At 44.1% G+C, this 144,179-nt stretch overlaps 3 protein-coding genes across 4 annotated transcripts; all 3 read right to left on the bottom strand.

Annotated features, from left to right (window-relative positions):
* Positions 1–42,633: 42,633 nt before the first annotated feature.
* Hsd17b3 (hydroxysteroid 17-beta dehydrogenase 3) lies at positions 42,634–72,868 on the bottom strand. Its single transcript, XM_032884683.1, has 11 exons — positions 72,712–72,868; positions 70,991–71,037; positions 59,394–59,469; positions 57,345–57,452; positions 55,824–55,891; positions 53,510–53,545; positions 49,186–49,220; positions 47,945–48,026; positions 47,738–47,803; positions 43,926–44,075; positions 42,634–42,999 (listed from the first exon to the last, which is right to left on the bottom strand). The coding sequence occupies exons 1-11, from the start codon at positions 72,851–72,853 to the stop codon at positions 42,889–42,891; spliced, it is 921 nt and encodes a 306-aa protein (XP_032740574.1). The 5' UTR covers positions 72,854–72,868; the 3' UTR covers positions 42,634–42,888.
* Positions 72,869–81,005: 8,137 nt separating this feature from the next.
* On the bottom strand, positions 81,006–114,524 carry Slc35d2 (solute carrier family 35 member D2). Its single transcript, XM_032884944.1, has 12 exons — positions 114,348–114,524; positions 107,913–107,946; positions 106,584–106,670; positions 105,057–105,124; positions 102,266–102,337; positions 101,101–101,169; positions 96,822–96,924; positions 95,464–95,556; positions 93,430–93,497; positions 83,164–83,242; positions 82,187–82,269; positions 81,006–81,560 (listed from the first exon to the last, which is right to left on the bottom strand). Exons 1-12 carry the CDS (start codon positions 114,467–114,469, stop codon positions 81,458–81,460), a joined length of 981 nt encoding a protein of 326 aa, XP_032740835.1. The 5' UTR covers positions 114,470–114,524; the 3' UTR covers positions 81,006–81,457.
* Positions 114,525–118,283: 3,759 nt separating this feature from the next.
* Positions 118,284–137,670, bottom strand: Znf367 (zinc finger protein 367). Of its 2 annotated transcripts, none has more exons than XM_032884815.1 (5): positions 137,023–137,670; positions 130,949–131,099; positions 129,762–129,881; positions 128,510–128,648; positions 118,284–120,792 (listed from the first exon to the last, which is right to left on the bottom strand). In XM_032884815.1, the coding sequence occupies exons 1-5, from the start codon at positions 137,410–137,412 to the stop codon at positions 120,570–120,572; spliced, it is 1,023 nt and encodes a 340-aa protein (XP_032740706.1). In that variant the 5' UTR covers positions 137,413–137,670; the 3' UTR covers positions 118,284–120,569. The 2 variants fall into 2 exon arrangements, with proteins under 2 accessions (XP_032740706.1, XP_032740707.1); XM_032884816.1 differs by lacking the exon at positions 137,023–137,670 and adding an exon at positions 136,430–136,577.
* Between the last annotated feature and the right edge of the window lie 6,509 nt (positions 137,671–144,179).

The raw sequence follows: 144,179 nt of genomic DNA, 5'->3' as shown, positions 1-144,179 counted from the left end.
CCAATGCAGCAGTGATATCAGCCGCCAAGGATGGGGTTGCAGAAATCGCAGTTCCTTCTTGGGGCATCTGTGATGGCCTGTGGGTCTCTAGGGATCCATTATACCTCTCTGAGCCACTGGATTCACTACACAGGTGCCTTATGGACTGTCCTGTGAGGCACAACCGTTAGATAAAATTACAGGTAGACTGTGACTGTCCCATAGAATAATAAAGTCTTTCAATGACCACAAAAATTCACAATTCAACTTGTGTTGTTTCAAGACAATCATAGGAAGTAATTAAAGGGTGTGGCGGTTTATGTCTCTAATCCTAGTACTTTGGAGGCAGACAGACAGGTCCCTGCAGCTCACTGGCCTGCTATTCTAGCTAAATAAGTGAGCCAGCCCTCAGTTCAGCAACAGACCTTGTCTTAAAAAAATATGGTGGAGGAGCCAGCAATGTTCAGCATGCAAAGGTTATTCTTCCATGTCTGACAACCTGAGTTTGACTCACATAGTTGAAGGAGAGAAACAACTCCTGCAAATTGTTCTTAGATCTCCTTTGCCATGGTAACACATACCCCAACACACAAAATTAATAAATAAAATAAGTTTTTAAAAAGGAAGAGATTGAGGAAGATACACACATGGGACTCTGACCTCTACATGCTGGTGAACCCATGTACATGTGTGCACACATACATACACTTACCTGCACGAACACACACATATACGTACATCCACACAAACTTGCACAACATGCACAAGAACTTTTATGTTGGTCAGGTGGAGAACTCGAGTGAATAGAAACATATTCATAGTCTCTTCATTCAGAATGTGGTCAACCACAATCCTACGGGGAAGCTCCCTCTTTGGACCACAGAGCTGACTCAGGAAACCCCATTTACATACATCAACATATTCAGGACAATAAAGTCTCCCTTGAGTGAGTCTCACGAATGTTGCAATGATACGAGATCTGTCCAAGGCTGTCAACATGTCTCTGAAGTGTCTCATCTAAGCTCCGTCTTTCTAGTTGGACGGTTTTCAAATTTACTAGTATTCAGTGAAGATCTATTGTCCAAGACATAGATTTTTATCTTTATGGAGCTACCAAGAAAGAAAAACATATGCAGGAATTATAACAAACCTATAAACATGCTCTTTAGGAGAGGAACTGATCACAAGTGGAAGAGCCCAGTGAGTGGAAGGCTCAGGGCGGGGTGTGGAGAATCATCATGCATGCTGTCTTGACACCTACAAGAACACCGAGGACAAGGGACAATGACAAAAAGCAATGGAGCTTATCAAGTAGAAGTACGAATCACAAGGTGGCAGCCCTGAGCCGCCTCTGCCAACAGATGTGTTTCATTTGGCCTGCGAATGGATTTTTTTTTTTCTTAAAGCATGTTGCCAGCATTCTAAAAATCAGTGCTTCGTATAAAATCCTGGGTCTTAGCTTCTCCTGAAAAAAAATATCAGAACATGTTAGCACTGCGTCTGTGTCCCCATATAATGAGTCAGCTGTGTCCTATGGCCAGGCTGGGCCCACCAGAGCACCATGGATCCTGCTCTGTCTACCTTACTGTTGCGTATCCTGTGGCCTGTAGACATGAGTCACTGCACTGTGACTGCTGACTGTAAGGACTGGGATGGCTCAGACCCAGGTGTTCTGGCAAATGTTCGATACATTCTTAAAACAAGACTTGTTTGTAGCATTTGCCAATTGCTATGGTATAAATACTCTCAGATGTTACCAAACTAGAACTGGGAAGAGAGGTACACAGTCGGCACTCGCAGGCCCCTGCATGCTTCTCAAAACATTGAACTGAGCTCTAGGGCAGGCTCTCCTAAGGAAGTTTCTCTTTTTAATTATTAATTTAAATTTTTTATTTATTATTACTTTTTATTAGTGTGTGTATCTATTTGTCTGTGTGTATGAGCATGTGTGATGGGGGAGGTGTCATAGGAGGTGTGAGGGGCAGAGGGCAACTTTTGGGAGTCATTCTCTCCTTTTACCTTGGGCTCCGGGGATCAAACTCAGTTCATCAGACTTGCATGATGGTTACGCTGAGACGTTTTGCTAGCCCTGAAAGCTTTTTTGACCTCAGAAGTCAGCATCTTGGGTAAGAGAGATGATCTAGTCAGTAAGTGCTTGCTGCACTCCTGAGCTTGAGCCCCAGAACCCACATTTAAAAAGCAGAAGGTGTTGGTGCAGATTTACAGTCCCAGCATTGGGAAGGCAGAGACAAACAAACCTGTGGGGTTTGCCCGGCTTGCAAGTCAGAATGGCTCAGCCTCTGAAAGCTAAAGTGAGAGAACCTGTCTCAAAAAACAAGGTGGAGAGAGGGACTTTTGAAGACAACTGAGATTGACCTTTGGCCTCCACATGAGTGCATACATGTATGTGTACATGCTTGTGTGCACCTCCTCCCCCCACATCACACACACACACACACACACACACACACACACACACACACACACACACACACACTTCCCCTGAGGGAGAGATCAGTACAGTACATTCATGTAGGAATTAGCACAAGCTAAAGCTGGTGAGTCCTCCTCTCCACCTCTGGCAGGGGACTTGCTGCTGCTACTCTCTTGCCGAGGTCTTGCATTTGTCACACAAGGCTACACATACCTGGTGATCACACCAAGGTAGCTTGCCATCGTATTAGCTATTTGTGGCACCGCAGTTGAAAACATGCATTCTCCCCCACGTTGTGTGTTTTGGAAGAATGCTCACTACAGGCACCTGGGGGTCGGGGTGGGGAGGTGTTTTTATTTGCTTGTCTTTCTTCCTCTTTTTCTGTCAGAGTCCTGGTTTGGAAGGACAACAGAGGAAACCTCTCTGGTGCCGGTTCTGTGGTGAGCGCTTCTTGAGTTTTCCCTCTTCAAAGAGAGCCTGTCATTCAGGACTAGGACAGAAGGCAAACAACTGCTGCTTGGCTGAGGGCTGGAGAGGTTGTGTGGCACAGAGCAGGGGTGGCTGCCCCTTGGAGCCCGCCTCAAGCTCAGGCAGGTAGGCAGGTCAGCAGGGTAGATGCCCCAGCAGGTCCCAGCTCCCAAGTTGCTGTAAACCAACACTTGTCCCAATGAGACTCTTCTTGGGTGGTCCCAGGCTTTGGGTGGGTACTGGGGTTACCTGGTACACACATTTCTCATACAATGAAGGGTATTCAACATACCAAATTTGTCTGAAATCACTAACACTTTCTTCACATAAGCATAGGTTTGCTCCAAATTTTTGTTTTGTTTCTCTACACCCCCCTCCCCCAACCCTTCTCTCTTATTCCATCAACCTCTACCACCTCCTCAGCTGCCGTTGTTACAATCACATGATGACATTGATTGGGAGCTCTCGAGTGTCCAAACATGACATGGAAATCTGGGAAACCGCACGGGGCCACCACTCTCTAATTTTATGAGCCCGGGGCTATGAGGAAATAATAAATGGAACCACATGCCAGCGCTCAGGAGACAACAGCTCCCTGGGAATCTGCACAAGGTGCTTAACCTTTCCTTGAGCAGTTTCCTCTCTGAGGAAGGGAATGCCAGAGCACCCCTTGTACCCGACCCAGAGTCAGAAAGCACACCAGCTGCTGTATTTGTGGTTGTGTGTTAGCTTGTGACTAACAGAGGATCAGTATTGGTGTTGAGGACAGGTGCAGAGCTGGGAGCTGGGACTGAGGTGAGAGATCCTTAGGCCACTGCAGTCATGACTCCTCAGTGCTGGGGTTACACCTACACAAACACCCAGCTTTTGTTTCGATGTGGGTTCTGGAGATTGAACTCGGCTCTTCCTGCCTTACTGGCTAAGCTGTCTCACCAGCCCTTGTCTCACCATATTCTTAAGGCAGTAGTCAACCTTGTGTGGAGTACTTGCCTAGCATGCATGAAGTACTGTGCTCCACGGCCAGCATTGTACAAACCAAGTGTCTGGTACCTGTAATCCTCAGACTCCAGGTGTAAAGACAGAAGGATCAAGAGTTGAAGGTCATCCTTGGTTACATAGCAAGTTTGAGGCCTGCTTGGTCTAAGGGGAAGGAACATCATACCCTCTTTGCTGTAGGTTACATCACAAGTTGACTATTAACTATCTCAATCCATCCATTCATTCATTCATTAGTCATTCACTTACTCATTCAACAAGTGGTTAATGAGCTCCTACTGTATGCCCGGCCTTCCTTGTCTTAAGCACTGGAAATATGCAATGATTAAAATGGGGAAGATTTTAAATGGACTAAAAAATCTCTGCCTAAAATGGTTGGAACTGGAAAATATCATCCTGAGTGAGCTAACCCAATCACAGAAAGACATACATGGTATGTACTCATTGATAAGTGGCTATTAGCCCAAATGCTCGAATTACCCTAGATGCCTAGAACAAATGAAACTCAAGACGGATGATCAAAAAGTGAATGCATATCGCTACTGAGAGACACAGCCAGAATACAGTAAATACAGAGGCGTATGCCAGCAGGAAACCACTGAACTGAGAACAGGACCCCCGTTGAAGGAATCAGAGAAAGAACTGGAAGAGCTTGAAGGAGCTCGAGACCCCATATGTACAGCAATGCCAACCAAACAGAGCTTCCAGGGACTAAGCCACTACCCAAAGACTATACATGGACTGACCCTGGACTCTGACCTCATAGGTAGCAATGAATATCCTAGTAAGAGCACCAGTGGAAGGGAAAGCCCTGGGTCCTGCTAAGACTGAACCCCCAGTGAACTAGACTGTTGGGGAGAGGGAAGCAAGGGGGGAGGGTTGGGAGGGGAACACCCATAAGGAAGGGGAGGGGGGATGTTTGCCGGAAACCGGGAAAGGGAATAACACTCAAAAGGTATATAAGAAATACTCAAGTTAATAATAATAAAAAAATATATATAAAAAAAAAAAAAAAAAATCTCTGCCTAGGTAGAGATCCAAAGGAGGAAGAAAGCGAGTGCTTTTTAAGATCCACAGTCAGAGCGGAGGACCTGGCTCAGTACTGTTGCCTGGTATGCCTGAATAGTATACCACAGTACTCACTGCTACCACTGACTTAAGTTTATAAAACAATTTAACTCAAAAAGCAAGGAAAATAGCACATTAAATAGGTGGTAAGTGTAAAGAGAAAAATGTTAGGTAGCTGTGGTGAGGAGGAGGGAGCCTCATTTGAGAAGAAAACACAGGGTGGAGGGCTCAGGCCATCCCCAAACCTCTGTGCTGCCCACCCCCAAGTCCCTCTGCTGGCTATAGCCTGAGTGTATTACTATTCAGGAGAAAGGGTTCATCTTGCTTACACATCCCAATCACGGTCCATCCCAGAGGGAAGTCAGGGCAGGAACTCAAGGCATCAACCTACCTACACACAGGAACTGAAGCAGCGATCTTGGCGGGACACAGCTTACAGACTTGCTCCCCATGGTTTGCACTGCTTGCTTTGTTATACAACCCAGAACCACCTGCCCGGGAGTAGCCTGTCCACCTCAGTAATTAAAAGAACACCCCCACAGACAAGCTCCCAAGGCCAGTCTGACAGGGACGTATTCTCAGTTGAGGCTCTCTCTTCCTAGATGATTCCACCTTGTGTCCAACCAACAAAAAACTAACCAAGTAAGGGGATAGAGACGTTTCCAGGCCCCCTGGTACTCCACACCTTCCAGACAGAACCTGGCTGGAACATCAACTATAACCAACCACGCTGTTTTCACGTTGTGAGATGAGCTTCAGCCCAACTACCTCTGTCCAGGGGTCCTTTGTCACCTAAGTTGTCAATCTTACTCCTCATGTGAACACTGCTCTCAAGCCCTGGGTCCACAAGGGCTTGTGCTGGTTTCAGTGCAAGGCTGGAAAGAGAGGTCATCCTTCCTCCTGAAGGCCCCTGTCATTTTTTATTAGCATCTGCCATGACTTACTTTGGTGACTTGACCTTCTACAGGGTCTTCCAGTGTTCACACACACTCTCTCCACAGTTCTCACCATCCTTACTCCTAGCTCCCATGACTGCTCTCATTGGCTTAAGTTGGGAAAGAGGGTGACATTTCCTGACTTTGCCAGACTGATGACTCCCTTTGAGGTGCTCTGGACAAGAGCACCCTTTGACCTCCTTTTGCTGCACTCGGCTGGAGAGCCGGATGGCAGCGCAACACTTCCTCGTATGCTAGAAATAAGGGCATCTCCAAGCTCCCCTCCACGGGTGCAACTCACCAGAAAGAAAGGACTTCTGTTGCCAGGAAATGCATCTTGTGTCAATCACTGGGTTGGAGGGGACTGCCTCTTGCGAAGCCAGACTAACTCTTGAGGGAAAAGAAAATTGCCAGGAAGAAATGAGAACATGCCAGGGGGAGCAAGAATAGCTCCTAGGAGGCCATGTTGAAAGAGAGTATAAGAAGGAAAGGGCAAAAATAATCATGAAGACAAAGGAAAGAAAGAAGAGACACATCAAGTCAGTGTGAGTATGGAAGGCTAGGGAGGAAGGCTTAAACAAGGATGCAGGACATGCCCACTCTTTCTGCTCAGCAACTGGACTGTGGACCAAGCATGGCACCCTGGCATCATACTGCCTGCTTGCGCATCATAGCTCCCTGGGAGAGAAAGACAGAGGAGAATGTCACGGTTGAGCTTAGCTATTGTCCTATTCCATTTTCTGTTGCTACAACAGAATACCAGAGACTAGGCAACTTGTAGAGCAAACAGGATTATCTTGCCAGTACCCACTGGTATCTGATGGTAGACGTGGGGCAGAAAGGGGGAACACATGTGTATCACGTGGTGGAGGAAGCCCAAGAAAATTGAAAAGGGTAGATTTGCTTTACAACTCCCATGAAAGCTAATCTCTTCCCGTGAGAACTAGTCAGACGTGAGAAAAAGACATCAGTCCTTCTCTAAAAGTCTCACCTCCCAAACACAATAACTGTGTCTTAGCAGGCATTTTACTGGGGACTAAACACATCCAAACTGTTATCACCCACTTAAGAGTTCATGCCAGGGACTGGAGAGATGGCTCAGAGGTTAAGAGCACTGATCACTCTTCCAGAGGTCCTGAATTCAATTCCCAACAACCATCTGTAATGGGATTTGATGCCCTCTTCTGGTGTTTCTGAAGACAGCTACAGAGTATTCAAATACATAAAAGAAAAAGAAAAAGAGTTCATGTCAATGACATCAAAAAGATGCTTGAGTGAACAGTTGAAGGGCAGAACAATGAATTACTTCTGTTCTCTGGCATAAACACATGCAATGTGCATGCTTAGTTCATGCATGTGGGTTATATCTGCTAAGAGAGCAAAACAACTGATTACAAAGGTTTCTTGGGGGCTGGGGAGATGGCTCAGTGGTTAAAGGCACTGACTGCTCTTCCAGAGGTCCTGAGTTCAATTCCCAGCAACCACATGGTGTCTCACAACCATCTGTAATGGGATCTGATGCCCTCTTCTGGTATGTCTGAAGACAGCTACAGTGTATTTATATACATAAAATAAATAAATTTTAAAAAAACAAAAACGAAGCTTTCTTGGGTGAAGTAATATAGTTCATCCTTCTTAAAATCATACCCACTCTCTATTAAATAGACATAGACCAAGAGAATAAGTAAAATATTTAACATTTTCTTTTTATTTATGTATAAGTGGCTATGTCTGTGTCTGCACACGTGTGTGCAGGTGCCCACAGAGGCCAGAAGAGGGCGTTGTATTCTCTGGATCTGGAATTTCAGACACCTCATATGAGTATGGGGAACCAAACTTGAGTCTTCCACAAAAGCAGTAGATGCTCTCCAGCCCCTACGTAAAACATTTTGAGTCTCTTAGAGGAACAAGCACAAGGAAGGCAGGGTCCACGAGGGACATTTTATTCTGAACCCTGAGTTCCTCCTGTTACCTCCACATCTCACAGAATGAGCCCTGAGATGAGAAAGGATGAATGGATTCCCTCCTTCTTTCCTTTGATCCTCTTGGGGGCAAATCTTAACTTGAAGATGCATTATGTAAATTAAAACGATATGCTCAAATGCGAACTCACCCCGGGTTTGCACATGTGTCTTGTGAAACAATAAATCATGGGCTCTCTACCATGGGTAGAAACCCGGTGCCACTGTGCCTGTCTTTTTTTAATTTTTTTCCCCCTAAATGTCTAGTTGTGGTTTCTTCATCAAAGTCAGAACTCCCTAAACTCTGCATTTCTATAACCGTTTAAGTAGACTGCGGTCCAGACAACAGTGAGTGACCACAGGGTTTTCTTTAAAAAAAAAAAAATCTTAGTTTATTATACTGGGTTACACAAGGGCACTTTCCTTATATACAGTCAGTATATATACTTTCCTTATATACAGTCAGTATATTCCACCATAACCTGGTATCCTCTCCCTTCTCACCCTTTCTCTTTCTCCATCTGTAACTATCTGCCTTTCTTCATGTCTGTGTGTTTGGGGTATGCATGGGTGAGTGGGTAAATGTGTGTGTAGGCACACATATAACATGGAAGCCAGAGGTTGTCACCGGTTTCTGCCTCAGTTTCTCTCCATCTTATTTTCTGAGACAGTCTCCCACTAAACCTTAAGCTAGGCTGGCTGTCCAGTGAGTCCCAAGGATCTGCCTGTCTCTACCCACTGCCCTCAGCACAAGTTTGCAAAACTATGCCTCAGCACTAGATTGTACACGGGTGCTAGGAACTCAAACTCAGTTCCTCAAGTTTGCCCAGCAAGTGCTTTACCAACTGAACCCTCTCCTGAGCCCCACTATAAGTTTCTCCTGACCCATCCCACATCTCCATTTCTTCCTAGAAGTCCCAGTTCTATTTCTCAACATTTCTTTTACTCCCTACTGAATGTGGTTCTGGGTGTCCAACATGTAAAGCAGGCAACACCACCTCTTCTGTCTACACCGGTCCAAGCTAAATGGAAAATGAAGATGACCTTCACCTCTATGCTAACCTGAATTGGGTTTTCTGCTCTTTGGGCAAACTACCAAACACATAAAAGACAGACAGTAAGTTGAGCAAGAACTTCTGCAAAAACCTGCTGTCAATAATGTGAAAACAGACTTGTATCTAACGGCACTCACTGTGTGAGGAGGCATATGGTGGGCGGGCCTTGGCTTTGGGTCCCCCCCACACACATCATTACTATTTTTGGTAAGCAGTAATTCACACAGTTTTCTAGAAGTTTTTTCGTCTTGGCTGTGATGTGAGACAGATGGCCTTGGGATGTTCCCACTGAGGGTGCCCCTGGGAGCTTGGGTTCCCGGGCTGCTCAGCTCTCTCTCTCTCAGTGGGGAATCACGCAGCTGCTTTTCTGGAGAAGCTTGGCCACCTTCTGATCTTGTAGATTCTTTTTCTACAACTACACATGCAAGACGCCAAAGTAACTCGACTTAGGCAATGGCAGGAAGGTTGCCCAGCCGTCAGGAGTTACAGATGTGAAATATAAAACAGTCCTATAGATTAATCTAGACTGGAAATACCAGACCGTGGGGAGGATCCTCCCCCATGACAGCAAGCAGCTCCAGAAGAAAGGCATTTGGTAGATATTTTTCCTTTGCCCCCTGATAGTTCCTTAAAAGACTGTGAGAGGTAGGCCTTTTTCTGCCACCAATCTGACACCAGTCCCAGGTCCCTTCTGGCCACCTCCCTAGCTCTACCCACTAGGCTCTCACATGGATATTGTGGCAACTTTCTGATGGATCTAGGGACAAAAATAATAGAGGGTTGTGGGGAACTGGCTGCCACGAAGGCAAAGAGCTATGATGGTGGATGCCTCAAGAAAACCAGGAAGAATTTTCTGGAGGATTGTGTGAATGAGGTATAGAGTAGATTGATTAATCCCTGTATCTCTGCCAGGGCCAGTAGGAGAGGGTGATGAGTTTGAAAAAAAGAAAAGAAATAGTAAAGAATTGTGGAGAAATACAGGCTCCAGGAAGATGCCTTGATCTTGGTTTTGGATATGGGAAGATACCTGAGAGAGGTATCCGGAAGGTTATTAACTATGCTCTGAGATGGAGGTAGAAATCTGAAAGCTGTCGGCCCACGGATAGCTTTTCAAATCATGATAATGAGAGAGGACGGATCGGGGCAGCCCAACACTGAAGCCCTGGCTACTATCCTGTCTACAGCTGACCATACTACTTCTCCAGGCTGCATCTCCAGGTAAGAACCATATTCCTCCAAATCCCCTCTCCCATTAACCACGAGAGCTTCTTCATGCTGCCTTTTCCAGCATGCCTTAAGCTTCTTCAAGGACTTGTTTTGAAGGATTGGTTTTGAGATCTAAAGTGTAGGCAAAGCCCAGTAATAACAGGCAGGGTGTAATCTTAGAAACCCCAAATGGTTCCCAGTTACCAGGGTGATTTCCAGGTCCCCTTGTCCCACACAGGAACTGTGATGGGGCCTAAGAGCAGAGCTAGCTCTCCTCAGGAGAAAGGCAGACCACCTGTCCCATCACATCTGATACCAGTGCCCAGACATCCTGCTCCTCCTTGGAGACATCTCTCCACACACAGCGGCCTCAGAAAAAGACTATGTGGTGATCACAAGCCAGGCTAGAAAGGATCCCCGGCTGGAAGGACGTGCTGAAAGCAGCAGAGAGAGATTGATGTGCAGCCTAGCTGCCCCAGGCATGTGTTCGCCATCTGTCAGGCGGAGGGAGCCCTGCCAGCCCTACATGGTTATTCAGTACTAAAAGAATATTCTTTAGTTTGACTGACACCCTGGGCAGCCTTTACCAAGATGGTTGGGCTCTGGGATCCAGATGGGACTGAGGGGCCTCTAGTCTCCTGAGGGAGATGCCTCCCTCTGGAGGGCTAGGCCACCCAGGGTACACAGAGTGGGAGGGCTCTCTGGGGCCTGCGAGGAGAGTGTGGCTTGGCTCAGAATGGGCAGGCCTAGGCCTGAGCGGGGACGTTTATGTGTGGCTGGGCTTCAAAGATGAGCGAGAGACTGTAAGAATGTTCTTCACACATTAGCCCTGCTCCCCCTCCACCCGCCCCACAGAATCCTAAAGAGAACACTAATGCTAGGCTTAGGTCACCTCCCACAATGAAATAATCAAGTTTAGGCTTTTCTTGAGAAAAAAAAATTATATATAGTCTCATCTGTTAATTTCAAGCCAGACAAGAATAGACACATAGACCCTTTTCAGTTCTAGGCCTGTTAATTTCACTGAACATTCAGGTTTCCCTCCCTGAACACACCCTCCTCCGAGAAAGACTGTATGTTTCCTTCCCACTGGACACAACCACACCTAAGCAGCCACTTCAAACCACAAAACGTGGACGGATCTGAGCTACGCCATCTCCAGGCAGAAGCAATCAAAGCCAGCATGTGCCTGGCCATGTATCCTTTCCTCTGTCCCATCAAGTTCCAGAGAAGTCATTCCAAGCAGACTTTACCTGGAGCAGAATAGTAAGGAGCCAACCTTCCTGCCTTCTTTCCCTTCTGCCTGCCTGCCTGCCTGCCTTCCTCTTACCTTCTCTCCTGTCTGCCTTCCTCCCTTCCTTTCTTTTTTCCTTCCTTCCCTCCCTTCCTCCTTCCTTTTTTCCTTCCCTTCCTAGCTAGTTAACCTGGAGGTCACAATCCTCCTGCCTCTGACTTCTGAATGTTGAAATACCACATCTTACATTCTTTGTAAATTACTGAGATTTGAGGTCTGGTTATTTATGCAGCAAATCCTAACTTATCCTGACATGTAGGTCCACCCAATCCTGTTGCCACCAAGATCTCTCATACATGTTTTATGCTATTTTAGAGGCTGGAAAAAAAATATACTCTTGAAGCTACAAAATTGAAAGGCAAACCGAAAGAGGTCAGGCTCAAGCTTATTGTGAGGTCAGGTTTTCACAATTAAGTGAATCACCAGCCCTGGGATCGCACTGGGTCTCAGGCAGAGATGAGCAAAACCTCAAGTCCCAGAGAGAAAAAAAAAAATGCCTCAGGCTGGGAAGATGGCTCAGTGTAAGAGCTCTTGCTGCTGAAGCATCGAGACCTGAGCTCAGACGATCAGCACCCACATAAAAATCTGGGATCAGCTGCATGGGTGCCTGTGACCCTAAACCTGTGAGGAGCACAGACAGGAGAATCGCTGGGGCTTGCTGGCCCCAGTTTCGGTGAAAGACTGGTTCAGGAGAACAGGGCAGAGAGCCATGGAGGACACCAGGCATCCTCTTCTGGCCTCCAAGTATACACGATGAATATCTTCACAACACAAAGAGAGAGGTGGGGAAGTGATGGAGGGAAGGAGAGAGAGAAAGACAGGGGGGTGAGGAGGAGGAGGATGGAGGGGGATAGAGAAGGAGAAGGTAGGAGAGGAAAGAGAGAGGGGGAGGGGAGCTAAAGAGATGGAGATTCGGGGCAAGATGAAGGACTGACCAGAATGTGTGCGTAAGTTATTTAATAAACAGCTCTCAGCTTTGTCCCTGACTGTTTAAGATAGATTGGCAAAAGAGCAAGTGTTAGCATTTGTGCTTAATTTGGTTAGTGAAAAGGAGAGAATTCTGCTCTACTGAGTCATTCCAGGCTCCTCTGAACCCTCCAAGCAGGAGCACTCCCCACCAGCTCTCAAAGCAGGAGGCTGGGGACGCTGAGATGTGCCAGCGGCTGGAACACTTTCCTTTTGGTCCCCAGAATGTGGTTGCTGAAAGCCACATGTCCTCCTAGTGAGCTTCCCTTGAGATGCTCAACTTGGCCTCTACGACCAAATCTTACACGACCTTGTCACCAGTTACCCGAGTACAGGTTTGCCTTGTCCAAACGTGGCTCCAAGAAACCCGTGTTTGGTTTTACTGCTCTGCTCACCACTCAGCACTCACAGCAGGCTGTGCTCACATGAGCTGGGCACACATGCTATTTACACAAACGCACATGTGTATCACATGGCAAACGTTCTATCTGCCCAGGATGGGGGATGAGGGGAGTGCAGGGCTGCCCCAGGTGTTACAGATGCTTGCTGGGGATGTGTGGGTTATCCTGTCACTCTAACATGGCATTAGTGGCAGAAGCTAGGACTTGTGGGTACCAAGTAGCTCTAGAATGAGGAAATACCTGCTTTGCAGGAAACTCTCATTTAAAAAATTAATATGGTACTTTTTAATCCTTCCTTCCTTCCTTCTTCCTTTTCTTTCTCCCTTCCTCCCTTCCTTTCTTGCTTCTTTCTCCTTCTTTCCCAATGTAAGGGTCTTGGGCCATATGTTTCTTCCACTCCATGTCTTGATATATGTAAAGCTGGGAAGATGGGCTCAGTTGGTGAAGCACAAGCCTGAGAACCTGAGTTCAGATCTCCAGCACCTACAAAAAAAAAAAAGAAAAAAGATGAAGGGCCCTGACCCCATTAGTTGGGGTACACAGACATGCAGATCCCAATCAGTTTGTAAATTAATGAGCCCAAAGTTCAGTAAGAATTTAAAAAAAAAAAAAAGTGGAAAGAGATCGAGGAAGACTCCTGAGGTCAGCCACCAGCTGGCTTCTACACTCATACGTATGCACATACACACAAGCACCCACCTGCATACATATACACACGCCTACCACATAACACACACGGCACGCACCATAGGTGCTGCCCCCTGAACTCTAAACTGTAGTCTTGTCTTCCACCCCTCCAACCCCACCCACCCAACACACACTCAAAGGCCTAAATTTCATAGCAGACAAAAAAAAAAAAAAAAAAAAGGCACTTGTATCCAAAGTCTGACGCTGTCCTTAAAATGAATGACTAGCAAACTTAATGGAGAATATTGTAGAGAGAACTTGTACCTTGTCATCATACCTGAAGATACTGAGTAAATTATGAGACCGAGAAGGAAGTTACCTCCAAAATATCTGGGGTATGCCTGGCTAATGTCAGGTTTGAAAGAGAAAATCTGCGCAGGGCCGCTATGTTTCACATCCAGAGCCAGCAGCGGGGCACTCAATTACACATTTGTTGAAAAGGGTCTCCATAGGTCTAGGGAAATGGCTCAGTCAGTTAGGGTTTGCCACACAACCCTGCGGACCTATGTTCAATCCCTTCTAGAGGCCAGAGGGAACAGAGGGCATCTTCTAGAGAGAGTCTTCTCTAGGGAGAAGACAGATATGGAGCTGCTGTCTGTGATTCAGGCTCTGTAGACACCCTTGCAGCAGCTCAGTGAGGGTCAGTGTGAGAATTAGACGAGATAGTGTGAAGACAGCAGGCCTGGCACCCTGGGAGCACTCCACTACTGTTACAAACGTTGATAGTTTTGTAATGCAAGGAACTCCTTGGGGACAGGGCCAGTCAGCATCATGGCTAAGGAATGCTCCATCAGCCACGACCTGTGAGTTTTGCTTCTATCTTGGGCTTTCCCCTGGAGTTTTGTACTGACACAGGAAGCCTTGACTCTCCTTGTTCAGGTGCATTACCCCAACCACCTGGAACTATACACTCAGCCTCCGGGAATTCTTATGCAAAGTGGCTTTGGAGTTCCCTGCCCACAACCCAGAATCTAAGAGGAGGATGTTTCTCCCCGAGGAACTGCGTGTGATGGTTAATCTCAGCTGTCAATAAGCTGATGATATAAAGAATTACCTGGAAGATGAGTTTGTAGTGCACTTATGGGGGATATCATAAGTTAATTAATGTGGAAAACACCTGCTTTGAATGGCACCATTCCCTGGTTCAAGACCCTGGACTACATAAAAAGGAGAATCTTTCTGTGCACAGACAGCACCCAACACTTCCTGCTTTTTGACTGTGCACCCAAGGTGACTAGCTACTATGTCCTACCACTGTGACATCCTTGCACTGATGGCCTATAACTTGAACTTCTGGCTAAAATAAGCCCTTTCTAAGCAGCTTTTGTCAGGGTGTTTTTATTACCACAAAAGAAGAATAACAGAGAAGCCACCATAGCCGGTGGTAGCAGGATGTGGTAAGTAGACACGCAATGAAATGAGGGCTGAAGAAGAGGACAGTGGGATGTGAAGAACTTCGTGTCCCCACACAGCTGGGAGTTGTTCCTGCACTGGCTCACACAGTGGGTATCCTTGATTTGTCCGCAGTCTGAGTAGGAAAGTATCCAATACTTCGTTTTTTGTATAGGCTGCTACTCACAAACCTTTCATATACACCCTTTAGCATATTAAGGAAGGTCCCACCTATTCCTATGGGAGAGCTGGATTCCTTTCTTTTAATCATAACCAGGTGTTAGGCTTTATCTAATTTTTCAAGATTTACTAGGATAGCCAAATGACATGTTGGGGATCTTTGTTTTGTACAGTCCCATTTACTCTGTTAGCAGAATGACTACACTGGGTATTAATTAAACTAGGCTTGCATTCCCAGGAAACACTCACTGGTCATGGTGGTTTTTCATACCATGTTTTTTATACACTATTATATACAATGTTATACACTGGAGTTTAAACTACCCTTTGTAAAGCTGGAGAGATAGCTTAGTCTGTTTGCCACAGCAGGCTGAAGACAGGAATTCAATCCCCAAGACTCACATTAGGAAGATAAGGCAAGCAGAGAATGGGATACATGTCTTTGATCCCAGCATTCCGGAGCCAGAGGTCTGAGTTCCAGACCAGCCTGGTCTACAGATCCAGTTGTAGGACAGCCAGGACTGACTACACAGAGAAACCCTGTCTCAAAACAAAAACAGATAACGGTCATTGGCCCACCCGTTTAATGTAAGGCATTGGCTGCCCTTCCAGAGGATCCAGGCCACATGGTGACTCACAACTGTCTTTAACTCCAGTTCTAGTAGATTCAGTGTCCTCTTCTGGTCTCCACAGGGCATCAGGCTCACACACGGTAAACAGGTCGACATGCAGCAAAACACCCATTCACATAATATTTTTAAAATAAATTAGTTAAAACTCATATTTTTAAAAAATGACATGCCTGTGGGAAATGGGATGTGTGGATCCATTAAGTTTTGTTTAAAGATAGGTTGAAGCAAAGGTATTTTCTAGAATCTTTGTTTAAAACATTGGGGCACAGAGTCCTTTCTTTTAAATCTGTTTCTTGCCCCAGGAAAGCTACATTGTCTTTCTTGGATTTTTATCTCAAAAACCCTTGAAACAAGCCATAGGAAATATCAGGGCAGGGAGAGAAAGAAAAGAGAAACTGTTTCCCAGAAGTACCCACTATAAATTAATCACTCATTCCAAACTTCTGGGAATAGAGGTTATTCAGGTCCTGGGTCATCTTGACTGACAGGCAGCAAAAGATGATGAGTAGGCAGAAACCCACCCACAGCAACTAGACTTTGACTCCTGGCAGATCCCCAAGTGGCAGAACAGGATCCTTAACAGTGGTCTCCAGTCTAAAAGCCTCTGAAGGGAGTTGCTAAGACTTCTGGAACCACCGTGGGCTGTGATTTAAACCACCTTTCCCAGTAAAGGCAAATGCAACCTTGAAACAAAATTTCTTTACCTGTTACAAAGCATCAAAAAAAAAAAAAAAATTCAGATGCTTATCAGGTCAAGCCTAAGTGAAAGCAGAGATTGCTTGATTCTAAACCCTTCTGCCCTGGAGGTGTTAACAGAACTTGGCACATTTGAGATTTTCACAACCTCCTGGAGCATGTAGGCAAAAGATAGTGATGGCTAGGGACCACCCAAGATGAGAAACTTAACACAAGTATCACCCAGAGGCTGCCCCACCCTCAACTCAGGGAACTGAAGGAAAAAAAGCCACAACCAAACATCCCTGGAGGTGTGGCTTCAGTTCAAAGCATTCCAGGTGGAGAGTGGCCTCAGGTGGCAGAGCTAAGTGTAGATGCTCTCCTAAGAATGCTGCCCAGTTCCAACCCTCAGCCAATTCCCTTCTTATGAAAAACCTTCTAAATATAACTAGTGACACAATGATTGCAAAACACAGTACCTGCGGCTGGGGACACAGTGTGGTGGCTGGAGTACTTGTCACACTAATGAGAGGACCAGAGTTTGGGTCCAGAGGATCTAAAAGAGTGCCTGTGATCCTAGCCTCGGAAGGAAGAGACAAGTAGACATCTACATCTGTGAGTTCTGGCTTTGACTGAGAGACCCAACCTCAAAGACCAATCAGAGAAGATTCTCAGTATCAACCCTGAGCCCCCGCACATGCGTACACACTTGAACATGAATACATACTGTTGAGGTTTGTTGAGGTCTACTGCTGTGTATTGTAATGTTACATTCTATACCTGAAGGTCTAGGCCTACAAGTGACTTCTCGACTTTTTGTTGTGCAAACCCTGTGTTGTACACGGACAGAACACACCCAGACAACATGGTTCCACGTGGAGAGATTTAATGAGAGAAGAGTAGAAGAGAGGAAAGGTGGTCGGCCATTGGCACGTGATGGGAGGGGGAAAGGGGGCAAGAACAGAGAATAACAAAGAGTAAGAGAGAAGTAAGAGAGGGAGGAGGTGGCAAAAAGCCCCTTTTATAGTCAGGCACCGCTGGCTGTTGCTAGGCAACTATGGGGCGGAGCAATACCTGACTATTCCCAGGTAGTTGTAGGTGTGGAACTTAGAATACCAACATTCCCCTGTTTTGGTTTAAAAAGAAAAATTAGAGGCGATGGTGAAGCAGGAATTGGGTTGTGGTGATCTCTGACTACTTCCTGCTTGCTTTGGGGCGATGTGTCTCTAGAACCTAAAAAGATGGGGATGGGGTTATTTGTTCAGTCCAGAATTTGCTGTCTCCCTGATGTCCATGGTCTGTGGAACCATCCAAGATAGGTCAGAAGGAACAGGTCCAATAGAAGCATCTGTGTCTGTGAGAGGAGATTGGAACATCTGAAGGTTACTTCTCTGGAGCTGTCCTGAGTGTAGTAAGCCCCTGGACTTGACAAGATGCTGGAACATCTTTAAGATCTGTAGAGCAAGGGAGAAGCCCAGCTGGGACACTGGTGTGCACAGCTGAGGGACTGCGCACCGGTGGCGGTGTGAGCACGCTGGAGCAAAGTCCCGGACAGAAAGAGAGCGCTTGCTTGTACAAGGGTCTTAGGGGTCGCATGTGCATGGGAAAGTAGGCCTCACAGACAGAGTTCCTGCGGAACAGGGTCAGACCTATTTTTCACGGGTACAGACCAGGAGCTACAGCAACGAGGAAGGGAGGAGGGGGAGGCCTGGGGATGGGGCCAGACAGAGATACTGTTTTCTGGTTAGTGTAAATTAGTCCAAAACATCCCAGGAAATGGGGACAGGCAGCGAAGACCTAGAGACCCATGTGTGAGAATAGGGATTAATTGCCCCGACCAGTGCTGGGGTTAGATTTAGAGCCGGTGCTCCTGAGCCAGAAAGCAGCTTATCCAGGTCTGGCCTGGCATTAAACTGTCTCAAGAAGAGAGAGAGGGAAAGTCTCACCAAGGGAAAAGGCTCCATCCCCTGAGGCAGCACGAGTAGCTCCAAGCTCAAGAACGCTCCCCTGAGACCATGTGTACACCATGGAAAGTCAAACGCAAAGAAAACGCACAGAGGTTGAGTTGGTACCATTCACCAGCACACGCTTGAAGAGGGCGCTCTTCTTGGCGGGCAGCTGTAAGCAGCAAGCAGGGCATCGCAGCGATGGAGAGGCCTGCTGGAGTGGTGGAAGTCCTGAGTCCTACAGCAGTCAGCAGGTGGTGGTGGTCAGATGGCATAGATGGTGTGGCTGAGGCAGCAACCGCGATCAAATTCCTGTGATGTGATGTGCTGTGCATGGAAGCAGCAGCAGACGTAACGGCAGGGCCCAACAGCGGACATGAGGTGGCAATCTTGGGTCATGCACGCTGAAGCAGCACGCATCTTTAGTTCTCCTTGCCACGTGGAGCCAGCCATGGCGAGCGACTGTGACTGCGCCCCGGGCCCAGGGTAGACTGTGGGCAATGCGGTGGGAGCTCACAACTCCATCCCTCTCCTCCATGGCTCCTTGCTAGCAGGCAACTAAGACCTTGCCCCCGGGGCCCTGGGCCCAGGGCAGGCTGGGGGCTGTAGCAGTCAGTAGAGACACACTGTGGGAAGGGTCTATCCTCCTCTGCCCCGAGGTTGCTGCTGCTGCTGCGGCTGATGGCAGGGCACCAGGCACAGGAGATCAATATCCTCATGCGGGTCATCCGAGTCTCAGCACCAACGTTGCTGTTTAAATCTCGGCCCGTGCCAGGACAGAATACACCCAGACAACATGGTTCCACGTGGAGAGGTTTAATGAGAGAAGAGGAACACCTTGTTCCTTGATTTAAAATTATTGGTTAAATAAAATTGGCTACAGCCAATTACTGGAGGGTTTAGAGGTAAGTGGGTTTGGGATAACCTGGTTGGATGAGGAGAGAAGGGGGAAGTGGGGGAGAAGAGGAGGAGAGAGGAAGCTGCCATGAGGGACATGGATGATGAGCATGTGGCCAAGAGAAACAGTAAGTATCTGGGGTACACCCCTGTGGAGGTAGCCAGGCCAGCAATTAGAAGAGTAGATTAGGGGGTCCCCCCCCCCCGCCATAGTAACTGTCAAAGCCAAATAAAATGACCGTAGTCTGAGTCTCATTTATTTGTAAGCTACTCAGGGATAAGCTTAAATTGGTTCTACTACACATACTACACACACATACACATGAAACAAAAACGGGGGAGAAAAAAAGCACCCAAGGAAAAAAGATGAGTGGTAAGTGTTGTGTTTTATAAAAAGATAGGGAAAAGGAATATGTTTGGTGGAGGCATGTGGGGGAAGGGGGTGCCTCTGCAGGCCCATCCTGAGGCATCCATCCCCCCTTGAGGTACCAGCTTATTCAGGGCATGGGGAGGGGAGCTGAGGAAGTAATAAAGACAAAGGGAGGCAGAGAGAGAGAGAGAGAGGAGGGAGGGGAGAGAGAGAGAGAGAGAGAGAGAGAGAGAGAGAGACAGAGAGACAGAGAGAGAGAGAGAGAGATATTAAGGAGCAAGAGGAGAGGGCAAGCAGCCCCTTTTCCTTTTATAGTGAGTCAGGCACACCTGACCATTACCAGATAACTGTGGGGGTGGAGCTTAGACTGAATGCCAACCGGAAGCCTTGCAAAGGATGAGCCCCACCTGCAAGGCAGGGAGGCATGTTATAGAGTCATTGACAAAGATAGAAAAGTGTCCTCTAGCCCAGGGGTTCTCAACCTTCGTAATGCTGTGACCCTTTGATACAGTTCTCTTCATGTTGTGGTGACCCCAACCGCAAAATTATCCTGTTGCTACTTCCTGACTATAGTTTTGCTACTGTTATAAATCATAATGTAAACACCTGTGTTTTCCAATGGTTTTATGCAACCCTGTAAAAGGTCTTTTGACTCCCTCCCACCCCAACTCCCCCCAAGGTTGAGAACAGCTGCTATGGTTGGGCCAGGAGCGAAGGTGTGAATAAGCTATCAGCCAAGCAGCATTGCCCTGTCTCTCCTGGGTTAACACTTTGGAGAAGGGAGAAGTGCAGGCTGCCCTGTAAGGGTTCCCAAACAGTAAATGAAATCAGAGACAATCTTGTCACTACATTAAAAAATAACTTTCAAAAAAAAAAAAAACCCAGATAAACAAACAAAAACAAAGCTAAGCTAAATAAGATAGAGTCAATAATTGGGTAGAACAGAATATGCTTAGCAAGCATGAAGCTCTGGGTCCAAACCCCAGCACCCACGAACAATAACAACAGCTAGACATAAACAGTGAAGCAAGAAAGAACTGAGTAGAACTGGTTGTGGTGCAGGGGTCAAGGAAGAACCCGGAATTCAAACAAAAGACATTTGTTTAGGTTCAGGAGGCAGCTCACCTGGTGAAATATTGGCCTAGCATCACTGAGCCCTGGGTTAGGTTCAGCCCTGTATACAGCAGGTGTGGTGGTACACACCTGTAACTCCATCACTTAGAGCAGAGAGTCAGGAAGATAAAAGGTTCAAGGTCACCCCCTGTAGCACGGATGACTTGGAAAACCATAGGCTGGAGAAACAGCACATTCCTGACTACTGGGTCTGATTTCTCGTATCTCGTCCTGGATGTATAGTCTCCAGTCACCTCTGTTGCAAAAGCAAAGTTATCTTTTCTCTTTACTCCCTGGACCAGGATGAATAGAATCTTCAAAGTGGCCCACAATGCTGGCCCCGGCTCCTTTACCGCTCTTCCTTCCTGAATCACACGTCCTGTGGCCCTGCCTCCAGACAAGTGAGGACACCTGAAATTGCACTGAGTATATGCTAGATGTCAACACCAAGCAGCAGGACCCACAACGGCTTCAGGGTGAAGGCAGCTGTGGTCAACCTCTCCACCCTCTTGCTTATCTTGGTTTACATGGTTGTTTAAATATGAACTGTCCCCCATAGGCTCAAGTGTTTGAGAGTTTGCCCTTCAGATGGCAGTGCTGTGCTGGAAGGCTGTGGGGCTTTGAGGAGATTAAGCCTTGCTGGAGGAATTGGTCATGAAGGGATCCGTGTTGGCTTGAGTTTTCTACTCCCAATATGCCTCCCCACACTGACAATGATATTCTCTCCAGCTTCTGGTTAAAATAAATCCTTCCTCTAAGTTGATTCTTGCCAGGCAACTGGACTTAACGAATGAGAGAAACATAGTTAGGAATACCATGGTCCCGTTGTACAAATGGTTTTTGACTAGCTGTGAGAAGACCATGAACCCTGGGGAGTCTGACAACTGAGGAAGTTCAATATGGTGTCTCTTACATCACAGCTGGTCAAGGAATAGGAGGATCAGGAGTAAAGAAATTGGCCAATGTGGGAACAAGAGTGTTTCAGAAAATGATAGAAGCTATGAAAGATATGGAGCCATGAGGTAGGAGAGAACCCAGCACCTCCTGGGATGCCCAGGAAAAACTGTTTTTTTAGGGTCATTATGCTATGAGCTGAGTCCTGAATGACAAGGAGTGGCTGCTATGTGAATTTGGGGCAAAAGTGTTCCAGGTAAAGTAATAAGCAGAAACAAAGGCCCTGAGTTGGAAATGAGCAGGTCCGTGAAGTACAGGGGAGGCTAGTGCCCTTGGAGGGATTGAGTGACAGAAGGGTCATGGTATTCAATGGTAGGAGAGTGTTTCTCAAGTGTTGGCGTCCAGCATATACTCCGTGCAATTGTAATTTTCTTTGTTCAGTGATGTCCACACACTCCAAGCGTCTTGCATTGACATCATCGGGGAGTTATGTAAGTCAGAAAGTCCGTTCAGGTCATACAGGGATGAGAAGACCAGGGCAAAGCAAAGAACTTAACCTGGAACCCATGGAAAAGCTAGTGAAGTGTTCTAGACAAGGGTGGCTAACCTGAGCCTCATTTATTCTTATTCAACATTGTATGTACATGAGCGTGTGTGCTTACTCGCAGAAGGTAGAGAGGATGTGGAATCCTCTGGAACTGAAGTTACAGGCAGTCGTGGGCTGCCAGACATAGGTTCTGAGAACAGAACCTTTAGAAGAACGGCAAGCACCCTGAGCCAGTGAGACATCTCTCAGGTCCTCCAAAGATTTCTTTTTTTAGAAAGAAAATGTGGCTATAGCCACAGCCCTGTTAACAGTTCGTGGGATAGCTCTGCCTTTGTGCAGAGCCTCCTACAATGACGGGGGAGGGGGGATAAGGAAAAAAGGCATAGCTGCCTGCCCTCCAAGCTGTCAGAGTCCCAGACACCATGCTCAGCATCTCTGGGATTCTGCTGAAAGATAAACACTGATAAGGCCTGCAGGTCATCTCCAGCAGCCAAGGCCCCCAAGCTCGCTGGGAGGGGCTGGTGCTCCCAGAGCTGAGTGGACAGAAGCCAGAACTGCATGTGTTTCCCTTCAGAAGAAAGCTGCAGCTGGCCACCCACCCTGGGTCTGAGCTGCCCCTGGATGGATCCCCCCCAGAGGGAAAGCATTGTTTGTATCCTTCTCTGAAAGGCCAGGAGGTCGTGGACAAAAAGTCTCCTGCAGTCTGACAGGATTGGGGTTGCATCTATGCAGAACTGTGGCAGAATCTCAACCCCTATTAGCAAAAAAAAAAAAAAAAAAAAAAAAGCCTACTCTACAAAAACTACTAGTGGCCACACCATGTCTGGGGCAGTGTGAACCTTAGAAGTCTGTCTAAATTTATCAGAACTGAGCAGTGCCTGCTGGGATGGGCAAGCCTTTGAAGTTAGCTTCTTATAGAGAAACAAACCAACAATAGCAGGAACAACAAAACCCCACAAACTCTCTAAAACTAAATTATTAGAACGATGCGGGCATCCCTCCAACCTGACCGTAATCACCCTCCATATTTATGGGCTCCATTCTAGAGGTTTAACTAGCCAAGGACCAAAAATTCCACATTTGGGACTGCAGATAGAACTCAGTTGGAGGGTGTGTGTGCTTAACAGGCACCAAGCCTTGGGATTTGACCCCAGCACCGCTTAAACAGGGCATTGAATACACACTTGCAGTACCAACACTCAGGAGGAAGAGTTAGAAAGATCATGAGCTTAAGGCTGTCCTTAGATATGCAGCAAGTTAGAAAGATCATGAGCTTAAGGCTGTCCTTAGATATGCAGCTTGAGGCCAACCTGGGCTTCATTAGACCCCTGTCTAAAAACAAAACAAAAACAAACAAAAAAACCCTCAAAAATGGCATATGTATTGAATATGTATACTTTAGTCTCTGAAATACAATGTAACAACATCTGGCTATTATATTCACTCTGATTTACCTAGAGATGGTGGAGTACACACCACACCCTTTTATGAGGGACTAAGTATCTTCAGATTTTTGTTTGGGGCATGAGGTGGAGTGAGAGCCCCTAGATGACTCTCTTGCCAGCACCGAGGAATGGTTATAATATATGCTGAAACTGTTCACACAGGGTCTGAGACACGCCCCTCTATAAATGGAGGGTGAAGGTTAGGCATCTTTGTCTGACCCTAGACAGATTGACCTAACAATGATACCCATAATCAACCTCACAATTCTCTCAACAGCGTTTTGTTTGACAGGGTCTCAAGTAGCCCAAGCTGGTCTCAAATATGATTTGTAGCCAAGGATAAATTTGAACTTCTAATCCTATAGATTATCCTTGGTACATGATAGGCAAGCACTCTGAGCCTCACACTCAACACACATACACACACAGACACGCACACCCCTCTATCAATAAATCCAACTCCCCCCAAATCACCGAGCAAAGCCTTATGCTCAGTCTAGCACTCACACAGAGCAACACTGCCCTCTGGTGGTAAGTGGAAGACTTAATTCTTAATTGACCGCTCACGGACAGGTTCTCACCAGGGAGCCTCACTCTACCACCTCTGCTCTTGAAACAATGTGGGGATTAAACTCTAAATTCTGCCTTCTTGGAGTGCAGGTTGGAGGTTGATTCTGGGCCTCTGGTGATCCAGGAAAGTGATGTTCTGGTTGAGGAGCTCTAGGGTGTTTATGCCTTAGTGTTTGGATTTTGAAAGTCTAGTCTGCAATGCTAGGTAATCCTGAAAGGCTGTTCCAGTAGCAAAGAAGACAAAGAATTAAAACTTGTGCTGCCTGTGAAATGGGACTTTTGCAATGGCTGCACACATGGTGTTAATGACTACAATAGAGCAGGACTGAGAGCAAGAGCGACTGCCTACTTTCAATGGGATTTTCTGGGCCTATGAGACGGTTTAGTGTCGTAGAGATGCTGGCACCAAGTCTACCACCTAAATTCAGTTCCCCGGATCCACATGGTAGGAGGAAAGAATCAACTCCCAAAAGTTGTCTTTTGGCCTCCATATGTGTGTGCTTACCTATACATACTAAGTAAACAAATTTTAAGAAAATGGAGGGTGGTGTCTCCGAAAACCCCATTCCCTTCTACTGCTCTTCAATCCAGCCCAGTCTGGCTCTGGAATCTCACCACTGCATTTTGGGTGTGAGGCACAGAGACATCCTGGTCCTGCCTGGGTGTAGCTAGACTGCACTTTGCAGTGAGGACTGGCAGAAATCAAAGACAGAATCTGTCCTTCAGCTGAGCCCCGGCCTGGCCTCTAAAGAGTCCTTTCTTCTTCTGGGTTCTGACTTGTTACTGTCTCCTGCAAGCAGCCCTTCTCCATCACAGTATGCTCAGCTCAGTGCATCCTGGCTTTGCTGTTCTCCCAGTTTCCAGAGGCTGTTCTCTGTTTTGTGTCCATGTACAATCCTGAGTTCTCTGGTCTCTCCCTGTCCCATCCCCACATCCTGAGTAACACATCTACTCACCCCTGCTGGTCTTCTGAAGTCAGCTCCTTGGGTCAGCCACAGGTGCAAGGAGGACATAGGAAGACAGAAAGGGGACAGGCCATCCCTTGCTTGCATTTTGACTTTCTGAGCATTTTCTGTTTATTTTATTTTTATTTTTAATGTATGTGAGTAAACTGTCGCTGTCTTCAGACACACCAGAAGAGGGCATCAGATCCCATTACAGATGACTGTGAGCCACCATGTGGTTGCTGGGAATTGAACTCAGGACCTCTGGAAGAACAGTCAGTGTTCTTAACCGCTGAACCATCTCTCCAGCCCTTTCTGAGCATTTTCTAAGGCAATTGTTGCATTTGTATTTTCCTTGAACACAGAAACTGCAAACGCAGATGAAACACAGCCAGACTTCATGACCATGAGAGAGGGAGCTGAGAACCAACTTCCCAAAGTCCAGTGTGCCTCTGAGAAGAGCCTCCTTAGAGATGGCAGATGGTGAAGGTCTTCGGAAAGTCCTGACACCTGACGGCTGTGCATAGGTTGGTCTTACCATCTGGCGCCCCTCAAGAACCTCAGGAGTGTTTCCAACGTGCCAGAGTTCAGAAACCAGGCCAGGCTTCCCTCTGGATCAAATGTTTCCTCTCATTTAGGACCAAAATCACAGAAACATCAAAAAGCAGCTTGGGAATGTTAGTTTTTCGAAAATGCTGCATCCCACTTTTAGCTACCCCATAAATACACAATTGCCCCCCAAAGGCCCTTCTAAAGTCTGCTGCCACCTAGATGACTGCATGTAAATTCTAAGGCTTAAGGTCATTTTTCTTCTTCAAAAGCAAACCATCTCTTGGTCAGTGAGTGGCACCTCCTGCCACTGTCACCACTTGGCTTGAGGCTTCTTCCTCTGGGCTGCTGGCCATATTCATTCAGCCCTGCACTGGCTACCAGCAGGAGAACAGTGCTGGATCTTACGAGCTGTCCCAGATAGAGAAAATACCCCTTCTCCCCCAGGATTGTCCCCATATTTCAATCCCCATGCTGAATGCTTCTTGACTTGCCTCTACCGCTTAGGGTAAAATGAGGCAATCATGTTAATCTCATAGACTCCAGCTGTCTACTTGATTAGTATGGTGAGTCCTCAGGGCTGGTTGCTTAAAGCACCTTTGCTTTGGCAGAGCAAGACCCTCAGCCAGGTCTTCTACCTCCACACTATCAACTGCTATCCTTCAAGATGTCTTCTTACTGGTTTCATCTTATGGCTGTGGGAGGAGTCAGAAGCTGGGGAGCAGTTTAGATAATCCAAGCCTCGCCCAGATGCTAGCACCCTGTAAAGCACCAGGTTTAAAGTGAGTTCCGCATCACACTTGCTGTGCTGAGAGACAGACTTGATTGGATACATTAGTTCAGGCTTCTGTAACAAAGTACCACAGCTCAAGTAGCTTAAACAGTAACAATGTACACATGTCATTTATAAAAATATCAGAAGAGGGAGCGGTCTGTGGGGAGAAATCTACTGCAGAGAAAGTGGCCATTGTGAAGTAGTGGAGGGCAGAGTGAATGACAAGAAAGTCTAAAAACACATATGTATGAAGAAAGTCCCATCTGACATTCATCACACCACATGCTAACAAATTAATTTGGAAGATTGGATTTATTCTATGTGTGTAAGTGTTTGCCTACCTGGGTGTATGCGCCTCATGTCTGTGTCTTGTGCCTGAAGAGGCCATAGAATTTGAGTTAGAAAAGGTAGTGAGCTACCATGTGCGTGCTGGGAACTGAATGCAGGTCCTCTGCAAGAGCAGTGTGTGTTCTTAAGTGCTAAGCCATGTCTCCAGCCCTTTTTAAAAGAAAGTTTTATAATTAATTAATTTTACAAGAAAGTTTCAGCATCCATTGCACCTTCAAGGTACTCTTAGAGTCCTTGCTTCCTAGATGAGGTCAGTGGGCAGGTTGAGTTTTTATCTTCGAAAGCTCTTTGGGGATGGTGAGGTGGCTTGGCAGGTAAAGGCTCTTGTCACAGAAGCCTGAAAACCTGAATTCAATTCCTAGAGACCACCTACAGGTGGGAGGAGAGAACTGACTCCATAGAATTGTCCTCTGGCTTCCACAAGTGTGCTGTGGCACATGGCAACACACACATTATGCTCTCTCTCTCTCTCTCTCTCTCTGAAAAAAAAAAAAGTTCCTTGCTACTAAAATGCATGGTGCTCGTGAAAAGTAGGGCACCACTGTCTTACTTCATCACTTGCATTCAGCTGTGACCTCACTACGGTTACCAAGGGTAACCGCAATACTGTCTGTTAATTACATAATCTGCACAGTCAAGACACATGCACGGATTTTTACAATCATTCTTCCACTCATGCTTATTCTTATTGAAATGTATTTCTCCATCTTTGTGTCTCTCTCTTTCCCTGTCTACCCTCTCTCTACCTCTCTCAATTTTATCGACAGAGTCTCATGTGCCCAGACTGGCTTGAAACTAGCTACGTAGTTGTGATCCTTCTGCCTCTACCTTTCAAGTCCTGGAATAACTTAAAATAGAATTTTATCTATCAAATCTTAAACAAATATTTCATCTATAAACGAACAAGCAAGAACCGCTTTGCATTTTCTTGTGCTCTGGGGGCTACAGGGATGACTTCTGGGAGCCCCTCCTTTGGCTTGCAGTAGCACCTCCCCCTGCTCTCTGTGTGTGCCCCGGGCCTTGGTGTCTACCTGTAATCAGATACCCTCTTCTAATAAGGATGCAGCCAGACAGAGCTACATCTCTCCCCAGTGCCTTCTTTCTTTACCTTTCTGAAGATGTTCTCTCTCTGTCTGAAGCACTGGAGATTAGAGCTTCAATTTAGGATGACTTAATACTAAACTGGAGAAACTCAACAGGAAAGATCTGCAGAAAAGAGGGCTCCAGGACTGGGTGTCTGAGAAAAACCGGGTGTTTATTTGCAGTCCAAAGGACTATCTCACGTTCAAATGCTGCCCTCTGCCTCCATAGAAAGCACCACAGAAGCCAGCTTACCTCAGTGACAGACACATCACTCAGGATCACAATGGGTCACAATGGATTTGGGTTTCTCAAGTAAATTTGATGAACTCCTCTGGAAAAGCCCTATACCTAGAGAACTTGAGAAGTAGCCATTCTTCCATCCAATGGCTGGAGAGAGAAAAGCAGCTCCTAGGGACACTGATTTCAACACAGCACTGGCTTCTGGGAAAAGCAGGACCACCACCGCCACCCAGCCCTGTCCCCAGTAGCTTATCATCCAAGCAAAGCAGAGTGGAGTCTCATGTTTATTCCCACAATTCCACAATGTGTGGCAAGTGGGGAAGCAGCAGTGAAAGACTCTTCTATAGCAGACTTGGAGTCCCTCTGATTATAAAGGGGTGGGTGTGGGGGGTGCCAGAATCCTATGGGACTCTATGTTGTTTCCCAGTGGAGACTGCATAAAACTGACTACAAGAGTTTGAATAGCTGGTAACTGCTAACGAACTGTGCACATGGAGAGAGAAATGTCGTGCATGTGGGTGAAAGAGATATTCTCTGTCCACAAACCAAGGATGCTTAAGTTCCTGGGAGGCCCTGGAGCCCATAACTTGGCCCATTGGAATGGCATGGCTCAACTATGGAAGACCTTGGCTTGCAGGAAATGTTAGGCAAATGGCAGGCAGAGCAAGCAAGGAAATCTTTATAGGCAGTCACCGATGTTGTTGTCTGACCTATGCTGCTGGCGAGCATGGCAGAGCAGTTCCCTGTTACTCCGGGAGGCTATGGAAGAATGGAGCTTCGCCTCCACTCACTGCCCTAGGAAATCGTCACAATAAACAGACCTTCAGGACCATCCTGACAAATTCTTTCTCAAGTGCTCCCCAAGCAACGGCCCGGCTTTCCCCAGAACTTTGAAAGTTCAGCATCTGTGGTTTGAATCATGATCTGGGCTCGCAGGCACGTTCCTGCGCATCTGTATATTTTAAAAGAAGGAAATTTCATTTGTACGTTACTTATACAAACAAACTTGCGGCCTTGATGTTTTTAAAACTGGGTCTTGGATTTTGGGTGAAAGTCCTTGGTGACAGAGGGAAGTTTTATTGCTGAAAGGGGAACCTGCTCATTTCCTCTAATCCCTCACCCTGGGTGGGAGGAACAGAGTTACAAACATTGCTGTTCCCTGAGCAGAACATCATTCTCCAGACTCACTGAAATATAAATTATAATGAGGATAGGGCCTGCTAAATGTAAACGGTGGCTAAACCAGTACTCCGGGCTTTACGTCACTGCCCGACAAGCAAGTGAAAACTAAGCAAAAGAAAAAAAGTGTCCAGTTAGTAAAAAACCTGGATTAAAAAGAGGAATAAAACAATGGCATTAGCTGAGAGGCCGAGGGCTAGCTCTAAAGCACACACTGACCTGAGCAGCTACAAAAACAAGTTCTTTCAAACCCCCAAGGAATATAAAATGTTTTTGCCTTAAGATTTTTGTTTCTATTTTGAGACAGGATCTCATGTAGCCCAGGCTGACCTCAAACTCTCCAAATAGCCAAGGATAACTTTGGACTTCTGATTTTTCTGCCTCCTCCTGAGGGACAGCATTACAGTCATACATTGCCATGCCTAGATTTACACAATGCTGGGAAACTAACTCAGAGTTCTGTGCTTGCTAAGCAGCCCTTTACTCACTGAGCTATAACCCCCACACCCCCTCCCGCCCTGTCTTTTGCTATTAAAACCATACTTTGGAGGTAGAACAAAATGGAAAATGCCTAAATTCATGGTATGCCATGTCAGAGCATAGTGGTAAGAAACGAGCAGATACATTTCTTAGAAACCCAGGATGTGGTGTCCTGAAATCACAAGAAGAAACTGTTCCATCAGAGTCAGTAAGTAACAACTAAGATATGAACCAGAAAGTGGCTTCTATGATTCCTCTAACCTTGTCAGTCTCTGTGGAGAAGTGAGACATACTGGGGGTGAAGGAGACCAGTAAAGAAATGCAGAGTGACACAGGAAAACTCTATAAGCTTCCTGAGGGTCAAGAGAGGGGAGATATTGTCTAACAACTTCCTCTGAATTGAAACAGTCCCTCCAAGGAGAGGGAAGGCTCCAAGACTCAGGAAGTCAACAACTCATAAGTTTCCAGAAGTTTCTGAAACTAACAAGTTTCACAAGGCCAGTCCCCACCTCCATCCCCATCCCCATCCTTATGGAAACAGTAACAATTGATAGGGGAGGAGACTCTGGCGTCTTAAAAGAGACTCTCATATCTCAAGTTGCCTGCAAGTTGTGCAGAGAACTGCAGCTCTCATGAAGTATCATCCACACTGGGGTGGGCTTTGTTGTTGTTTTTGTTGTTGTTGTTTTGCTTTGTTTGTGTGTTTGTATCAACCTCTGAGTCATCCTTGTTTCTGCGTGTAACTCCAACAAACTCATTGGTTCCCTGGTATGGACTTTGGTTGAATCATTTCTCTTGTCTGTTGCTGGGCCCATGTGGAGCAAGTAGATGTTTGCTCACATCTCCCCAAGAAAAGACACATAACAGGTGATAATAGATGATGGATAGCTTAGAGATGTGTGGATGGAATCTCTTTACTAATGGTACATGGTACATAGTGGAAGATAATTAGATGCTGGCAAGAATGATACAGAACAGCCGATGCCATGTGCATAGAGGGTTTGCTGTAAGAGGCCACTAAATCACTGCCTGTAATAACAAAATTAGAAAGCAACATGTGTCTGATGGGGGCATTTACTAAATATACCAGAAAGATGTTTCCATTAAGAGTGATATCATCTTAACCAGATGTCCTTCAAACCCTGATACGCCCCTAGCTCCTAAAATCCTGTACGCTCCAGTCAATACGTACTTTCCTGCTGTGCTGTAATCTCACTGCCATGTTTAAATGAGCCAATCACCTATAGCTGCGCCAGAAATTAGCCAATTTGTGTAACGCCAAACCCTAACCTCCCCTATAAACCCCGAGTTTTCGATTCCTCTGTCTCCTGTGTGAGATACGTGTCGGCACGGGAACCAGCTAACACCCGGGATCTCGTTAATAAACCTACCTAATGCTTTTACATCAAAAAAAAAAAAAAAAGAGTGATATCATGTACCAATATCTATATCTACTTTCATAAATTTAGTATTTTTTTATTTTTACTTATGTGTATGTTTGTATGTATGGCGTGCATGCCACATATATGTATGTGTCTGTGGAAGCCAGGAAAGGGCATCAGATCCCCTGGAGCTGGAGTTACAGGTAGTTGTGACCGGCTCGGTATGGGTTCTTAGAACAGAACTTGGGTCTTTTGCAACAGCAGCAAAGGTTCTCAACTGTTGAGCCTTCTCTTCAGCCTCAGATGTAGACACTTAAAACTGAATGCATCCCTTGAGACGGAGCTGAGAGATGATTCATTATCACTACTCAACAAACTTGAAATCTAAGCAAGCCTAGTAGGGAAAAGAAAGAAAATGATGTTATCAGGGCATTAAAAAAAAGTAATTCTGGAAACTAGAGTTAATAACTAGAAGGACTCAACAACGGTATTGCTGCTGCTGCTGCCCTTCTTTCTGCTGCCCTAGCTATAACAAATTATCTGAGACCAGATATAAATAGATGGTTACTGATTGCTGGCCTGAGGCATGGTGCCCATGTCAGCTGGGCATCAGTTAAGAGCATTCACTTTTAATGAGCCTACTCCCATGTTGATCCGTGAGTGGGTTCCAATGACCATGAGGACAAAGTTCAATCCTCATGTCCCGGTCACTGCTCAAAGGCCTCACTTCCAAATGTCAATGTTACTTCAGGGACTAATTTTTCAACAGATCAACTCAGGGGTCATATCCAAGCCACAGCAACTAACTGGACGTTAGCGTTAGAAATGTTCAGATGGACATGACAGCTGTAAGGAATCGCTGAAGGGATTTTTGAAAACTCAGAAGGGTTCTTCTGCGTTTGATTGCTTTTAAACGGCACTGATTTCTCATTCTAGCTTAAAGAACTCAAAGCTGTATGTTGCAGCTGACATTCTGTGGGTGTGATTCAGGTAAGAAATCCAGGCAGTGGACCCAGAAGGAAAGGAAAGGATTTGGCCCTACATCAAAAGATTGGCAGAAGAATGTAATTTTGTATGTTTTAAGTTAAAATAAAATGTTTAATGTACCAACCCCTTGACCTAGTAAATCCACTCCCAAGGATAAACCTAAAAGAAATAGAAACATATGTCCACCAAATTCTTAGGCAAGTGTGTTCATAGCAGCTTGGGTACTGTTGTCCCATGCTGAGGAACCAAATACCCATCAAGAGGAGAAAAAGAAAATGAATTAGGATATAGTCTTATATGAAATAGATTCAACAAGAAAGAAGAATGAACACAAACATGTGGATAACTTTCATAAACATGGTACCAAGTAAGAGAAACCTGAGAAAAATGAAACCAGACTGCCTAATTTCAACTACTCTAGGGGACACAACTCCAGAACATTCTTGAGTAATAGTAGTGTCTGGTGTTTTTATAGGCTTGGAGGTGGCACACCTGTTTAGGCATTCCCATCTAGGTATCCTTATTCTGGGTGAAGAATGGGAAACAATGTTTAAATGTTCACTTGAAGATTTGCTTAAGAAACAATGTTTAAATGTTCACCTGAAGATTTGCCTAAAGCCTCTCTGATACAAGCTAACAACTGAATTGAACCTGATACAACACCTAATTCTCTCCATGCAGTGATGAGATGGGATATCTGTGTCTACAGCACATGCCAGCTGTGGACAAAAGCAGTTGCTGGCTAGCTGGAGCTCTGTAACGTCCTCTGGGTCTAGGATTATGCAACAGTGAAGTAAGTTCTGTAAATATCAGAGATGTAAATGGGATCTGTCACAGATTCTAATGACAGAAGACAAGCAGCCTGAAGGGCAGACTTCTCAGTGCACAAGACTTGCTGTCCAGGCACAAGGGCCTGAGCACCCATGATATATACATCTACATCTACATCTACATCTACATCTACATCTACATCTACATCTACATCTACATCTACATCTACATCTACATATACATATACATATACATATACATATACATATATATTGCGTGTATAAATGTGTGTATACATGTGCGTATGTGTGTGTCTGTATGTGTGCATGTGTATGTGTATATGTGTATGTATATATATGGCATGGCTACATGTATCCATAACCCAATGCTATGGAGAATGGAGACAGGAGGATTTCTGAAGCTTGCTGTCTGTCACACTATCTCCAGGTTCAGTGAGCAACCCTGTCTCAAAGAAATAAGGCCAGCATAGCTAACGTCTTTCTCTGACTACCTGTATACTCTCCCTTCTCCTGTCACCCCCATAATAGATGTTTGCTAAGAGGTTGAGGAAGCACATGGTGGCTCACAACCACCTGTAATGGGATCTGACGCCCTCTTCTGGTGTGTCTGAAGACAGCTACAGTGTACTTATATATAATAAATTAATTAATTAATTTTTTTAAAAAAAGAGAGGTTGAGAAACTGACCCTTTATCTCCATGTAGAAATGAACCCAGATCAAAGGTTTAAATATGGTGCTGCCATATGGCCCTGAAGTCCACTGATAGGAGTATCAGTGATAGGGTGAAAACCATACATACCCGGTAGTGTATGTATGAGCAGCCTCATCCAGAGACTGGAAGCCAGAGCAAACTGGATGTCCATCAACTTATTAACTAATAAGTAAAACAGTTCACATCTCAATAACATAATATTCAACAGGAAATAAAAGAGATCTTTGTGTGGTTAATCATGGATGAATCTTTAAAACACTATGCTGGAATGTATGCAATAACAGACGCCAGTTATATTAACTTCAGAAAAGCCACAGCACTCAGGAGGCTGAGGCAGGAGGATGGAGAGTTTGGAGAAAGTCTGAGATATAAAGCATGACGCTGTATATTTTTTATTGTGTGCTCAAATACATAAAGAAATGAAACACATTACTGGTTGCTTTGGTCAGAGTGTGTTGGACTGATACAGGATAAAGAGTGACTACTAACGGGTGTGGTACTTCAATGTGGTGTCATGAAAAATGTTCTAGAACTAGTTGTGATGGTGATTAGACTACTCTGGAGGTACTATACATACTGAATTGTACATTCTGTGCATCTATGTGCATCTCTGTGTGTCTGTATGTGCATGGCTTATGAATGTATACATATTTGTGTGTGCACTACCAGATTTGTTCTTGGGGAAACCAGCAGTCAACACACACGTCTTCCTCAACCCCTCTCCATGAGCTCCTGGAACCCATTTATCTCTGCCCCTCTGTACTTCGGTTACTAATGCACATGACCAGGGCTTTACGTGGTCACTAGGGACCTGAACTTGGGTCTGTGTGCTTACACAGCAAGCACTTGACCCACAGAGCCAACTTCCCAGCCCATGAATCACATATTTTAAAAAGTGTAGCACATGAGTTTTTAAAGTAAAACGACAACAAAGTGGGACTCATTCAAGGATGGATAATGTTATGTTATCTATAAAATTTTAAAGATCAAAATCCACCTAGATGCAAAACAAAAGGATGAACTGTGCTTAGTCATAAGAGCAGGTGTTTTGATCTCTGCGAAGCACCACTTGCTTAGCAGCTTGTAACTAATAATCTGAGTCTACTGCAAACCCAGAGAGGAATTAGGAAAAGCAATCTACAGGCTGATAGGATAGCTCAGCAGATAAACATGCCTGCCATTAACACTGAGGACCTGAGTTCAAGCTCCATGCACCCCATGTGGTAAAAGGAAAGAATTGAATTCTGCAAGTCACTCTCTAATCTCCATATGGGGGAACAGGGAGAGAGGAAGGGGTGGGAGAATAAATAAATGTAATAAAAAACTCAAAGAAAAGGCAACTTACCATGAGTAAATGATGGTTAATTCTGAGAGATGTCTCTTTTCCTTTTTTTTTTTTTTTTTTTTTGTCTATAGTTTCTGACTTATCTACTGGTTTGTAACAAAGGGATTTGTCTTTTAAATCAGTTTATTTTTTAAATTTACTTTCAATCTAGCCAAAAAAAAAAAAGAAAGATCGTGAAACCAATCTTCTCCTGAGTGATGTGGTGAGCTCAATCCAGAGAGGTGAAGGACGCTGTCCACTCTTACCACTGTCAGGCTTCTCATGAGAATCTGTGCCACCCGAATGGGTCCTTCCATCTTCTCTCTCCTGCCCCTTCTTGTAATGAATGCACACACACACACACACACACACACACACACACAGAGAGAGAGAGAAAGAGAGAGAGAGAGAGAGAGAGAGAGAAAGAGACACACAGAGAAACACACACACACCTCACATTATCTGCTTTAAAATCTCGAGAAAGTAATTGAAAAACGTCCTCTCCCTCAAGTTAGACCCCTAGACCCCACAGTGAAATTTCTAAAGGTAGGAGCAACCCCACCGTTTCTCTCCAAGACCATTAGAGGGCAGTATAGAGCCAGGGCTCAGAGACTTCCAAGTCTAGAGGCCCGACTACCGAGGCCTGCCTTTGGCCTCAGAGTAAGCACAACCTCTGGCCCCAGGATGGCAGTCAGCTTTCTCAGGCCAGAACTGGCTAGCTGTCTTTGAACTAGAGTCCTCTGCTTCCCAAGCAGGTAGGTCCAACCTGCAGCCTCAAGAACGTATGTTCCAGCAACCCTAATACATCTTGTAGACCACAATGTCATTAGCCCTCTGTCAGTATGACAAAACATAACACCTGAGATAACCCGGGAAGAAGGGGGCATAGCTCCATTCCATGATTGGTCGGCCCCATTATTTTCAGGCCTGTGGCCAGGAAGAACACCGTGGTGTGTACATGGCCAATGAAGGAACTGCACACTTTCTCAGCCAGTAGGAAGCAAAGGGAAAGGTATGAAGAGACTAGTAGTGTTAATCTAATGGCATACTTCTTCCACTAAAATCCCACCTCTTAAATGTTCTATTACCTTCCAGTAGCACCAAAGGCTGGGGACTGAACTTTTAACATGTGAGTCTTTGAGGACATTTACCCAAACCACAGTACTCATGTTTTTCTATTGCTGTGATAAAACGTTGACCAAATCTTAGGGGAGCAAAGGGTTTATTTCATCTTACAAATCCCAGGTCACACTCCGTCACTAAAAGAAGTCAGGACAGGACCTCAAGGTAGGAACCTTGAGGCAGGAACTGAAGCAGAGACCACGGAGGGAAGTGACTGATTGGCTTATTCTCTGTGCCTTGCTCAGTGTGTTTTCTGACCACCTGTCAAGGGTGATATTAACCGCAGTAGTCTCTCCCACATCAATGACTAATAAAAAAAATGCTTTACAGAAATGTACACAGGCCAGTATGACTAAAGCAGTTTCTCAACTGAAGTTTCTTCTCAGTGACTTCAGCTTGTACCAAGCTGACAAAAAAAAAAAAAAAAAAAAAAATCAGTACAATTAATCCCTTTTCAATCTGATACACAAATGTATCACTATTAAGCCACAACCTTTCCTTTCTTTTTTATCCCCAGATTGTGTTACTATCACAACACAAAACCAGTATAACTTTAAAAGTCCCAGTCTTTAAAATATTCACTGATTTAAAAATTCAAGTTATCAGCAGGGCATGCTGGTGCACCTTTAATTCCAGCACTTGGGAAGGACGCAGAGGCAGGTAGACCTTTGAATTTGAGGCCAGCCCAGTCCACAAAGCAAGTTCCAGGACAGCCAAGAATGCAAAGAAACTCAACTCTGTCTTGAAAATCAAAAACAAACTAGCAAATGAACAAAAAAGTCAAACAAAAAATCAAGTTATCTTTAGAGATCCAAAGTCACTTAACTGTGGACTCTTTTGCTGGGTCTGGTGTGGCCTTGGAAGAGACAGTGTGACAAGGCCCCCCATCTCACCCCAGCACAGCTAGCAAGACATGAGTCTCCTCAAGTGCTGAGAATTGCTGTAGGTGTAAAGCTCGTTTGCATAATGATGTACATATTTTACTTCAAAGTTCCTCCTTCAGGGAATGTTCTCCCTGACAAGGTCAAGGACTGAATGATAACAAGAAACAGCATGATTCCAGGAAGTGAGAATGTGTCTGGTGATTCTCAGCAAAATGGTGATGCTGTGACCTTCAGAAAGGCCCTTAAGGCTGTGGGAAAGAACTCTGAAAACATGAATACATAAATCAGCATAAGAACTGTTCTTTACAGGATTTCTCAACTATGCAATATAAGGATGCAGTATGAATTGTATGAGGGGCTTCATAGGCCCAAAAGAACAGAGGCAGCTGCTCTGATGAGTCGGCTAGGTCAGAAAGATATTAAAAGAGACATGATTTGGTCAATAAAGGAAAAATCCTTGATCACAAAAACAAGGCTCAGATAGATGGTTATATAATATTAGTGGTAAAATGGTGGTCTCCTCCTAGAAGCCATCAACATCTAAATTTGATCCAGATATTCTACTCCCTAAAAGAGGTAGTTATATGTGCAATCCAAATAGATGTTGGGGACAAACAAAAGGTCTGGTATCAAGAAAAAAGATGATAGCTTAATATTCCTTTCTGGGATTGCTCAATAATATACCTGGGAGTTGCTAAGATAAAAAAGAAAAAGGAATCCAAAGATTAAAAGAATATATTGAGATAGCTAAGTATTATAAAAATGAGCTTTAATGCTGTTTGCATCAGCATAAACAAGAGCTCACAAACTTGCAAAAAATAATAAAAAGTATTATACTTAAAACTAACTTTCTCACATAAAAATAGACTGTCTCTAGACTTCACAACCATATGTGCTGTGCCTATCAAAATGCATAGGACTTGCCATGTTAAAAAAAATGCCAATTCGTGGAATGATCAAAGAGGAACCTGGGGTAAATTACTAAATTGATATGCAATCTCTAAGGAAGTAGCTTATACAACTAAAAGACTGGGCTTTGGTCTGCAAAAGAGAGCTATCTCAAGCAGATCACAGAGCTGTCAGTTTGCATCCATCACTGACTCCAAGTCCTTCTTTGGCTGCTTCTATTCACCTCAGGGCCTTCTCTCAAGCTGAGGCTGGAACTTGGCACTCTTTTAAAATAAAAACAAAACAAAACAAGTTTAATAGTTTCTTATACCAACAGGAAAGACCAAGGGCACAGTTACAGTAGTTCAAAGCAAATGGAAAATTCAACACCATAAAAACTGAATGTGAGGGCTGGAGAGATGGCTCAGTGGTTAAGAGCACCGACTGCTCTTCCAGAGGTCCTGAGTTCAAATCCCAGCAACCACATGGTGGCTCACAACCATCTGTAATGGGATCCGATGCCCTCTTCTGGTGTGTTTGAAGACAGCTACAGTGTACTCATATACAAAATAAAATAAATAAATCTTTAAAAAAAAAAAAAACTGAGCGTGTGCCACATCTGGGACTCACACACAATCTTCTGATTTCAAAGGGCTTGGGCAGTTTCACATCTCTGGCTCTGGCATCCAGAACAGCTTGCTCACTCTGTTCTTGGTGATCATCTAACAGCCCCGTCATCTCTAATATGCTGGGATCTCCACCACAACTGAGCTTCACCTTCACCGATGTCCACCTTACCTCTGCCGAGGAACTCTGACCCTACTACATGGTGCCACCCTAAAGTGGAAACTACTGGTTTCTTTGGAAAGTCAGTTATGTCAAATGATGTTTTGCTGGGGCACACAGGTGAAAGGGTGTTTTGCTATAGCGGACATCGAACGGTTATGTGATGAAGGTATATAAATATGACCGCCTCGGAGAGTGAGAGCTCCAGCATTGGTTTGCTTTGCTCTGCCTCACTATTCTTCGCTAACAACACACATGCATTGATTCTTACATTGTGTTGCTGAGCTCCGCTTATAGTAATGCCATTGAGAGAAATCTGCCAAAGGACCTCTGGTGAGGTCCCTGTGGCTTCTTGCTACTTCCACAGCCTTGAGCTGGTTGGTGAGCCTTGTGGTTTCTTCTGGATTGAACTGTCCTCGCTGGTTCACGTGTGGTGACTATCAACTGGATTGGACTGCAGCTGCCAGTTCATGTGTGGTGTTGCTACTGGTCTGAACTGCTGGCATCCTGACAACAAAGATTGGGCTCACCCTCAAAGAACTATTTCTAAATATGTCTACTTCTTCCATGTCCTAATAACTTTTCTCTTCCACTACCTCTGGTGGACGGTGGGCTAGAGGAGAGTTCGAACTCTTATTAAAAGTAGACTGAGAAAAATGTATGCTTATAGCAACCCTTAGCTTCTCTTCATGACCCACTTCAAGCTTGTAGCTTCCATGATGTCAAGACCAGTAGTATCCTGTGGGGGAGATTCTTACACAATCCAAATTCAGATGCCAGTTTGGAATGCAGCCTTGAGTCCTCTGGACTACAGTTTATGTGTGCTGAGCCTGAAGAAACACTTCCTGAAAGGTGCTTCAGTTATGCTGGTCTCTTATTAATCTCAGCTGAGCCTTCAGCTCCAGCTAACCAGCATCAACTGTCCGGTAAAGCAAAGCTCTCACTTCAGTGGTACACTTCTCTTGTTAATAATAGCCCATTCTTCAGCCTTACCTCACCCCAAACCACAGAGTCTTAGTTCTAATATATCACATAAATGGTGCCAATAGAATCTTTGCTTCCCCGTGAAACTTGATAAGCCGGGCCCCCATTGTCTGTATTTCTCTCAGTATAATCTTCCAAGTTCCCACAAAACTGTTCTCTAAGACCCAGGCACTCAAGGGTTTCCCTGGCCCCAAAGTTCCAAATGCTTCCACAATCTCCATAAAAAAGACATGATCAGGTCTGTCACAGCCGTACCCCACGCTCCTGGCACCATTTCTACCCCAGTTTGCTTTTCTATTTTTGTGCTAAAACTAACTTGGGGAGGAAAGGGTTTATTTCATCTGACATCCCACAGGCCACAGCCTGTCACTGTGGACAGTCAGAGGAAGGACTGAAGCAGAGACCATGGAGGAGTGCCCCTTAATGGTTTGTGTTCCATGATATGATAAGTCTGCTTTCTTAAACAACGCAGGACTACATGCCAGAGATGGCAACACCCGCAGTGGACTATGCCCTCCCATATCTATCTCAATAAAAAAAATGCCTCACAGGCTCATGGAGGGGATTGGCGTATGATAGGACAAACACTTGAATCTAAGATTAATCAATGTGATACATTGTATCTTCCAAAGATGAGCCAAGATAATATCTCCTATTACATTGTTCTACCCTCCTCCCACCCCCAAATTGAGATATATCATGTGTGCTTGCTTGCAGTGCTGGGATGCAACCTATGGTCCCATTCATGTCAGGTTGTGCTCAACAGCCAGCTATATTCCCAACTGGAGAAGTAGGTTTTGTGTGCTCTCATATGGGGGCCTGGCGGGGCATTAAACAAGGTGTATTATGACTTGTAAGGCTAACCTATGCAAGACAGTAAACCTCAAGGTCTTCTTTGCAATGGGTATGCTTATAGGCCTGTCACCGTGCTGTGAGGAAGAACAAATATCCATTAGAGACCACATGGAGGCTCTAGCTAGCAGCCTCAACTGGGGTCCCAGTCATTAAACCCCTTCAACCACAGGACGTATAAGAACACAATCATTCGGAAGATGACTCTAACTCTAGGGCAGGACATATCACCTCCATGTCCCCAGCACCTCAAGAGTTGGAGACCCAGAAGCTCTCATTCCTACAGTTCCCATCGTCTGCATTAGAGAACTCACTCTTGTTTAGTTCATGGGTTGGCTTCTACTGCTGAAATACTGTCTTTTGAGACGGGGTCTCAGCATATGTTGGGACATGCCCCAAGGATGAAGCTGTGTGAGATTTCTGAGGGCTTGTGAGAAAACTTCAAGAAAACAAGAGTCTTGTGACTTCTGTGCCTTCTAAACAAGGATTTGTTCTTGGAATGTGCTTCCGAGCCCCTCCCAGGTATAACACATAGAAGTAGGTTTGCTATGGACTACCCACTGCTGCTTCCTTTTGTTGTTCAAAAAATGTTTCCAAGCGTAAGCTGTTCTTGTGCCTGTATACAGGTTGAACTCGAGTGAACTTTGCTCACATGACCTTAATAACCCTCAAATATAAATTGTCTGATGTTCTGAATAAAGCTGGCTATTGCATGAGACTTTGATCCACCTCTTTGTTGTTGTTGTTGTTGTTGTTGTTTGTTGTTGTTGTGCTGCTGCTCTCCCAGATTTATCTGCCAACTAGAGCAGTAACACTAGCAGTAACACAAGTTGTTCTGGAACTTGCTATATAGACCAGTCTAGCCACAGACTTGTGGAGATGCTCCCAGCACTGCCTCCTCAGTGCTGAGATGACGCTGAGGTTTTTCTTTTCCACGTGTGTGGTGAGTGTATATGCGTGCATGACTGTTCACGTGAGCATGTGGCTATGCAAGCAATTCCGTGGGCGCCCATAGTCAACATGAGCATCTTCCTGGATCACACTCCACTTTATTTATTGAGGCAGGGTCCCTTGCTGAACTCAGGGATCACCAGTTCTGGCTAGTCTAACTGTCCAGCTTCCTCAGGGATGCCCTATCTCAGTTTTCTGAGTTTTGGAGACACAAGCAAACTGCCAGGTCTACCTGGCTTTTGTGGGGGTTGTGAGCATTGAAACCCCAGGTTTTGTGCTTGCTCAGCAAGAGTTTCATCCACAGATTCATCTCTCTAGCCTCAAAGCAATGTCTTAAAACTTCCTTCTGCACTTTTGTCTTTATCAGCACAATCTTACATACACTCTAATATGAATATAATACATACACCTGGTGCTCTCGTTGAAATGAGAGAGATAGGGAAGAAGACAAGAGACTGGCCTGAACCAGCTGTTGCCCCAACACCTGCCCCCAACCAGGTTCCTGAACCTGTGAGAAATCGTATTTGAGAAACCGTGTGCTCTGGTCTCACAGAAGTCCTGGTAAAGTTTACCAGCATCAGGTATTGTTTGAGTTTTAAGTTCTGTATACATCTCTAAAACCACGTGTGGGGCGGCAAGTTGTGAAAGGTACCCTGATTCCTGGTCGAGAAAGGTTGAATCCCCGGGGAACCCTAAAAGGGACAGCAGGCAAACCTGTAGGGAGGTTTGAGACAGACCAAGTCCCATAGAGCAATGCCCCAAGCCCCTCCTCCACAGGTGAGGATGTGACCACAGGTCGTGTGTAGGCTCCAGACAGATCAGTCATAGAGGCAGGACCACGCCCCCGAATATACAGATGAGATCTGACCCATACAAAAACTTGTATTTAACTGTTGGGTTCAGAATTAAAGGTGTGCAAGAACCACTCCATCGTCTGAGAGCTTCTGTCCTAAGAGCTGTAACACCGCCGCTTGGGGAAGAGATCTGCTCTCCCAAAATCACCTCCGGAAGCCCTCCTGCACCCCTCGCTGGCTAGTCAGTCTCCTGCTGGCTCAGCCCGGCCTGAAATGGAGGTGGAACAACACCTGCCCGAGTTCTCCTCCTTTCTCCTGAACCTGCCAACCTAGCCGGACCAAAGATCTCTGTGGAAAATCTCGGCACAGAGTCCCACAGCCACCCTCTAGGGTAAGGTCCTTCTGAATGTTCGGAGAAACTGCGGTACTTTTTTCAGCATATTTATTAATTTTGTGAGTGTTTTTCCAGGGTTCCCCTTAATGCTAGCCTCCCTTTTACAGAAAATATACCCTTTACACCCCAGCTTTTCTTGAGACCTCCAAACAGACCACTGCACACCGCCTGGGGCGTGACAGGCTCCCTTTCGGGAGGTAAAGGATCGTCGCCCTCTGGCCACTACTACCAAGGAAGAGCTCTCGATCTCCTCAACTCTCCCTCCAGCCCAAGCTCACCCTACTCCCACCCAACCCTAACTCTACCCACCCCCACTCCCTTTCCCCACTATCTGTTGCTGATGTTGCTCTTCAGGTAATCTGAGAATCGCCTCAGGAGAAATCTTTGGATGGTGCTGCTGTAGAAGATTCTGGAAGGAATCAGGTTCAGAATTATCGCCTGCAACAGAAAAAAAAATGTGTGTCTGAGACAAGAGCAGAGCAAAGAAATTATATCTGACAGTCTAGAGTTGGTCATTTAAGGATTATTTTTCCTGACTATGATGGGCAGTTCAAGTAGTTCTAATGTTTAAGGTCTTGTGACACTTCACGAAGGTGAATTTCTTAGAGGCCCAGGTTGTCACTTTAAATGCCCTTTGGCCATCCTGATCATTCTGAAGTACAGGTTAAATCACGAGAACTCACTCTGTGCCGACCGCATCACTACACCTCTTTTTTGCCCTATACAGCATTTGCTATTCCTTCCTGAAGTCCCATTTCCAAGGTACCTTTTTTTTTTTTGAGATTTGTTTATTTTATGTATATGAGCACACTGTAACGTCTTCAGACACACCAGACCCCATTACAGATGGTTGTGAGCCACCATGTGGTCTCTGGAAATTGAACTCAGGACCTCTGGAAGAGCAGCCAGTGCCCTTAATCGCTGAGCCAACTCCCCAGCCCCCAAGGTAACTTTTTTACTCTTCCTACCCTGCTTTCTTCTGCTTTCGAAGAGAAGGAAAAACTGATTAACATTTTTTTAGAAGCCAACTTTACTGAAACACAGAGCAGAGGAAGGTAGAAACTACTACATGGAAGATCAGGTGTTTGTCTTTTCTACCAAAGAACTTTTTCCAGTAGCTACCAAGTGGAACCTTTCTTTCTAAGTGGAGAAGTGGAGCTGCGGGGCTACTTATAGGCTGAGCACATAGGCTTCAACACTCTTACTACTTTTCCCTGGCTGTCCTGTGAGCACGCTGGTCCTGTGAGCTTACTGTGAAAGAAAATGGTTGGCTGTCCCACTAGCAAGGAAGAACCAGCCCCACCCTGCCCAGGATGCCAGCATACAGCCCTCTTCCCTTGCTTCAAACAGGGGTCACTGATTACCAAGATTTCATGAGCAAGGCAGCCACAGGTTTCAGCTCCAATCGTGACATATTTCAAGGATTCTTTAACAAACTCATCGGCGGTCTTGGTCACCCTGCTGGTATTTAGGTACTTAGTCATTGGGGTTGAAACAGAATAAGGGGTCAGCACCTGCAGAGAAAAGTAGAGTATGACACAGAACCGTCTACTGTAGCAGAGGCTGAAGCGTGGACACAACGTTTCACCATCCATGTTCAGCTCCTTTCTGCCTGCGGAATGTTCTAAGCTCTTTGATAAAAGACACAAAGCTGGCACAAAACTGAAGAGGGGGTTTGATTGTTCAAGATGAGGCCTTAACTGCTCACTTCCAGGTGCTCCAATGCCCTCCAGAGCATGCAGGGTAACTGCCAGGCTCAGAAAATAAGGCTATAATGGAAGCTCAGGGAGGGCTCTGTGTAAGCAGGGTGTCTTCAGGGGGTCCTGGTTCAATTCCCAGAACTGCGTACACAAACAGGAGGAACTCAAAACTGAAGTTCAGACAAGCATAAATCATTCAGCATAAGTATTGCATTGAATGGATTTATGCTAGAAAGTCAATAGGCCAGGAGTGGTGGGCACATACCTATTGTCCTAGGGTTGAGGCAGGAGAATCAAGAGTTCAAGGCCAACTGGGCTACTAGTAAAACTCTGCCTCAACAGACAAGTGTGCTTGTATCCCTTTGAAAATCAAATGTAATTGTGTACCCTACATGGATTCTGTCAGTGCTAAGTGAGTGAGGTTCTATGTGTGTTGTTCTAATACACATAACCGAAGCTGGGGTCACCTAAGGCAGTCTGGACTCCCTTTCTGACCCCCTGTTAGGATCATACACATAATCTTTTCTATGGTAGTAAGAAATATAAACCACCACACGGATGGTCTTCCAGGCATCCAGCATTGTGCTTCAATCCATGTCTGAACATGTCGCAACCTGATGAAGGATTTGAAACCGTTATTCTGATGTTACTACAGATGCTGAGACCTTCAAGTCTTTATCAAAAGAAACAAAACAATAACGAAAAACAAAGAAACAGAGCTGTCAAAGGTACTCTGCTGGGACCCTCATAGTAAAACAGAAATTGACTCTTCTGACTTCCACACACAGGTTTGTGATGTTTGTGTTCTCTGTCTGTCTGTCTGTCTGTCTGTCTATCTATCTATCTATCTATCTATCTCTCATTTTCTCACATTCTTTCTCAGGTATAATAAAACTATTTGAAAAAAACAAACCATTCCAGCTCTCCCGGTTACATCACATCTCATGTGTGATTATGCTGCTTTATAACTAAATCCAATTATTTGCCAGCTGGTCTATTTGATCTAATTCTTATGCAAAATAATGCTGTGATTCAAATGCCTAACACTCTCCCTACCTCCGGGATCTCAAAGGGTTACTCTTTGAGAAAATTCCCAAACCCTAGCTTTAAAAGAGAGGAAAATAATAATAATGCTATTATTATTATTATTATTATTATCATTTTCATAGTTAAGTTAACTTTGGTGGAGAAAACACCTTTGTGACCAAAATAGGGGCTCAGTAAATATTTTATTATTTGATATTATATGTTAACCTAAAGAGTAAGGTGATAATAATAGGCCCATTTCATGGACAGAAAAACTGAGGCTCACAATTTAGGCAAGCTATCAAGCAGCAGAACTAGGATGAAATTCAGAGCCAAGAGATTAAGAGTCAATTGTTGTTCAATTGTTGCAGTAAAAATAAAAAAGGGGCAGAACTGGTTCCCGTGCGTACCCTTGCAGTTGTGCTCTCGCTAGTTCTGGCTCCAGCGGGCCATTAGAACTAGTGCTAATTTATCTCACCAGCTCCATGCTGCCCCCAAAGTACTCTCTGACCCAGGCAGGTCGCTGCCACGCCAGTTTCATACAGAAACCGCCTACCTCGAGGCTCTCTTACTGTGGACTCTGTTCACATTCCCAGCATCCACTCCCTGGTTTCAGTGGTGGCTACCCTCTCGTAACTCTCTGCAGCTGCTCTGTTTACACTCCCAGCATCCGCCCCCTAATAGTTATGGTATAAACTCCCAATAACCCGCTAAAATCAAGACTCAACAAACTGTAACCCAACAATCAGATTTATAAGTTAAATTCTCAATCCACATTACATCCACACAATAAACTCACAACCAATTGATAAGGATATAAACTGCCCACCTAGATATGATAAATTTACCTACAGAAATCCATCCCAACTACCTTGGCAATTCAAGGCCACCCGGATCTGGGTTATCCTCCCCATCTCCATCTTGATTCTCCTTCCTTCTCCTTCTCTCCCGCCTTACAAAACCTTTGTCCCCACCTTATTTTTTTACTGTCCAATCATGGCCTTGACCTAACTGGTGCCAGCCCTCACCTGCATATTGACGTCAACCTACAGTCAATCAAGATAAGTACTTGACGTGCTAATGAGAGACCCTGTTGAAAGAACAACTAAGGTTGTCCTCAGACTCCCCACACACACTCACGGACACACATGTGTACCTGCTCACACTTATACATACCTACTCACATAAAAACATGCATACAGACACACATTCATACCTCCTCACACATATACACACCTACTCATAATGGCCATGCACACACACACATACATGCTCATACATATACATGCCTACTCACATGCAAACATGCAGACACACATACATACCTGCTCACACTATGCATACCTACTCACACATGAACACACACACACATATAATTTCAAATATGCCCATTTCGTCTCTAGTGGTATACTAACACTCCTTCCCAGACTGTACTATTAAACCAGACACATGTAAATCATCGACACTCAGACTGTCTCATGGCTCAGCCCAGGGACGGCAGTAACAACCTGTTTCAGAGAGTGCAGTTGATCTTCACACAATGGCTCTGTTCCTCTTCCTACCACCCAAGACCAGAGTTCTGGGGTGTTATCCTCCCCATCTCCATCATCCTCTCTACAAGTCCCCACCTTATTTTTTTTTTCCCTCCCTAGTCCCAGCCCTCACAGGTCAACCTACAGCCCAGACTTAGAGAGACCCTGTTTTGCTCCTTTCCCCACATATCAGAGAGGCAACAATAGTTAGACCAACCCTCGCTGTCTGCTCTAATACAGCACCACGCAGCAAAAGGCTCCACAACATTTTCCCCCAGATATCTCACATAGCTCAGGCTAACCCTAAACTTGCTGGGTAGTAAGGATTATCATCAACTCCTGACCTTCCTACTTCCGTCTCTTGAGTTCCGAGACCACAGGTATGTTCCACCACATCCATTTTTTTTTCTTAGAATTATTTATTTATTTTATGTATATGAGTTTGAGGTCGCTGTCTTCAAATACACCAGAAGAGGGCATCTGATCCCATTCCATCACCATGTGGTTGCTGGGAACTGAACTTAGGACCTCTGGAAGAGCAGTCAGTGCTCTTAACCCCTGAGCCATCTCTGAGCCCCGTCATCACATCCATTTTTATGCAGTGCTGTGGATGAAACTCGGGGTTTGTGTGTGCTAGGCAAGCACGCTATCAATTGAGCCCTACACGACGTGTTTCTGAGCAACCGCATCCATACTCACTTCCCCTCTCTACCCAACACCCAGAATGGAGGGGACCAGCAGAAATCTCAGCAGCTGGAGGGATTGTGGAGGCGACATTTGGCCTGGCCTTGGTCAGGGGAACCCAATAGCACAATCCAGTTCGTCTTCATATGCACAGCCTGTTTTGCAAGGGATGATGGACTTCCAACCACCTAACCAAGGCTCCCACTTGGGAGGGCCCACAATTGTGCACCTCACCTGGATAATGATTCCTTTATCTCTGTATTCCACATTCAGAGCCTTGGAAAATGTGCACACAAAAGCCTGCAGTGAGAGAGAAAACACTTCAGGTCCTGGAGCTTGCTTCCTCCTGCCTTATAGACAGCCCCCTCAGGTTCCCAAGAGTTTCACAGCTACTACCTGCTTGCAGGAAGGAGGAAGGGACTTGGGCAACTTGTCACTCACCTTGGAAGCTGAGTACAGGCTGTACAGAGGCCAGGGACGAAGGGCTACTCCCGAAGAAATATTCAAGATGAGGCCTCTCCGCCTGAAAGACAGGGGAGCAAAGGCTGCACTCCATCCCATAGCAAAGAGGGCTAAAGTTGTCAGAACCCACCCCATGGATTCCCCTGGCTCATGAACTGACAAGGAAACATTCCCCAAAGCCTAAAGGAGGACATTGTGTGATGATGTCACTCTGCAGGCATGTGACATGAAGGGCTTGGTACTCCAAACAGGACCTCTGCTAGGACAATGGTCCCCCTGCCAAGCTACAAAAAGGCAAATTGGCTCAGATAAGAAGAAAGGAGGAAGGGATTCTCAGTCCCGATGGAAACACATGCCCTGGGTCCCTTTGGACTCAGAGGAATAACCTGTCACAGTAGGGACACGTGTCACATGGTACAATCCATCCTAGATACAACATGTTCACTCCAACACCCCTGTGCTTTTCAGGGCTCCTTACTTATACCTTTTGAAATTCAATTTTTTTGTTCATTTTTGAAACATAGCTATATTGCTATATGGCCAAGACTAGCCTCAACCTTACTATGGAACCCAGACTGGCCTTGAATTTGTGATGATCCTCCTGCCTCAGCCTCTCCATTACTGGGAGAAATTACCTTTAATCTTCCTGGTTAGATGTCCTGAGTTGGGTAGCAAGAAACTGAAAATTAGAATACAAAGCTACCCACTTCTTACTCTAGAAAAATTAGACTATCAACTATTTGATCTTAATGAATAACAGGTGATGAAGACCAGCCCCTAACAGCTGTTGTAATAGGGTAACCCAAATGCGGACTGTTGGAGAGACTGAAAGGGGCAGTTACCAGGGAAACAGAGTACTCATTCTGACAGAGGATGGAATTCACAATAGAAAAGGACATGGTCTTGGTCTGAGGCCAACTTGTTTCTTTTATAGTCAACATGAGTTAATTTTCTTTTAAAGCCCATGTGTTTTGAAATGGCTGTGCTCAATCTCCCTTTAAAACATGTTACATTGACCTTCACGTGTGCACATGGGAAGTGCTGATCTGCCCCAGAATGAGCTCTTTCCCCCCAATAATCCCAGTGTTCTGTCTTCACAGGTTTTAACCATCCACTAAAGCAGCAACTTGATGGACCCTCCACTACTAAATCCCCAGGCAAGGTGGCTGCTAAGGCAGGACAGCCACCTCGCTCCACGCTGCTTCTGGGAAAGGCCTTACCTTGATTCCATGTGTTTGAGAACAAGCTGTGTCATCTATAAGAGAAGGCCAAACTTAAACCTTGACAAAGCAACTAAGTAGCAATGAACAGGGGTCCTTGGAGGAAGTCGGAGAAGCTTAAATCTTCCTAGATGACCTTGAGAATTGCTGGCAAACCTTAGAGGCCATTCTGGCAACCTGAGAATCTGGCTAGAAGCCACAGCAAACAACCTAGACAGATGGCAAATTATCCAGCCGCCTCTGGCTTCTTCCCTAGGAAGTCTTCCTGGAGCACCAGGGCACTGGAGCCAGAGGCACTGGTTTAAGGGGGCAGGATCTACTCCAGGGATGAAGGAAGAAAATGCCAACCATCACATACTTCACCCATGAGGTGGAACTGGGAGCTAGCAGAACACTGAGAAGTCAGCCTCTCCTCTACATCTCCTCAGTCAACCTACTCAGGGCAGGTCTACCAAAGGAAGCAAGGAGACCAACAGCCACAGCTGTAATGTGCCCCCTTTTTCTGTGTTGCCCAGGGTCCCTGCAGCAGCTTCCAGAGAGACTCTCCTGCTACTGAACCATCACATGCACCAGGCCTCTCTGTCAATCCCAGAGAGCTTCCAGATGGTCTTCCTATGACTGGAAGTGTAGTGAGGAAGACTCACAACTCTGTTAAAAACTGCCTCTGCCTCCGAGGAAATGAGAGAATGAGAGGTTAGGTTGAGTCGTACACACTCCAGGGCACCACTTGAGCATCCTCAGTGTCTCCCACTGGAGCTCTCTAACCTTACTGGGCAAATTATCTCAGTTACACAGACAGCACTGAACGGCATCAGTCCCTGTCCCAAAGTTCCCAGTGTCTGTCTAGTCTCTGTGGCGGTTAATCTTCATCCTCAGTTGACGGGCTCTGAAGTCTCTTAAAGATACACATCTGGGTACATCTATAAGAGTGTTTCCACAAATATGTTACTGAGAAAGGCAGACCCTGAGAATGGTGGTACCATCCCATGGGCTGGAGTTCTGGACTGAATAAAAAGGAGAGAGGGAAGTAGGCACCAGCACTCCTCTTGTTCTGCCCCTCACTTTAGACACAACATTACCAGTTTTGTCATCTCCTGCCATGTTGCTTTCCTGGGACTGATGCACTGTGCCCTCCTTCACCACCATAATGGAAAACAGCCAAAGGAATCCCTTCCTCTGTCAAGTTGCTTCTATCAGGTGTATGTGTGTGTGTGTGTGTGTGTACATGTGTGTATATGCATGTGCGTGTGTGTATGTTTATATGTGCATGTGTATATATGTATGTGCATGTGTGTATATGTATGTGTTTGAATGTATGTGTATATGTGTATGTGTTTGTATGTGTATATGTGTGTATTTGCTTGTGTGTTTGTATATATGTATCAGCGTGCATATATGTGTGTGCATGTGTGTTTGTGTGTATGTGTATGTATGTGTATATATGCATGTATGTATGTGTTTGTATGTATGTACATGTATGCATGTGTGTATTGTGTATGTGTGTATGTATATATATGTTTGTATGTGTGTATATGTGTGTGTAAGTGTATGTATGTATGTTTGTATATATGTGTGTGCATGTGTTTGTATGTGTATATGTGTGTAAGTGTATGTATGTATGTTTGTATATATGTGTGTGCATGTGTTTGTATGTATATATGTGTGTGTGTGTATGTGTGTGTTTGTTTGTTCATACACAAAGAGACCAGAGAAGGATACCAGAAGTCTTTCTTATCCCTCTTCACCTTACTCCCTTAAGACAAGGCCTCTCCCTGAACCTAGAATCCACTTGTTTTTTGCTGGGCTGGAAGTCAGAAGGCACCAGCAATCCTGTCCCTGCTTCCAGGCACTGCAGTTACATCCACTTTTTTATGTGGGTACTAAGGATCCAAACATGGGTCTTACCTTCTGAGCCATCTCCATTTGCCCAGTAACAAGAAAATTAACTATAAAGTCTACTCTCCCACCTCCCTAGTCACTTAAACTTTCTCTCCTACCTCAGCCCTCGACCAGCAAGAACATATACTTGCTTGTACACGTTGCTGCCAGACAGCACCTTGGAAATCATTAAGAGTTGTGGGTCGTGCTTGCAGCCAGCCAGGTTAGTGAGTGCATGGTGTATTTAGAAGCTGACTTTTCATTTATTTTCTTTGTTGCTTAGGGAGTTTAATGTCCATAATAAATAAACTTTAAAAATTCAAATCAAAGCATTTCTTTAGTAAAGGAACCAGAAGGTTACCATATCCCTTTTGGGAAATCTAGATGATCAAACGACCCAAGATTGGAAGATCAATGTTTAAAATAATGTAAAAAGATTTTAATGATCAGCTTCAACGACAGTTGATCACATAAACCTTAAAGCCACATCAGCTGGGAGCTCTAAAAAGCCACAGATTGCTTAGCATACAAACCCTGTGAGTACTCGATAATAACCAAGCAGGAAGCTATAACATTCCAGTGTGCTGACAGAAAAACAACCAGTGAGGAAGGGAACTATTGCCAGAGAGCTTAATCACCAGAAACAACTGCCTGCGAAGAAGGGTGCTGACCAACTTCCCCTCCTGATGTTTGAACCTGGTCCTCCTCAGCCATCTTATTTTCCAGACCCTGAAACGACCCACACACACCCCAGCAACCTGAAATCAGTTTCCACCTTGCTTCTCCCTGCAGGTCTATTGACTGCCAAGAGATCGCAACAAGGCTGCCACATACAGATGTGAACTTCATGGATGAGGGGGTCAGCATAGGCAGAAAGCTCAGCGCTCACTCATTGGCTGCATAGTGTGGTAGAGGTCGAGGGTTCTATGCACTCAGAGGAAGGGGGAACATTCTGTTCACTTTAAAGCATTTAACTCCTCACCAGGTCACATGGAACGTGGCAGCGTCCATTCCTAAGCAGCACCTATTTCTAAACTGTCTTTTTAGGAGGGAGGCTCTCTTCTTCTTCACACATAGGTATAAGTTGACTAGCTTTGAGGGAATCATAGCATAAATGAGTCTGCAACTGACCCAAAGCAAAGGACCCGAGAGCTCAATATACCTGAGACACTGCTTTATCTAATACTATTTGTGTGTCTCTGTGTAAAGGGAGGGACATGGGTGGTCATGCATGGCATACATGTGAAGTCAGAGGACAACTTCAGGGTCCTCAGGCACCGTCCATCTCTTGTTTGAGACAGGTTGAGTTCTCGCTGGCTGGGACTTCACCACGTATGTCGTGCTAGCTGACTCATAAGCTTCAGAGATCTGCCTGTCTCTGCCTCCTATCTCACTAACGCTAGGACTATAGGCATCTATCATCACACCTGGGGTTTGAATTCAAGTCCTCATGCCTACAAGACAACTATCAGGCCCGTCTCCCCAGCTGCTCCATATAACACTCTGGCAACAGATGCAGACTTGGAAATTCAGGATGATTGGATAACTTGTCCTATGCTATCAGCTGCCGAGCTGAGCTTAGAACACACCCTAAACACTGATACGTCCAGGGTACATTCTAAAATCCAGAGCTTAAAGCCTGAAACCAACATAGGCTATGATAAGTTTAACTTACAAATTAGACATAATAAGAGATCAATGACCGATAATAAAATATAACAGTCATAATGATATAGTATAAATAAGAGTTATTTGAGTGTAGTCTCTAGTCTCTTTCTTGAAGAAGAGACTGAGACCCTTCCTTTTAATGTTCTGGGACCATGGCTGACCACAGGTAACTAAACCACACATAAGAAGAAATTACTGGGCTGAAGACATGGCTCAGAGGTTAAGACGGTGCACTGCTCTTCCAGAGGACCATTCCCAGAACCTAAGTCAGGTAACTCGCAACCACCTGTAATTCCAGCTCTAGGGTATTTGATGGATCTAATTTACATAGGCACTTTCCTACCTGCAGATATACATACATATGCATAATTTAAAAATAATACAATAATCAATTAAAGTTTTAAAAAAGAAGCGTCTACTTTACAGATGACCTTGAGCTCAATTCAACAAATACTGAACAACAGGCCCTTCGTCCTCTTTCCTGACATAGTGAATGTCTTTCTCTTTACAGAGACAACTAAACATTTTTTAAATATTAAATGTTGACAGAATTGCTCTGAAATCCTGAGGAAGTATTGGCATTTTTAGGCCTGATGTACTCCAAATGAAAAAACAAGGTTCAGATGCTGGAGAGAATGAACCCAGCTGTGTGTTTTCCTCATGAGAACGGAGTAAAGCGGGAAAGATAAGGCCCAGCCTGTGCTCGAGACCAGTTTCATTTCAAGGAATGTTCCAGCTCTGCATGTTAACGTGTTTAGCATTCATGTTCAGCACGTACCTTGACTACGGAGGTAATGTTGCAGTGGATGACACTCTGCAATAAATAATTAGACACAGTCAGCTCAGTGCTCAGAGAATTATTATCCCAGGAAGAAGTTGGTGCTAACAAAGAATCGAGTGGGCCAAAGCTAAGTGCTTTGGGTTTCATCATGTGCTCCTGAACATGCTGACTCCTAGCGAGGCTCGGTGACATTTTTCTACGGTCCTACCTATATGTGAGCCTCGGCAGGAGAGCTGCCTTGAAAATTCAGGAAATAATAGGACCGTAAGTGTCAACAGAAGATAGCTGGTTCCTGATTTCTGATGGTCAGACTGACTTCTGATGAAGCAAAATCAATGCACATACAATAGAAATCACATTTCAAATTTTGAATGTTTAATTTCTCCAGGGCTGGTGGCATGTGGCATAACACCTTTCTGCCATGTTGGACCTTGACAGCATCCCAGTCAGCCTCTCTTCCCTGAGACAAATCCATCCTTCCCTAGTATGCCATGTCTGGAGCTGGGTTGGCCAGGAGTTTAGATTAATTGAGCAATTTTCTTTAACTTAGGATATTTTCAACTACATATGTGTTATTGGGAGGAATCTCTTCTTCCTGGAGGATAGAGTTTAATTTCCAGCTGGCGGAGAAAGGGTCAGCACAAGGGGGTCTAGGATAAAAAGGTGAACAGTCAGATAATACAAGATAGAGTTTCTGGGCTGCAGAAGACAGGAAGAGTAAATGCTAGTAGAGCAGGCGAACAGGGACGACTTAGCAACCTGGAACCACGGCTTGGGTTATGTGCACAACTCTCTCCCAGAGAAGCATTATCAGCCTGGGACTCCCAACCGAACTGGGCTGCAAGCATACACTGCTCTACAGAATGGAACATAGAACTCTTTAACAAGCCCCTGGGGACTTGGTTTTCATGCAGGTATGGTCCAAGGCAGAAGTCGGTTATGGATGCTTGCACAGTAAAGAAGTCAGTCCTCTGAGTGAAGTTTTGGAGAAAAATCACTACTTGCCATCTTCTATCTATGTATAATTGAACGTGCATATGATTAAAATCAGATGCATCATGGGAAAGTACATCCAGTGAGCAAAGGTTGACATTATCCAAGCCTGTTGATCAAAACAGAGAATTGCCCAGATGATGACCCTTAGAAACCACCTCTTCTCCCTAACCCCATAAACGAAGTCTTCAAACACAACTGGTCTTGACTGCTCCAACTCAAGGTGCTGGCTGTACTCGTGTGGCAGACCTGATCCACACTATATTTTCTACTCAAGAAGTTCTTGGCCAGTTCGAAATCTGTTTGCACTTCTTCAATTGCTCTGTGTGTGTGTGTGTGTGTGTGTGTGTGTGTGTGTGTGTGTGTGTGTGTGTGTGACTTTTAATTCAGTAGTGTAGCCACTGATAAATTACCCATGCCCTAGGAAGCAGCAGCCCACCCATGCTCATGCAAGCAATCCTAATAAAACTCATTAGTTCATTTAAAAAAGAAGAATAAGGTATGACAATGTCTCCTGGGTATAACATGGCCATCGGACTTAGGAACCCACAGCAGTGGTTGCCTGCACAAGATCAAGCCAGCCAAGATCCCAGCATGGAGTGTTGAGGGCTAATGAGTCCCCAGTGCAAGCTGAGGAGTTATTGACACCTGATGGCTTCTAGTAGAGGAAGAGTTGGCTTCTTTAAGGATGCAGCCCTGTTAGGTCAATCACATTCCAATGGACGGTCTATGTGCAACACAAATTGGATTATATGTTATTTTAAAAAGAAGAGGAAGAGGGAAGAGGAAGAGGAGGAGGAGAAGACACAAAGTTGGAAAGGGATGGGAGGAGTGAGATGGATCTAGGAGAAAAATATACACAGCCTGGTAGAGCGCAGGATGCCATTTTATCAGGAACTTGAAGGCTCATGGGCTTCAGACTCTAAGGAGAGTTAATCCCCTAGATACTGAGAGATGTAGACCTCCCTCTCACTGTAAGTTGGCTACATCTTACCATCTAGGAAGTCAGAAATAGCCAAGAGCTGACTGCTCTCATGATACTAGAGCCATAAATTTGTTGGGCGGAGCACAGATTCCCAGAAAAGAGGTATCATGGTTGGGAAGTTTTTGATGGGCAGAGAAGAGCAGAGACAAAAAGGTACACACTTGACTGTGGGTCAAGTTCTAAGGTGAAAAGAAAGATAGGCAGACTGTCACCATGCAGCAGAGTCTGGCTGAGCCGATTCCCTTCCACCACCCCCACTCCCCTAGCCCTGGCAATCATACCAGGGTCCATATCTGGCTGGGAGAGAAGCAGATAGAAAGGACGGGGGCTCACCTGACTCTCACTGGACGTGCTCAGGAAATGACTTGGGAGCAGGCTGGGGAGCATTCCAACATTGTTGACTGGCAGAAAGAGTCAAGCAAAGGGTGTGAGAACAGGTAGGAAATCTTCCTATAGAAACACATACAAATTGGTGTCTGTACATGAGTGCTCGTTGCAATATGACTTAATAACAAGGGAAGTGGCTGTAAGCTAGGGAGAAGACCCAGTCAATACATTTTACACGAAATGGGAACCTAAGTTTGTTCCCAAGCACCAACATTAAAACAGAAGAGAAGAGCGGGAGGGGAGGAGGAAGGGAGGGAAAAAGGGAGGAAGAGAAAGGGAGTGATGGAGGGAGGGAGGAAGGAAGGGACAGAGGCAAGCAAACTGGGGGCAAGAGAGCTGGCTCATTGATTAAGATTGCTGCTCTTGCAGAGGACCAGAGTTCAGTTCCCAGCACCCACACTGGATGGCTCACAAACACATGACAGTGCACACCTACAGTCCTAGCACTGCTGGAGCTCACTGGACAGTGAGCCTAGGAGGATCAGTGAGCTCCATGTCAGTGAAAGACCCTGGCTCAAAATATAATGTGGAGAGTAACAAAAGAAAACAATTGACTTTGGCCACTGACATCCACATGTGCACACACACACACACACACACACACACATACACACACACACTCACACTCACACTCACACTCACACACGCACACATTGGCTATTTAGAACTTAAAGACATTAGGAAACAACATTTGAGGATAACCCTAGACTTCTGATCCTCCTTCCTCAATCTCCTTGTGCTTGGATTATGGTGTGAGCCAACATGCTTGGTTTGTAAGGTGTTGGGGATGGAGCAAGCCCTCCACCAGCCAAGCTGCACTCTAGCTCTATATTTCTGGTTTAATGCTACAAAACAGTATGCAGATGCAATCCCAGTTTTGAAAATCCCCATCTGTACCCGTAAGAAGATGTACCAAAATGCTGTCACAAGTCTGGGGGACCTTAAAAAAAATTGTCCTTCATGTGTTTACCCATCCTTTCCAATTTTTCCAAAAACGATTTATTTTTATATTTTTACTCGTGAAAATGTAATTAAGGTTTAAATTTATGGGAACTTTAAAGCTCAAATCTTAGTTTCTTCTGTGTAATACTGACAGTGTACCCTGCATGTGATTGCAAGATGTCTTGTCTATTAATACAGAAAACATCTTGATTTCTGAGTAAGAAGTGGGTCCTTTTTTCCCTGTCTGTGAGTTTGTATGGGTACATGTATGTGTGGTATTCAGAGAAAAACTTGAAACATTCAGTTCTTGCCTTCCACCATATGGATCCCAGGGATCGAACTCAGATCATCAGACTTGGTGACAAGTGTCTTTATGCACCAGCCCACTCCCAAGAGGGCCTTCAATAATCAATTTAATGCCATAATATAGCTTTGAGTTTTGTATAGACTGTCACACATTAACGTGTCACTGGTTATTATCATACATACATGCAACACCAATATTTGAACTTTTAATTTACTCACCTAAAACTCCTATTTCTAAGCCTTTAAGTTGTTCTTCAATATGGTCATAGATGTCTTCTCTGGTAAAATCTGCTTGTACAACCTTCACACGGCTTCCAGTGGTCCTCTCTGTATGAGAGATCACAGATACTTCTAGCAAGCAGGAGTACAATCAGCCCTCTTTACCCTGAAGTTCCAAACATTAAAAATAGATTTTGTGAGACTGGAGACATGGGTCATCAGCTAAGAGTACTTTCTGCTCTTAAGGAAGACCCGAGGTCAGTTCCCAATACCCACGTCATGCTGCTCCCAAAACTTGTATCTCCAGCTGCAAGGGATGAAGCCTCTTCTGACATCTTCAAGCACCTGCACACGTATGCTCATTCCCACACAGACACACAGACACACACTTCAAAATTAAAAAAATATTTTTAGAAAAAGTTAGTATTGTGCTTCCCAAAGTCATATCAAAATCATTGGTGATCTTGTTAGACACATATATATCTGTCTCTATCCTAAACCTGATGGCTTAGACACACTGGGATGAGCCAGATTGGTCTCCACAAGCCCCCAGGTGATTGACACATACTCAAATGTGAGCCCTGGAAGAAGGCTGTGAACACTAGTCTGATACACTCACACATCAGGACACTCAGATCCCTTCAGGATCCTTTGTAGGTGTCCGCTACAATCTATCTACACGACAGCTTGCCCCTCTACAACCCTGAGAGAACAGACATTCTTTTTCCCATTCTCCACAGCATCAAATTGAGGATCAGAGCAGCCGACTAACTTGTCCAAGGGACCTATTCTTCACTCCTAACACCTTTAGTGCCTTATCAGCTGTTTTGTGCTGACTTGCCAGGTGGAGGCAATTGTAGACAGCAGTAACAGCTACAGGTAGGGCATTCCAGTCTCCTGAGAAGTGCCTTAGCTTTGTGTCTAGACTCAGTTCCTCTGGATCAAGCAATCATGACACACAGCATGGCAGTTGGGGGTCCTTTAATGTAAAAGACATCACTTGCTTCCCAGTAACCTGATTTTAAAAAAAAAAGAAAGCACATTTAACATTATGAGGAAAATGCTTAAGAATGTCTAGTCCTAATCGGAGGGACTTCTACTATCCACCTACAGAACAAAAGTCAAATTCATCAGTTCAAGGGCATCGGGCCTCCACAGTTTGGCTGCATAACCCCCACCCCCACAACCATTTTCTATTCTAAACCTCCCCCAAAGAAACAAGGCTGGCCCAGTACAGCCTGCTTTGGCTTTAAAAGTCTTCATAATTAAAGATGCATGCCTTTGCATTGATAAACTGGCTAGTTATTAACTTAATAATTATTAAAAAGTCAGATATCAGAACTAAGGATTATGGTCAATTTTTACCAAAACAATCTAAACAATTTAAATTAATAAAACCTTATCTATAAAAGATGTCTTTTAGGATTGTACAATATATAACCTTTGTGACTATATATGGCAGCCCTGAATCATGTCTTTTTATTTTTATTTAATTATTTACATTTAATTTAATGTGCGTTGGTGTTCTCCCTGCATGTATGTCTGTATAAGGGTGTGAGATCCCCTGGAACTAGACATGCGGACAGCTATAAACTGCCATGTCAGGGTGCAGGAATTGAACCAAGATCCTCCAAGAAGAGCAACCAGTGCTCTTAACCACTGAGCCATCTCTCCAGCCCCACCTTTTTCTTTTTTTAACCTGATGACCATCAGCTAGTATTTTCTCATCCTTCTACAAGGAGCAGAGCAGGCGCATGAAGAACTGACCTGGTTCCTGGCTTTGAAGGAGGAGACAGAAGCTAAGGGCTCTGACTGAGCAGGGCTGATTCAGAGAGTGAAGGCTCAGAGAAAATGACCCTCTTGAGCCTGAGTGTCTTCCAGATTCCCTCAGGCTTCAGAACTCAGGGTAAGTGACAGCCTATGCCTTCCCTTTGTCCCTGGGCCCAGCAGTGTACGGGGGAGAAATGACAGACAACCCAGGCTCCAGGAAGCAGATGTGGTATGAACAGGAAGGGCAGTACCATGCTTACACACATCTCCCTCACTCACCAATCTCTTCTGCGATGACCTGTAGCTTTTCCAGTGTCCGGCTGATAAGTACGACATTGAGTCCATGTCTGGCCAGCTGCAGGCAAGAATGGAAAGACCAGAAAGATGGTAAGCAGATGGGAGGCCTTGAGGGACGTACCTGTTTGCAGCGTGAGTCGCCTGCTTCCCCTGAGCTAATATGTGATGGATGTTCCTGAGGTGTGAGTGAGACAGCCACTGTGGGTGAGGCTGAAGCCAGCAGTGTGACAGTCAGGCTGTGTGCACATTATGTGGCCAGAGCCACCGTAAGAAGTCTTCCTATGTGGGCCCACTGTCTGAGAGCCCCTATCTGAAACTGGAGGGACTCGCTGCAGCCAAGTACAGAGCCTGGGGGTTGTACCTCAGTAGCTGTATACCTTACTTTTTGAGACAGAGACTAACCAGATTGAGACTTACCAACTGGGTCTCTCTACCCCACCTCTCTAGAGCTGGAATCACAAGTGTGCATGGCATTGCCCAGCATTTTCACGTGTGTTCCGTGATCAAACTCAGGTCCTTATGCTTGCAAGGACTGAGCTATCCCTCCACCACTCTTTAAGTACTGTTGGGAGACCATCAGGACAGAAGGGCTTACAAGCAACGCCTGGCTACCTGGCTCTGTGAGCTCTGGTTATCTTCTCACAAAGCATCTCAAAGAGCTACACACCAAAAGACTCAAGATGCATGTGAGAGACTATCAGGCTCCTGTTTCTGGATGTTCTCACTAATAACACCCATGTTGGATGTTCTCACTAAAGACCTGCATGCAGTTTTCAAATCTTTCTTGGGTCCCTTGGCCCTGCACCTATTTGCAATCCCAGAGAGTTGAATTTTACTCCCTGGCAATAAAGTGATTCTTTAGTCATTCATCATGAGTTACTATTCTCTTTCCTTCTTTTCTTTTCTTTCTTTTTTTTTTTTTTCCCGGAGCTGAGGACCGAACACAGGGCCTCGCGCTTGCTAGGCAAGCGCTCTACCACTGAGCTAAATCCCCATCCCCACCCCCTTTCTCTTTCCTTCTTTTTCCAACATTTATCTGCACACACACACACACACACACACACACACACACACACACACACACGCACAGAGGGAGAGGGAGACAGACAAACATTACATTTTAATTTTATTTTAATTAAGGAAATGAAACACATCAGTTGAAAGGTTGTCAGGTAGTTGTGGCACTGCTTTGGTAGAGACAGAGGCTTTACAACCTGAGCAACAGCTCTAGAGACAACATCATTCCACCACAAGAGTCCCAGGAAGCGACAACCATGGGACAGCTGAACCATGTTCAGCTGTAGAAACATCTGACTACACTGCCCTTGGGGCTTGGCTGAGCCCAGCTATCTTGTCTCTCTGGGTTTCTTCTCATTTTCTAAAATGGAGGTGGAGCCTCCCTAGTGAGTCCTATGAACTAGACGACACTTTTATAATAAACACAATGTTCCTGCTAAAGTTCTTTAAAATTGGTTAAGAGGCCATTACAGAGCTATTGAAGAGATGGCTCAGCAGTTAAGAGCACTTGCTGCCCTTGCAGAGGACTCAGGTCCAGTTCCCAGGACCCATATCAGGTGACTTACAACCACGTCAGTTCCTGGGGATCCAGCATCCTCTTCTAACCTCTGTCAGCAACAGGTATGCAGGCAACACACTCAAATACATACAGACAAACCACTAATACACATACGGTTAACATTATCATTTTTTAAATGAGAGGTTATTACAAATATAATTTAGAATTTAGAAATCATAGAAATATAATTTAGAATTTAGAAATACAAATTTCTTAACTGATTCAAGAGAAATAAATTGAAGAATTTTATAACCACTTTTAAAAAAAACAACAAAAAAAACACAAGTGTTTCCAGGCATGATGGCACATGCCTTTTGTCCCAGCATTCAGGAGGTAGATGGATCTCTGTAAGTTTGAGGCCAGGACTATGTAGAGAAGTCCTGTCTCAAAAAACAAAACAAAACAAACAAACACACACACACACACACACACATACACACACACACACACACACAGAGCTGGATATGGTGGTGCATGCCTTTAATCCTAGGGAAACAGAGAGGCAGGCAGATCTCTGTGAGTTTGAGGTCAGCCTGATCTACAGAGTTCCAGGACAGCCAGGGATCTGTTATACAGAGAAACCCTGTTTGAAAAACAAAACAGAGAGAGAGAGAGAGAGAGAGAGAGAGAGAGAGAGAGAGAGAGAGAGAGAGCAAACAAACAAAATTATCATAATAAGGCAATAAGGATATAAACTAGTATTTTAAATTGTCTACAAAGAGAAATCCAATCACAGATTATCCTCTGGGTAAATTCTATCAAACATTCCAAAAACAAAAAAACAAAATCTTTCCAAAATTGCATAATAAAGAATTAAAGGAGGTCAAGTTCTCTCTTTTTATGGGGATCCTATAACCTTGACACTTCAGACTCTAGAGAACAAACACCATCACTTAGTAATGCTGGCCATCAGGAAACAGCCCATGACTCGGCAGTTCTGTTCTGACGGATGCTGTCCACTTATAAGCCTGTCCTCTCGGAGACGGGGACAGACGTAAGGGAAACATGAGTGTCTGCTGACAGAGAAAGGCATAACCAAACTGGGACATACTGGAATGCTATAGTAAAGGGATAAAGGTGTGCTCTTCCAACAATGAAAATCAGTGGACCACCTTCAGCAAGGGTGAATATTTTAAAACAAGGCCAGATGGAAAAGGTAAGCTGGAGATTGGGGTAACTGGCATCACACAAGACTTTAATGCAAGGATGGACTCTGGGCCGTTTCTCTGCAGCCACCAGGAACACTGCCTGCAGAATGGTGTCTGCTAGTCTGTGGGTGGGGAGTCTTCCTACATGGTAGGGAGGAGTAGCCCCCAAACTGCCAGAAAAAAAAGAGGAATGAAAATAATGACCTCCATGGTGCTTTTTGCTTCTGGAATTCTCTAGCCATCAACCATCACGAATTCACATCAATGTGACAAGAGGCTGACTCTATACTGTATTTCGGACTATAGTTTGGTGAATAAGAGCCCTCAGCTTCTCTTGGGTGACGTCAGACCATATCAGTCTCATAAAGAACAAGCTGGCAGTGCAGTCCAATATTGAAGTTCAGTATTAGCCTTGTTAGCAGGCTTTCTGATAAGGTGGTACAATTAACTGGTACTGTAAACACACACACACACACACACACACACACACACACACACACACACCCCTCGCATCTCAAGAACAATTGAAGTCAACTTTAATGGTCAGCAACAGACATGAGGCTTCATAACCTGAGACCCTTTATGAAGAGCAGAGCTGTGCCCACATGTCTATGCTAAATATACTCAGTGGCATATTCCGAGTTGGTTACTAAGAGAGACTGCAGACCTTTGAAAACAAACTTTTCTAAAAAGTCATCCTTTTGTAAAAGTAGACAAAGTGATTGAATATTAAAAAACAAACCAACCAAGGAGCTGAGGAGATGGCTCAGTGGTTAAGAGCACATACCACTCTTGCAGAGGACCGGCGTTCAGTTCCCAACACCTACGTTGGATGGCTCCAACCACCTGTAACTCCAGCTCCAATTCAGGGGCATTCATGTGTACATTAATGTACGCAAACACAACAACACAGCACACACATAAATACCCATCAGGGAACGTGAAATGCAAGCCAAGAGGCTTCTCTCATCACACTCAGACAAACAGGTTGCACTGTGACACTTGCCCAGCAGGGACCACAATGGCTGCTTCCTGGGAGACCCTCATCTATATCACTGATTTCCTGCACCACCTACCTTTTCCCTCTCTCCTTATGCCTTACATAAAGTTCAGGCGTTTTGCCCCCTTGTGAGTCTCATACGTGCATGGTGTTTTGAAACCTATGTTCTTTTGCGAGTTATCTGACTGTTGCTGGTTTATCTCATTTACTGAAATACCCAGCCTTCTGAAGGAAAAGAATCTCTTTAGGATACCCTCCACCAAAGGCACGAATTGACCCACCCAGCACAGAGAAGGTGGAGGCAGGTGGAGCTCTGAGTCTGAGGCCAGCCTGATCTACACAGTAAGTTCCAGGATAGCCAAGGCTATACGAAAAACCCTGTCTGGGAGGGAAGGAGGGGAGAGCAAAGCTGAGAGCAGGGTATAGGGACATAGGGGTCCTCACTGTTGCCCAGTGGGCAGAGGCTAAACCCACAAGGTAAATTCGGATACTAGAGGTCCTGGTAATGGTCATCCTCTTCTGGGAATGTGATCAAGCAGATGCCACAACCTTTAAAGAACCTGGTTCTCTGTCCAAGAGAAGGTGAGACAGCTACCCTGAGCGACCTTTCTCTTTACGCACAACGGTCTGTTTGTGGTTGGTGAGGAGCTTCAGTACAAGGCTGCAGTGCACGGTAGAGGGAAGGGCACGCAGCAGAGCTCCAGACAGGAAATCCCATCATCTGAGAACCCTCTGAATGTTATCGAGGTCCCTTAATACTGTCAGTCACATCCTTAGCATCTGCATCCACATATAATTAGGAGTTTTCTCTGCTGCTTTTTTTTTTTTAAAGAGAAAGACTTTTTTTTTTTATTTCATGTATATGTTTTTTTTTTTTCTGTTGTTTTCTTTATGTCTTTTCCAATCTGAAACGTTCACAGATTTCACCACTTTTCTGGGAAATGCCAGACAAAATAGGATTTCACCAAGCAGTTTTAAAAATAAGATATATTGACAAAAAACTAAAATATCAATTAGGAGGAAAAAGCATAAACCCAGAGCTGTGGCAATTCTGGGCTGACAGAGCCCCCCACCCCCCACCACTTCTGAAAGTTGGAATTCTGTCACAAAGGTGACTTAAGAATGAAGGACTTTTGTCTCCCAGTTTTCTTCATCGGCTTCCCAAAGGGGAAGTTGTCCATTAAATGAAAAACAATTTGCATTTTCAGCACAAAGGGTGCTCTTTGCCTGTGGGCTCCGGCCTCTCCTTGGTGGCGCCTTTTGCTGGAGAGAGTTTCCGTGGGGCATGTGAAGTGGTCTGGGCCAAAAGGGGCTCAGACAGCACTGCGCTGTCTGGGCAGCATTGTCCCCTTTGTCTGCTCAAGCAGGACTCAATCTTATTCTGAGAAAGTCGGGGCTGACAGGCCCCATATGTGGGTCTTCAGCCCCTTTTCAGAGAGTTAAGCCCCCAGAATCAAGGCCTTTCCCAGAATGCACTGCCCACTGGTCCGGGATCTCTGCAGCACATACTGGCTTGAATGGGGGCCTGGGTCAAGGAAGGTGCTCGTGGCTGCTAATCTACACTCGGTGGTGGGAGCTAGACAGGGCTTCCTCTGTGTGGCAGAGAATAGAAGACAGGGCTGGAATTCAGGTGCAGAGAGACGAGACAAGGGCCTCAGAGGTGGAAGCCCACCCTGTGCCTCCCAGCCCAGCCCTTCCAAATGTTCCCCTCTCCCCCACCCGCTTTGCTTGATACTTGAAATTCCTTTAACAGGAGGCAAAGCCTCCCCAACCACTTGGAAGATGAATGTGGATTAAACTAACATGTGCACAAAATAGGCTTCCGGAAAGTCAGAGATGTGCAGTCCTCTATTTCTGCCATTAAGCACGACTTTGAAATTTCCAGTTGTTTAATTAAGCAGGAGCAGCGGGATAAATCAGAATGTGAACCAAACCCCAAGGAAGCTCACTTTCTCTAGCCAAGGATAAGAAAAAGGGAAGCCTGGTGAGAGTTTAGTGAGAGAGTTTAGTGAGAGTGTTTAGGCAGGGGCTGGGAGAAGGCTGGGTGAGGTACCTTGCTGTCTGAATTCCCAGCCCCACAGCAATTCACAGCTGGGGAGGCAGACACAGGTGGGTCTGCAAGACTAACTAGCTAGTTTCAAAGAGAGGCCTTGGAGAGACAGAGAGACAGAGAGAAACAGAGACAAAGAGACAGAGACAGAGAGACAGACAAAGAGACAGAGAGAGACACAGACAAAGAGAGACAGAGACAGAGAGACAGACAGAGAGACAGAGACAGAGAGACAGAGACAGAGACAGACAGAAATGCAGAGACAGACAGACAGAGGAAGAGGGAGAGGGAGAGGGAGAGGGAATGGGAGAGATTTCTATAAGCCAGATAGGTATTTCAGGAACTCCACTAGAGGAAACACAATTGTCAAGGTCAGAAAGATTGCTGGAAGAAAAAAATGAACACAGGGAGCTGTCTACAGGCATCTCTGAGGTTGCCCCTCCCCTGCTCTAACGAATTTTTCTGTCTGTTGCTTAGAGTAAGATAATTTCTACAAGTTCACAGGTTTCTTTTTTAAATCTGTTTCATTCTACTATTAAGCTCATCCACTGAGTAAAATTTCTTAGGCAGAAATAGTGGTGCACATTTATAGTCCTGCTACCCTGGAAGTGGAGGCAGGGGGATTAGGGGTTCAAGACCATCACATTGAGTTTGAGTGAAGAAAAGCCATGGGAAGACTTTGTCTACAGACCCGTCACCTACACACACTCACGCACACACATACACACGCACACGCACATGACACACCAACAAACAAACAAACCACAAAACAAAACAGAGGATACTCTCTAAGTAGAGAGGAAGTGGCTAGAGCTGTGTATGAGAGAGAGAGAGAGAGACATGGTAAGAAAGAAATAACAGAAGGAAATGGCTCAGCGGTTGAGAGCACTGACTGCTCTTTCAGAGATCCTGAATTTAATTCCCAGCAACCACATGGTGGCTCACGACCATCTGTAATGGGATCCCATGCCCTTTTATGATGTTGGAAGACAGTGTACTCACGTCCATAAAATAAATAAATGTTTAAAGAGAAAAGAAAAGAAAAGCACAAGTTCTCCCATTCTCCAAGAGGGCTTGTTCCATGTGTCACCCTGAGTAGAGCATGGTACCCAGACATGTGGCAAACATTAATTATTCCATGTGCTTCTGTGAAGTGTGAATGTGTATCTTTTATTATTGCCTTTTGATTTTTATTCATTGGTCTTTAGGAAGAGGATCTCATGTAGCCCAGGAGGAACTCGAAGTTGCTATGGAGCTGAAGGCAACTTCTGCATCTTCTTCCCAAGTACAGGCAAGGGGTTACCGGTGTGTGCTGCCACACTTGTCATGTAGTGTGTATTTTTGTTGGGAATAACATATTCAGAAGATTTTTAACTTAGGTATTCGCCCTCCATAATGTGAGGGAACCTCCTCCCACCCAGATCTGCAGCCTTCCATTCCAACCTGCAGATCTTGAATACACCAGCTTCCAGAGTGATGTGAACTGATTTCTTTTTAAAAGATCTCTTCCCAGATATACATATTCTGTTCTTGCTCTCACATCTACTCTCTTTCTCTCCTCCTTCCTTTCTTCTCTCTAATTGGTTTGGTTTCTCTAGAGAACCCTAACAAAGTCTCCAATTCATGCACACAGAGAGAGAGAGACAGAGACAGAGACAGAGACAGACAGAGACAGACAGAGAGACAGAGAATATATGTGAAACCAAATGTCTGGAAAGGAAACACAATTTTAAATTGTATTTATTTACGTGTATGGGTATTTGGCCTGTGTTTCTGTGCATCACGTGCTCGCAATGCCCTTGGAGGTCAGAAGGGGGATGACTGATCCCCTTGAACTCGAGTGACAGATGTTCACAAGCCACCATGTGGGTGCTGGGAACCAAACTCAGATCCTTGGTAAGAGCAGCAAGCACTCGTAATGAGTGAACTGTCTTTCCAGCCCCAGGAAACGCAATTTAAATGTTCAAAGCAATTGGAAGCTAATCTTGGAAAGTCTTCTCTACACAGCATTCTTCCCTCCCCATCCTGTTTAACCCGTGCCCAGGTGAGAATGCTACCACCTCCCATTGGTTGAACTAGATTCAGTCAATGATGGTCAGAGGTCAGAATACCCGTATATCTGGGTGGTTCTCAGCTCTGGAATCCATATCACCCCATACTCTGAAACAGTCGTTAGCAGGAGAGAAAAAAATGGACTTTCTGGAAGGAAGAAAAGCCTGCATGAACTCAGAAAAAAATTATCTTTTAAGTAAGACACAAGGAAAGATGAAAAGGTTTGTACAGAAGAAGAAAGCAAGAACTAGCCAAGGACAGAACAGAACGTCAGGACACAGGCTCACAGAGCTCCCTGGTGCTGGCAGTGACTCAAAAGCCCAGGGATGGCGGATCACTTCATCTGCCAGATGATGTCAGCAGATCCGGTCAGGGTGAGCATTGACATCTCATCCAGCTCCCAGCACCTGACTCCTGACCCTTGCTTTCTAAGATGGCAAAAGAATGAACAGCTTAGACAGCATTGTTTTGGGATCTCTAAGTCAGTCGGGTTAGCACGGATTTGAGGGAAGAATGGGGAATCTGAATGAATCCAGGTAGCTCAGCAACCCACAGAGGTTAAGGCCACAGATGGTGGGTGGTTTGGGCCTCTCCAGAACCCTGATCTGAAATAGGAAACCAGTGTATTAAATGTAACACAGTGTGTCCATTTTCTGTCACCGTGACAGAGTACCTGAGATAAACAACTTAAAAGGCATCAAGGTTCACTTTGGCCCAGGTTACAGGGTGCCTAGCAGTGGCCAAGGACCCCTTTATTATGGACCTGTGGTGAGCAAACCTTGCAGGGGAAAACTACTCATTTCAGGGCAGCTGGGAATTGATAGGTCTACCCAACGTCCTACCAGTAGGACCACAGGCCATACGTGTACCTTTGTGGGGGGCGCACAACAATGACACGACAACCACAGGAACACCCAAGCTCTATGATCCACGTCATAGCAGCGAGAGAGACGTCTTTCGATTAAACATTTTTTATTATATTTAGCGTATGTGCATGAGTGTGGTGTGGTATGGTTTGGTGTGGGAGGTAGGTGTAGGGAGTGGTGTGTGTACGTGTGTGTGTGTGTGTGTGTGTGTGTGTGTGTGTGTGTGTGTGTGTGGCCACTCATCATATACATAGTGTGTGGGATGGTATGGAACATATGTGGTGGGATGTGAGTGTGGGATATTGGGGTAGAAAGGTTGAGGACGGGTGTGTGTTTGTGTGTGTGTGTGTGTGTGTGAGAGAGAGAGAGAGAGAGAGAGAGAGAGAGAGAGAGAGAGAGAGAGAGAGAGAGAGAGAGAGAGAGAGAGAGAGAGAGAGAGAGAGAGACATGTCTGGAAGTCAGAGAACAACCTGTTGGAATTGGTTCTTTCTTTCCATTTTGGGATTAAACTCAGGTTGCCAGGCTGAGCATCAATGGTTTTACCCATTGAGGAACCTCACCAACCCTTTCCCTTTCAGTTTTTTGATAACAGAAGACACGGCTTTGGAAAGCTGTTACTGAGCCCTTTTTCTATTCTCCACACTCAAATGTGACCACTCGTCATCAAGGACCAGCCAGTATTGGTTGAGGGGACATCCTTATATGCATTAGCATAAGCACGAAGAACTCAGATGACCAAAGGCCACACATTTTCCTGTTGGGGTGGAACCTAGGCACAGATGCTCTGTGCCAGCACCTGGAGCCTTTTAAATGATGTACACGAGATGTGTCACATCCAAAGTGTGTGTAGAGAGGCTCCAGGACACCTGGACCTGCTATGTCACACAGTGTGGGATGGAGAGGTAGGATAGCATCCTCTCTAAATCTACTTATCGAAACCTAACCCTTGCTTTGAAAACAGCCAAAGGGGAGGTCTTCACATGCTGCAAAGTTAGCTCACAAGGGTAGAGCCCAGGTTGTAGGGTTAGCACCCTTAGAATATTCCCAGAGCTTGGTTCCTGGCGGCCCACCGAGGTTTGACCTCTGTAACCCAGGATGAGCAGTGCGCACCATGGGGCCTCTGAGCCTTGGGAACGGTGAGACGTCTGGACTGCCCAGCTTACGGCTACCTTTGTATGAGAATTGGGGCAGGCTAGGGTGGCCGAGCTGACTGTGGATCTCTACAAGTCACTGAGACCGCAGGAGCCTGTGTGTCCACAATTCTGTCCCTCCGCTGAGCTGCCTTTCCAGTTTTATGAAGAATGAAGAAAAATTAGGATATTAACTTAAAATTTCTGGTGAGAAAAAAAAAATGACTGAGTCCCAGGCCTTCATTTGAGAGAATATTATGTCTCCTTTTAAAAATAGTATTTTGGGGGCCGGGCAGATGGTTCAGTGAGTAGCGCCACTTGCCACCAAGCTCGATGATCTGAGTTCAATCTGCATAACCCACTTGATGGAGGAGAAAATGGATTCTGCAGTTGTCCTCTGATCTCTACATGCATACCATGGCACTCACACACAGACAGACAGACAGAGACACACACACACAAATAAATAAATATATGTGAAAAAACACATAAATAAAATTAAAGGCAATATTTTTGACATAAGGAAATGCTAACAACTAAATATAACTTAAAAAGCAATGATGTGTATGACATGGATTTGAAAGAAATTTGGGGGAAGTTGACAAGTTCTGGATATCTGACTCCCTTGTTTAGGAGACTGGCTCCCCTCATTGAAGTTTTACAGCATTCTTTATCAAGACTTACACACTTTTCTCTGTGTTCATGTGTGGTGTGTGTGAGCGATTAAATGCACATGGGCTCACTTATGTGTGCAGGCTAGCACTCGTGTAGCATGTGGAGACCTGGTTTCTTTGTCAATCATTCTCCAATGTATTGACTGCAACAAGTCTTGCTGAACCCAGACCTCTGCCTCCCCAGTGCTTTCGAAGCAAAAGCTATACATGATACATCTAATCTACATAAATAATTTTTGAACTAGGATGTTCCCTATTTGTATGGGATAAATAAAAGGGATGTATTTACTTACTTATTTTAAGACAGGGTCTCATTATGTGGCCCTGGCTTTTCTGGAACTCGCTATGTAGACCACACTGGCCCTGAACTCACAGAAATCCTCCTGCCTCTGCCTCCCAAGTGCTGCAATTAAGGTGTACACCACCATGCCAGGTTGCGTTTACATTTTTAAAGGTACATTTAAATATCTAAACACTATAGTACAATTAAAACCAGAAAACACCAAATGCCCCCATAAATCCTTAAAACCTAAAAGGAGGCACTGGTACTTTGACGTGTCGTTAGTTTGTTGGCTGGCTGGGTTGTTTTAGAGAGCATCCAGAGACTAGAGAGATGGCTCAGTTATAAAAGCATTTGCTGCCTTTCCAGAAGACCATTTTGGTCCCTAACACCACATTGGTGGCTCACAACCACCTGGAACACCAGCTTGAAGGAATCTGATGCCGTCTTCTGGGTACATAAGTGGCATACACACATAAACACACATGAAATAAATCTTTTTAGGTGTCTAAGAAATGAGATTATAATTTTTTTTTAGTTTACTCTCATACTAAAGGTGCTTTACTTCTTAAATGAATGTCTATGACCTCTGTACACAGGAAAGTGATGGGTGGGGTGGATGCTTATGACAAGGGAGGGATGGTTGCTTAGAGGGTAGCTTCAAAGCTAGGCTGGTCGAACTCACCTGTAGTCTCAGCTACTTAAAAAGCTAACTCGGGAGATACAGCTGAGGTCAGCCCGTGAGACACGGCAAGACCCAGTCTCCAAAATTCACACCACAAAAAGCAGCCACCTCACCTCACCTCAAATGAATAGGCTTTCCCGATGCCATCGCCTGCTCCGGTGATCACTGAAAGAAACGGAGACAGCCTTGAAGCAAGAGGACAGACACATCCTCAAGCCTCTCTCTCATGGCCACAGTCTCTTGTCCATCTCTCTCTAGAACGCTCACTGCCACAAAGCCACATTGCTCCATCCCAAGGTTTCCAGCCTTTGGTAACCTGGACAGAACCCTGGAAGTGAAGGGTTTTTTGTTTTGTCTTTGGGGGGTTGTGGGGGGTTGGAGGATCTGTCTAGAAACACACTATGACATGCGGCCAACAAGTATTCTATCCAGGCTTCTTAAGGCTTGGGGCAGTGCAAAGTTAGCGCCTCAAAGACAAGCATGAACCCTATTACTGATTCATTCCTGCCCAGTGCTCACTCTAAGAGCACCTCAGGGTTCCTTCTGAGAAGTGAAGTCTGGTCCCTCCCCTCCTCCACCCCATAGGTCAGCAGCCCTCAATGCCTGTGGAAGATAGGAAACCTAGCAAAGAGGACACAGGAAGGGGGACGGATGTGTGTGTGTGTGTGTGTGTGTGTGTGTGTGTGTGTGTGTGCAGGGACCTGAGGGTCTTGGATAGTTAATCCCCAAAACCACTGTCTATTATTAGTACCTAACAATCTCACAGGCCTTCAAACCCTTTCTTTCCAAAATTGGAGACAGATGACCACAATTACACGTTTCACAATTCACCACAAATATACCCACCTGCAGCTGACCTTGGCACCAAGGGCATGCTTTTTTTAGGGCACATTTTTTAAAAAAATGTTCATTAAAAACCTGTTATTTTTTTTAACAATAATATTAACAAAAGAGTTGAGTTTATTGAGCATGGATATCGGTATGCTTTCCTCTGGCTATTTTCCAGCCTTGTTCCTGGAGTTTCATGTTCCCTACTTGAAATCAGTTCCCTCCCTGGTTTGTCTGTGCCTTGAAGACATCACATATTTGCTCATGATAATGCTACTCATTCTTGAGTCTCAAACAAGCGAAGATAATACTTTTCACTTTGAAGCCACAGTTTCTGGCTGCATCTTAACTGCTCTTTGGGGAGTGTTCTTAGAAGGGCTAAGTGGGCAGTGGCTGTGCAGAGGTCCAGTTGCACAGGCACATGGGCATTTGATTGTGCCCAGTAGGGTATTCAGATCCAGAATATACAAGCTCAGTGGCTTAGTAAGTTTAATATAGGCAGCAAACACATGTGTGTGCATACCATATACTCATGTACACATATGTACACATGTGCACAGACAGTGGAAGTGTAAGAAACATGAGTTAGAAATCCATGGGTTCAATGGGTTCACCCTAAACAATTCTCATGTGGCATCAAAAAAAAAAAATCTATGAGAAAGTTTACAAAGTTGCCAAGTTTAGTGAACAGAGGCACAGAATGCATTTAAAAAGATAAATTAACATTTGGATTTCAAATTTTTTGAAACACCCTTTAACAAAATGTAAGCACACAGAATCTGGAATTCTGTAGAGGAGAACCTGGTTTATTATTTGTATTACCAGAAAACCTCCAAAAAAAGAAGTAAATCTAGCCAAGTAACAGACACCTGAGTGAAACCTGAGGGGCAGCACCACCCCCTATCTCCTGATCCAAACCTTGATTCCACTCATGCTGTCTAGCCACACCATTACATGTGTGAAATCATTCTGAGACATAAGAATAAGAAAAGACTCAGAGAATCCTCTTACCTGCCCATTGTCCCATTGATCTCAGGAAAGACCCTGGTAAAGCCTTGCAGAAGCTCAGAAAAAGGTACCGGGAGAACCCCACACACTTCACCAGGCAAACAAGGCACACAAGCAGCCCCACGGAAAGGAGGAACTGTTCCATGACCTCCTCTGTGGCTGTCTTGCTGGAGATGCTGCTGGGGCCTGGCCCTTACCCCCTGTGTGACTCCCAGTGCAGGCAGCCTGGGAGCCCGCCAGATCTTTCAGGAGGCTCTGGGTGTGTTCCATGTATCCGGGAGCATTTAGATTAGAGTAACTTCTTTATGTAACCTTGTGATTCACAGGCTTTTGAACCAAGTCTTCTTAATAATATTTGTATGGCCTGGTTAGGCTTTTGTAGCTGTGGAGTTGCTCAGTAAAGGAGACAGTAGACTTGAAGAAAAGTGAAGCCCAGAGAGAAGAAACATGGCACTCTGGGATACTTGGGTCTGGAGTCTCCAAAGAGACTTGTTCTTATGACTTGATCTCCAAACATCTCTGCATTAAAAGCCCGATCCCCAGAGTGGTGGGGATGTTGGGGGGTGATGTTGAGCTTGTGAGTTCTGCAGTCCCATGAGAAGGCAGTATTCAGAGGGAAACACTGGCCACTTGGAAAGGGTCTTTCGTTACTAATGCCAAAAGATACCATAAAGCCTCACCAGCATGACTGACCAAACAAGGACAACACCGGTAGGTATTACCAAAGTAGACCTGGAAGAGTCCACCAGCCCTCAACCCTACACAAGACTTACAAACTACTAAGAAGTACAAGTCTTTCCCAGGGAAGAGCACACCGATTGATTATCTAATACCAAGTGGTCATCCCTGAAAACATACAAAAAAATTATACAGACTAAGCAGATAGTATTTAGGAATATGTGTTTGTATGTATATATACATATGTATTAATACTTACATTTTTAAACAATAACAATGCAATAGCAATTAATAAAAAAAAAAAGAGGCCGTATATTTGAAAGAGAGTGAGGAGGGGCATATGAGGGTCGGTGGGCAAATTTCCTCCATGGTTGCTGAGCCAGAGTTTTGAGATTAAGGTCACCATTGCAAATACAAGAGTTAATCATTAAGTAAATTGATTATAATAAACTGCATGTGACATTCCTTGACAAGTAGTAGAAAAGACATTGGAAAAACCAACACCGTAGCCACCAACTCTATATTTGGTCATACTTAAGTTTAATATAACTTAATAAGTTTTAGTTCCTGAACTGCACCAGCTATTTCTAGTGCTCTTCCTAGCTTACACATGTGTTCACACTAGACACTCAAAGTTTCCAAGCTTACTGTTGCCAAAGCGATGACCCAAGATATCATTATCAGCAAAGGTAAAGCAAAAAGGACAAACTTTTAGGTCACACATAGCTTTTAGGTTAGACACATAGCTCCATTGGTGGAGTATTTGCTTAGCCTGCAAAAGCCTACATTTGATCCTCCATACTGCGTAAACCAGGCACAGGACACACGGCCCTAATCACAGCATTCCGGAGGTGGAGGTAGGAAGACCAGAAGTTCAAGGTTATCACTGGCTACATTGTGAATTCAAGGACAGCCTGGGCTACTTGAGACTCTCTGGGGGAAGAAAAGAGAGTGGAAAGAAGGAACAAGATACTAGAGCACAGCTGTAGTTACTGCAATCACTAAATTAGTGGACCGAGTGGACAGCCTTTCTTGTCTCTGGTTTAGAAGAAATCCTTTCTACTTTTCCCCATTTGGTACAATAGTCACTGCTGGTTTTTCACAGGTAGGTGTCGTCATCATCGTCATCGTCATCATCATCATCATCGTCATCGTGGGGAAGGTCTGACCCTGCTGCTCCTGATTACGGTTTTTAGTCATGAAGGACGTTGAATTTTGTTGCATTAATCATTTGTACCTATTGAATTATCTCAGCACTCCCGGGGTGAAACCTCCTTCTCCTGGGGTTTCGTCATCTTAACCTGTTGTTTACTGAGGAGTTTTCCATCTGTATTCATCAGGGAAATTGTCTGTAGCTTGCTCTCGTGTGGCCTCACCACCCAGTTTTGGCATCAGACTGGAGCTAGCTTCTTGCCATGAGTTTAGAAGCATTTCTTCCCTCCCAGTTTTGTGGGACAGTGTGCATCTGGAGATATGATACAATTCAGGACTGAACCCACCCAGTTCTTTGACGTTCTTTGTTGGGAGACTATTACTCCTCCAGTCTCATCACCAACTATTATTTTTTTGGTTGTTTATATTCTCTTAGTTCAACTCTGTAGGTGATAGAGCCTGTGCCTAAAATCCTGTCTACTTTTTTTCTAGGTTTTATAATTTCACCAGGATACAAAATTTCAATAATCCTCTGGGTTTTGGCGATATCTACTTAATATTCCCTTTTTTTTTTTTTTTTTGTCTAATTTTAAATCATGGGGTTTTCTCTCTTTTGCTTAATTTGTCCAAGGGTTTGCCAATTTTTATCTTTTCGGAGAACGGTTTCACGGATACTCTGTATTGTTCTTTCAGCCTCGGAAGAACTGGGATTCGAGGCGTGGACTCCACACATAGCTCCCACTGTTTGCTGCAATCTCTCTGTGCCGTTTGGCATACCATGCCCCGCTCCAGCTCCAGTTTCCAGGCGACTTTATATTCGCGCTGTGCTTACTGGGTTGCCTCATTCCATGCCTGACCGAGACCAATTTGTTCAGATCTTAAGAGACCTCTTCTTAGTTGTGTTTTCTCTGGTTTCTTCTGCAAAGCTAAAGGCCTATGATTAAGCCTGTTGTTCTAAATAAAAAGAAGCACGCTTTCAAGAGTGTCTCTGAGTGTTTCTTCCATACTGTTCCAAACAGCGTCACTTCCTTTGAAGAGTTCTTTGGGATTTGTCCTGGATAGTCTTGCGTCATCTTGTGACACAAGCTGAAGTCATCTGAGAGGAAGGAGAAATTAAGAAAATGCCTTCGTAAGACCAGGCTGTAGGCAAGCATTTTCTTAATTAGTTGTTGATGGGGGAGGACCATTGTAGGTGGGGCCACCCCTAAGCTGGTGGCCTTTGGTTCTACAAAAAAGCAGGTTGAGCAAGCCTTGGGGAGCAAGCCAGTAAGCAGCACCCCTCCATGGCCTCTGCATCAGCTCCTGTGCCCAGGTTCTTGTCCTTTTTGTGTTCTTGCCCCAGCTTCCTTGATGATGAACAGTGATGTGGAAGTGTAAGCTAAATAAACCCTTTCCTCCCCAAATGTCTTTGGTCATAGTGTTTCATCACAGCAAGGGGGAAACGTGACTAAGACAGGACTCTCTTCTTTTCATGGACATTGTGTTTCTTTTGGACAACTGAAATGTTTGAAATCACACAACCCACATGAAGCCCATATCAGCTACTTCTTCCGTACCGTGATAAAATTCCCTGACAAAAGGAAATCCCAAGAAGATGTTTGTCCTGGCTTACAGTTCCCGAGGGGATACAGTTCATCATGGCAGGGAAAACATAAGAGCAGGAGTGTATGCCAGGAAACGGACAGATCACTCTTTATTCACATATTGGGTGAGAACTGGAGAAAGAACAGGAAGTGGGACTAGGCTAGGAATTCTCAAAGCCCCTCCATTCCCAGTGCTGTGCCTACTCCAAGTCTCCCTACTCTCCTTTAACTGTGCTGCCACCAATTGGCGGCCAAGTGTTCAAATGTGTGAGCCTATGGGAGACATTTCTCATTCAAGCCACAAGGTTGCTTCCATTTCTACGAGCTGTAAATCTAAGGAGTGTCCCCAAACCAATCTCAGCTGATAATTTCCTAGGTGGATTTACAAACATCACAGGAGGCCGCTATACTTATGGTTACATTTCATCTCCAAAGGGGAAAAGGCATAGGACAGACTCTAGAGATAAACATCAAATGTAAACTGTCTTCCCAACGCAGGGTCAGTGACAATCCACACAGAGTGCAGCAGCAGCAGAAATTAGCCCCAGCCTCCATACTCAGTATCTTTGAAGCCCAACACACAGGTATGATTAAGTGTTCATGGGCTGACCCAGTCCCTAGCAGGTTTACACCAGGAAACCCAGAGAGCAAGGGTTACACATGAGTAAGAAGTCCTGGTTAAGTAGTGGTCCTGCCCATCCTTGACACAACATTGTCTGGGTTCCAGTCTATCCACAAGGTGCCCTAACTTGCGTGTGAGTGGGGCTACCACTCTGCTCAGTGCTCAGAACAATGTCTCAGAGAGTTTGCCCAGGGCAAGACGATCTGTATTTTATATATGCTTAAAATTGCTTCCTGGGTGGCAAATTCCTCTGTGACTGGCACTAGGCTTCAGCTTTTTCCTTCCCCAAAATGCGGTTCCCAGGGAAATTCCAATTCACTGGAGACCACCCTTTTAATAGTCTGATAGCCAAATGAAGGGGCCCAAGTGTCTCTGGAGTTAATGTCGAGGTCCAGTTTGCTTTCAGGATCCAGTTTGCACCTTACACCATAGGTTCTGAGGATCAAACTCAGTTCATCAGACTCGTGGGGCACCCAACAGCCCCCTCCCAACCGTAATTCAGAACCCTGACTGGCGATTCCATCTGCCTTTCTACAGAGAAAAGGGTTACTTTCCACCCAGATACAAATGCTGCTCTTAGGGTGCCCTCTGCTGGCCAAATATGGAAAAGGAGGAAAATCATTTCTGAAAGAATTCTAAGAATAAAATTTAGAGATCAGGAAAACAACTTTGAAAGACAGCAAAAACTGTTCTTCACTTCTCTGAGTGAGTGATTTCTGGTCTCAGGGTTTCAGAAAAATACTGAAGATGTTCTAACAATAGTTTGGAAGCTCCCAGTGTCATGTTCTAGAAGTTTTTTTTTAAAGATTTGTTTATTTTATGAGTACATTGTAGCTGTCTTCATTCACACCAGAAGATGACATCAGACCCCATTACAGATGGTTGTGAGCCACCATGTGGTTGCTGGAAATTGAACTCAGGATCTCTGGAAAAGCAGTCAGTGCTCTTAACCACTGAGCCATCTCTCCAATTCTAGAAGTCTTAAAAGTAAAGAGCGCTATTCAGTTGGAAGAGTGCCGGACTAGCAGACATGAGACCTAGATTTGATAGTCACATAAACCAGGCTTAATGGTGCATAACTAATCCCAGCACTTGGGTGATGGAAGAGGAGATCATAAATTCAGTCATCCTTGACAGGAGACCTTGTCTCAAAAACACACAAACAAACAAAACACTCTAGGACACAGTAGTAATTTAAAAAGCAACAGTTTTAAGAAACGGAGAATCAGGCCTTGTGGTGCATGCCTTTAATCTCAGCACTAGGAAGTTTGAGGCAAACAGATCTCTGTGAGTTTGAGGCCATCCAGCTCTACATAGGGAGTTTCAAGCCAGCCAGGACTAGATAAGGACACCCTCTATCAAAGAAAGAAAGAAAGAAAGAAAGAAAGAAAGAAAGAAAGAAAGAAAGAAAGAAAGAAAGAGAGAAAGAAAGAAAGAAAGAAAGAGGAAGGAGGGAGGAAGGGAGGAAGAGAGAAAAGAAAAGAGGTTGGAGAGATAACTTGGTGGTTAAGAGTACATACTGGGGGGTTGGGGATTTAGCTCAGTGGTAGAGCGCTTGCCTAGAAAGTGCAAGGCCCTGGGTTCAGTCCTCAGCTCTGAAAAAAAGAAAGAAAGAAAGAAAGGAAGGAAGAAAGAAAGAAAGAAAGAAAGAAAGAAAGAAAGGAAAAGAGTACATACTGGGGGGCTGGAGAGATGGCTCAGAGGTTAAGAGCACTGACTGCTCTTCCAGAAGTCCTGAGCTCAAATCCCAGCAACCACATGGTGGCTTACAACCATCTGTAATCCGATCCGATGCCCTCTTCTGGTGTGTCTGAAGACAGCTACAGTGTACTCACATACATAAAATAAATAAATAAATCTTTAAAAAGAGTACATACTGTTCTTGTAGAAGACCCAAGTTTGGTTCTCAGAATCCATGTCAGGTGGTTCAAGGCTGCCTGTTAGAGACTGACACTTCTGACTTTTCCAGGCAGCTGCACTAGTGTGCACACACACACACACACACACACACACACACACACACACACACACACACACACACACACACAAAACCTGAAGAAGAGGAGGAGAAAGGAGAAGAGGGGAGAGAGAAAGAGCAGAGAGGGGAGGAGGTGAGCAGGAAAACAGCAGAGGTGGGAGAGAAGAGGAGGAGGAGGAGGAGGAGGAGGAGGTGGAGGAGGAGGAGGAGGAGGAGGACACATGAACAAGTACATGACAAAGATACACAAATGGATCAACCAGGACATGAAGATTATTCACCATGAATTAGGGAAATGCAGGTCCAAACCAAAACTCTATAAATATGGTTACTAATAAAAAAAAATTTTTAAATGTATGTTGTGAAAGATGAGGAGACAGTAGCTATGAAAAAAGTACAATGAATCATGTCCTCAATAAATTAAAACTAGAGCTGGGCATGTTAACACCTTTAATCTTAGGACACAGGAGATAAAGGCAGGCAGATCTCAGAGTTCAGGGCTAACCTGGTCTACACAGTAAGTACCAGGACAGCCAGGGCTATACAGAGAAACCCTCTCTTGGAAAAAAATAACATCAGAATTCTACTACTATGTATAAATCCAAAATAGCTGAAAGCAGGGTCTTCTGCCTTTTGAGACAGGGTGTTTGCTATGCAGCTGAGACTGGCCTTGAACTCACCACAGCCTACACTGGCCTCCTGAGTGCTGTAGTTGTGATCAGGGTTTTGAAGATGTATTTATACTTCTATATTTACAGTGGCATCACTCACAAAAGCCTGAAGATAGGAATATCCCAAGGGCCCATCCACAGGTGAGCAAAAAAAACCAAAACGGGGTATTGTAACCATTAACACTGTCAGCTTGGCAAGATCTAGAATCATCTGCGAGACAAAGCACGCCTGGGAGGAATCGTCTAGATTAAGCTGAGATGGGAAGAGCCACTCTGAATATGGGTGGCACCACTCCATGGGTTATGGTACCAGACTTTGTTCAAAGGAGCAAGCAAGCAATGCCCCTCCATCCGTCCCTCTCTGCTCCTTGACTGTGGACTCATGACCAGCTCCTCGAGCTCCTGCCATCATGACTGTCTTCTCAGAGGGGACTGTACCCTAGACCTGTAAGCCAACACAAAGCGCTCCTCCACTAAGTCGCTTTTATCAGGGCCAGATGACGCAGTGAGACCGTCATTGGTCTGACAAGAGGGCAGTGGGATGAGGCACTTGACCCAAGTTCTATTCCCAGACCCGACAGAAACGGGAAAGAACTTGAAAGCTACCTCCACAAAGTTGCCTTCTGACTGCCAGTCATGGAGCTGTGGTGCATTCTCTGTCTCTGTCTCTGTCTCTGTGTGTGTGTGTCTGTCTGTCTGTCTGCCTCTGTCTGTCTCTTTACACACACACACACACACACACTTGTACTTGGAAACCTATCCTTCAGTTGCTACTACAGCTGGCTCTATTTTTTTTTTTTTTTTTTTTTTTGGTTCTTTTTTTCGAGCTGGGGACCAACCCAGGGCCTTGCGCCTTTCTAGGCAAGCGCCTAACACTGAGTTAAATCCCCCAACCCCTGGCTTTCTTCTACAAACCCATCTGTTTGCTGGCCGGGCTGGGGAGTGAACTCTGTAAGTACTTGTCACACGCATCTAACCTTCAAATTCCCTTGAGCAAACCTGGAGGAAGCTGGGCAGAACAAGACGGGAAGAGCCACGTGTATTAGTTACTTCTCTGTTGTTGTGATAAACAAAAAACAAGGAACGAAAATCACGACCAAGTCAACTTACAGTAGAGTTTATTTGGGCCTACAGTTCCAGAGAGGTCAGTGTGGCAGCAATCGTGGCAGGAACAGCCCTGAGATCGTCAAACCACAAACAGGAAGCTCAGAGAGCAAACCTGAAATGGGTGAAGGCTTTGAAACCTCATCTTGTTGTTCCTTCGAGGTGGAGTAATGTGCATGCACACATGTATGTATGTATGCATGTATGGGCATGTGTGAGCACACACGTGTACACGTGTGTGTGGAGGCCAGAGGCTAATGACGTGTGTCTTCCTCAGTCACTCTCCACCCTATTTTGTGAGACAGTGTCTCTCACTGAACCTGATGCTCACCATTTAAGACTGGCTGGCCAGAGTCTCAGGATATGTGTGTATCTGTTGTTCCATGCCTGGCTTTTTATATGAGTGCAAGAGAACAAACTTACTGCCTCCTGAGTACAGCAAGCACTCTCCCCACTTCATCCCCAGAAATATCCTTAAACACCGAACAACTGACTTTCTGTGCAATATCATACTGTGTGGCACATATAGAAATGACTTTATTTCACTGTGATGACTTGGGAAAAAAAAAATACCAACATAGTATAAATCAAAACTGACCGACTCTTACAAAGACATGTTTCAACAGCAAAAAGTTTTCCCTCCTTTTCCTTGGCCGGGACCTTTAAAATTAAGGCCACGGTGCTGATAAGCAAAGTCACCTTGGAAACATCTTCCTCAGCACACAGTGAGGGCCCCACGGCTGACTTTGAGCAAATTCGCTTGGATGGGAAGGTTCTGTACCAGGAGTCATGGGTTCCTTGTGGCTCATTGTGCAGTATGAGGTAGCTTTCTTTGTATTTCCCAGACATTCCTTTTTGTGCTCTGACCAAACAGGTGACTGCCCCATGGGTGGGACCTCTAGGCTGCCCACTCCTGCTGGGGCTGCTTTTTCCAGCCTAGGCCTGCAGCTCTGTCTGCAGTCTAGCTCTTCAGATCCAGAGGGAGGCTTTCTTCATCCACAGGTTGTTTAGGTTTCGACTGGCTGCTTAGTGTTAAAAAGGAGTATCTTAAACCACCTGCCATGCTGGAGAGGGAAGAAAAAGGGGTGGGGGGATCCCATGAGCACTGTTAATGTAATATAATGTAATTGCAGTCAGCTCGATTTGAACACAACTGTTACGATCTTTGGGTTTTTTTTTTTTTTCCTCCCAGGTTGGTGAGATTGAGAAATTTCTTCTCTGCTAATGTTTGGAAGACAGGAAAAGAGAGCGAGTGCTCAGTTTTTACCGGATAACGGAACATGTAACGATTCTACAAAGAACACCCGTGCCTAGAACCCAAAAATGTGTTCAAAAGCATCCGAGTGCCAACAGCATCCTCAGGACACAGCCCTTCAAAAGGCCACAGGCAATGAGACCCACAGGGCGGGAGGAAGATGTGTGAACTGAATTTAGACCTTAGCCCTGAGATCCTTTATGACACATGTCCCCAGAGATCACATGGAAAATGAGGGCTACAAACTCAACAGGCCTGGAGCAGGGGACGCAGCTCGGTGGCAAAGCACTTGCCTGGCACGCACACAGCCCTGGTTGCACCCCGAGCGCAGCAAATAGTACGACCATTTCTCCTTGCTTTTTGTTGCTTATTATATACCTAGTAATCGTGTTAAATCCCTTATTTACTGTGAGTTCATTTAAAAGTCTCACTTACCAAATATTTAACCCTATAAAGTTTAAGAGGGAGAAAATGTAGTCTCCACCAACCAACATCCCAATGTAGGCAACCGATACGTTCTGCAAAGAGAGGGGGGCTCATCATTGAGAGTAAGGAACTTTGGGGGAACCGCAGACACGTGACACCTGAAGCCAGACGTTGCATAGACGCTTGCACGAAATTCCTAATGACATATGGCTTTATAAATAAAGTCAACTAAAATGTAGTAACTGAAAACTGCACTGTTCACCTTCCCCGGATTCCAGGCCAGAGGTGGGAGAGTACAGCTGTAATTTGCTTTCTAGCTGCTCTGGTTTTTATACCACCACTGCTCAGGAAATTTTAACCCTATCACCCCCAACCCGAACAGGGCAGGCAGCTAAGTTCTAAGTAGAACTCTGTGCAAGTCATTTGAGGAAGCCAGTGGGTGGAGCGGGTAAGGTTTGCCCATTCACTTTAGGAACTTATGTGAAGAGGGGGAAAAAAATGAGGACTAGAATTCAGCCCACCACCAGTTCGAGAGTCGTGTCCTCAAATGCACCCAGCCATACACAAACCCCTTTGCACCAACCTACCACTCCAAGCTCACTGTTTTATCATAGAGTATAAATACTAAAAACATTCCTTTCAGAAGGATTCGTCTTCCTAGTGGGCAGGTTCTCCCAGCAAAACAAATCCCAGAAAACGAAGTGATCACAGATATTTGGATTATTTTTCTTTCCGGTTGTTAACTTGTTTTCCACCAAATTATGCCCTCACCTGCCTCCAATTTTAAAGTAATAATCACCTTTTTTTTTTTTTTTGGGTTAGCAACCTCCCTCTACACTCGATCAGCAGCAGGGATCACACAGCGCCCTCTAGAGTCACAAGCCTCCACACTCACTGCATCTCTGTCCGCAGCAAAAGGCAGCTTTCCGCACCTGGTTTCCATCCGGTTCCCACCCAGGTGTTTAGCGCAAGGCTCCATCACTTACCTTGATCGCTCCAACCACCGCCGTGGTGAGAGCTGAGTTGTAATAACTGCAAAGAGCTGTGGAATACATCAGCAGAAACCTGAGGGCAGGAGACAGACAGCGTAAGCGCCAGCCTGCTCTGGCTGTCATGAAGGTTCTAAAACCCGGATGTAGACATTCGTCATTGAGCTTTTTACAAGGAAAACAAAACAAAACACACACAAAAAAAGGGTTCAGTTGTGCAAAAGCCAAACCTCCTGCGTTTATCATGGTGTGTCCACAAAGTGAGGGGAGGAAAAGGATTTTTATCAACAGGTATTAACTCCACATCTTCAAACGGGTACGTAGTGTGATTTGGTCACATCCGGTTCCCCGCTGGCCCCCTCTCCAGTTATCCACTTTCTATCTTCACGAGGCTTCCGTTTTGTTGGGGAGTCTTTTGTCTTTGTTTTTGGTAACGCACTACATTTATTTGTTTTACTTTGAGATCTGCTTGTTTTCAGATTTGTTTGAAGGTGGATTTCTCTATGTAGCCTAGGCTGGCCTCCACTTCAGAGAGAAACACTTGCCTGTGCTTTCAAGGTCTTAGATTAAAGACATGCACTCGACTCTATGCCTGCCAAGTGCCCTTGTTTTTACAGAAATGTTACTAGATTTGTGAATGTGGTCCTAGTATCTAGATGCTGAAGTATTGGGCACTTCAGAAAAGTCTGTTTCTAGGACCCCACATGGTGCTGTACGCCCATCAACATCTCAGTACGGGAAGCAGAGGCTCGAGAGTTAAAGGGTAGCCTTGGTTACATCAAGGCCAGCCCAGGTCACATGAGACCACCCACACTCCACATATATAATGTGTATGCATGCGTGCCTTCAATTGTTATAATTTTTATGAACTCAATTAATAATATTATCCAGGCATAAAATTAATGAGTTTTTAAAACTCGGCCTGTCACCAAGTGCAGCTCTGCCTGACCTTGGTGATCTGAGGAGATGACCCACACTACCTAACTGGGAGGAGCTCAGACTACCCAGCATACACCTGTGGAGCCCAGGAAACCACAAGCCAGGCTACATCCTGTGGCTTCCAAACTTAAGCTCAGACTTTCACAAGGACAAGCATGGATGTTCTTAATTTCTCCTGAAAAAGTACCAACCCCACGTTCTAGTCAGGCCACGCTGTAAAACACTTTGGCCTGCCTGCAGATTCAGTAACTAGGACCCCAAGATCTCAGTACCATCTGCCAGGAGTATGGGGATCCTGGGTAACAAACAGTTGCTAGGAATGAGCCCCAGTCCTGTAACACAGCATAGATAGAGAGGCTGCACTTCTCAATATGCCCACTAGATGTCCTCGGAGAGGGATAAAATAAAAATTGTAATGTGCTTGCTAGGCAAGGATGAGGACTAGAGTTTAGATCTCAAGCACACACTTTTTTAAAAAAAGCCAGGTTGGATGGTGCACTCCTAGTCCCAGGACTAGAATATGGAAAGATAACTTAGGGCTTTTGGGTTTGCTAGCCACTCAGTCTAGCCAAATCCGAGAGCTCTTGGTTCAATGGGAGACCGTATGTCAAAAAGCAAGGTGGAGATTGACAGGTGAGATACATGATATACACACATGTGCATACTCTACACGCATGGACACACACACTCAGTTATTTTGAAAGAAACATTTATAATTACTTATAAAGGGTATGGGATAAGACCAAGACATTGATCTAAAAGAGCCTCCATTAATTCCATGGAGTCTTACGTAGGGTTACTATTTCTGTGATGAAATACCATGACCAAAGAAACTTGGGAAGGAAAGATTTATTCAGCTTACACCTCCACAGCACTCACTTCTTCATCATGGAAGGAAGTCAGAACAAGAACCTGAACAGGGCAAGACCCGGGAGGCAGGAGCTGATGCAGAAGCCATGGAGGGGTGCTGCTTACTGGCTTGCTCCCCATGGCTTGCTCAGTCTGCTTTCTTATATAACTCAAGACACCAGCCCCGGAATGGCCCTGCCCATAATAGGCTGAGCCCTCCCACAGCAATCACTAATTAAGAAAATACCCTACAGCCGGATCTTACGTAAGCATTTCCTCAGTTGAGATACCCTCCGTTCAGATAACTTTAGCTTGTGTTGAGTTGACATAGAAACTATTCCCCACACATGGGAAATGCCACCACTTGGTCTCTGCATTTATTTACTTACTTTTGAGTTCCATCCAACACATGCCAGCACATACAGGAGTGCAGTACCCACCTTTAGACAACAAAAACCAATTTAAGCATCTGCCATTGAACGTAATGGTACGGTGGCAGTCAGTCTTGTCAACAACACTAAACTTAGGATCATCATGGAAAAACACTACTGGCCATGGCTGGTAGGGAGTCTCCAGAAATTTTTGGATGAAGAGAGAAGACCCACACGAACACGGGCAGCGCAATCTCACAAGCTTTGGTCCCAGACTGAATAAAAAAGAGCAATGAGGTGGGCATCAGGATTCACCTCCCTCTGCTTCACTACAGATGCAAAGTGTTGGCTGCCTCACCTTCCCTGCCAAGTGGACTGTACTCTCCGTGAGCAAAAGTGAATCCCTAAGTGGCTTTGTCACAGCGAGGATAAAAGTAGCCAATATCGGTACCACGCGTGTGTCGCCTCTGATTCCAAGCTCAGAGTCACAGACACAGGTAAGGTCACAGGAACCAGAATCTCCTCCTTGGCAGTATATCTCTTCATCTTTCTCTCCCTACTGACTTGGAGCTGGCCATAAGGAAACTCTCCGACTTATCTTGTAAACGATCATAAGAGCCCTGTTTCTGAGAGGCAGAAACATCTTGAGGAAAGTAAGCTACAGAGAGAGAGAGGCCAGGAAGCATCTAAACAGAAAGGTTTTCCAGGCTTCCCCACTGTTTATCAACAGACCACACTCTTGTCTATGCAATTGCATTTCCACCACCACAGTCCACACATCAATCACATCTACGCCATGACAACTGAGCACCACCCAGTTTACAAAAAGGGAAACGAGAATGAACTTGCTGTTCACTGGGTGAGCAGTGCCCCCCACCTCCACTGTTCATCCCCACCCCCACCCCTGCAAGACTCTCTGAATTTTTTCCTCTGGCTGCTCATCTGCATCCTTATAACTATCCTTTATAACAAACCTCAGGGTGTCTAGTATCTGTCTGCAAGTTTTGCAAGATGCTCTAGCAAATGGCTTGGCCCCAAGGAAGGGGGTCTCAAGAACCCGATTTTAGCCAATGCTCTGGAAGTCCTGGAGATACAATTGGTACAGTGCCCGAGGACCTGAGTTCAATCTTTGCAGTTCATGTAGCAGGGAGGGAAGGAGGAGTTGGGCATGGTAGTGTACTTATAATCTCACCTCTGGGAGGCGGGTGCATCCCTAGGGTTGGATGCTGGATGGCCAGCCAACCTGAGTTGGCAACTTCCGGGTCACAACTACCCTGTGTCTAAAAACAAGGTTGTTTCTGGACCTTCAAACATTTAAGCTACACACACACACACACACACACACACACACACACACACACACACACACGAGAGAGAGAGAGAGAGAGAGAGAGAGAGAGAGAGAGAGAGAGAGAGAGAGAGAGAGAGAGAGAGAGAGACACGGGTGGGGGAGCAAAACAACTCTTGATACCCTAAGTAAGGAAGTCAGATACCTTTGTGTTTCTAATAAGGAGAACATTGCTTCCTCGGAGAGATCAAAGGTTCTGGGTCAGGTTAGAAACAGATTAGGATAATCGGCTTAAACAACAGGAAGCCGGTGCCAGCTGCTAAAGGAATGAACTAGAACCTGAGCTCTCTTAGCATGGCGGCCTTTTTCAAGTCGAGGCTGCCAGCCTGCAGCTCAGTCTGCATTTTACTTTGCATTCGGGCACTGATTATTTGAGCTCCGCTGTCTATCCCATCTTCCTGAAGCGCTCGGTCCCCACGACCTGTTTGCAAACCCTTAATCACATTTAGGATTCCAGAAGATTAGTCTAACCTCACCCTATCTCAAAGGGAAATTAAACACCTGCCCTTTCAACATAGTATTGGTTTTGTAATAAGCTTATTAAAACTGAAAGTAAAATCCAGTAAGGCAGCTCAGCAGATAAAGGCCCTTGCCTCCACGCCTGACGACCTGCGCTCAATACCTGGGATCAATATGGTAGAAGAAGAGAACAAATGCCACATGCACACTAAGGCGGCATGCACATGTGTGTGTGCGCGCACACGCACACATACACACAGGAATAAATGTTAAGAAAAATTGTAAAGAAAAAATTTAAAGAGAGTATTTTAAGATTATGATTTCGACAAATTCAATAAGGGTCTAGTGGTTGAGGAGGGAAAAAGTTTGATACAAACTTACAAGTGGTGACATTAAGAAAGCCGGCTTCAGCTGGCTCTCTGGGTCCTACCTTGGGAAGCACCTGACATTAACCTTGAGCTGCCTGCTGAGTGGGCAACTCAAGCTGGTGGCCAGTTGTCCCTAACAGTGACTTCTAAGGCTGTGGGGAAGCAAACCAGCTGGTTGTATCGTGTCACAACCCTCAAGGGAGCAGAACTTTGAGAAGTCCACCATGCCAAAGCTGGAGTTTTCTTTCTAACACGGCTTTGGAATTGAAACTGAAGAATTAAAAAATTAATAATAAGCCGCCTAACTACCCCAAAAGAAGAAGTGGGGTCTGTAAGAGCTTGAACTTTTCACCCTCCCCTGCTGTACAATGGTTCCCGGAACATTCTTGCATGAAAAGTTTTCTGAACAGCCACATGACCCATAGCCTCCGCCACAATGCTCTAATGACCCTGTAGAATGTCACAAAGCCCTAGGTGTGTTGCCTGGTGTTAACTGTATGGGCTGTTTATGGTCTTGAATTCTCCTCCCTCCCTCTTGCTCCCCCCTAAATTGTGGTTTTTTCCTTTATAAGCTCTGTCAGAAAATTCAGGTCGTGGGTCGAACTCCTCTACTCCCTGTGTGGTGTATGAGTCTCGACCCCAGCATGCTGGCCTGAGCTCTCATATCATCTTGCTTACAATAAAACTTCCTCATGTGATTGCAGCAGGTCGGTCTCTGTGTCCTACTGGGTGCGCGTCTCTCCCGAGACTTGAGTGGGGGGCTCCATTTGGGGTCCAACATTTTTGGGGGCTCGTCCGGGATCAGCGCGACCACCCAGGGGTCCAAAGACCCACTTGGAGGTAAGATTCTCTGTTTTGTCTCAGCGCTGTGTCTGTGTTCTGTCTGGAAATCTGGTGCGATCGCAGTTTCGGTTTTGCGGACGCTCAGGGAGACCGCACTCCTGGAAGGAGGGCGGGGTGGATAAGGATAGACGTGTCCAGGTGTCCACCGTCCTCGCCCCTGGGAGACGCCCCAGGAGGAGACGGGGAGGACCAGGGACGCCTGGTGGACCCCTTCTGGTAGGTCCAGAGGAGACTTTACTCCTTGACGACTGATTTGTTAGGCAAGGTCTGGGACCTGCCGATCAGTTTCAGTGCCTCTGGTCGACACTAGGTCGACGCCGGTTTTGTTTTCTGTTGTCTTTTTTGTTTGTGTTCGTGTGTGTGGTGTGTGTTGTCGAGCCGACATGGGACAGAAAGTAACCACCCTTTGACTTTGACTTTGGATCACTGGACTGAAGTAAGGACTAGGGCTCACAATTTTTCAGTAAACGTTAAGAAGGGACCCTGGCGGACTTTTTGTTCATCCGAATGGCCGGACTTTAAGGTAGGATGGCCACCAGAGGGAACCTTTAACCTGTCTCTTGTTTTCACTGTCAAGCGCATTATCTTTCAGGAAATAGGAGGACATCCCGACCAGATCCCCTATATCACCGTCTGGCAGGACCTGGTCCAGAATCCCCCACCTTGGGTTACGCCCTGGACCATAGGGTCCGGAGTGACGGTGGCGGTTGCGGCAGCTAAACCTAAGCAGACCCAACTGTCGGCGGGCCCTTCGGCACCTCCGAAGATCTACCCCGAGATCGAGGACCCTTCGTGGACAGAGCCGCAGCCTCCCCCTTATCCTCTGCCGCGACCATCTGCACCCCCGGTCCCGGCACCTGTCGAGAGGGACGGGGTGGAGGGGCCTGCGGCGGGGACGCGGAGCCGGAGAGGCCGCAGCCCAGAGGGAGATTTCACGGTTGCCTTGCCCTCCGGGCGCCTATGGCCCACCACCGGGCCCCGATGAGCCTCGTCCTTTGCAGTATTGGCTCTCTCCTCAGCTGACCTATATAATTGGAAAATAATCACCCTTCCTTTTCAGAAAATCCTGCAGGCCTGACCAGGCTTGAATCCATTATGTTTTCTCACCATCCCATTTGAGATGCTTGTTAGTAGCTGTTACAGGTCTTCTTTACCACTGAGGAAAGACGGAATCCTACTAGAGGCCAGAAAAAATGTTCCAGACACGGATAGAAGGCCCTCACTTCTGCCTGCTCTCTTCATTACGCCTAAAGGTAGGGAGTGCTCCAGGTCTGCCGCCAGGCTCCAAGGGTGGGTCTCTGAGGGGCTAGAAAATGCCCCACCAATCTGGCTAAGATAAGGAAAGGATATGAAGAAAAAGTTACAGAAATTTAAAGGGTTAAGTTAAGTTGCTGAGAGTTAGTATAAGTTACAGAGAAAGAGAAAGTAAGGTTAAAAGAGAAAGAAGGTAAAAAGAGCAGAAAGCTAGGGAAGAAAGGAGACAAAAAGAAGAGGAAGTTAGAGAGCTAAAGAGAGATAAAAGACGGGAGAGGAACATATACTGGCCACAGTAGTTAGGGAACCTAGGAAGATAGTACCTGGCAACAGAAGAGAATTCCTGGCTAAAGATCAGTGTGCCTAATGCAAAGAAAAAGGACACTGGGTCAGGGACTGTCCAAGAAAGAACAAGAGGGGCCACTGGAGAGCTTCTTGGTCCTAGAGTGCTGGCTATGTACAGAGATAGAAGGGAAGTGTGGATACAGGGACCCAATGCTCTGTGCTCCTATGCCCCCTCCAGTGGGCCAATATCCAAAGAAAGCTATACTCCCCAGAGAACAAAGAAAAGACTCACTTTGCCAAATACAGAAATGGACTCATTTAGGAGATAAAAAGTTTGTCCAAGTAGTTAAGTGTATGTAATAGACTTTAAGATTTTGGCCAGAGAGGCAGTAAAAAGTATAAGGTATGTCAATAAGTGAATGCTTAGCAAGCAAACAGGGCAAAGAGACCTAGAGAGTTTAGTGAAAAGTCGAAGTGAACTTCACTGAGATAAAACCAGAAAAATATGATCAAGTATTTCCTAGTGCTTGTAGATACCTTTCCAGGAACAGATAGAAGCTTTCCTCACCAAACGAGAGACGGCCTCTGCAATCATCAAGAAGATACTGGAAGAAATCTTCCCCCGATTTGGAATGCCCAAGGTAATCTGGTCAGACAACGGCCCTACTTTCGTTGCCAAGGTAAGCCAGGGTGTGGCCAAGTATTTAGAGGTCGATTGGAAATTACATTGTATTTACAGACCTCAAAGTTCACAGGACAGGTAGAGTAAATAAAACTCTAAGAGAGACCCTGACCAAATTAAATTAACCATGGAGACTGGCGCAGACTGGTGACACTTCCTTCCCTCTTGCTCTTCAGAGCAAGAAATACCCTTCCAGATTCAGCCTTACCCCTTTGAGATCTTAAATGGGGCCTCAGCCCCCCTGACTGTATTAGATGATGTTACTGAACCAACATGTCATAGTGCCATAGTAATAATGATTTTGTGCCAGGCTAAAAGACCTACAGGTGATACAGAAAGAAATCTGCTCACAGCTGACAGCAGCCTATGCCCCTGAGACCCTAGAGACATCCCATCAGTTCCAGGTCGGAGATTGCAGCCACACTGAGCCCAGACATTGAGCCTTGCTGGAAAGGACTGTACCTGGTGCTGCTGACCACCCTGACAGTTGTCAATTCTCAGCCCTCACCAGCCGTGTACTAGCTGTTGGGGCTGAGAGCTGGGACCTAGAGGGAAATTCAGTCATGTTTGTCCTGGGTTCTATCAAGATAGGTGGGATAGGCTTGATTTCCATTACAAATGATGTAACGCTACATAATGTTAGTACTCCTAACACTTCTTGGGACTGTGCCTCAGGGATCACAATCTATATAAGTTTAGAAGTTCTGAAAGCTAGTCATGACCTTGGTGTGCAGGTTTAGATAGTGTCCAGATTGGAATCCTGATGCTAACGACTTAGTAAGACACAAAAAAAAAGGAGTTGAGAATTACTTAGGGCTATAGTTATCTAGGTGCTGCAAGGGCAGCACAAGGACATCTGCTGTTGCAATACAAGGCTTAGAGAGTTCAGAACTGCCATTCAGGAGTAATTAAAGACTCCATAAATAAACTTAGAAAAGGTTAGACAAAAGGCAGACAGAGAAGCGATCAGGATGGTTTAAAAGTTGGTCTAATAAGTCCCCATGGTTAACCACTCTCCTCTCTATTTTTAGTTGGGCCCATCGTAATTCTCATGCTTCTACTTACATTCGGGCCATGCATACCAATAGGTTGGTGACTTTTATAAAAGAAAGAGTGAGTGTTGTTCAGGTACTGGTCCCGACAACAGTACCAAGAGCTACAATGGATGAACAGTGGCTCTAGGATTGAGCGATAAAAAGAAAAAGTGGGGAATGAAGAATTAAAAATTAATAATAAGCCGCCTAACTACCCCAAAAGAAGAAGGGGGTCTGTAAGAGCTTGAACTTTTCACCTCCCTGCTGTACAATGGTTCCTGGAACATTCTTGCATGAAAAGTTTTTGAACAGCCATTAATGACCCATAGCCTCCGCCACAATGCTCTAATGACCCTGTAGAATGTCACAAAGCCCTAGGTGTGTTGCCTGGTGTTAACTGTATGGGCTGTTTATGGTCTTGGAATTCCCCCTCCCTCCTCTTGCTCCCCTAAATTGTGGTTTTTTCCTTTATAAGCTCTGTGAAAATTCAGGTCGTGGTCGAACTCCCTCTACTCCCTGTGTGGTGTATGAGTCTCGACCCCAGCATGCTGGCCTGAGCTCTCATATCATCTTGCTTACAATAAAACTTCCTCATGTGATTGCAGCAGGTCGGTCTCTGTGTCCCAGGTGCGCGTCTCCTGAGACTTGAGTGGGGGCTCCATTTGGGGTCCAACAAAACTTAGTAACAGAAGGCAAAGCACGGAGAGAAGAGAAGAGAAACTACTGACAAGGCTGTGAAAAGAAAGCAGACGGCAGAGCTCAACAGAGCTCAAGAGGAGAGGCAGGTAGCATCCGCTCAGCGTGGCGGCGTGAGCTTGTGGGCCCAGCACGTGGGAGATGGGAGTCAGGACAACTGGAGCTCAAGCCTGGGTTACATGAGACCCTCTCTCCAAATGCCAAAAAAAAAAAAAAAAACCAAGAAGGAGATATCAGCAACCACGAGAGCATTTCTTTTTCTCTTTTTGTTTCTTCCTCCTCTTCCTTCTAACTCAGTCTGGCTGTGAACTTTAGGAATCTCCTGCCTCAACCTCTCGGGTGATGGGACTGCAGGCATGGCATTCCTTTCTGTCCCCTTTCTACGTGTTTATTACGTCCCAAGTCCACTTTGCGATTAAATCCTCCAGTATGCATATCCTGGCCTCATGAATCTGATTCTTTTTTTTTTTTTTTTTCCGGAGCTGGGGACCAAACCCAGGGCCTTGTGCTTGCTAGGCAAGTGCTCTATCACTGAGCTAAATCCCCAACCCCATGAATCTGATTCTTGAACTCATGGGGCTCAGAGAGGCTAAGCAGCTTATCCACAAACCCAGAGCTAGTTGAGTGTCAAATCCAAGATCGAACTTCCACACATGGGTAGACAGACAGACACACACAAACACACATGGGGGAGACAGACAGACACAGAGAGACAGAGTAATAATAATAAATTAAATTAAGAACACCATCACCAGAATAACTATTAAATCCAATAAAGCTAAAGAAAGAGGTAATGAGACTAGAGACACAGCTCCAAGTGTTAAGAGCGCCCGCGGCTCTTGCAGAGGACCTGGATTGGGTCCTCAGCACCCACATGATGACTTGTACTACCTGGAACTCCAGTTCCAGGGGACCCAGCACTCTCTCTGTCTGTGCTTCCAGAATAGACAAAACCTGCAAATGCAGAGCTGGCAGGTTACGTTGGGAGTGTAGGGGGTAGGTGCCCTGTCCAGAGAAAGTCAGGAGAAACACAGGAAAGAGGATTCTGGCAGAACAGACAGATGACAGACAAATTAGATCTGACTTGTGGAGAAATACCATCAGCCAACTTCTCCGCTTATATACAGTCTCTTACCCCAAAAGACAGGAAAGAAGAAACTGTACGATAAACAAAACGTTCTTCCAGTGGCTGAATTCAGTGGCCTGTGATGACAAGAAAAGACCCATCGTGCAGTGAGTGACAGTTCCGTTTAAATCCAGTTGGCACAACCTGCCACCTTTTGTGCCATTGATGTATTAACAATAATTATACACTTCTATCAAAGAGACATGCATTAAATATCAATAACTATTTACACAAGGGATTATTATACTACTTTTCGAACCTTTATGTTTGAAAGTTTCCATCATAAAAAGATTTTATTGTTACTTCTGATTCCCTATGTGCACCATGTCAGAGTGCACCCTTACACACACATACACACACACACACACACACACACACACACACGCGTGCGCGCATGCGCGCGTGCAAATAATTAAATAACTAAATAAATCGTAATAAATTAAAAACCAAGAGCTAGAAGTATTTATATAAGCAATAAATAAAAATTATTTACTCTGGACACCGTAAACCCAGGAAGGGTTATTTAGTAATATTTCTTAAAATATATAAGTTCTTCACCAGCCCACACTTTAATCAATGTTAGTTTTCTATCTTTAAGAATGAATCTTAACTAGGAAGCACAAGGCCCTGGGTTCGGTCCCCAGCTCCGGAAAAAAAAAAAAAAAAGAACGAATCTTAAACATTTTAAGAAACAGAATCTACAAAGCATGCTGTATTATGAATCTTTTGTACTTCGGGGAGGTTTTCAATCTGAAAAAAAAAATCAATTTTATAAAACCCCTCTCCCTCAGTTGCAACCCACTACATGTATTTTGAACCTACTGTAGGGAGAGTCAAATGAGTATCCCAAGGACCTGAGGTTTGTTAACAGAAGGGCCATTTTCTCTGATTTCATTTCCCAGAGGCAGAATAAAAGCACAGTTAATAATCCACTGACTGTCTAAGTCCGAAGTGCAGGACTGACTTCCCTGAGTAGTGAGTCACCAAAAACTTTGGCCTTTCCATCTCTCCCATCAACCCATCCATACTCCCTCCAGTGACAGAGTGAAGAGTTCACTCCATGTCATCTATCTGCTTTAACTCGAACTTTACACAGATGTACACAAACTCCTTTCTTTAGTTCATAATCTAAAATGGACTCAGTCATGGCCCCAAGCAACCAGCTAAAAGACCTTGGAATAATTCAGTGAACAGTTTGAATAGTTATGGGGTGAAAACAGATCACTTTTTCCTGGTAGGGCCTCTCTCCTTTTCATTACTAATTACAGTGTACACCTTACATCTCTGGTCATCTCTTGTCATCCAGTACTTTAAAGGTGTACTCATATTTTATCTTCAGGTTCTTCTATTACATGTATATGTATGTGCATGGTGTGGGTATGTGGCTTAGGCACAGCACACGCATGGCATTCTGAAGACAATTTGCCAGAGTCAGCTCTCTCCATATGTAACATGGGTCCTGGGCCTAGAACTCAGGTCGTCAGGCTTGGCAACAGGTAACATCTCTGCAGCCCAAATGAGTTGCATTTTGAACATTTTAGCTTTTGTACTTTATCATTTTAGAGGAAAAAAATATATCTCCATTCCCCCCTTCCCTTTGTGACACCGAGGATCAAACCCTCAGTCCTGTGCATGCCAGCCAATGTTCGACCACTGGTGTACATGGTGTGCCCTAGATACTGCTTGTAGATCTTAAATGTATTTTTCTAGTTATATTTTTTCCTAATAATAATTCTACAAAGTTCTCCGGTCCATCTGCAATTTCAGTGCCTGGCAATTACTCAATTCAAAGAGCTCGCCCAAATCTCCAGAGTATGAATTGAAGCGGTCAGAGAGGGCAAACAGTGGGTGATCCGTCCGGCACCACATCAGGAGGCAAAATTCTCCTAGAATATGAGAATTTAATGAATCACATCTCCACTAACAATGGGGCTAGCTCTCGACTTACCTAAATACAATGAAGCCGACGTTGCATTGAACCCTAGCACATCCTAGCTCAGCCTCGCCGACCTTAACCATGTTCATGACACGGGCCATATTTACCTGCTGAAAGTCTCCAGTAGAGACGCTAATAATAACAGTTGGGATGAGCATGAAGCAGGCATTGTAGAAAAGCACTCCGTACTTCCCCAACTCCTGTGGGAATAAGAAAATCGCATTCAGTCGCTAAAAGGTATTGTCGTCTCCTGGGCCAATTTCTCTATTTATGCATAATTAGAATGTGTAAAAGGCTGGCAATGTCCTGTAAGACTTTTGGCCCAGGTCTGTTGTAAAATGGACCATTGCACTGTGTTGTAACTTCAGAATAAATGTTTGTTCTACACCAACAAGCACATGTACAATGGATGAAAATAGAGGGCTCGGGGCACCACCCATCCCTGACACTCCACTCGTAAGCACGTTATTCAGAGTAGCAAATCCGAAATGAGATAATGGAAATTTAAAATGTTAACCAATTCTTTTAAAACATCTGCTCCATCCATTAAAGAATAGCAGCCTACCGTGTGTTTGCTTTCACTAAAGTGGCCACCCACATCTCCTAAAAAAAAAAAAAAGGAGGAGGTGACATATTGTATTCAGGAAGGCGGTGAACCTGTTTTTGTAAAACTGTCACCATTCAAAGAAACAAATGGGCATACAGATTTTAAAAATAGCTCACAGAAAAGCACCCATCAGTCAGGGAGAACTCCCTCACGAAGCACAAAGAGCCCAGAACAAAGACCCATATGCTGGCTCACCCCAGACAGCTTCCGGTCACAGCTGGGGTTGGGTGAAGGCTGGGGCAGCTTGCAATCTGAAGAGATGGTTAGTACGGGAGGACATGACAAATGACCATCGGCCACCTCACCTCGTGAGGAAACAGGCTTGGAGAAATGAAGGTTTAAAGGCATAATGGCCTGTGAGTTACCGAAGCTTATAGCTAGAAACCTACGGCATAGACTAAAAGCTCTCAGAGTTAATATCATGACCCTCTACACTTCCTTCTAAATCTGTCATAGTTGTTAATGATGCTGCTTTAAAAAAAAATGAATTTGCTTTTCAAAATGTACATAGATATACCTCTACGTACACACATATACGCATATATTCACAAATACACGTGTACATATATATTCATGTATGTTTTGAAAAGCAAATATATATATGTATATATATTCTGAATTTACATCTAAAACAGTGACCTCTTTTCCTCCCTCTCTAATTTTCAACCAAACTCTTGCAATACCAAGAATAACAAGGTCTTATACAGACAAGATAATTAAGAAGAAACCAGCAGTTTCTAGATCACAGAGCACGCATCGAGTTGCATGCCCACTGAACATGCTCATTGTCATTTTTCATGCCGTTCCTGGAGCCAGACGGCACAGGCTAATGCTGCAGGAGGGAAGAAGGTCTGCTACCTTCGGGTCCATCTTCTGTTTGGTATAAACTCCGTTTGCTGCGGTGAAGATGTCATTCAAGAATACAAAAATGTAGCCTTCCAAGTTGAATGTGAGGTCAGAGCTGGCAGGGAGAACAGGAAGAGGAGTCGTTAATAAAGGCAACTCTCGAGCTGGCCTCAGAGCATCCTTGCTTGTCTGTGGCCTGGTCAGGTCTGTGTGCAGTGCTAGTATCATCCTTTCCCTATAGCAAACTATTCCCCTGCTAGTCATTAACTCCTCTGGTTCCTCCCAGATGAGAACAAGACAGCTGGTCAGGCGACCTCCGTTTAATTACACTTAGCTTAAGACCTGGGGACCTGAACTGTCTAGCTTTAACTACAGACCCTTTGCTTGTTAACTGATAGGTTGGCACAATAATTAGTGAGCCGTGGCTGTCCTGAGACCATCGTTTGCCCACCCACCAGTAGCCCTGCTTATTATAAGCAGGGTCATTCCCCAGGGGACAGCCTGAGAGTGACATCTCCATCTGGTGCCCAGACAGTTCCCTGTCTGTCAAAGGGTGAAACACACCGTATGTGCCTGTGTAAGCCTTCCAAGGCCCCTTCCTTCCAGGATTCTGAGCACCTCTGCAATCTCCCTCCTAAATAAGTAGGGCCAGCATAAAAACATCGAAGAGAAATGACACGTGGATGTGGCAGACAACCATGTCACGAGATGTGATTTGTCCACTCACACGTCCCGCTTACCCCATAATATAAATTGTCAGAAGGCAAACCTTCCATACACCCTCTTAGGAGGAGTACCTGGAGCTTGCGAATTTAGTCAGACAGCTAACTAGCTGGTTACTTGGTGGTTCCTGAGACAGGATTTTACGACATTTACCCAAGAGGGTCTGCAGCTCAGACAATTCCCCCTTTGTAGTACATAACACCACAGGCAGGTAACACTGCTCCTCGCTGGTTGGGGACTGATGATTTAGCAGACAAGTACAAAGGAATACAAATCGTGTTAGTATTTTCCCTGCACAGGAATCCGCACAAGAATGAAACTCAAAACAGTTGGATACAGAGATTTCTGAACTGTATTAGCAAAGCTTTCAGTGCCAAAGACAGACTGGGACCTAGCAGGAAACACAGGAGGAAGCAGTGGCAGGGAAAGGTTATTTTAGAGTTGAATTACGCAGGCTCATCTGAGTGCCAACTGTCTGTCTGTCTGTGTTCAGCAGTAGATGTTAGTGCAGGAGAGGGCCAGTTCCACAAAGGGAGGCTAAACCCAGCTGTCAGGCACAAAGGGTAGAGCAGAGCCTCCTTATATCTCTTGGTTCTCAATGAACCTTTGAGTTCAGAACAGCCCTGATGCCAAAGCAGCGAGTTCTGGCTAAACCCATCTACCTAATTTTGCTTCTCGTTCATAAATGCTGCCTGCAGGAATTGCTGGAGGGAGCTAAGTCTGAATTTGCGAATGATTCCTTTGAGCAACAGAAGTGTTAAATTCAACTTGTCTATAGTTTTTCTTTGGAGGCCGGACAGGTAGTTAGTTCTGTTGATAAAGTGTTTGTCACACAAACGCAAGGTCCTGAATTCAATCCTCAGAATCCACATTAGAAACCTAGACATGGTGACATTTTAATCCTAGAGCTGAGAGAGGGAGACAGGTAGATCCCTGGGGTTCAGTCATCAGTCAGTCTAAGCTGAATCAGCAAACAAAAAAAACGTCTCAGTAAACAAAATGGGCAAGCTGTTTGAACAAAAGGGTATACTGTGTGACATACCATAACATACCACAGCTTCCCTGGGAAGATGTTTTTTTTTTTCTTTTGTGGGGGGGAGGTTAGAGGGCAGAGATGGAAGGACTGGGAAATGGGTGGAATTGGGGTACATGATATGTAATTCACACAAAAAATCAATTAAAAATTAAAAAAAAAATTTTTTTAAAGGAAGCAAACAGACAGCTCTAGGAATGATGTTGACCTCTGTCCTCTGCAAACACAAGTGCACACACACAAGTGCACACACACACACACACACACACACACACACATGCCCATACATGTGAGCACAGCATATACACACAAAAAGTCTTAGTGAAACAAACTTTTCTAATTTTGAATAAGCAGAGAAGACCAAGGTTTTGGAGGTATGAGGAAAAGGCACTTCCTGGGAGAGCTTTAGATCCATAATCCTGTCTCCTCCATGTCCAAGAATGCCCAACAGAGAATGGGTAATCCCTGAAGCTGGCCCACCCCATTCTTACCCATCATTCACTGGACTAGTAACAAAGTGTATGAGGAATACGATACCATGCAAAGTAGAACATACGCAGGGTCAGCAGGGGGACTGTCACTGGGGCCATTCCTAAATAATGTAACGTTTTCAGCCATGTGGCTTCCTTAGATGAATAAAATATAAGAAAGGAAGCACACATCACTTATGGGCAAAAGTCTTATGAACCTGTGCAGAATTCCCCATAACTCCTGTTCCTTCCTGGATCACCAAGGAAGCCCTGTCTGAGGTAGGGACCCTGAGTAAACAGGAAACAGAACCCACACTGACTGCTCTGGGTTCACAGTCAAGGTAGGGCATATCTGATGTATAGAAACAAGTGAAACACGGGATCTGTTTATTACGGAAGGTGAGCCTGGCTCATCCAACTCAGTCTGATCAACAACTGTTTGCACAGGGGTTGGCTGACTTAGATAGACAGGAAGTTATCTCTGGAAGGGAATGAACAAGAGGCATCTTAAACAGGACACATGGAACAACAACTGGGCTTGCTCAGGGCCCTGAAACAGGATGTTGAACAATGGTGATGGTTGGCAGATAATTACGATTAAGATACTGGTGACAGTTGACTCCAGATGGACCAGCTAGGACAGGATTGCCATTCCAAGCTGGCTCCAGGGAAAGCAATATGACTTCAGAAACAATCATCAATCATCAAAATTAATTGAGTTCACTCAGGTTCTACACTGGCCACTCCTCACCAAAGACTTAGACATGTTTGTGTGTACACACGTGTGCTGGCATGCCCACACACCTGTACACTAGTACGTGTGCAGGCCAGAGGGTTATGTCACTCAGGTGTCTTCCTTGGTCACTCTCAATCTTATTTTTTGAAACAGAGTCTCTCCACTGAATCTGATGCTCACCATTTTGGGTATACTAGCTGGCCAAGTGAGTCTCAGAGACCTGCCTGTGCCAAGGTCCTGGCTATGTGCTACTACTCCTGGCTTTTTTTTTTTTTTCAGACATGGATGTGGGGATTACACGCAAATACATAGGACAGACAGAGTCATTTCCCCTGCCCTGCTTCTACATATTAATAGCAAAGGGAAGAAGTCTGAACTAGTAGTTAGCCTTGGCCTGTCCTGGAACATACCAGCATATGTAATGACCACACTCCAGTTATCATGGAACAATTAAACAACAATAATTGGCCCTGTGGCTTTGGTTCATGTCTTTAATCCCAGCACTTGGGAGGCAGAGGCCTTAGTTCAAGGCCAGCCTGGACCTGAATGAACTTGATAGACTTGAATAAACTTGGAAGGAACAGAATGAGTTCCAGGACAGCCAGGGTTACACAGGAAAAACCCTGTCTCGAAAGAAAACCAAAAACCCAAATAACAAACATACAAACCCCAAACCAATCAACCAACCAAGAAAACAACAAGTGGGTTTATAAACCCTGTTGGTTTATTTTAGGTTGTAAAGGGGTAATGTGTGTGTGTGTGTGTGTGTGTGTGTGTGTGTGTGTGTGTGTGTGTTGGGTGCTGTGGAATGAACATGGATCTTAGTGTATGCTAAGTACACATTCTACCATTGAGTTAAACCCAAACCCTACTCTGTTATTTTAAACCAAATGCCTAAGAACGCCTCAAATAGAACTTTTAAAACTAAGGCCACTCAATGACAAAAGTAAACTGGCCACTGCCTTTTGTCGAGGATAATTTTGTTAACACCCTGTAATGCTTGCAAACAGAAGAACACTGTCATCTACAGAATTTACACTCAAGACCCACACAATTGAATGTTAAAGAAAGTCATAATATTTTAAGCTATGTTGGGCCACTTTTGACAGCTACCCTTACTGCCCATGGCATTTATTTTATTTTATTATTATTATTTTTTTTATGCTCACGGGAACATGTGGGGATGCCACCAACTCCACAGATTTCTCTCCTAGCTGCTCAATCCAGCTGCAGAAAGATGGAGGAGGAAAATCCACAGGACAGGGTTGCCTATTGCCAAAAACACAGAGAAGCCCCTGAACAAAGAAGCAGGGCAGGGCCAAGTCTCACCCAGCTGCTATGACAGCCCCAAGAACAATGGCCAAGACACTGAGGATGATGCTCAACGAATACTGTTTCCTGCAGTCAAGAAAAAAGAAAGGGGAGAAATATTATTATGTTAATTAAAAAAAAAAAAACACCTGAGACATCAGTGGCTCTGTAGCTAATATCCGACATCTGACACATTCATGTAGAGAAGGCTCTGGAAATGTAAATCGGGACACACTTACTTACTTCTTAAGCTGTTGCCTTAACCTAATTATAAAGTGATTTTTCTCCTCCCCCTGGAGAGGTGCTGGGATAAAATGCAGAAGAGGGCCCGATGCACATTGTAAGGCTTAAAACATTGTACTTTTAACTAGAAATCTTTACAGCAAAATGGAAATTTGCATTTTCAGGGGTCGGCCTGAGTATTCTCCTAAGACAAGTCTATGTCAACATTTATGAGATTTAATTTATTCTGACATCATGCCATGGCCCATCAGGGCCCTCTCCCCTGCTCTTCTGCCTGCTTCCCATCCCCCTCTTTGTCACTATTCATTCCACCCAGCTCAGCACACAGATTCCAAACTGTTTAAGGATGGCTGTTACTTCTTTTATAATTTCCTACCACAATGCCATTTGTCTGCTGTAAAATAAACATTTAAATAACCCTCACTGAGATAATAGGGGACTGTGGAAACAGTCGACTTTTTTTTTTTAAATGAAGAAATAATTTTTTTGTTAGTTGCTGCGAGAAGCTACTCAAATCAATTACTCAGAAAGACGGCCCCGTGGTGAGGATCTGTGGGATTAAAAATAACACAGAGAGACTGGGGAGATGGCTCAGGTCTTGTTCAGCAGGCATCAAGCATGAGGATCTGAGGTCAGATCCCCAAAACTCAAGTGAAAATATAGGCCACAGCACAAGCCTACAAGGCAGAGACAGGCAGAGACTTGCCCGCCAGCCAGTCTAGCCAATCAGTGAGCTGCAGGTTCAGTAAGAGACCCTCTCTCAAACAACAGTGGAGAGCAATAGAGAAAAATATAGGATATCAACCCATGTCTTCTACATGCATATACATAGTCTCACACACCCACATGTAACATATATGAATATACTCCCCACCCATACAAACACAGTACTCGGGAAAATTTGATGAAAAAAAAAAAACCCAAAAACCGAAAGACTTACCCAAGTATGATGGCCTCCAGGAGTAAAGTGAGTGGAATTGTAAATTTCCTGAGCACAGTGAACATGGGCAAGCTGTCAGAAAAGATTCAACCCTAACATCAGATACAGTGTCAGTTGCTGCTTCTGTTCTTAAACATGGTGAACATTTTTAATTAAGGTCATTATCCAAGTTAAATATAATGAGTTAACATTCATTGTAATATTTCCAGTTAACAAATCACATTGGGCTGGAGAGGCGGCTCAGCGGTTAAGAACACTGACTGCTCTTCTTGAGGTCCTGAGTTCAATTCCCACAACCACATGGTAGTTGGCAACCATCTGTAATGGGATCCGATATCCTCTTCTCGAGTGCCTGAAGACAGCTACAGTGTACTCAAATAGATTAAAAATAATAATAATAATTCTTTAAAAAAAAACCCAAACCATATTAAGTCATAAAATAGGGATTGAATAATTTTGTTCATAAATTGATTGTGGTGGCTTGCACAGATGTATCCTCACCCACCCACAGATTCATTCATGTGTTGAACTCCTGGCACTATGAGGAGATAGGGCCTGGCTGGAGTAGGTGTGGCCTTGCTGGAGGAAACGTGTCACTGTGGGGACAGGCTTTGAGGTCTCGTGTGCTCAAGCTGTGCCCAGTGTAGCTCACAGTCACTTCTGTTGCCTGTGGATGCAGAACTCTCAGCTCCTTCTGCAGCATGGTGTCTTCCTGCACACCCCATGTTTCCTGCCACGATGATAATGGACTGAACCTCTGAACTGTAAGCCAGCCCCAATTAAATGTTGTCCTTTATAAGAGTTGCCGTAGTCTTGGTGTCTCTTCACAGCAACAGAAACCCTAAGCCACTGATCCAATGCAAAATCTCTACCAGATCTCACTTGGCTTTCTCTTTGCAGAAACTGACAAATTGACTCCAAAAATTAAGAGAGAAATCCAAGGGACCAAGAAAGCCAAAACCACATTGAAACAAAGTCAAGGGCCTGGAGAGAAGGTTCAGTGGTTAGGAGCACTTGCTGCTCTTCCAGACAACCCAATTTCAGCTTCCAACATGCACAATGGAACTACCTTCAGCTCCCAGCATGCACATGGACGCTCACAACCACCTGTAACTCCAGCTCCAGGGGATCTAAAACATCATTTTAAAATATATTTTTTTTCTGGCCTTAAAACTGCTCTTGTCACTCACATGCACATACCCCATGCACCATATATCACACATATGAATATATAATTAAAAAATAAAATAATTCATTTTAAAAATATATTTTTAAAAATAACAAAGTTAGGGTACTGGGGAGACAGCTTGGATGGTAAAGCTGCCCAGATACTGAGCGTAATCCCATGACACAATCAGTGGAATGAGAAAACTGATTCTGGGTGGTTTAAAAAAAGAAAAGATTTATTTATTTTATGTATGTGACTGCTCTATCTGGAGGTACACCTGCAGACCAGAAGATGGCATCAGATCCTAGTATAAATGGTTGTGAGCTACCATGTGGTTGCTGGGAATTGTACTCTAGACCTCTTAACCTCTGAGCCATCTCTCCAGATCAAAGGACTCACACACACACGCACACATGCAGACAAATAGACACATGCACACACACTCGAGCATGTGCACACATACAGATTTTTTCTTCAAAAAGACATAAACACATACACATGTACATTCACACGCACACACACATGCACACGATCATCTGTCGACTTTTGCACAACTCTTGTTTTCCTATTTTTGCATTTCAGACCACACTTTCTAGTTAGTAGTTTTGTAGGATACTGTGGTCTTTCTGTACTGTGATTTTAATTTTCGCAGTAGCTTTCAATAAAATTACAATAGCCCAAGTGATGAAATAAGAAAGACTATACCTTTTTTATAGTCCGAACCTATAACTATTGTCTGTTATTCATTTTTTTCCATATACCAAACATGATCTATACCAAATCTGACAGAATATTTCTGGTTCTGTAAAGCCATGACAAAACCCAAAGTTACCATGATCATATTAGTATGAATGCACCCAGATAATTAATCTCTATCTGACAGATATGAACCTCATATTCTATGTTAAGACATGAATATCAAGAAAAATAAGCTTTTATTTGTTTATTATTTTACTTTTTGGTTTTGTCTTGTTTTTTGAGAGAGGGACTTACTATGTAGCTCTGGCTGTCCTAGAACTCAATACGTAAACCAGGCTGGCCTCAAATTCAGAGACCCACCTGCCTTTGCCTCCTAAGTGCTGAGATTAAAGGTTTGCACTACCACACGAGACAATACACAAGCTTTTAAACATTCCTAAAAACATTTTGAGTTAAGCTCAAAACTATGCTTTCCCAAATTGTTAAATATCACCGTTTCCCATGGGACACTCGGGATGGCTGAGCCGGCTGTCAAACCTGGGGAGAGGGCACCTTAAGTGAGGAGTCACCCCCATCACCATGGCCTGTGGCCATGTCTGTGCAGCATTTTCTAGATTGATCAACGATGGAGTAGGACCCAAGCCAGTGTAGTCAGTGCTATGCCCAGGAAGTAGCTGATCCAGCCAGAGGAAGCATGCCAACAAGCAGTATTACCAGAATAACTGGCTCCTCTTCCGTCCCTGCCCTGCCTTCCCTGAAGAAATGGTAACCTGAAAACTAAAATATACCCTTTCCTGCCCAAATGTTTGGGGCCATGGTGTTTATGATAACAACAGAAAGCAAGCTAGGAAGACACCCAAGCAAAACCTGGGAAAATCAAACTTGGGTGTTTGAACCACTGGAGGTGGTCACCTTGAACTGTACCTTAATTTACTTGTGCTTGATAAGCCACTTATGTGGTTTCCAACGTAGAGAAGAGGCAGAGGGAACACCTTCAATAAAAGGAAAAGGATGCGGTTAGAACTTCATTCTCATATTCTCCCTGTGTGTGTATGTTGGGTGTGAATGGCGTGTGAGCGTGTGAGCGTGTTCTGAGACATCAAGAAACAGATGCGTGGGGGTTGGGGATTTAGCTCAGTGGTAGAGCGCTTGCCTAGGAAGCGCAAGGCCCTGGGTTCGGTCCCCAGCTCCGAAAAAAAAAGAACCAAAAAAAAAAAAAAAGAAACAGATGCGTGACCAGCTCTCACCCCACAAACCTGTCCCCCAGGGAAGGAGAGCCTGCTTGACCAAGCCCTGCCAAGACCCTTTGATCACCATGAGCTGAAGATTCTAGAAGGCCAAATAGGGAAACCTCAAGATTACGGAGAATTAAAACATTGCAGACAAAAGAAACCATCTTGGGCTATTTTTAGTCCCTTCAAAAACCATCTACTCCCAGCATAGTATCTAACCTAGCATCCTAAAATTATCAACTCTAAATATATATGAAGAAGCCATTCGAGGGCCTCACCCTTAGGAAACATCAATTAAACCTCTCAATCCAAAGACTACCGTCAGCTATTTCATATCATCTGTCAAAAGATTACTCTAAGAATTTAATGTCTGCTTCATGCCTGGTTCCCTGCAACTACCTGATAAAAACTGCTTTTCCACTCCATATCCCCAAGAGGAAGTCAGATCTTCTAATGCTTCTTCCACGTATATTTCTACATGTACCCAATATATCAAACCGTATATTCTATTCTTTACTCAATAGCTTCTATCAGTTTAAACTAAAATGAAATCTGAAAGCATACACAATAAACTAGGAACCAGGGCAAATCTGGCCTGTGCCTTGTTTGTATAAATAAAGTTTTATTGTAACATAACTGCACTGACTCATTTGCATATCACACAGGGCTGCTTTTATGGTACAGTAACAGAGAGAACCTGGCCCTTAGCCACAGAGTTTGCAAACCCTGGCTCCGAAAAACCAAATATTTGGGTTGTTAAGCACATGCATTCACCTTTTCCTGTCTCCTACTTCAATGAAGGTGTGCTGAGGTAGGGCTTACACAGATGCAAAGTAGCCAAACTCTGGCCTCACACTTGCACTCACTGACTGACCTCCCAAACCCAGCCCAGCCATATTTTTATCTTCACTGCATTATATAAATAGTTATTTATAAAATATTAATTAAGAACTTTCTCTTCCAGTACTGAGGAGGCTGAAGCAGAAGGATTTTTAATTCAAAGCCAACCTAAGGAACATAATGAGGGCGAATCTCAAAGAAGGAAAAGAATAGTTTTCTGCTGAGCGTAAGCAAGAAGTGTAATCCAAAGTTTGGAACAGGCTCCTGCTTGCAGGTCAGTTTTTTAAATCCCATTCGGCTTTTGTTTTTATGTCTTTGTTTATTTTTGTTTGTTTGTTGTGATTTGTTTTATTTTATTTATTAGTGTTTCAACACATACCTTTCCAGGAATTTTCTTGTCAAAATCAGGGAAGTGGATTATTTTATTTAGCTTGGACACATACAGTATCATTATGGTGGTAGTCATCTAAAAGGAGAAAAAAAACTTAGCAAAACATCATCTGGAAAGACAGTACAAGGTACCCTGACAGAACCAGAAGCAAATGTTTATCAAAAGGTAACCTAAAAACTCCACTTTTCCAGGCTGGAGGGAGGGATTTCGTGGAAGCTAAAATTCACACCACTGGATGGGTCCCATCAGAAGAACAAGCAAGATGTATAATCAATTACCTCAGGAGTTCTAGAAATGCTGATGAAGAAAAGGAAGGGTGCCTCAGAGAGTGGTCACACTTCCTACAAACTGAGCTTGGTCTCTCAGGTTCTCCTTTCAAAAGCCAGGGAGGAAGGAAACACGTCTTACAAAGGGAACACTACACTCCTAGACAGGCGTAGGAACACACACTTTTAATCCCTGGAGAGGCAGGTGGATCTCTGTGAATTCGAGGCTAGTTTGGTCTACACAGTGAGTTCCAGGACAACAAGGGGCCACACAGAGAGAGGAGAGCAAGGAGGTGGGAAGGTGCAGACACCACATGCATGCACTTCTTTACAGATATGAAAATAGGCCGGGACTTTCTGAAAGAGGAAAGGGAGAGGGAGGATGGGAAGTGAAATGGTTAAACTGTATTGAACACACTAAAAATATAAAACTCGTCGCTTTGTACAATTAATACAGGCTAATATAAATGCCCTAAGGAAAGGGAAAGGGCATTGCTTTGGGAAGAACGGCATTAAGATTTTTCTTCTTAGAGCCTGAGAGCTGGCTCAGCAGTTAAGAGCACACAGAGAGCCCAAACTTGGTTCACCATCCATGTTGCGTGGCTGCAAACCACCTTGTAGCCAGTTATAAAGAATCTAATTTCCTCTCCTGGGCAACTCCATGAGCAAACACACACACACACACACACACACACACACACACACACAAAATTTTAAAACAATGACAGTAAGTCTTAACAATCTTCTAATTCTAGGACATAATATATACGTCAGAAACCCCCATCTTATTACTTTTGAAATAGAGTCTTCATCTCCTATGCAAATTTTAGAACTTACTCAATTATCCTCATACGAGAATGCAAAAGTTTAGGAACTGCTTCGATACCGTTATGGTAAACTTTGGTTCTCATTTACCTGTGAGGGGCACTGGTGTACCGCAGCATGTGTGTATAGGTTGAGGCAACGTGTGCCAACCACAGTCTTAAACAAAAGCACTTAAAATAGCTTGTATACCAAAGGCTAGTTAGGACTTTAGTATTTTTCAACTCACCTGTCCAATTCCAAGAACAATTGGTGAGGGAAAACTGCAAGAAATACAGAACGACAAATCAGTTTAGCTGCATATAAAAACCTGAAGAAAATAAGTAAAACAAGAACTGTGACGGAGATTAGACAACAGAAACTTCAATTTTTTTTTTCTGTTGTCCATTTCTTTTTCATTAAAAAAAAAAAAAGGTTGCTAAGCTTGGCAGTTTTCTTTTGTTCTGTGAAGTAAAGTAAATATAAGAAAAAGTGGAGCAATACAATAAAGCTAATAAAAAATGTAAAATATTACATACAAGAAGACCTCTTATGGGCTAGAGAGAAGGCTTAGTGGTTAGGAGCACTGACTGCTCTTCCAAAGGTCATGAGCTCAATTCCCAGCAACCACATGGTGGCTCATAACCATCTATAATGGGATCCGATGTCCTCTTCTAGTGTGTCTGAAGACAGTTACAGTGTACTCACATACGTACAGTAAATAAATAATAATAATATTAGTGTTTACAAGCAAATAAAACTGATATTTAAAAAAAAGACCTCTTACAGTAGTTTGAATAAGACTGCCTCTCCATCCATAAGCTAATTTATTTGAATGCTCAGTAACCAGGGAGTGGTACTATTTGAAGGAATTAGAAGCATTAGGACCTGTGGCCTCAATGGAAGAAATGTGTCACTTTATAGAGGTTTCAAAAGCCCACACCAGGCCTTGTCTCTGTCCCTCTCTGCCTATGAATCGGGATGAAGAATTCTCAGCTACTTTTCTAGCACCATATCTGCCTAAATGTCGCCATGTTCCCCACGATGATGATAATGGATTAAACCTCTGAAACTGTAAGCCAGCCCCAATTACTGCCATGGTCATGGTGCCTCTTCCAGCAATGGAACACTAAGACACCTCTACACAGAAAACTGTGAACTGAAATTAAAAGTTAAAGAAGAATAAACTATTGGTGCAGGCAGGCCTGTTGTTTTGACTAACTGCAAGGTTAGGCAGAGGGATCCCAACTTCAAGGCCAGCCTGAGCAAGTTAGGGAGACCCTGTCTCCAAATAGAACATGGCTCAGTGGTTAACAGCCCTTACTGCGGGCTGGAGAGATGGCTCAGCGGTTCAGAGCACTGATTGCTTTCCCAGAGGTCCTGAGTTCAATTCCCAGCAACCACGTGGTGGCTCACAACCATCTATAATGGGATTGGATGCTTTCTTCTGGTGTGTCTGAAAACAGCTACAGTGTACTCGTATAAATTTAGAAAAAAAAAAAGCCCTTACTGCTCTTCCAGGGGATCTGAGTTCAGTTCCCAGGACCCACGTAGGGCAGGTACCAATAACTCCATTTCCAGAGCCTCAGCACTCATATACATATTTAAAATAAGAAAAACAAATCTTTGGAAAAGGTAGGCAGGCAGATACACAGGCTACCCTCAGAAAGATAAGTAACATGCCCTCCCATTTCTTTCTGGATTAAAGAACACTTAGAAATAAATGAGCAAAGGAGTAATGCTTATGAGATGCACTTTTACAAAATGTAATTCAAAATGTATATCGTCTCCATCTAGACATTCATATCTGTGTACTTATCCCTCCATCCAAATCTGAAACTATTCTAATAATTACAGTAATTTAAAAGTGGTTTCCGTCTAAAGGTTCTCTTGTGTTTGCATTCTTTCCAGTGACAGTGACGGAATGCCTTTCCCGAAAGCCAGAATGATAAAACAGACATTTAAGGGCAATGCACCCAGTTGCCTGTCTACAGATCATTCTTGTTCATTTTGGGGGGGCAGTTGTTTCAGAGGAGTGCTTGTTCGTTGTTTGAACAGCTTCCTTGTGTTGTCCAAGCTACCCTTGAACTCTCAGACTTGAGAAAGTATTGAGAACGAAAGGTGGGTGCCACCGAACCCCATTCACCAATTCGTGAGTTGAATTCTGTGGGAGCAAAGGTAAAGAAGTGCATGCATCCAAGAGTGTGACTGAACTGTGGAGATTACACGGTGGGTGAGGTACTAGCTGTGCAAACATGAACCTGAGTTTGAACTGCAAGCACCCTAAAAGATCACACACACACACACAGGTCTCTGGTGAATAACTAAGCAAATACAGAGAGCAAGTTCTGAGCAAATATTTGTTAAACTGAATAAAACCAGTTTGATTTTTTTTGTTTGTTTGTTTTGTTTTGTTTTGATACAGGGTTCTCTGTGTAGCCCTACCTGTCCTGTGGCCCTCAAACTTAGCAATCTTCCCGCCTCACCTTCTGAGTACTGATATTACAGGTGTGCCCGACTTTTATATTCAATACTTTTAGAATTAAATGTCCCTAGAAAGTGTTCACATGGGCAGTCTGCCTGTACAGCGCTTATGATAACGACTGTGGGCACTTGGCCACAGGCTCCCAGAACACACATTTCAAGGTGGTCCTGCTTTTCTTCTGGTCCTTGAAAGTCTCTAAGTTCACAGGCTTACAGACTCTCTCTCCTGCTAGGTAAATCTAGCATTACACTTGTCCTGGCCTCTCTGGTGCCAAGTCATAGCTGCTTGCTATAAACTCTTCATGTCTTCAAAACGAATAAATAATACCACCTGGGAAACTCTGACATATCACCAAGCTCAGTGACGAGCACAAGTTACAGCCTAGGCCCCCTCTGAACTACAACTTCTACGTGCTGACCCTGAGGAAATAACTTCCCAGATTTTTCCTCAGTGATGCTGGTGACTTCTTAATCACAGCTGATTCTTCGGCCCCAGCTGACCAGCATTGATTGACCCAGCAAAGCAAAGGTTTTGCTCTAGGGGTTGTGGTTTCTTGTTATCCACAGTGGATTCTTCAGTTCTAACTGACCAAGAAAAAACAGATTCTTAATTAAAAATTTTAAAAAAAATCACATAATGGCCCTGATAGAATCTTTGCTTCTCTCTGAAACGTCACAAGCTAGACATCTATGGCCTGCATGATTCTCAACGTTCTTCTTCCCCAAGCTTCCCTAGAACAGCCCGCTGAGTTGTGAGCACTCAATAGCTTTTCCAATCCAAAGTTCAAATGTCACCACCATCCTCCCCAAAACACATGGTCAGGCATGGTTAGGTCTATGACCCAATACCAATTCCTGCCTTAGTTAAGATTTTCATTGCTAGGGTTGGGGATTTAGCTCAGTGGTAGAGCGCTTGCCTAGCAAGCACAAGGCCCTGGGTTCAGTCCCCAGCTCTGAAAAAAAGAAAGAAAGAAAAAAAAAGATTTTCATCGCTGTGATAAACCACCATGGCCAAAAACAATTTGGGGAAGAAAGGGTTTATTTCACTTACCCTTCCAGGTAACAGTCTATCACTGAGGAAAATCAGGGCTGGAGGTGAAGCAGACGCCATGGAGGACACTGCTTACTGGCTTGCTTTGCCTATTTCGTTATACTACCCAAGCGTGAGTGGCACTTTCCACAATGTGCTGGGCCCTCTCACATCAATCACTATTTAAGAAAATGCCACTCAGGCTTCCTATAGGCCAATCTCATGGAGGCATCATCTCAACTGTGATTTCCCTTCTCAGATGACTCTCCCAACTTGTGTCAAGTTGATAAAAAACTAGCCAGGACGAACATGAACTTATCTTAACAAAAGAGCCTAGACCACACACAGGGCTTGTCCCCACAACCAAAAGTAATCTGTTCAAAATGCAACAAAAGAAGCCCCCTGAGCTCCATCCATGCCCACAATCTTGTCAGAGAACTGTCAAAAACTTCTTCCTTCCCCCTCTAGCCCGCACTCTTGCTCAAACAGCTATTGCTAGAGTCAAGTTGCTTGCTGTGGATCCTTGTAACTCAATCACCCCAACCTTCTTCTCAACAATGTGTGCCTCAAGAATCTTGAAATGAGAAAAGTGAGTGTCATTCCAACAGAGCCGGGATGTATAACCTTACACTACAGAAACGAAGCGGGGAGGTAAGGAAATTGTATTTATAAGGAGTATAAAGCCCTTTAGCTTTCCTGAAGCAAAAACGTCACTCGTAATTATCTTCCTCCTCTCTCCCCTCGGTGCTAGGTAGATATGAAACTCCTGATTTATATGCTAGGTGGCCACGTTACCACTGGACTACACACACCCCTAGACTGGAACTCAAAGCTTTGAAGATGAAACGGTCAGGGTACTGGACACCTATTGTCTTCAGAGCAGTGGCCAGCGTTCACTGAAACAAGAGAATGTATTTCTTAGAGGCATTGCTGTCGCGGCCAATCAGCAGCCTGCAAGCTTTAGTGCCTTTGGCTGACGGAACCACGAGTTGCTCCCAAACGTGCTCATGACACCCTTATGTTTCTAATTGTAGATTTTGGCTTTCCCTTAAGATTTGTTTTATTGCGTGTGTTTAGGTGTTTTGCCTGCATGTGTGTACTAGGTGAATGCCTGGTACCTAAGAAGACCAGAAGAGAGCACTAGATTCCCTAGAACTGGAGTTATGGATGGCTGTGAGTCAACTCAGGGGTGCCAGAAACCAAACTGAGTCCTCTGCGAGGTCAGTCAATGCTCTTAACTGCAGGGCCATGTCTCCAGCGCCTTTGCGTTTTCTTTATTTTTACTTTGAGGCAAGGTCTCTTATGGCTCAAGATGACCTTGGACTTGATAGATCTCCCAAGTGACGGGTGTCCAACTGTCAGTGTAGTGCTAGGGACTGAATCCAGTGTTTTGCAGGTCAGGCGAGCATCACCCCTATTCTGACACTTTCTTTTTTCTTTGCGGACTTAACACTACATGTATTAACTGGCTTAAGTGAATATTCATTTTAATTTAACATACTGTTTGTGGTTTTGTTTTGTTTTTTTCATAAATACTTACTTTTCTTCCTATGCTTGTGAGAGGGTGTTAGATTCCCTGGAGTTGAAGTTATAGGTAGCTGTGAGCCAACCAATGTGAATACTAGGCTGGGAAGATGGTTTGGTGTGTAAACTAGCCTGCTGCCAAGTCGAACAAACTGAGTTCCATGCCTGGGATCCACACAGTGGAAGGAGAAAACTGACTCCTGGAGGTTGTCCTCTGACCTACACACACACACACACACACACACACACAATGGTACTAGTTTATTGCTGGTACACTAGGATGTGAGATTAAGGGTTTTTACCTGTTCTACTCACTTCAGTTACCTATGTGTCTGAGAGCATGGCTGTCATATCCTAGGCACACGCTGAATGGAGGCTCTGTCCCCGCCCTCCCTGTATAGCTCTACTGGTGTCTACATGGCACTTGGTCACTCCCTTCCAGTCATCCAGCCATGTCAACTTTCTCTCTGCTCTTCCAGGAAGCCAAGCTCTTGCTGCTCTCTTCTGTCTGACCCTGTTCTCTCTCGGGTCACATCTGAAACGCTTTATCAGTTCTTGAACCTGATTGTTTACTCCCTACTGTTGAAGCAGAACTACTTCCGTCAAAGCTGCTCCACACGGTCCATACCTAGTCTTCCCAGCACCCACCATGGGCTCAGCATAGTAGATACTCAATAGTATCTGTTGGACTTACAACCTGTGGACCTGATGTGGGTCTGCGTTTTCCCAAATACAAGACAAAAAGGCAGACCTGTGGAGTTTACAGAGTGCCTTGGGTTGTGGCTGCTCAGGCAAGGCCCTGGGAAGTCAATACCATGCTTGCGGTCAGCTAGGTTCTCTATGTAAGAAAAGTGCTAAGTGTGGACTATTGCCAGGGAGCAGAGCAGTCAACCCTGGGGCCAGATTTAAAGCACAGTTCTCTCCGGATTCTACCACACAGTAGAATTAAGTAGGATATTATTATAGTCTTTACGAATATGTTCAAAGAAGCATAGAGTTGCTGGTGAACTCCACTCTGATCCAAAAAACTTATCTTGTAAACTTCTGGATGGTTACTTGAGAATGGACGATTAACCTACATAAACAGGTCACAAGTCCAGATGTAATCGATGGGACATACATTTTTGTTTTGTTTGTTTTGCTTGGAGCTGGAGATGTAGCTCAGTAAAAGTGAAAAGCCTTGGGCTGCTTCCCCAGCACTATATAAAACAGGTGTGGTGTTACACACAGGAGGTGGGGACAGGAAAACCATTAGGTAGTCCAGAGGTTAGCCTGGGCTGCATGAAACCCTGTTGCAAAAACACCACAAAGATTAAAAGGTAATAATTTGCCCAAAATACACTTATGTTTACGATGTTGCAACCTGTCATAACAGCACTAGAGAGGTTCAGTAATGAGGATTTGAGTTCGAGGCCAGTGTGAGCTACCTGATGAATGCCTTGTCTCAAAATAAGTAGCCCTTAAAGTCACTTTTTTCCTCAGTTGGTGTACTTATTTAAGGCTTGCAAAATTGGCTCTCCAAGTTCAGCTGGTGTGTGCTGTGCTCTTGATCGCAAGTGGACTTTGTTGGGTGGTGACTTGGTAAAGGCAGAGCACACTCGGCTTTCCACGCCCCCGCCACCCCGCATCCCATATAACCAGCCTCACCCATATGTGGTCAGCAGCGCCTTGTTGACTAGCACGATGAGGAAGGAGCATGTCCCGTAGAAGAGCGCGGATAGCAGCCTGGCCAGGCGAGAGGGCAGCCGCGCCGCGTCGGGCTCCTCCATCTCTGCCCTCCGCCGACCAGCCCTAACCCAGCCCGCGGTCCCGCCCCCAGCAGCCAGGGAAGAGGGTGCGGCAGGAACAGGAAGAGTCGGGGCGCGAACTCCGATCACGGCCCGCCCCGCGCCCCGTGCCCGTTCCTCTAGTGAGCTCTCTCCTTGGAGGTGTCCACCGCCTGGGAATGCCGGAAAAACTGCCTTAACCGGCACCCCCAGAAAGGTTGAGGTTCGTTTCCGCTTTTTTGTTTGTTTTAAAAAGTGTAATTTACATCCTACCGGGCGCGCCTGAGTAGCGAGTTACAGATGCGTTCTTGACAACTGAATACAGCCAAGCAAACACGCAAATCCGAGCTCAACATCCCCACAAAGGGCAGGAGTTGCCCCGAGCCCTCCCCCCGTGGGTCAGTGCCAGCTGTGGTGCTGGGCTACACCTCCCTGCGTATGGTTCGGTGCTCAGAGCGCCCCCATCTGCCGCGGTGGATGGCATAATGGTAATTCCCAATTTACAACTAGTACTAAAAATGCTTCCAGGCATAGTTCAAGATAAGCGCTTGTGCGGAACGCTTCTGTTTCTCGTTCGTAAGTGCCTAAGACTGGCATCCACCATAAATGCCATGTATTCGGTTTCTCTTCCTCCGGACACATTTGGTAAATTCAGGCCTCCCTCACGCAAGGCCCACTTCTCCCTAGAACAGCAGCCCCAGGATCCCTGGTTCTTGTGAATAAAAGATCAGAACTGCAGAAGGACTGAAGCATTATTTCCACTGAAGAGTTCCATATCTTTAATTCTAGATAATAATTTTAAAAATCTTAGAAAAGCTTAAGATGTCCTGTTAAATAGGTGAAGGTCAGCTGTATAAAAAGGCTAGATAGAACTGTCTGCCAACAGCTGGATTGGAAGCTGAGCAGAATTTTTGGGAAGTGGCCTAACACTGAAAATTTTAGCTAGTCGAGCTCAAATTACCTCAAAGAAAGGAAACAAAGGCACATAAGATATTAAAATCTAGTTACGGACTGGAGAGATGGAGCGAGAGTTGGGAGCTCTAGTTGTTCTTGCCAAAGACACAGGCTGTTCTAACACACAGCTACCTGTAATCCCAGCCAGCTCCATGTAGATCTGATGCCTCTGGCCTGGGCAGACATAGGTACTCAGTGTATACAGATACACACAGGCATATGCAGAATTAACAACAAATCCTTTTTAAAATTGTACTAACATCAGCAGAAGTCTGCACTTGGGCACTCTTAACGATCATTCAAATTTGTCCTCATGTTCAGATGTATTGCACTTTTCACCTGTATTAACTTGCATTACACAGCCCGACCTCCGTTTCTGAGTTCTGTCGGCACGCACCGGTGTTAGGTCGAAAGGGTTCCTCATTCCCTGGTAAAAAAGCAGGCTGAGTTGGTTCAACTCAGCTCGACCTGGGCTATAGTAAGATTCCTAGCAGTTGGATAAAAGCCAGCAGAAACAAATTAATCCAAACCTTAGGGGAATCAGCAGCTTGATTTGGATAGGAGAGCACGGGTCCCTTGGTCCATCTGTGTCTCTTCTGGGTGTTACGTACCAGAGGTATCAGAGGGGCACAATGAAGAATCTGCCAACGGGACTGCTCACTCCATCATGGACCACTGAGGTTTATGTTGTGCGTATAAAAGAAAACAAGTATCCAGAGGAGAAAGAGAAAGAGGGCTGCACTTGGCCAGGGAAGTGGGAGGGGACTTGACCAGGGAAGTGGGAGGGGATAGTGGAGACAGAGAACAGAATATAGAGCTAGAAGATAGCAAGAGAACAGTAAGAATAACAGGTTATAAAGGGATGAAGAGCGGAGCAGGCATGGCAGGTAGGAGACTAGGGTAGGCTTTGAAGCATTTAACAATCACTTGTGAATAGGATCTGAGGGAACCTGGAGGCCTGTGCAGTCATGGTCAATGGAGCCACACATCCTTTCTAAGTATCTAACTGTCAAAATCCTGCTAGTCTAGGTTGAGTTGGGCCTAGACTCAATTTTGGACTGTATCAGTGCATCTGCCCTTTTGAGGGAAGTTGGGGTATCCATTGGACCTGACAATCAGGGTAGGGCAACCTTGAAAGATGAACCAAAAATAACTCAGGTAAAAAGAAAACCTAGCGGGCTCTTCGAAGGATGATTCCAAACTCTCCACCCTTGAGTAAAAGGAAATCTCCACTTATTACCCTAAATAAGACCTGAGATTGGGCTAGAGAGATGGCTCAGAGGCTAAGAGCACTGACTGCTCTTCTAGAGGGCCTGAGTTCAATTCCCAGCAACCGCATGGTGGCTCACAACCCTCTGTAATGAGATCTGGTGCCCTCTTCTGGTGTGTCTTAAGACAGCTACAGTGTATTCACATAAATAAAAATAAATTTTTAAAAATTAAAAAAAAAAAAAAAGACCTGAGATAGGGCTGGCAATAGTTAAACCTCCAAGTTAGCAAAGTAGATAAAAGCCACTTGCTACCAAGCTCAAAGCCCCAAGTTTGATTCTTAGAACCTACATGTTGGAAAGAGAGACCAATTCTAAAAGATATTGTCAGGCTATCCACACCAGCCATAGCACATGCACTCGTGTGTGTGTGCACATGCAAACACCGCATAACAAATGTTTTTCTTTTCTAATTAACTCCACTAATACAATTGAATGAAAAAATAAAGTAAAAAGGACATGAGTGCTCTTAGGTATGATTGTAGATAAAAGGAAGATATAGCCAGAGGCAGAGATACTCGGTAGGGTCCAGAATGAACATGAGCCTGAACCATACCCATGTAAGGAGAGGAAGGGAGAGGGGAAAGCTAGGAGACCAAGAAGCCAAAAGTGGCTATATTATATAGGGAAAAGCAGCTGGGGTAGGAGCAACCCAACTTCTGACTGGAAAGTTCAGTGTAAGGGCAGGATATGCCAGCCAGGAGGACCCTGCAACAGTTAGGAACTGAGGGGTGCTGGGAGAACCTGGTAGCCACTCTGCTTTGATATGTTAATAGGCAACCCAGTTAGCCATTTGTCCTGGCATCAGTATATACATATGTACACATCTATGTACACAGATGCACTCACTCATCCGAGCACAGGTGGAGGCCAGAGGCTGACACCGGATCTTTCCTCAGTCTCTCTCTCCTTCCCCTATTTTGACTGAACCTAGAGCTTGGTTGGCGTTTCAAGTAGGCTGGCTGATAAGCCAGAGAACCCCTGGGATCCACTTGTTTATGTCCCCCAGTACTGGAGTTAGAGGCCTACACTACCTTGCCCCGCTTTTATGTGGGTGCTGGATATCAAAGCCCAGTGCTCATGGTTATGCAGCAAGCACTTGGCCCACTGGGCCATCTCCTCAGTCCCAGCATAATTTTAGCACTGTAATGAATAAAGTAAGGAAATTAACATCCACGATCCAGCCCAGTGTTAACAGGGTAAGCCTTTAAAACCAACATTCAGGAGGCAGAGGCAAGCAGATCTATTTAGTGAATTCTAGGTCAGTCCAGGTTACAAAGTGAGCCCTTGTCTTAAACCATAATTTTAAAGAAACAGTAATTCGTATTATGCTAAAAAAAAAAAAAAAAAAAAAAAAAAGCCTGAGGGTTGTGTACGTGATGTAGTTGCACAGTATGTATGATACTCTGAAGACAACCCAAAACCTCAAAAGAGCTGTCTGAAGGATGCCTGGTTGTGGGTTGTTTCCATTTTTTTTTGACCTACCTACCTACCTACCTACCTACCTACCTACCTAATTAATCATCTATCTATTATGGTTTTTATATTTTTGATAGAGAAACAAATTACAAAAACTGTAAGAATGACCCATGTACTTTATGCTTTAAATTAAAATAAAATTTTATTCAAAGCATCTTTTAAAATTACAGCATGTTTATTAATATGCTGTTAACTCTGCCAAACTACAACTTAGCCATTGAAGCATAAAACACTTCAAAAATCTGAATGTAACCACATTTTTAAAACAAAAAGCAGTCATAACACACCTCAAATTTTAGATGCCAATGTATTTTGTCCAAGTACATAGCTTATATCAAAAAAAAAAAATAACCCTTTAAAACATGGCCAATGTAAGCAGTTGGAATAATTTCTTAAACTGTCCAATCATACAAATAAAAATTCTTGTGAATATTAACTACAATTGTTGACAAAAGTCAATTGAAGAAACAAAGTCCTTACTTTTTGAAGGCCTTAAATCTTATCTGTGAATTGACCAATTGCATTTTTCAATTGTACTGCTGTCCTTAAGGTGAGTTGATCAGATTTAAAATTTCCCAAGACTTCTGAGTGTTGCATTTTGGTTCATACACTCCCATTTCTCTGAGGAAAAATTCTAGAGAAAATGTCGAACGCCAAACCAAGAACATTTAGATGCCATACGTATGGTCTCTTATCGTACTTGTAAGTGCTCCACGTTAAAATTCTACATACCAGATTACAGATAACATTCTTAGACAGACCATTACAAATATAAATTCTCTTATTACAAAAAGCCCCTAAAGGTCTGAAATTGACTGTACAGAGGAATTCCATTTTTAAAGTATGTCCTCGTCATACACATTATTCTAACTACCCCAACTTCAGTTTCACATTGGCGCTTCTCAAGACATTTCTTATCTCCACTCTCCAAGGCTATACAATTTAACTACCTGTGCACTGCAACCGCCGAGATTTTAGCCTACATTCTCAGTAATGTATAATCTAAACTTGTAGGATAGGATGCTACCTCCAAAATAAAAAAAGAAGGCACCGAGGAGCCCATCTTTCCTCTCATTACTTTGAAGTCTCCAATTAAGGAGTCAATAAATCACTATGCTCTGCATATAATTTTATTCACCTTTTAACAAAAGCTCAAGTGATAGATTCCTGACTCCATAAAAGAGGTGGCTGCTCGGCCCCTAGAATTCTATTCATGCCTTAGTACACACGTGTTCAATAACTTCATTTGGAGAAAATGGTTTTGAACCACCAGACAAGACACCTGCAGCTAAAACTATCTCAGAAGCCTGCATATTTGAGTAGCCAATATTCACTCAAGTGTTTAACTGATAGCTAAATTTAGTGAACACAAAATAACTTGGCATGTTATTCTGAAGTGAAGCAGAAAGGTGGCAATATGCACTGAAAATATAAATATGGAGGCTTCCATCCGCTAATAACGCTAAACAAGCAGAACAATTAAAATTTAGTGTTTACTATCAAAAGACCTAAAACATTTCACTAGAAAACAACCCTGCAGATTTCCCTTTTATTAATACAAACACAAGTGCCAATCTCATTACAGGGCCCATAATAGATCTCACTGGTGTACACATATGCACCAGTTGCCAGGTTACATAGACTTTGCAAGATTAATCACTCAGGTCCAGCAGCTGAGCAATGTGCAAAAGTCCCCAGTCAACAAGCTGAGTGACGAGCGCTTTCTAAGCATCAGCATTACAGTGAGTTAAAAAGCCCAGAAAGATGGGATAAGACTCATTTTATACCAATTTTAAAAACTAGTACCCATCTTACCAAGAGCCTCAAATACCTATTTTCTTTCAAGGCCATAACTTATATCATCCTTCCAAATAGTTGGCCTCTCATTTCTCTAGACATATTGGCCATGCTATTTTGCAATTTAAAAATATGTATTTTATACATATGTCTCACACTGCCCTGCTTCAGTGTTTACAGTACTGTCACACACACTAACATACACTGTTAAAAATGATCTTATAAATAATCTATTTCAACTTTCTTTGGCTATTTGTACCAATCTGTCTTTTCACACAAATGTCTTATTCACAAAGTGCTTCCTGTGAGAACTGCTTCCAATGAATGCATTAAACTTGCAAAACCTAGCTTCCCACAACTTGTAGCTTCTACCCTGTAACTGCAGTCCATATTTACAAAATATTTTAAACTTTACATCGAATCCATTTCCATATAAAAAAAAAGTGCAATTCTCTCTCACCCCATCTGAGGCAACAACATTCTTCATAAGTTTCTACAGAATAGCAGCCTATGATAAGCAAATAAGGTGCTTAGCTTATGCCCGAGGGTCTACTTTGTAAGTACGCTGGGCAGTACTTTTGTACAGTGAAGAGTCAGTGTGGGGGCTACTGGCGGAGTGGGGCCCCTGTCAGATTGGCCAGCTCAATGAGTGCCAGGGCCCCATGCAGCCTCTCTCGTTGCTCCTGCAGCCGGCGCTGGGCGCCACTCTTTTCATCGTCCTCCTCATCAGACTGGAGGTACTCCAGAGGGTCTTGCTGCTCCTGATCAGCCTTCTGAACTAGCTTGCCTTTTAGGGTGGGGGTGCGTTGCTCTCTCATCTCCCAGTACCTGTGCAAAAGGCAAACAACACTGTTTATATGGCAGACATCAGACTGCCAAGTATTTTCCTAGTGGGGCTGGAGAGATGGCTCAGAGGTTAAGAGCACTAGCTCCTCTTCCAGAAGACTTGGATTAGGTTCCCAGAACCCACATGGCAGCTCGCAATTGTCTGTACCTCCAGTTCCAGGAGATATGATGCCCTCTTAGGGCCCCCATGAACTCCTGCACACAAATACACTCAGGTACAAACACATAAAATACTTTTTAAAAATCATTCTTAGTTCTCAAAAGATGAAATACAAACAGTAAACAAATTCATACTTTTTATACTGATATCTCATCTTGCCTAAATCAGACCCATTACATATGGATAGGAAGATAAACAGCTCAGCCACTACTGAAATTTTGTGGAGGTTCATCAAAATACTCAAGATGCAGCTGCCATATGACCCAGATATCCCACACCCAAGTCAACAGACTATGGAGATGCTCACACAGTAGTTCAGCATTGTTCACAGCAGCCAAGTCTAGGTGTCTAGGAGCAGATGCTCAAATAAAGAAAATGTGGTGTGTGTGTTTGTGTATGGGTGTGTATACCCACACCCCCACACACACCCCCATACACATGTTGGGACACAGTCAAAGAATAAAGTAGGGTGGGATTTCTGAGTACTTGTGATAAAACTCCAAAAAACAAGTCTTGTGACCTTAGTTTCTTCAAAGACATGGAATTGTTCTTGGATTAAGCTTTTGTGCTCCTCCCAGGTATAGTGGATAGAAGTGAGCTTACTTCAGATTATTCCTTACAACTACTGTTATCTGTTTATATGCTATGAGGCTTGCCCTTGTAAATGTACACTTTACTCTTGTGACTACTCTTAACCCTCAGAGTATAAATTGTTTGACGTTCAAAGCTGGCTATTGCATGAGACAGTTCACTCACTGATTGGCTCCATTCTCCCAGGTCCCGCCAAGTACACTGTGACAACGACCTGGAGTCAGCTAAGAGATTAGAGCGGGAACCACAATTGAGCTTATGCTTTTTTTTTTTTTTTTTTTTAAAAGAAAGAACATGAGTATTAAAATCACAACTGTTAAATTGCTTGCAAGTTGTTTATAATTATGATCACTTGTTTTCAGAGTAGGGCATTTTAGATGAAGTATAGGACAGAGTCTGAAAGAATATTGAAAAGGCATAAAAGAAGGGAAAAAGATCCCATTTAATTTTGGGTCACTTGGGTATTAATTTGGATTGTTATCAAAACACTTAAGGAGGATATTAATCATGAAGAAGAGATGGTAATCCTTGCATAAATATAAACTGAATGATCAAACCTTAAAATGGGTAAAAATGGCAAAAAGGGATTTTCCTCATTCAGGCAAAACTGAAAGTAAAAACAGACCCAATAACTATGCTGGCGATGTCTTACACCCCCCCCCCCTTACTAAAGCCTCCTTCAGATGCGTATCATCCATAGCCTGAAAATGACCCAACTTTATAACCTAGGCAAGCTAGGATAAAGTGAAGAAATGAAATTCATTTACCAATACCTCCCCAAGCCCCGTGGGCTATTTGGTATATTCCCAATGCACTATTTATAACCCTAGAAGGAAAGTCAGTGTTGGCTAGTTCCCATATATTATCTCAAGAGGCAAGAAAAGAACAAGCTATTTGAATTCAGACTAAAAAAGGCAATTGTGTATCGTGTGGATCCTTGACTGCCTGTAAACTTATTTTCCCCACAAAATTGTCTCCTACAGGATTATAGCACAAGAGGATGAACCGTTGGAATAGATTTATGTATACATAAGAGCCATCAAATACTAACTGCTTACTTTCCTCTTCTTGTTCAATTAGTAAATCAGGGGAGGAGCCAATGCCAACAATTATATTAATTTGATCCTTACATTATATTACCTTCAACCATCAGTTTTTAAAAGCATTACAGAAGTTTTTGGATTTTTGTTTTGTTGTTGATGTTTTCAAGACAGGATTTCTCTGTGTAGCTCTGGCTATCCAGGCACTAGCTCTGTAGAACAGACTGGCTACAAACTTGGGAGATCTGTCTGCTTCTGCCTTTTGAGTACTGGGATTGAAGGCATGCATCACCCCAGCATATTACTATGGCAGTACAGGAAGTCATGATCCAGCTGGCAATCCATGGGACTTTTCTCATGTGAACTTAACTTGTGATTATAATCTGTCCAACTTCTTCCGTTCCATAGGTAGATGCTTACTGTATTGATGGTTCATCTAAGTGTATAGGAGGGATTGATGGTCCAGATTGTCATTAATCTAGTAATACTTCCTTTTCTTCAGCCCAAGAGGTAGAACTGGCTGTTTTAATTCATATAATCTTTGTAAAATAACTTTTATTCTCTGGATAGTTGTCATCTCTGAGGCTCACTGCCTCAGTCTGCTAATCTAGGCCTAGTCCTGGAAGCTTCTAGCCTCCACACAATCTCATCCATGCCTAGAATGCTTTTAGATTCTGAGACTTGCTGATGAATAAGTTCATTGCTTTCTAGCTTTTTCTGAACCCTGACTGGATGGTTCAACTCAAGCTGTTCTGGCCTAAACTCCTCTCCACACTGACTGATTCGATCTGGTTTCTTTCTCTTCATCTCTCCTGAATTTCTCTGCTTGGCCTCAAAATAACTCTAGCAATCTGTTCTAATCTTTTAGCTCCTTCTCATTCTGTGGCTCATTCTGTCTTTGCCTGTGTCTAGCTCTATCTCTCTTCAACCTGTTTCTGTAACTCTCCCAGTAAAACTGCCTCCTCCCTCTCTGCACTGCTCCTGAAAGTAGCTTCCCTTTCCCCCTCTTTTCTAGTGAGAGTTGGGTATATTTTATTCTGTCAAATCTTTCTCTGATTTGCTACTCTGTCTGCCTGCCATTCAAGTAGACATCACTTTTAAACTACCATCTTCTACAAACTAACTTTACTACCTTCATTGTTTGAGATTAAAGGTATGTGCTAAGGCTGAGACACACAACTAGAAACAGCTTTTCAGTAAATAATATAATCTTAGCGTTGACAGTGTATGGTGGTTTGAATATGCTTGGCCCATGGGAAGTGTTATTTTGAGGTGTGGCCGTGGGAGAAGAAGTGTATCACTGTGGAGGTACACTTTGAGATCCTATACTCAAGCTCCACCCAGTATGAAGAAAGCTTCTTCCTAGCTGTCTGCTGAGGGAGGCTTCTCAGGGCTGCCTGTGGATCAAGACGTAGAACTCTTGGTTCCTTCTCCAGCACCATGTCTGCATGGATGCTGCTATGGTTCCTGCCATGATGATAATTGATTGAGCCTCTGAAACCATAAGGTAGCCCCTAATTAAGTGTTGTCCTTTATAGAGTTGCCTTGGTCATGGTGTCTGTTCACAGCAATAAAAACCCAAACTAAGATGCAATGAGATCAAATATCTTGTAACTCTTAAATATCATTTCAGATTCTGCTTATGTTGGATTATTTCCAGCAATAGACTCATTTTCATGCATATTCAAGAAATAAGCAAGCTGATGTATTAACAACCTGCCCTATTTCTACTTCTCCATAAGAAAATTGGGAAGAGGTTTCCATCTGTCATTGCAGATGGACCCGCTAAAACTGTACATTCTTTGGTTCCTCCTGTCCTAGGCCATCAAGGATGGTGGAGGGCAAGGAGACAGTGAAAGTCACTAGAAAGATAGCAAACCTCCAGCTAAAAGGCAAAAAGAGATATAGACCATGTCATAAGTCATGTCCACCAATCTAGGATAAGATAAGGCCCTATGCACCAAGGGAGAAGAAAACACACAGAGCCCTATGCTACCTGAGAATCTCTTCCCCGCAACACTAGTGACTTTGGCCTATGCATCTTTGATGAGTGTCATGTATTATATGTTCCTCATCCTCCTTGCCCTTCAACTTATAGATTGTATGTGACTGGACGTTGGGACTGTAATAGACTTACACATTCATCTGAAAAGGGGACCACATTTAATTTTTCCCCGAACTTGAATAATTTCCCATTTGCAAAGGACATCATATTTATGTTCCTATGAAAGGGCAAATATGGGCTTTCATTCTACAAGAGAACAAAACAACTACTCATATCAGTTTCTTTTCAAGCTAGTCTCTAGATTTTTCTGATCAATATAGTAATACAATCAATAGTATTTAACATAGTTTTGATCCCTATTCTTGGGGGCAGAGTATTAGACACAATTCTTTTACTATCTAAAATTATTCATTATGTTTATAACTCATTTAAAGGATATTCATGCATCAAATGACAATCTATCCACAACCTCTCAAAATGCACTACTCTGGATATCCTTCGTTCAAGAAATTCATAACATGGTCCCAGAATGAAGTCATGTGAGATTTCTGAGTGCTTGTGAGAAAATGCCAAGAAACCAAGACAATTGTTTGTTTTTGGAGACAAGGTTTCTCTGTGTAACACTGGCTATCCTGGAACTCTTTTCAAAGACCTGGTTGGCCATGAACTCACAGAAATTCACCTGCCTCTGCCTTGAGTGCTGGGATTAAAGGTCTGTGCTACCACCACCTAGTAAGGGTTGTGATCTTAGCTTTAAAACTTTGTGCACCTTCCAGTGTAGTGGACAGGAGTGAGTTTACTTCGGATTATTCATTACAACTAGTTATTCTTTTGTTTGTATTGCCCTTGTGATTGTACACTTTACTTAAGTTACTCCTCTTAATCCTCACAGTATAAACTGTCTGATACTCTGAATGAAGTTGGCTATTGCATGAGACTTCAGTCTGCTTCATTTATTGGCTCCATTCTCCCAGGTCCCGTCACAGTAAACAATACATAGTGGATTTTATTCAGCCATAAAGAACAAAGTTGTGTAGACACAAAAAAACAAATATCACATTTTCTCTCATTTGAGGATTTCAGTCTTTATATAGCCTCATTAAATCATTTATATGTCATGAAAGTAGAAATAAGACTGAGGGTTGAGGAGGAAAGAAGAACACAGGGATTGTTCTGATAAAGGACTTAATAGATTTGAATGTATTTTATGAAACCCATTACAATGACTATATATTAATAAAAATGAAATTTTGTTAAAGTGGTTCTTTAGTAAGTATTTTTTTATGACTATTCAGAGTTCATACATGGGAATCTTATTTATACAGAGAACTTAAGACTGGGGAGTAAAGATTCCTGTTTATACAGAGAACTTAAGACTGGGGAGTAAAGATTCCTGTTTATACAGAGAACTTAAGACTGGGGAGTAAAGATTCCTGTTCATGTGTCTATAATCAGATATTTGCTGTTTTAGACCTCCCACTGCATTCTAGAATCATGTTTGCCATTATACTATATGCTGTCCTGGGTATGTAGCTCAGAGGTAGAACATCTGTGTAACATGTATCAAGGCCTTGAGTTCAACTCCCAACACCAGAAACAAATAAACAAAAGACCCCTACCTTTATTTATAACGATATTATTATGTATGAGTGAACCTTAGGAACCTATCTTATCTTTTGAACCAGTAGCTAAGCACCTACCTAACACATATGAGGCCCTCAGCATCAGGAGCTTCAGAACCATACAGGGGAAAAACTTTTTATTTAACAAAATAATGGTTTTTTTTTTTTTTTTTTTTTGGTTTCTTTTTTTCGGAGCTGGGACCGAACCCAGGGCCTTGGGCTTCCTAGGCAAGGCCTCTACCACTGAGCTAAATCCCCAACCCCGGTTTTTTGGTTTTTTGAAGACAGGATTTCTCTGTGTAGACACCACTGCCCAGCTTTATTTTTATTTGGGGGGGAGGATGTTTTGGGGGGAAATGGTAACTTTCGACAGAATTAAACATTAAACCTATGAAATAAGACCAATAGCCAGTTATGGAGGCAGGCAGGTCTCCAAGTTGAGACCAGCCTGGTCTACAGAGTGAGCTCAAAACAGGCAGGCTAAAAACAAAAACAAAAGAAAAAAGAAATATGACCAAAAAAGAAATGTCAATAATATACTTTATCCAAAAATTTTAACATTAGTTTTAATTCTAGTTTAGTCTTATTGTAGCCACTTGATAAGTCACAAGAGAAAATGTAAATAAATGTTCACTCACTTGGTGTCTAAAGTACATATTTAAATGATAAGTGACCATACACAAGTGCCAATATAAAGCCCTGTATACTAATGCTATATTTAAAATACCAAAAACTCAAAGATCTATCAAAAGGTGACTGACTAAACAAGCTGATGTAGAGGTACACAATAAAAGGAATGGACTATTGGAACACTCAATAAGCATGAGCCTCAAATGATGGTGCTGAGTTAAAGCAGCCATCTGCTTTAACTGATTCATTTAACTAGTTCTATGAAGCCCTAGAAAGTACAAACTAGTGTTCTGTCCCAGAAGATCAGTGCTAGCTGGAAGCAGTGCAGTTAAGAGTTGCTATAGGAAGCTGGAGAGATGGCTCAATAGTTAAGAGCATTGACTGCTATTCCAGAGGTCCTGAGTTCAAATCCCAGTACCCACATAGTGGCTCACAACCATCTGTAATGAGATCCAACGCCCTCTTCCAATGCGTCTGAACAGTGTACTCATATACATGAAATAAATAAATAAATCTTTAAAAACAAAAAAAAGAGTTGCTATAGAGGAGCTATGGAGGAACTTGGATATGACAGATACATCCATTACATTGACTATGGTGGTTCCACGGTGTAGACAAAATGTCACATGTATCAAATTGTACACTTTAATACAATGTATCATATATCAATTATACTCAACAAAGTTTTTTAATCTTTGTTAAGGGATTAAAGGTACATGCCTTTAATCCCTGCAGATCAGAGGCAGAGACAGATGAATCTGTGAGTTCCAGGGCAGCCTACTCTACATAGCAAGTTCCAGACCTGCCAGGACTACACTGTGAGACCCTGTTTACAAATAAATAAAACACAACTATATCATTTTAGGAAGTCTATCTCAGCACACTAGGTGGTGAGTACAGTACATAAGCAGCATTAAAAGAACCGCTAGTTCAACTTGAGGACTAAAACAAGAGAATCTTGACAGGGCACTGGGGCTCTGAGTACTACAGCAAAGGTTTGGGTTCCACACTCAGGATGATACAAGCCTCCATCTATGAACTGGGTCTCAGACTATTTGTTCTAAGAGTTCCCAGGTCAAGTAAGGTCAAGTAAGCCTTTCCTGAAATGATATTTAACCTGAGTAAGACAAAAAGATGAGCAGAATGGCTAAAGGAAGAGGTGAGGCCTCCAGCCAAGAACAGAGGAGCCTGAAACAACAGTGATATGGTCATCAATAAGCACCTGCCCACTGTGGCATAGCTAGCAGGAAGAACTGCAGCAGCACAATAAGGACCTAAAACCCTTTAGTGATGTTAACAAAAAGTTTTCAAGTGAAATATTCTCAGGGAAAGATTTTTATGCTGACCTCCTTGTTGCCATGACTTGCAGATTCATGAGTGTTCCATATTTTTCAACAGTGAAACAAAAAGGAAAAAAAAAAAAAAAAAAAAAAAAAAAAAGAAATACACTGTGCTTCGGGCACACAAACTATTATTTCTGTCACACACAGATCCCAAACACTCATTAACATCTCTATAGGAAATTAAGGATTATTCTGAACTATTTTATAAAACATACATAAGTAATTTATTTAAAATGAAAGAATTCTCAAACTCTAACATAAACCCAAGCCCTAAGACATCTTCTGGGAGACCACACACACAGCCTTACTTTGCCAGCCACTCGGCAGCAGCTTTGTTGTCCGTAGACTGGTGTTTGCTGAGTGTGTCTGTTGGCTCTTCTCTCTTCAGCCGGGCATAAGGGTGCTTTGGACAATGGCGGTTTGCATGAGTGAATCTGCTTAGGCAGCCTTTAAAACACAGAATGTGGACATTCAGACATACGCAATATGTCCAGCTTCGATATATACAAAGGAAGGCAGAGAGATGCTGAATTCTCTAACCAAACAAGCTTCTATAGTCACAGTCATGGAATCCAAGGCCCTCTCTAACTATGGTACACATATATACATGCAAATAATAGACTCATAAGATAAAATTTAAATATTAACAAAACAAGGGTTTTCTAATGAGTCAGGCACGGTGTTACACACTTTTGATTCTAGCACTCAGGAGTCAGAAGCAGGTGGATTTCTTTGAGTTTGAAGCCAGCCTGGTTTAACTAGGGAGTTCCAGGCCATGCAATACTACACAGTGAGACCCTGTTTCATAAAGAAACAAAACAGTTTCCTCTCATATGTGGAAACTGAAAAGAAATCAAGAAAGGGAGCAGGACTATACTGAAATCCAACTACCCTTTTAAGAGGGCCAGTAAGATGGCTCATGGAGTAAAGGTGTTGCCACCAAGCCTGATAACCTAAGTTTGATCCCTAGAATGTGAGTGATCCTCTTATTGCCACACAAATAGATGGATGTTAAAAAAAGGTCCCTTTAAGAAAAGATACACTTACTTACTCTAAATAGTTTATCAACCAAAATAAAAGCCTACTTCAAAGGCTACATTTGTTATGAATTTTTCTACTTCTTAAAACTTGGGTATGGGTCTGGAGAGATGGCTCAGTGGTTAAGAGCCCCGACTGCTCTTCCAGAGGTCCTGAATTCGATTCCCAGCAACCACATGGTGGCTCACAACCATCTGTAATGAGATCTGATGTCCTCTTCTGGTGTATCTGAAGACAGCTACATTGTACTTATATATAATAAATGAATAAATCTAAAAGCAAAAACAAAAACAAACTTGGGTATGTAGTTCAATGAGAGTACCTGCCTAGCATGTGCAAAGGCATGGGCTCAATCCATAGCTTGGGGATGGGGAGCTTATGATGTTTTATAAAAGCTTATCAAAAATCTTCTCTTCTCAAAAATTCTAAGTAAAACTACCAGCTGATTACTAATAATCTAAGTAAAACTTACTCTAACCACTAGCTGGTTACTATTCCTAAAATATCACTTCAACACCATACCATTTTCTGAACAGACAAAAGGCTTCTCTCCGGTATGAAGACGTTGGTGGGTTTTGAGCTGTCCACTTTGAACAAAGGCTTTTCCACAGTCTGGATAGTCACACAGATAAGGTCTCTCACCTAAGAAGACAGACATTATCATCAGACATGAGGGAGCAAGAAGAAGGGGAAGGAGGAAAGTCCTCCTCACATGGATCAGAACTCCAGTGAGAAATGATATTTATCACAGTGCACACAGGCAGGAAGCACTGGAGCACCTGTCTCTAACTTCTGCTTTCTGTGGCTATTTCCTTGGGCTCATTCAACCATAGGAGATACTCCAATAACCTGCTAGCTGACCTCTAGCATCCCTCTTACACTGTATCTCAAGATGGAGGCACCAGCACAGAACTCTGCTTTTGTAGTACTAGTAATTCCTCAAACCATCCCAAACCTCCCTGAGCTCCTTAGACTGCTAAAAAACTTGCCTGATAATTCTTCTCAAAATGCAATGTCACCTAATTCATTATCTGGAAAAGGTCCTTAGTTTCCTCCAGAAGGGATATTCCAGCCAGGAGGTAATGCCTCTTTGTCTGTCTTATCCTTAAGAACACACCTTCCCTGCCCATTCAAATCCTGAGTCTGCAGGCTTTCAGCTGCACTTGGTGTTTTCCGGTTAAGTGTCCTGTGGTGATCATGTGCCATAGGAGTCTCCTGCAGAAATTCTCCTACTTTCTGTTTCATTTAAATTTCTACGTATGGCATAGTGCTAACCTAGATAAGGCACTCAAAAATTTCAATCATAATTAGTGTATTATTTATTGCTTGCTGATTTACTATAAGGCTCCTCCCTCCTGGGGTCAACATTATAGAAAGAATATGCGCCTTCTACAAAGTCTTTTCCTTTTTATACAGATTGCAAGGACTTCTATATACAACATGTAAGTGTTAGAGGAAACAAACAGAATTCAGGTAGGTAGAGGTGGAATAAAAACACAACTGACAATGTTCAATTTTAAACCTAAACCCACCATTCCCCACCAAAAAGCAACTGAGTAACAGTGGTTGATTTTTAAAACTTCAAAGTAATAGTGGCAATATATAAGAAAATATAAGTCAACTTTAACCTAATTAAATAATATTAATTAACAACTTAAGTACCAAATCAAGTATCACTTCTAGCCATTTCTACAATGTTGTCACCTTACCTGTATGAGTCCTTTTGTGAGCCTGGAGTGATTTCTCCCTGGGAAATACCCTGTTACAGATGTTACAGCGAATCCTGCTAGATGAATGCTCTCCTTCATTTATTAAATCCCGAACAGTGTCTGCTCTGGGCCTTCCACGTCGGATTCCATCCTGTTAACATAGTTTATAAACTTCAATATAATTTTCTGGGATCGTTAAAGCAGCATAAGATACAAACTGAGTAGCATCAGCAAGAACTGTAGAGTAAGTGGCTCTAACAGCCCACACCTCGCTACAGATTACAGAAAACTACTAAAATCAGCAGTCTCAGCAACTCCCAAAATACTAAATCAGCAAACACCTCCAAAGCACTTTCATTTGCCCTTTATTCCTTTACCCAGTAGCAAACCTTCAAAAGGTCTGTCCTTAGTGTGTGACTTTGTTCCCACTTGCAGAGAGCAAACAGAACCTACTCTGAAAAACTATCTGCTATGACCTGGATGGGCCACTTGGTAGACCGACACAGGCACTCATCTTTATCTCATTTAATCTAGACATCTCTCAGGCCAAAGACTAACTGTTAAGAGGGCATTGTTCACAAACAACTTGCTGCTCTTGGGACCAAAAACTTGGGTTCGCCCAAAGCAAGCAGACCCAGGAAAGACTGTGGGAAAATCAGGGAGAAGACTTCACAGAAAATCAAACATACGCTCAGAAATTCCTGAACCCAGTCAGAAGCTCTACCCAAAGAAAGTGAAGGCTATAGCAGAGATGTAAACCTGGGTAAGGAAAACAAAGTGTGTGTCCTGTCTGTGCCCCCAGCTCCTGCCCTAATGGGGCACTTGCCTATGCCCAGTGGCCTTGAGCTTGATCTCAATATTCTACACTAAAAAGGGATATCCTAAGAGGAGAAAGATGGAGCTACATAGAAGTAGTTTTAATAGGCTTACCTACTGAAGCAAAGGTAATTCAAAATAAATTCTTATAAGTTTAAAAGACAAATTAAAAAGTTCAGGGTACACTTCAAAATATTAATTTAATGTCACATAAATTAAAAAAAAATGAGAAGGCCACATGTAGTAGTACAAGCCTTTGATGCTAGTACTTGGGAGGCAAAGGTAGGTGGATTTCTTTGAGTTCCAGGTCTTCACAGCAGAGACCTTGTCTTTAAAACAAACAAACAAAAAACAAGAAGCTATTATGACATATACCTGTAAATCCCTGCTCTGAGGAGCTGAGGCAGGATGACTGCAAGTGAGTCTGAGGCCTGCCTGGACTACAAAGCCAATCTGAGGACAGTCTGGCCTACACAGTGAAACTACCTCAAAAAACAAACACACACAAAACCCAAGACAACTTGAATAGTTAATAGCATACCAACATGGTCACAAATGTATTACAGTTATTTAACATGCAAGCAAACGGTAAACAGAGTATTGTTCATGGGAAGCTTGCACTATTGTCTCTAATCTACAGCAAACATGGTTTTTAAAAATTCCTTTTATTTCCCAGGTAAGTTGTCACATACATGGGTTACATGAAAAACGAACAATGCTACAAGTGTCATGCACAGCTAAGAGATGTCACTGTTCTCCATGTAAAAACCTATAGGTTTCCAAAGCTTAAATCTTAGCCTCATACTTAAAATGTTAAGCTCTAACCAAATTTCCTTCAGTCAAAATTTTCACTTTGAAAGAAGTTCACGCCAGGTATGGTGGTGCACACCTTTAACTCCAGTGCTGTGGATCTGTGAATTTAAAGTCAGCCTGGTCTAAAGAGCAAGTTCCAGGACATCCAGGGCTACACAAAGAAACCCTGTCTCAAGAAAAGGAAAAAAAAAAAAAAAAAAAAAAAAAAAAAACAAAAAAAAAAAAAAAAAAAAAAAAAAGAAAAAAATTAAATCACCTATTTATTTTGCTAAATTGTATATAAATACAAATTGTGTGTATGTTATTTATATGCATAAAATAAATGCATTCTTTTAATTAAGGAAATAAAATTGGAAATAAATCTAATGTTCCAAATAAATGAGCTGTATCTACTAGCTACACATATCTGTGTACATGCCTGTGTGTGTACATCTGGAAGCCAGAGATCAATGTCAGGTATCTCCCCACCACCACCATATTTTTTGAGACAGGGTCTCTCACTGAACCCAAAGCTCACCACTTCTACAAGGCTGGCTGGTCAGAGGCCTTGAGATCTTCCTGTCTTTCTATACCCTCATTCCTTCTATCACTGTGTTTATGGATGTGCTTCAGATGGCTTTTATGTTGATGCTGGATGCTAAGGCTCTAAACACAGGCCTTTATGCTTATGCAGCAACATTTTGCACCCTGAGCCATCTCACCAGCCCCAACCATATATATTAAAATAACCAATATTACTTGAATAGGCCATTTTCATCTTGATTTTAACAATAAGAAAACCATGTCTCTAGGCATGTTTAGCAGCAGTCAATTAACAGTATCTGTAGACTGAAGGGCAAATCTTGTTAAGACTATTGACTCAAAGAAAAACAATGTCAACATGAAATTTTGGATAACATCACTAAAAATTTTGCATACATAATCTCCCAACCTTTAGAAAGTATTTATAATTATATGAAGATAGAAGACATAAAAAGTCCTTGAATGTTTTTGACAAGTTCAAATAAAAGACCTGACTTAACATTTCTATTGTGTAATAAGACACCATAAACCATAGAAGCAAGCCAGTAAGCAGCACTCCTCACAGCCTCTGCATCAGCTCTTGCCCTCCAGGTTCCTGTCCTGCCTTCCCTCAGTGATGGGCGTATGACCTTAGTAGTTCCTTCCAAGTTGCTTTTGGTCATGGTGTTTTATCACAGCTATAGAAACCTATCTAAGATAAAGCATAGTAAATCAGGAAGAAAAATCAGCAGCAGCAGCAGCAGCAGCAGCAGCAGCAGCAGATCTTTTTGTGAGCAGAAATGTTTGTGAGCCTTACATTTGGGGCTGGATCCAAACTCCCTATGCTGCTCAGATCTGCTTACTTCCCACCTGATCTGTATTCACAACTTTCCAAGTCTCTACTTCAATACTCAATATCAAGTTTTGTGCCCTTATGTAAAGCATCTCAATTTACATAGATAAGTTATAAATAAGTTATGTATGCTTATATCAACTTAATATTTTAAAAATTAATCCCTAAAAGTCCATTTACATGTGTACATATGGGAACAAAATGTAGAGTGAAAACAAGCATTCTGCTGGTGTCAGAAGTTCTGCTATCTATCATGTGACCTTTATCTACGGAATGCTTTTTCTCATTCTCAGCAGGTAAGTATTAGATGAATTTAAAAAAAATTCAGTGTTCAACAGATAGCCTGGTATTTACTCTTAACATTACAAAGTGCCCACTCCATGCCAGGTAATAAATGGTAGCTACTATGCTAACAGAATAAGTGTTTCTATGATGATCAAAAATCACTATATACAATCAACTGTGTGAAAGACTACATGCAATATAGATGTTTAGATATAAAAGTGGATACAGGTCAGGCAGGGTCAAGGCTCAGTGCCCTACAGCATCCATCATGAATGCAGTCTGAACAGGGAGTATAGGGGCACAGACTGGGATACAGTGCCCTGGAAAACTGTTCTTGGTCTCCTAGAATTCAACCACAGAAGATAATGTTATAGATAAATAATGCTAAGTGATCTTGAAATGAGGGTCCAAAACATGCTAGCAGGTGATAAGATGTTCTTTACTCTCTCAGAAGAGTCAGTCTAGGGTACAGACAAACAAAAAAGCAACAGAAAGCTGGCATAGGGTGTGTACAACTCAGATGTTAACACCTCCTCTGGGAGTCATAGCAACAAACAGAAATAAACGCTGCTCTCACTCACAGCTGTTAGTGCCTTGGAGTGACATAATGAAGGGTAATGGGAGCACTCCTAACACTGGGTACACTACACACTCATCTCCATCTTCCTGGAAAGTGAGCAGACTCAGCCAAGCATCATGACTTTACTCAAAGCCTGGAGAAGTAGATCACCACCATAAGAACTTTAGAGCCATAACAACATAGGGGGCTTGACTCCCTCTCCCTCTTTAAACCAACAACATCTTGACCATAAATAAATAAGGCCATTTTCTCAAATAAAGCCATAGTCCAATATTTTCTCTCTTAAATTTAGAATCCTAAATGAATTTCTGGAGCTGCACTTCAATCGCTTCACTAATTAAAAAAAGAACTAAACTCTGTTATCAAATCAATTCTGAAAATTAAAAGTGTTTTGTGAGAAGGGGAAAATATACACATACATCAGCCCTTTCATTTCCACATTAATTCTGGTATATTTCCCTCTGAAAGAGGTGAAGATGTAGAAATAAAACTCAAACTTATGCACTGTGAGACTATTTACAACTATGTAAAGATAAGTCTGATTCAAGCCAAAAAGCACACACCTATAATTTCATCTATTTACTACAACTCTCAGCAGCTTGGGACCAGAGGCAGGAGGATCTCTGAGATCGAAGTCAGCTTGGTCTACAGAGTTCCAAGACAGTGGAGGCTACACAGAGAAACCCTGTCTGGACAAACAAATAAAGGTCAACCTATGGAGCCAAGACCCCTGTGGGGGTCAAATGACTCTTTCACAGGGATCACCTAAGATCATTGGGAAACACAAATATTTACATTACAATTCATAACTGTAGCAAATTTATAGCTATGACATAGCAGTGGAAATAACTTTATGGTTGGGGTCACCACAACTGGAGCTGTATAAAAGAGATGCACCATTAGGAAAGTTGAGAACCACTGATTTACAACAACTTTTCTTCTTTTTTTGGATAATCCAAAAATCAAACTGAGTTAAAAACTAAGATTAAATCATGGGAGAAGAGGGCAGAGAGATGGCTCAATGGTTAAGAGCACTTGTTGCTCTCTCTTCCAAAGTACCTGAGCTAGATTCCCAACACCCTCAAGGTGGTTCATAAAACTGACTTCAGTTTCAGGCATACACATGCGCAGACACATAAATTAACTACAACTTAAAAAAGTCACAAATACAAAAATCTCCCATGGTATTTTTGCATGCACTTTACAGCACTTAACTGTACAATGCATTTTCTAAGGACTAAAGTATTAAATTAATAAAGATACCTAAAGTACTTAAGATGACATGTTAGGAGGGGCTACCTAATGCCAGCAAAATAGCTGTTCTTACACCAACATAGGTACTACTACCAACATCTCTACTTTTCTTTCAAATATGCACTGTGGTGCAAGTTTCAACTTTACTGCTCTATACCACTAGTTAAGTATTTACTTCCTCACCCGAAACAGTTTCAACATTCTGGCTACTGCCCATAACGTCACCAAACTTGCTACAATTCATAAACCAAGTATCCCTTAACCTGCCGGGCAATTTGCTCGCTACACCTGTAGCAAATTATGTTATTCAGGCATTCAAGCAACAACAGAAAACTGCGTATCGATCTTGCAATAACATTTATTCGACACGCAGATTTACCGATACATTCTTGAACGCTGATGAATGTAAAGTATCCCGGGTCCTTCCGGGCACAGTTACCATGTACCAACAACACCGCCACTAGCTAGCTATGCGGTCTTCACCAAGACGCTTTAACAAACCCAACCCTCAGCTGCTCCGGATGTAAAGTATATATATAGCAGGACCTGGTGTCGCTAGCCTTGAATTCCAGCACTCGGAAGGTGGAACTCTCATAAGTCCCAGGCCAGCCAGGGATACCCAGCCCACACCCCAATGTAGGCTGGAGCCAAATGCTCACATCCTTTCTTTCCACATCTAAGAAGGCCGAAGATGCGAGGTTAAAAGCACAGCAGTGCAGGAAATCTTGACACTGCGAGCCTCCCCCTCATCACCCCGCTGCACCTGCTGCCCTCAGACCAGCCTTCGCGCCGCACCCGTCACGTGACAGCCTAGCCCCAAAGGTCCGGTTTTGGCGCGCGGCAGTGACGTCAGCGTCCTGTCAGCCACCGCCCCCGCCGCCCCGATTTTCCTCCCCGGCCCCGCCCCGCTGCCAAGCCGCGCCGTTAACGGGCCCCAGGCGGCCCCGCGCCTCGGCCGCCCGAGCCACTCACCTTGAGGTGGCCGCTGTCTGGGCTGCTCGCCTCCTCCTCGTCCTCCCCGCCCGACACGGCGGCCACGGAGGCGGAGGAAGGCGGCGCACCCCGCAGCGTCGGGAGCTCAGTCGCCGCGGGCAGTCCGGCCGAAACGACGCCGCCCGCCGCCCCCGGGCTGAGCGTCACGTTATGCGCGTTCTCACCCCAGCGCCACGGGTACACCATGAAGTCGCTGAAGCCGGGGCTAGTGGGGACGAGCGGCGGCGGCGGCTCGGGCTCTCCCACGCTGCTGCACGGAGGCGTTGCCGGCGTGGTCCTGATGACCGATACCAGTACGCGCTTCGGAGAGTCGTGGCAGAAGATGACCGGCGGCGGCTCCGCCATGGGTGCCGGGGCGCCGCGGATCATGCTGGCTCGTCTGCAGCCCTCGCGCTCTCGTCCCGAGCTTGCCTTGCTCGCCCGCGCTGCTACGTCTCGGCGCCTCACAGCCGCCGGCTCATGGCAGGCGGCTCCGGACGATCAGGCTGCAGCAGCGTTGCTGACAGGAAAACGGGATGCGAGGCGCCGAGTCCCCGAGAATAACAACCTGCCGCCGCGATCCCTGCTTCGGCTTTTCCCGCGTTACATTTCGCGCCTGGGCGGAACCAGTCACCGCGAGGACCCTGCGGCTGGCCACCGCGACGAGTGACAGGTCGCGAGGGCCAATAGCCGGGTCCAGGCTGTGTTCCGTCCGGAGGGGGCGGAACCAATTCGAGCGCGGGTCCTTACTGCCACGTCATTGGCCGCCGCTCTCATACTTTTTTGTCTTGAGGGCCAACTGCGTTCGAAAGTCTGTAGGAGCGCGCGTCTGGTCTTGACACACCCGTCAGGAGCCCCACCCTGGCCCAATGATTTCTGCAAAGGTGGGGGGAGGGAAGGAGGCTGTTGATTGGAGGAACTGAGGAAAGGGGGCGTGGTAGCTGGTGGTGGGCGGGACGTTCATACTCTGTCCCGCCCCCACATCTAATGGGGGCGAAAAGAGGGCAGGAATCTGCGAATTGGAGAAGTTGCGGGGAGGGTTGTAGTGGTCACTGCTGGGCTAGAGGGCCTTCTCCATCGCCCCACCCAACCCACCCTGCTCCCGCCTGTGGCTGTGGGACCGTTTCCGCGAGCAGCCAGTTTAAAGGGCTGAGGCCGCGCCCGTCCCTCCCCGCCCTCCGCTGAGCTAGGCGCCAGCAAAGCAGTGCCCGTTCTTTTGTTTTTGCTTTGAGACAGGGTCTCTACAGAGCCCTAACTGTCCTGGAACTCCCTATGTAGGAGCCAGGATGGCCGCGAACTCAGAGATCCCACGCGCCCTCACCACCAATACTGGGACTAAAGACGTGCGTCACCACGCCTGCCTAAGGGCATGGGTTCTTAATGGAGTCCTGTGACCGCTAGCGTTGCTGAGGATGAGTCCTACAGCATTCCCTGGCTCCTGGCACTTGCTACTGGGCTTGGGACCCCGGTGGGGCGCACAAGGGACCACTCGCACATAAGGCAGCTCCCGGCCGTCTGCTCCCGGCTGGACTTGCTTGTGGTGTTTTCCAGGCAGTCTGATGCTGGTAGCTGTTCAAAGACTTGAATCTCATTATTTAGCAGCTAAAGGATAGAACCGTAACGGGGGCTCGTTTGTTTGCTGTGTTTCCCAGGCAGCCGGATCCTAGTAGCTGTTCAGGAAAGATTTTTATATCTGAATGAATATCCAGTGATTAAGCGATACAACTAGTAACTAAACTCTATCAAATACAAAGCTATGCCTAAATTAATTTAGCCGCAAGATTTTTGCTTTAGAGGAAATTGCCTAAGTTAACAAATCAAAGCAGCCAACAGTGTGGGCCTTATTTTTTAACTACATCTTTATTTTGAGTAAAACTACCTGGCAAGATACAAAAGCCAAATTATTTGGCTTTAAGGAAAGTAACTTGGAAACAAAAGTGAAAATATTTAAAAAAGATACATTGAGTACTTTGTATCTTTGAAGTGAGACAAGTGAAAGTATCTTTTCAAAAACTGAAGAACAAGGCAGCCAGAGAAATAGCTCCATGGTTAAGAGGACTTGCTGCTCCTCCAGGAGACCTAAGTTCTGTTCTCAGCTCCCAGTGGTGGCAGCTGGGTACCACAGCTTGTAGCTTGTGTCTACTGCATGTGTGTGGGGAAAATACAGTCCGAATTTTTTTTTTAAAGATTTATTATATATAAGTACACTGTAACTGTCTTCAGACACACTAGAAGATGGCATCAGATGGTTGTGAGCCACCATGTGGTTGCTGGGATTTGAACTCAGGACCTCTGGAAGAGCAGTTAGTGCTCTTAACCTCTGAGCCATCTCTCCAGCCCACAGTCTGATATTTTAATAGTCAATCTGGAAACTGAATGTTCAGTTTTTGTTTCCCACAATGGAATACAATTGTAAACTGACAGAAACCTTACTAAATTGTTTCAAGTCCACTGGAAGGGAACTATAAATCAACTGTTTGGTAGTTGATAGTGAAAGTTAAAAATAAAGATATAGCCATCATGAATACTTGAATGAAGGGCTGGGCAAGAGCCCACAGCTTAAACACTGGTCAGTAGTTACTATTCAACACTCACAACATGCTCCCGGGCAAGATGAATCACCCAGAAAGCAGAACACTGACAATGCTTCTAAAAATTACCCTTGATGAAGGGTAACCTGGCAACTCCACTTGCTTCTAGACACAAGAGAATGAAAAACATGCCAGGAATGCAGGGATCATTTGATTCTGGGAGAACTGAGGTCACTTTGAGAGAGCTCCACTTTGATGCCACCAGGGGGAATGCAATGTGTGCTTATATTACTGATGTCTTTTTCTGTCCTAGATATAATTAACAGCCTAAGGAAGTACACTAACTCTGAAGACACTAAAACTGTCGGAGGTTAGCAGTGGTCTCTCCTGCTGAGACTAAAGACAGGGCAGTGGTGCATGCCTTTACTCTCAGCAGATGGACGAGGCAGGCAGATCTCTTGAATTTGAGACCAGCCAGGGCTACAGCTACACAAAGAAACACTGACTCCAAAACCAAACAAAAGACCGTCTCAGAATAATAACTATACTATTTCAGTGTTCAAAATGTAGTCCCTCATGGGTGTGGCTTAGTGGTACACCTAGGCATGTGTTGAAAGGCTTTGGGCTCTATCCTCAGCACCCCCTATGAAAAAACCTTCCTGATAAAGGTCTAGATGTCAAACCTTTTACAATGTATCTTAAAGCCTTAAAATGAAAGTAAAAAGGGGGTTTTTTAATTTGAACATGTAATATATCAAGAAGCACGAGTCTACTTTATTGCTTCCAAAGCAAACATTGTTATCCTGTGTAAGACACAATTTAAAAAACACAGTGATTGGGGTTGGGGATTTGGCTCAGTGGTAGAGCGCTTGCCTAGGAAGCGCAAGGCCCTGGGTTCGGTCCCCAGCTCCGAAAAAAAGAACCAAAAAAAAAAAAAAAAAAAAACCACAGTGATTTAGTGTCACATCTAAAAATGTACATAAAGCAGTTGTGAAAATGAAAGCTGAAGGGCTGGAGAAATGGCTCAGCAACACTTGCAGCACTTGCAAAGGACCTTCGTTGGATATCCAGCATGCATGTCTGATAGCTCATAACTGCTTGATCTCCATTTTCAGGGCATCTGACATCCTCATCTGAACTCTGGGAGACCAGCGTATACACATAAGTATATATGACTTACATTCATTGAGTCGCCAATCTACAAAACATCCCTCTTTTCATTAATCTTGAATAATTCTATCTGGTCCTTACTGGATTCTAACCAAATCCCCGGATTAAAAGATCTATTTAAAAGTAATTTTCTAGTTTACAACAAATATTACATTCTGCTCTGAAACACTACACAGTTCATGCAATCAACAGTTCATGATGATATTTAGAGGCATCATTTAGTAAAGGCTAACAAAGTACCACAATATCTAGTAAATGGATCTAGTAAAGTGTCTAGTAAATGGAACATGGAAATTAAATAGAATGAGGTACATGATACTTTATATACTCATGCCTACAGGAATGAAATCATCACCTTCCGTCTAGACAGACTATTACCTCCCTTAGCCAAGAGTCTATGAAGAACAACACACAAGCCCTGATTTTATAGCCTAGTCCAATATATCTAAAAAAGTATCCAGTAAAAGTTACAGCCTAACTTTGTTACTTTGTTTTCTGGGAAGATCTGAGAGGTCACAGTTTCAAAGCAAAGGATAGAGAAAGGACAAGTGAGAAAAAGAAGACAAAAGAACAAATGCTATTATTTGTCTTAATTAGCTTTAACTATCAACACAGCCTAGAGGCACATGAGAAGGGAGTCTCAATTGAGACAGTGTCCAGATCAGATTGCCTGAGGCAATTCTGTGGTAGATTGTCTAGGTTAACTCATGTAATAGAGCCCAGACCACTGTCAGCAGCACTATTCCCTGGGGAGGTGTTCCTGGATTGTTTAAGAAGGTTAGCAAAACATCAGTCCATGAGTGAGCCAGAGAAAACCATTCCTCCATGGCTCCTTTCAGGTTCTTGATTTGAATTCATGCCCTTAGTTCTCTCAATGATAAACTGTGACCTGGGAGTATACGATGAAATAAACCTTTTTCTCCCCTAAATTGTTTTTTGATCAGAGCATTTTATCACAATAACAGGAAGGAATCTTTTTTTTTTTTAAAGATTTATTTATTTCATGTATGTGAGTACACTGTCACTGTCTTCAGACACACCAGAAGAGGGCATCAGATCTCATTACAGATGGTTGTGAACCACCATGTGGTTGCTGGGAATTGAACTCAGGACCTCTGGAAAAGCAGTCAGTGCTCTTAACTGCCTGAGCCATCTCTCCAGCCCAACAGGAAGGAATCTTAATCATGAACAATATTACAACATTAATGTAAAAGGCAAATTCCTTTGATCAAGAAACAACATTTAAAAGATGTATTTGTATGTACATTGGTGTTTTGCCTATATGTATGTCTGTGTGAGGGTGCCAGATTCTCTGGAACTGGAGTTACAGTTGTGAGCTGTCATGTGGGTACTAGGAATAGAACCCAGGTCTTCTGGAAGAGCAGTCAGTGCTCTTAACTACTCAGCCATCTCTCCAAGCCCCAAGAAGCAGCTTTTTTTTTTTTTTTTTTTTTTTTTGGTTCTTTTTTCGGAGCTGGGGACCCGAACGGGCCTTGCGCTTCCTAGGCAAGCGCTCTACCACTGAGCTAAATCCCCAACCCCAAGAAGCAGCTTTCTAAGTTATGATTGAGCAAACTTCTGTAGAATTTTTAGTCAGTACTCTAGCCCCACTCTACCATATGACAGTAGACTAAACCTCTGAAACTGTAAGCAAGACCCAATTAAATGCTTTCTTTTAGAAAAAGTACTGTGGTCATGGTATCTCTTTACAACTATAGGACACTAAGACAGACTGTGAGGGATCCACAAAAGCAATAAAAATATTTAACAAAGTCATACACTTATAAATTGATAGCGCTAGAATACAAATTAGTGGTAGAAAGAGGACTACCTGACTGGACAGAGATATCTTCCAAAGTGGAGGAAAGGGGTCAAAACGTAGATTGTAATGATGGTGTACAAAATTTTGAGGTTGTTAAGTGGAATTCTACATTTACAACAGGAGACGTGAAGGCTGAAGGGTTGACTCAGTGGTAAAGAGCACATGTCACCCTTGCAGAGGACCTGAGTTTGGTGCCCAGCACCCACATAATGGCTCACAACTCTCCATGACTCTAGTTCCAAGGCATTCTACACCCTCTTCTGACTCCATGGTACCAAGTACTCACATGGTATACATACATATATACATGCAGGCAAAAACTCATACACGTAAAAATTTAAATCTAAAAAATTAAACAGGAGATTTTGTAATATGTAAATTATACCACCCCTTGGAAACCACTAATTTACTTTCTGTCTGTATGAGCTCTATAATTGCTATTTCCCATAAATGTACTCTTACTGCCTTTTGGCATATTGTGTCTGGCTCCTTTTACTCAGTATGATGTTATAGAAATGCAGCTGGAGAAACAGCTCTATAATTAAGAGTGCTTACTGTTCTTGTAAAAAAACAGTTTTATTTCCCATGCCCACAGACAGATGGCTCACAACAGTCTAACTGCAGGTCCAAAATCCTCTTCTGGCTTTTGCAAACACACACACACACACACACACACACACACACACACACACCTTTAAAAGTTCTTCTTCCCATCACTTGCTAGGCATTAGATACCTTCCAGATTTGGGCTGTTGTTAATGCCACTGTCTTCTGTATATAGGTTTTTATTTATATATGAATTATAGTTGCATACATTTTCATTTCTGACTCCTTTTCTCCCTGATTCTATTGAACTTCTAAATCCTTCAAATTCAGCCTCCAACATGTCCACATGAAGCAGAAGGCCATATAGAAACTATGAAGTTTAATTTTGGGAGGAGTTGTACTGCTTTTTTTCCCTAATACTCACACCACTTTATATTCCAGCAAAGATCCATGCAGGTCCCAGACTCTTCACATCCTTAGTAATATGTGCTTTACTTTCCTTCAAAAATGTTAGTCATCCCAGGGATCCCCCAACCAAGCTAGCTGGGGAGACTAGCAATATTGGCAAGTTCTAGGTTTGAGTGAGATGCCCTATTTCAATAAATAAGGTGCAAGAGGAATTGAGGATAATTCCTGACATCAAACTTGTACCTCCACAGGCACTTGTCCACAGGTGCACACACATCCATACACATGTGCTGAAACATGTAGCCATGCACACCACACACATACACACAGCCTTCATTATGTATCAGGGCAACATAGGAGCCAATGAAAAAGCTGTGTCTGCAGTGACATGAGCAACAGAATAATCTAGTACTGGATTGGATTCACAGTATAAAGTAAATACCTTGAATGTACACTGTGTGACAAATCATTGGATACATTTGTATGAAAGAAGAAACTCCTAACTTGCTTTCTGTTTCAGGTGTTACAGCTGGAAATTTGTTCCTTAGCTGCTAGTGCTGTCTGGAGAAACTATGGGGTCTTTAGGAGAGGGCCTAAATTAGGATATGTTACCCCTGCCTGATTCCTGTTTTGCTCTACTTCACCGTCCACCACAATGAGGACAGCCTCCACCCCAGGCT

Source organism: Rattus rattus, chromosome 14 (assembly GCF_011064425.1).
Source record: "Rattus rattus isolate New Zealand chromosome 14, Rrattus_CSIRO_v1, whole genome shotgun sequence".
Taxonomy (NCBI): domain Eukaryota; kingdom Metazoa; phylum Chordata; class Mammalia; order Rodentia; family Muridae; genus Rattus; species Rattus rattus.
Note: the sequence above shows the minus strand (reverse complement) of the source record. Positions and strands in the feature narration are given on the sequence as shown.

Coding starts and splice junctions, on each gene's coding strand:
- Hsd17b3 (XM_032884683.1), bottom strand. CDS start 72,853: ATGGAACAGTTCCTCCTTTCCGTGGGGCTGCTTGTGTGCCTTGTTTGC. Junction 55,892..57,344: donor CTTAGAAATAGGAGTTTTAG/GTGAGTAAATTA, acceptor TCTTTCTGCCAG/TCAACAATGTTGGAATGCTC. Junction 43,000..43,925: donor GCCTTGCTCATGAAATCTTG/GTAATCAGTGAC, acceptor TTTCTGTTGCAG/GCGATAATTCTGAACCTGAT.
- Slc35d2 (XM_032884944.1), bottom strand. CDS start 114,469: ATGGAGGAGCCCGACGCGGCGCGGCTGCCCTCTCGCCTGGCCAGGCTG. Junction 106,671..107,912: donor TTGTTCTTGGAATTGGACAG/GTGAGTTGAAAA, acceptor TTCTCCTTTTAG/ATGACTACCACCATAATGAT. Junction 95,557..96,821: donor AACAGAAGATGGACCCGAAG/GTAGCAGACCTT, acceptor TTATTCCCACAG/GAGTTGGGGAAGTACGGAGT.
- Znf367 (XM_032884815.1), bottom strand. CDS start 137,412: ATGATCCGCGGCGCCCCGGCACCCATGGCGGAGCCGCCGCCGGTCATC. Junction 128,649..129,761: donor TTTTGTCTGTTCAGAAAATG/GTATGGTGTTGA, acceptor TGTGTTTTAAAG/GCTGCCTAAGCAGATTCACT. Junction 120,793..128,509: donor GCTGCCGAGTGGCTGGCAAA/GTAAGGCTGTGT, acceptor CCTTTTGCACAG/GTACTGGGAGATGAGAGAGC.